At 36.0% G+C, this 144,179-nt stretch overlaps 5 protein-coding genes and 1 long non-coding RNA gene across 16 annotated transcripts; 3 read left to right on the top strand and 3 right to left on the bottom strand.

Annotated features, from left to right (window-relative positions):
• Positions 1-769: 769 nt before the first annotated feature.
• LOC132795708 (uncharacterized) lies at positions 770-3,088 on the bottom strand. Of its 2 annotated transcripts, none has more exons than XR_009633457.1 (4): positions 2,859-3,088; positions 2,315-2,788; positions 849-976; positions 770-788 (listed from the first exon to the last, which is right to left on the bottom strand). It is a non-coding gene; the product is annotated as an uncharacterized LOC132795708 (long non-coding RNA). The 2 variants fall into 2 exon arrangements; XR_009633455.1 differs by having other exon boundaries at positions 771-788; positions 2,846-3,088.
• A 3,289-nt stretch (positions 3,089-6,377) lies between these two features.
• On the top strand, positions 6,378-6,926 carry LOC132783908 (odorant receptor 42b-like; the record flags this gene model as incomplete). Its single annotated transcript, XM_060789222.1, has 2 exons — positions 6,378-6,478; positions 6,641-6,926. Coding segments are annotated over 2 exons (387 nt in total), but the record flags the coding sequence as incomplete, so codon positions are not given.
• Positions 6,927-42,820: 35,894 nt separating this feature from the next.
• LOC132793557 (hemicentin-2) lies at positions 42,821-119,253 on the bottom strand. Of its 6 annotated transcripts, XM_060803551.1 has the most exons (21): positions 118,494-119,253; positions 107,680-108,308; positions 78,139-78,265; positions 74,110-74,227; positions 71,701-71,794; positions 71,452-71,565; positions 70,735-70,938; positions 70,010-70,155; positions 66,668-66,812; positions 60,443-60,573; positions 59,486-59,645; positions 55,131-55,233; positions 53,260-53,371; positions 53,072-53,153; positions 52,359-52,500; positions 50,574-50,755; positions 49,206-49,393; positions 49,025-49,133; positions 48,209-48,420; positions 43,957-44,621; positions 42,821-43,432 (listed from the first exon to the last, which is right to left on the bottom strand). In XM_060803551.1, the coding sequence occupies exons 2-20, from the start codon at positions 108,008-108,010 to the stop codon at positions 43,962-43,964; spliced, it is 3,360 nt and encodes a 1,119-aa protein (XP_060659534.1). In that variant the 5' UTR covers positions 108,011-108,308; positions 118,494-119,253; the 3' UTR covers positions 42,821-43,432; positions 43,957-43,961. The 6 variants fall into 6 exon arrangements, with proteins under 6 accessions (XP_060659534.1, XP_060659516.1, XP_060659524.1 ...); XM_060803533.1 differs by having other exon boundaries at positions 42,821-44,621; XM_060803541.1 differs by lacking the exon at positions 118,494-119,253 and adding an exon at positions 109,232-109,306 and having other exon boundaries at positions 42,821-44,621.
• On the top strand, positions 81,568-84,807 carry LOC132798333 (N-acetylgalactosaminyltransferase 4-like). Of its 3 annotated transcripts, none has more exons than XM_060810148.1 (5): positions 81,568-81,637; positions 81,825-82,422; positions 82,482-82,824; positions 83,516-83,944; positions 84,014-84,807. In XM_060810148.1, the coding sequence occupies exons 2-5, from the start codon at positions 81,851-81,853 to the stop codon at positions 84,668-84,670; spliced, it is 2,001 nt and encodes a 666-aa protein (XP_060666131.1). In that variant the 5' UTR covers positions 81,568-81,637; positions 81,825-81,850; the 3' UTR covers positions 84,671-84,807. The 3 variants fall into 3 exon arrangements, with proteins under 3 accessions (XP_060666131.1, XP_060666130.1, XP_060666129.1); XM_060810147.1 differs by having other exon boundaries at positions 81,584-81,637; positions 81,744-82,422; XM_060810146.1 differs by lacking the exon at positions 81,568-81,637 and having other exon boundaries at positions 81,697-82,422.
• Positions 119,254-126,729: 7,476 nt separating the features above from the next.
• On the top strand, positions 126,730-127,410 carry LOC132795385 (uncharacterized). Its single transcript, XM_060806071.1, has 2 exons — positions 126,730-126,830; positions 126,893-127,410. Exons 1-2 carry the CDS (start codon positions 126,765-126,767, stop codon positions 127,361-127,363), a joined length of 537 nt encoding a protein of 178 aa, XP_060662054.1. The 5' UTR covers positions 126,730-126,764; the 3' UTR covers positions 127,364-127,410.
• Positions 127,411-129,182: 1,772 nt separating this feature from the next.
• On the bottom strand, positions 129,183-143,631 carry LOC132796829 (dual oxidase maturation factor 1). Of its 3 annotated transcripts, none has more exons than XM_060808157.1 (7): positions 143,587-143,618; positions 139,734-139,920; positions 138,604-138,661; positions 138,366-138,500; positions 130,694-131,125; positions 130,057-130,630; positions 129,183-129,994 (listed from the first exon to the last, which is right to left on the bottom strand). In XM_060808157.1, the coding sequence occupies exons 2-7, from the start codon at positions 139,896-139,898 to the stop codon at positions 129,952-129,954; spliced, it is 1,407 nt and encodes a 468-aa protein (XP_060664140.1). In that variant the 5' UTR covers positions 139,899-139,920; positions 143,587-143,618; the 3' UTR covers positions 129,183-129,951. The 3 variants fall into 3 exon arrangements, with proteins under 3 accessions (XP_060664140.1, XP_060664147.1, XP_060664133.1); XM_060808164.1 differs by lacking the exon at positions 143,587-143,618 and adding an exon at positions 142,902-143,007; XM_060808150.1 differs by having other exon boundaries at positions 129,187-129,994; positions 143,344-143,631.
• Between the last annotated feature and the right edge of the window lie 548 nt (positions 143,632-144,179).

Genomic DNA, 144,179 nt, shown 5'->3' with positions numbered 1-144,179 from the left:
ACCTTATCGCCATTTACCAAGCACTTCTTTAAACCAACTAAGTACGACTATTGCTCTAGACGTCGAGTTGCGTTGAGGGTTACTTTAAGCTACGTTATTGCAAGCAAGGTAACAATTTCCTACTCCACTTCGCCAGCTTCGTGTCTCTCACGTGTCATTATCTTAATTTAAGGCAGCCGAGAACCACGCCATCACACCAACTGTGGGGCGTCTCTTCAATACATATGTACATGTATATGTTACCTTCTTTCAGCTCTCATATCTCTTACTTGAATACACAATTACGTGGTTCATGTGTATATGTGTATTTGTGTGTGTGTGTGTTACTGTGAGCACTGTGGGTGGTAAAAATTAAATTTCTCATGCTAAGACACGACGATATCGCTGCACATCATTATAGAGTCCGTAGCTTGTTACTATGCGTGGGGCTGTATGACAACACAACTTCAGATTCGTCTCGACTACTGGCTCTGAGGGTGTAGCAACTTTGTCATTATGTCAGCTAAAAGTCGACATTTCTTTTCACTATCTGAGTAAAAAAGTTTGCCATCTTGATTGCAGCATTGGAATCGTCATGTAAATTAACTATATGTATTTCCATTTAGTTTTTAATAATTGATATTCGATATTCTGTTAGTCATGTAAAAGGAAACCAATGTGTTGTCTAACAAATGTGTTGTGTTGTTTGGAAGCAAACATTATTTTTTTTTATTTAGTTTAAATTTAACAACATTCAACAAGAAATGATAAATATTGCCACAAATCTGAAAATATATATGTATTATATACTGTACACATATTATTCATATTATACTGGAACAAAATTTAAAATTTAAAATAATGCTTACGTATCTTGTATTGTAGTGTATTGTATATTCGATGTCTCTCAGTGCTCCTTTAAAGCTCTTGTTTTTACTGTATTATTAGACTCCGGGGACTTCTCGCTTGCAATTTGCAATCTTTCCTTGAGCGTGTGCTGTGACAGTTTTTGTATAAATATATTTATCAAATAAAAACATAAATACACAAGAGCATTGCATCTAGATTCAAGAATGTTTGTCTATATCTCCTCTTAAGTGTGGGCGTGTTTGGTGGCTCTGTTTGTAGTGTGGCATAATGAGGCCAGTGCACTGGTAGTCGGGAGTCGTAAAGTGAGTTTGAGTATATCAACATTTTATTGCACATGAATTTCAAATTTCCAGCTCGCTGTGCTTATATGCACGATAACATATGCATATGTTCATGGAAATCAACCGAAGTGTCGCATTTGATAGGCCCACTACATACATACCCATCTGCCCACACTCACATTTAAACACACGCGTGCACACACACACATACATATGTATAAGCATATTTATTTGCGTACATGTTTATCCTGATGTTATTGCATTTGCTGCACAAATTTGTTAGCTAAATGTGCAAATTAATGCAATTTGAATACACAATACATATTTTCTCTTTTCACAAATCGCTTTATACTGTGAATATTCTATAAGAACCACTAAAAAATAAATTAAGCAAACAGTTTCCATTAGCCTTAATAATCAGTAAGATTTTGTGAGTGAGCTTTTTAGTTTTAGTGAAATCGATTAAGAATTCGAACTAAAATTATTGCGATTTAAAAGCTAAAAACAAATATGGATTAAAAGCAGTCTTTAAAATGTAATTGATAGATTTCATTAACAAGAGAATGGTGTAAATAAAAATCTTCCACGCAGCATTTCTTAAACTGCCACGAATGAGTGCAAACAATTGGAAATGCATATTGACAATGTGCATAAATGAAAGCGGACAACTATAGCTCACACACGGACACACACACACACAGTCACATACATACAGAGACAATCAATTATGCAATGCGAAAAGCCAAGTCGTGTCCACAGACTCGGAATTCAGAAGCAGAACGAAAAATCGAAAGGCATTTGCGTCAATTTCTCAATAAGGCTCTGAAGCGGATGGTGGCCATCGAGACGGTCAGGCCCGAAGAAGAGTGCAGTGGGGAGAGGGGGTCAAAGTGGACGCCTGCAATGCGCCAGACTGGCTTTAGTACTCCTTCCTCCACCATATGTTCCCCTTCGACCTGTCGGTCCTGGCTTGAGCTCAGGGACAACAACAACTTTTTATTGACAAAGAGAAGAACTGTCGACTGACGATTTTCATTGAATATTTTTGGCCGTATTGCAAGTAGAGCCGTAATACGCAAATGTGAGTGAGTATATGTATGCTTCTCTGTGTGTTTGTGTGTGGGTTTTTCCAGTATCCTGAGCGTCAGAAGTTTGGGCCAAAGGCTACAAAACAGTTTACATACCAACAACAAAAGGCGCCTACAGGACCGTCTCACAGAATTTTGCTGACCCCAATATTTGCAGAACTTTTCAGCAACAATTTCGTTATGCGATTTGCCAGCTATAACCACACTCCTCCCATGACTCAATCGAGCCCATGTACTCAAAGTACCCATCATGCCCCTCACTGCTAGCCCCTCCTCCCGTTGTCCGATTCGGCTGTCATAAATGCCTGCAGTTTGATAGTTGTTCTGCAGCGAAAGTGTTTTTGGCTTGTGCAAGTGGCTGAAGTTGCTCAGTTTTGTTGGTTTATTGGTTTGATTTGATGTCAAACTTTAGCATTGCCTTTGCTACAGTTTCCGTTTCCGTTTCAGCTCCGGCTTCGGCTTCGGCTTTGACTTTCTCTACCACTTCTCCCACCCAGCACGACAGGCGCAATCTCGGTGCTTGTCTCGAATAGTCAATTTCATGCTTCAAGGTACAATTCAAAGGTTCAGCTGCAGGTTATTCATAGGTTAACATAGTTGAATTTTGAACCACATTATATGCGATACCCATCAAATTTACCACTGTGCGTGCACTGAGTCGAAACATTAACAGCAACTGCGCCACAGGTCCTAGAAAAACTGGCTACCAGGTTCATACTTAGCGAGAATCCACTCAGGTTAACTGATTATTTGATTAACAATTTGATTTTAATCTAAGCAAAATTAACATTTAATGTGATGTCGGCATGGAGAGTAAATTGTTAGAGGAAATTATACAAATCAAACAGTCAAAAAAATGTAATCAATGAATGAGTGATCAATATTAAACAAGTAATAAAACTACAATCGAGTGTGCTACCCAAATTTATATACGAAAAAATACTAAAATATGCCGACGGATTAATAGTATTAAATTCAAAATATACCATAAAGTACCAAATATATCAGATTGTCAGTCAACGCAACTAAGGCCTGATTGCAGTAGGCACATTGTGCCATTCCTTAATAAGTTATACAATTTTTTTCTGATCGCATCCAAATTTTCAGGAATCATAAATACTGTTGTTATTGTAGTATCGCATAAGAGAAGAGTATCACATAAATGCTTTCTTGCAGTACTCGTAATAGAGGAGGCTTTTAAACTAAACATTATTTACCGCTCCTGAAATATTGAATAATAAGTATGAGAATTCAAAACAAATAGCAAAGAGATTTTTTAAACCAACTCATTTTGTGTCAAATGTTTAAAATGAATATATGATGATGACCTAAATACTATGAAAAACAAACAAGCCAGCTTCTTATTTTATTGAATTAAGTGAGCGTTGTCAATGCTAAATGCTAAATTCAACAATAAAATGCACTCTATGAGAAACTGATAGAAGATAATATTGCTTAAAGACTGTCACAAATTTTGATAATTTCAATAATAATATTATTTTTGTTTTCGAATTGAAAAGGAATGTCAATATTTAGTCAGCATTACAATATTCTGTTTATGAAATGTGCTAAATAAGAACAACTGGCTGCAGGTCATTGCCAAAGTGAAAACGTCTTTCAATTACTAAATAGAGATAGTTGCAATTTTCCAACAAGAACGAGTAATTTAATTAATTTCGTTAACATATAAACCTAATGTATATTATGAGTACAGTGTCCCAGGATATAAATGACATTATTAATTGACTGACAAAAAGCAACAATTTATACACAATGCGTACATGACAATGTTTAATAATTGTGCATTTACAAAGAAACATTTCAAGTCAATTTACTTGAAATTGAGGATTGTCTCTTTGATTATGAAGAAGACCAAGTACACCATTATCTCATCCACAGCTTCAAGTGGATGTTGTGATTTGATGTGACTAATTATTTTCAAATTTGATGAAAACTTAATAGGAAATGTAAGTCAAATATTGACCTCTTTAACTATCTCCATAGCCTAAAGTGAATAATATCGACAAATCATTTATTTGTGTACTGCAAAAACAGGGTTGTGAAATTCGATTTTAACGTTCCAAATAGAAAAGCTTTTCTATGGGAACGATTCGAATTGCAAGAATTGTAAAGATTCGAAATCAGTAGTAAAATTATATTTCTTTTAGATGAAACACAATAAAAGATGTTCTTTTTTAGAGTCAAGTTATTTATACTATTATATACTATACCAAAATACTATTCCGTTTTTAGACAAGTGCACTAGACTGTAGCTTTCTTACTAGTTTTCTTTTCACAACAAGCACAGAGTTGTATTGAAGTTGGTTAGATATGAAGCCGCAGGCTAAGTTTAACACACATGGCGTGAATAACAGAATATCACAAAGGGACTTAGGATTCAAGCTAACATTTACTGTCCGTATGCAAAAGGGATTTTTGTTTTCTATTATCAGGAGAATGTTATGATTTATTATTAACGGGTTCAAGACTTTGCCGAACCCATAAATTGCGGCCCATTGTAAAGGGTGCAAAGGCCTTTGGCATTGCCGCCTCAGCCGGCAGCAGTTAAGTCAATTAATTGGCTTTAGATTTATTAGTTCAATTTTTCTCTTCTCACAGTGCGTGCATACAAATATATATATATATACATATATGTACATATATGAACGTACATATGTAAGTGCTGTGATTTATTGTGTGAAGAACTCAATAGAAAGACACGCATGCTCAGCTTAGTTTTATACCCGCTACCCATAAGGTAGAAGGGTATTATAACTTTGTGCCGGCAGGAAATGTATGTAACAGGTAGAAGAAGGCATCTCCGACCCTATAAATTATATATATTCTTGATCGGCATCAACAGCCGAGACCATCTAGCCATGTCCGTCTGTCCGTCTGTCTGTCTGTGTGTCCGTATGAAACACTGGATCTCAGCGGGTATCTCACACCCAAAATCGCCTACCCAAATGTAAAATGTAGTCAATATCAAGTTCAATCAATTCTTTTATAATTATTGGGTATGGTTTTTATTTATTTAACAATTTTGATGTCCTATTCTAATGCAAACGTATGTTGAAATTTTGCAATTGGTAAGTAAATAATTTATAAGTGACAGTATTCAGTTTAAACAGAAATTTGTGTAATTCATGGATATGTTTAGTGATTGATACCCTATATTAAGTTAACTTTGGAAGAAAAAGATTTTAACTAAAGCATGACAATTAAAAGGCTTAAGAAGAAAACTAAATATAAATCTTAAGCTAAGAAAAGAATATAAGAATCTCATCACACGGTATCTCGCCATCTAGAATACTTGCTATTCAGTAAGAAATAGAATATTCTGAGGTGCTTCTTTAACGTCTCTATAAAAGGGCAACAATATGCATCCAAAGTCAGTTGTAAGCGAAAAGTGTTAACAGATTGTTACATAAGAAAGTCTTATAGTGGATGACACTAGACTGTTTAATTTGACTTAAATTCAAGGCTGCAATATGTTTCGAAAATACGTGCAAGAATCTTCTACTCCAAGAGAGCTGCTAGACTCACGTGATGCATTCAAGTTTGTAAGTTATAGACACACAATAATTGGCTGGAGGTCACCCACAAAGAAGGGTTTCCAGGGTGTGTTATATAAAATATTTTCACTCGTCGTAATTGCTTTAAATACTTATTTACCAATTTCAATGATGATAAGCTACGTAAGGGAATTCAAAAACATGACACCAGGAAAACTTATCACATCGGTTCAGTTGATGTTCAATTTACCCAACTGCTATATTAAGGCTGCGATTCTCTACCTTAATCTGTGAAGGTTGGAAAAGGCTAAAGAAATGTTGAATGAGATGGACAAGAGTTGCACTAGACAAGAAGAGAAGTTGCAAGTACATCGATCTGTTATACGCTGCAACACAATTTACCTCGTCTTCATGTCCTTTATAATTTCTATCCTCTGTCAACGTTTGCTACTGGTATAATCAATGGAGTCACGCCTTGGAACCTTTATAACCCATTCTTAAACTGGCGTGATGTAACCTGGCAACTTTGGCTAGCGGCTATTATTGAATACTTCATTGTAATATTTCCAGTCTAATATAATAATGCAACTGACATCTATCCTGTGATTTATGGACAAACTATCCGCTTGCACTTCGATCTATTAATAAAACGCATTCAAAGATTAAGATGCGATGGTGATAAAAGCGAGGATAAGAACTACGAGGAACTGACTGGCTGCATCAAGGATCACAAACGGATACTAGAGTAAAGTTTATTTAGACTTTATAACTTAAAATCCTTCAATTACTTTCTATACTTTCAGATATTGCGCCATCTTGAGGCCGCTCATTTCAAGCACGAGTTTTTTCAGTTTTTAGTTGTGGGCATGGTATTGGGTCTTAGCTTCACCAATCTCATTTATTTTAGCGACTTGTTGTCGGGTATTGCAAATCTAGCCTATATTTTTGGCTGCTGTTACCAGACATTCCCCTTTTGTTATATCTGCAATTTCCTGGAGGAAGATGTTGATCGACTTACTTTATCAATTTTTCAGTCGAATTGGTTGAGTGCATCACGAAGTTATAAATTATCTCTAGTTTACTTCTTGCACAAAGCTCAACAACCACTTAAATTTACAGCTGGCAGAATTTTTGAAATCTCTTTGCGCACTAATATAAGCGTAAGTATTTTAAGATTTAGTTCTCTAATATGAAACAATTTTCAATGATTGAACTAATTGCAACTCGCGAAGTTGGCCTTTTCGGTCGTAACACTTGTTCAAAAATTTAATTTGGCTGCAAAAATGGAACGAAAATAAGTTTGGAGAAATGTTCATAAACATCAACGTTTTAACTTATATAAATAACACAATTTTCAAGTTGTATCATAAAAATTATGTAGATTTAAAAAATATATTTTGAAATTCTTTAAAAAATATGATATATTCATTTTCAAATATACATTTAATAGGATGTATGATGTATGTGAAAAAATGACTGTGATATATTATTGTTTTCTTTTTGCCCACAGAAGTAATATTGCCGAAATGGTTGCTGAAAATTCGAGGATTATCACAGTAAATTTATACTACGGAACGCATTTGTTCCATAAATTAGTTCAGGAAAACTATGAAGGTTTGTAGAACTGAATTCTGCATTAAATTGAAATAAATTATCAAAGCATTCGAAACAATGATATGGTTTTAATTGAGCAAACTAAGCATTGAATTGAATTGTTGTTTTCTGTGAAATCGCAGAATTCTTAATAATTCAATTTCTAATGTAAATAAAGGGCTTTACCTTTGGAATTTGGACAGAAAATATTTGACAAGTGTCACTTTACAGTTGCTTTTCAATTGCCAAGCGACAAGTGCGTAAATACGAAATTTTGGTTGTAGGCCTAACAGTGAGCATTGGTAATAAATCTGTGAATATTTTATGTGTGCCAACTTGCAGTTGTTATAAATTCCAAAAGTGACAAATCCTTTCTTACTAGTTTATTAAATTCTCAATCGATTTCTAAACTCTTGGGTCAAGGCTGACTTTAGCTCAAATGAGAATGCAATTAAATATTCTGACCCGCTCATGTTACGCACTTATAAAAGGACAACAATGTGCATGCAACATCAGTTGAAAAGCCTTATCCTGCTTGACTTATAGCAACATGTTTCGAAAATACTTGAGAGAATCTTCTGATTCAAATCTTCTGATTGATAATAAGTTATATGAGAGAAATCGAAAACTTTACACCAGGAGATCTCATTACGTCGGCTCAATTTAGCTAGTTGCTATGCTAAAGCTGCTTTTGTTTATTTCAACTTGTGGAGATTTGAAAGGGCCAAAGAAATATTAGATAAAATGAACAAGAGTTGCACCAAGAATGCAGGGAAGTTGCAAATACATCGATCTGTGCTACTATGCAACAGTATTTTCTTCATCATCTTTGTCATTTACAATATGTACAGTGAATCAACTTTACGAACTACGAAGAGTTGACTGGATGCATCAAGGATCACAAGGGTCTTTTAGAGTAAAGTCTATAGCACATACATATATCAGATCTTAATCTCTTTTCAGATACTTCAACATCTTAAGACCGCTTATTTCATGCACGATCTTCATTCAGTTTTTATTTGTGGGCGTCGTATTGGGACTTTGCTGGAAAATCTTTTCCCTTTCTGCAACTTTTGGTCGGGTATTGCCCCACTCGCTAGAGCTTTTGGTGCATAACTAACTATAGTATTTATGATTACTGAAAATTTGGCTGCGATCAGATAAAAATTGTGGGAGTTATTATACTCGCTACCCATAGGGTAGAAGGGTATTATAACTTTGTGCCGGCAGGTAATGTATGTATCAGGTAGAAGGAGGCATCTCCGACCCTATAAAGTATATATATTCTTGATTAGCGTCAACAGCCGAGAAGATCTAGCCATGTCCGTCTGTCCGTCTGTGTGTCTGTCCGTCTGTCCGTGTGAAACACTGGATCTCAGAGACTATAAGAGATAGTTTGCACGCAGAGTTTGTTTCAAATTTTTGCCACGCCCACTTCCGTCCCCGCAAATCAAAAAAAAATCGAATAACAAGCGTAACTTTAAAGCTACAGCTTCATAACTATAGTAGTTATGATTCCTGAAAATTTGGTTGCGATCAGATAAAATTGTGGCAGTTATTAAAGAAATACTTTTGTATGAGCAAAAACGCTTATTTACTGGGGTCTTAGTTGCTTTGGCTGACAATCTGCTATATTGTGCCGTCTGTGGTATATTTTGAATGCGGTACTATATCGATATACCAAATATACCATTTGGTATATTTTTAGTATTTTTGTAGTATATTCGGTATATTTTGAGAAAAATACTGCAAAGTATATTTCTTTTATTCAAAATGGGTAGCGGGTATCTCACAGTCGAGTACACTAGACTGTAGCTTTCTTACTTGTTAAAGAAATACTTTTGTATGGGAAAAACGCCTACTTACTGGGGGTCTTAGTTGCTTTGGAAGACAATCTGCCGTCTATGGTATATTTTGAATGTGGCGCTGTATCGATATAACAAATATACCGTTTGGTATATTTTTAGTATTTTTGTAGTATTTTTGGTATATTGAAAATAATACCGGAATATTTTCCTTTATTCAAAATGGGTAGCGGGTATCTCACAGTCGAGCACACTCGACTGTAGCGTTCTTACTTGTTGATTTTAAGCGGGACTTATTCTAGAAAAGGTGTAGTGGGGTTTTTTGTTTTTTATATAAATGTAACAAAGTAGTTTATTGATATGAAATATAATATACGAATATATAATGAAGTAATGATGATATAAACAGAATAATGATGAAATAAACACATTAATGATCAACACGATTAGAGGACAACTGTTCCTGTCAACGCCGACACACCAAATGACTTCTCGTCGATCTTGCTTTCGTGATCAGTGCTGCCATATCCTTTCACTAAGCTCGCGTTGCCACTCGTTGCCAGCAACCAGTAGTGCCATACTTCGCATAAATAGATATATTGTTTTCAAAATAAGACTCATGCGAATACCTGTCTTCTGTGTGCCTTCATGCCAAGGACAAGCCATTGCGTGCGAATCGAAGCTATAAAACGAGTTTCCGTTTTGAATTGAATTAGTTTTAGTGTCAAGTGAAGAGCAGCAATCATTGCTGACAGTTCTTTCAGTCATTTGTGCTATTTAATTATTAAGTTGACTACAACCATATTACGAGCACGCCAAGTTTTTCAAAAGTGCAAAATATCAGAAACTTTGAAATGGAGATGTCACTTTGGGTGCAAACTCAATGATTGCTCCATCGGAAAGTGAATAAAAAAGTCTTCACCTAATAGCAGTTTCGCATATCTTGATGCTCCCAATACCAAATTATTAAAACTACCGCGTGAATGACGAAAAGCCGTTCTGCATAGCTATGAAGTTCGGACGAAATATGTCGTGTTCGGTTGCTTATGAATTTTCCATCGTAATGGAAGTTCACATTACAATTGGTTCGTTTTTATTGATTTTAAATTTTAAATTTGCCTAAATTCGACAAAGCATATTCACATCATCATCATTGGTATATGGTAAGCCTCACACTGACGTTGAATGTGTTGCACTTGCGACTACTTGAAATGCATTTTCCATCTGCATCTGAGGCCGTGGTATAATAACTTAAAATCCCATAATAAAGCTACTTACATCTTCCACTAGATCTTCGGCAGGGCCGTTGCCAAACAATAACAATTTTTCGTTGGATTGGGCTGTGGCTCGAATTGACTTGCAGCGTTAGCCACAAATGTGCAACTCAAGTCAAGTCAAGTGCATACGTCACCAGCTTCTCATTCAGCTGGCTACATACATAGGTCGAACGGCATTTCTTTTCACTCCTTTCACTCTTTCCACTTTTTATTTATCCGCTTTTCAATATATGGAGAAGGCAAGGGATAAAAAAGCTCTATCCTGCTGAGCGAGTGGATTAAGATTGAATTCTACTCGGCATTTTTTCTGTGCTATCTCATCGTTGTCAGGTACTAAGAGTCATCTATTGCAGTGGATATGAGAGTGCAGAAGTACGTTCGTTGTACACACATATGCTCACTCACAAATGGCTGCTAAAAATATTTTCATGTTGAGATAGAAATATTTCCTATAGAAATTGGAAACGTTTTTACCATTGTGTGGCTCGAACGGATGTTGTACAGTTATTGGAATGTCTGCTCACTCCCCCCATCGTGCCTTCTAACTATGGGCTATTAGTAGCTATTATTATACCCTATGTGTATATAAAAGGGCATACAATCTTCAAGAAAGAAATCTAGAGTATACACAAAATCCCTATAAATAGGTGTGTTTGTATTTTAATATATCCAAATTGAGAACCAAACTCTGGAAATTGTAATCTAAACAGGTTAATTTCAGGGTGCTTAGATTTTCTTTCTGTCTTTTGAATTTGCACAGGGTACTTTACAGTGAAATACAGTAAGTTCGAAAGTTCTAACGTCCTATAGTATTTCGGAGTATTTATTTTGTAGTTGCTATTCCTATTGTTCACTGTCCTTCATCGACAGGAAATGGTAAACTTATTTCTCTTATTAATTTCTGTTGGCAATTTGTGCAGCAGCTGCCAAATGTTGCACAGATAAATCAGCGTTGCTGTGGTTGCCTTTTATATGCGCACTTTACTCACTTCACTATCTTTTTCCCTACCCCTTCCATCTTTTTGAACTCCTACAAACTGTGCTACAATTTGTCCAATTGCTCGCATACTTGCTTAAGTACCCGTTCTGGAACGCTTCAGACAAATTAAGATCCCCGTTTTTTCCCCCGACGAGAATCATTCGCTACGGGATGGCAAGCAACCAGTCAAAACAGGACTCGGACGACAGTTTTCGAAGGAGCTACTCATATTTGCCATAGCTTCAAGCTGCATTCTATAACATTTAACAAAGCTAAAGGGATTCTTTAGTTCAAATTGCATAGCGAAAGTATATTTAGATGTATGAATAGAAACAAGAAAGAAAGCTACAGTCGAGTGTACTCGACAGTGAAATTCCAGCTACCCATTTTGAATACCCATTTTGCGGTATTTTTCTCAAAACATACCGAATATACTACAAAATACTACAAAATATATCAAATGATATATTTGGTATATCAATATAGTACCGCATTCAAAATATACCATAGACAGCACAATATACCAGATTGTCAGCCAAAGCAACTAAGATGAAGATTGTTTCAAATTTCGCAATTCCCACTTTTCCCCCGTAAATCAATAAATATCGAATATCAAGTATAGTTTTTTTTGCAATGCGATCTTAACTGCTTTGGCTGATTGGCATATTTTTAATGTTAAACTACATATATTAAGTTACAAATTTATATGTTAGAACCTTTTTTCAGTGTCGGCAATTGTAATTGTATGTACTAATTATTTATCTAAGCCCCTATTTTAAAAAGAGACAAACTCAATTATATCTCAATTGGCGGCTAATTCAATCCATTGCCACGAATTTGAAATACTTGTCCACTGCTAACCAAATGGTAACCAAAATATTTCATGTCACTTAAATTAGTTAATTTTTGTGCAAAAATTCAAAAATAAATGTGCGTACTGCGGTTGTTGCAGCACTTTCTCTTGCCAATTCGTATAGCCGCATAATTATTATTCTGTTTTTCAATATTTAATTTGTTGTCGCCTCTAATACAGCTCTAACATGGTCCCATCGATCGTCCTCCCCTAACCCTGGCAACGGGTCATTTATAATGTGGCAATATTTCTAATTAAAGGTTGCAAACGAAATCAAAACAACCGCGAACCCGAAACGCAGCAGGACATCCTCCCAACTGGAACTATACTCTCAGTGGTGTGGGTATCTGTAGTTGTTTGTGTTTGGGTTTGTGTTTTTCTGTGTGTATGTGTAGACTGACATGACTGCGTGTATATGCTTTTAGGTATCACATAATTTATGCATCGATGCTAAATGTTGCTGAGGTTTTTGCGTTGATTTTATGAAATTGGTGTCGCTTTGAACTGCAATGGGGACTACCATATAGTGCAGCGAAGCCATATTAACTACATATTTTATATTTTCAAACTCCGTGCTGAAATAATTAAACAACGTTTTCCTCAACCCGATGCATAATTGTTCGACTGATCACACATAGCCGTCCCGAATCGAAGTCGTACACACTATCTACATACATATGTAAGGGACGTAAAAATTGACTTCATTCAGGTTCAATGGTTCACAAATTATTCATTTATTGATTTGTCTAAAGATTCAATTATTGTAAAACATTCTTTGACTGCGACCGTTTAAGCTATATATGTTCCTGTACTGAATACACAAATCAATCTTTCAGTTCACATGGTGACTATATACACTGTCGACCAACAAATTCAGTGCTTGACTAGTAACTTGACACTGCACTATGGGAAAAAAGTCGACGATTGGCTGCTGGAAGATACTATACACAAAAAAATTCGATTGTAAAGTATATTGTAAATATAAATATAAATATAATATATAATATAAATATACCGAAGACTATATTTGGTATATTGTATTAAGATATTATTATATTCTAAATACTCCACAAAATATTATATGACAGATTGTCAATCAAAGCCTCTAAGACTTGACTGCAGCAGCCGTTTTTATACCCGCTATCCATAGGGTAGAAGGGTATTATAACTTTGTGCCGGCAGGAAATGTATGTAACAGGTAGAAGGAGGCATCTCCGACCCTATAAAGTATATGTATTCTTGATCAGCGTCAACAGCCAAGACGATCTAGCCGTGTCTGTCCGTATGCCCGTATGAATACCTGGATCTCAGAGACTGTAAGAGATAGAGCTATAATTGTTTTGTTTTGTTTGCCCGCAGATAAAGTTTGTTTCAAATTTTTGCCACACCCTCTTCCGCCCCCGCAAATCAAAATAAATCGAATAACAAGCGTATTTTAAAACTATAACTGCAAATTTTGGTGCATACAATATTAACAATAGTATTTTTGATTCCCAATTTGCGATCAGATTTTGGAAGTTATTAAAGAAATACTTTCGTATGGGCAAGAATGCCTACTTACTAGGGGTCTTAGTTGCTTTGGATGACAATCTGGTATATTGTGCCGTCTATTGTATATTTTGAATGCGCTATTATATTGATATACCAAATACATCATTTGGTATATTTTTAGTATTTTTGTAGTATTTTTGTATATTTTGAAAATAATACCGCAACATTTTGCTTTTATTCACACTCGACTGTAGCTTTCTTGTTTTAGATTGATTTGTATCTATTACCATGTTGCGTCTTCGCGGTAAATAATTGGTGTAAATAAGGTATTATCAATTAAGAAAACAAAAACCAGTAAAGAAGAGATTTAAATTCATGAAATTAATATATATCAATAAAGCCTCAAGCACACTATTTGAGTTTTTGATAAATTTTTTAGAAATGAAATAAACGAGTAGGGATAGGGATACTATATTTCTATAGACTAATGGCAAGAAATCTTCAATGTTGTAGAGCTCCCTTCGTCCTACACACACTGTCTAGATAATGCCGTGGCAATTGTGGCTCTTTCACATAAATCCAAGTGACGCTAATTGTTTGTTTCAATTACTGCAGCAGCAGTTGCCGCCATTCAGATACGTGCAACTCGCAGGCATCCAGACAACCGGTAGTTTCATTTGACACTGTAGCAAATTTAGGGGGCAAGTTGGGGGATTGAGGATGGCTCAATTTATGCAAATTTAGTTGCTTCTAAGAGTGCCACAGTTGCCGATGTAGCAGCAGCAGCAAAACAATTACTCATACATTGTCGCAGCTGCTAGTTGGCCTTGTTTCTGCTGTTGCTCGTTGTGCGTGCTTAATGGTAACTATTCTGGCGGCTAACGATAATCACTCAGCGCCCTTAATAGTTAGCTTTTTGTAGTCCTTTTATTCTGCTCATCATTTGGATAGGAACATCATTTTCGGCTCATCAATAGTTGGAAAGGCTATAAGACTATATTGATTCGTTAACGAATTTTATGTTATTGCGGATATTTCTAATTCCACGTCCCCGCTGATTTCGAAACTGAGAAAATTGATATTTAACTGGCATATAATTGTCGCTGGTGCAATAGTTAACGGATAGTCCGACCAAGACCCTTAATGACTTGCATGCAAATTGGTTATAGGTATAGTGGTATGCAACTACAAAGTACTTAACAGTGCGCAGCTGGGCTTGAATCAAGACTTAAGCCTCATCGTAAGAAATCATAATTTTGCTACAGGTAAGCGGAATAAATTATTGTTTTAGGTAATTAAGATCTACACATATTTTACGGAGACATGTTGATAGTTAATATAATATAATATCCTACAAGAAAGTATATTCAATTTTCTGAATGTATTCCAACTAACTTAACTAATTTTAAGGTGAAGCTCCCAAAATATATATACCGACATATGAGTATGATGCAACATGTTGGCAGAGATAATAACGTAGATGATAAATTCCACCAGAAAAGATAAGTTGAACACCAAAGCCTGTCCTATTACCAGGAATGGCTATCTAAATTTTCTTTGCGGTCTACACCCAAATGACAGATTTTTATTCAAATACTTATAAAGTGAGATTGTAATGGTAAATGTAATAACGGAATGTTAGATAGTATTAGTGTTAGTGTTATTTGAGTTACTTTAATTCATTATATATAACAGCTATGGGAAAAGCATATATGTCGATACGAACAGTAACCGGACTGCCCACCACATAAACATAAGTTAGGTTAAGATTGACGAATAACTGAAATATACGCACCGCATAAGACGCTAGTTGAAACTACGCATTTTATTTTTACCGAATAGAGGTCTTCGGTGGTCTTCTTTCTAACACGTTGAGTCACCAATAGTCACAATATTAAAGATGCCTGAAATTTGAAGGCAAGCTGCCATAGAATCGTTGTAGTAAAATTATTTTTCAATGGAGGCTCTAGAGCATGGAAAGTAGTATCAATAGTCTTAACTTTTATATGCGCATGCTGTTTGGGGGCCATCACTACATTGCTTCTGAAAGGCAGGTCAAATAATTTCTCCCAAGTTTTAAGTATAAAAGGTGAATGGTTGATTGGCCTGATTGTCTCATTGTGACTTAAATGACTGCATTTGTGTGCCTTCAGCAGGAAAATGTGCTTGCGGCGACCTCCATCGCGTAGGGATATAATACTATAACAAACCACCAATGGCTGGCTCCAATATTAATATTAATAAAAAAAAAACATACTTTCAAATATTCCCCATTAGTAGTAGATTATGAGCCAACCAAGTTAGCTGAACCAATCGAGTTAACAGCATATATTTAACTATAGCAAAGTCAAACGACTTAATGTTAACAAGTAAGATAACTGCGATTGAGAGTCAAGGCCATGACCTACTACGTTCTTTCAGACTGGATTGTAACGAGACAAACTAATCTGTTAGGCTTTGCATACATGGCGCCAAACTTACGTGCGTGCACCTAGTTCCCTATTGCCCGTAGCAAGACTACTTCCTATCGTTGTTATAGTGTGACTACGAAATACTACAGTCGAGCCTAGAATAAAGAATTCAGCGAATTTGTAATGTCTTGACTGCAATCTTGCGCAAGACTTCTCTCGATCATTGTAGTAGTGTGGCTACGTAGTAATACATACAATCGAGTCTGAATTAACGTGTTCGGTAGAATTGTGCCATTGTAATCACCACGACACGCTTCTTCCACCTCGACCGTACGGAACTCATACGGCCGTCGTTAATGTATGATAACAGGCACAACCACAACCACTAATACATATCCCATGCCGACCTCGTTCGCGAACTATCATCAGAACCTTGTACACCACAAGTCGAAGTGGAACACACACCTATAAGGTGAGATCGTGTACAGTACTATATGTCAACAAGTTTTGGCGACGTAAGGAGTTGGACGCATTTACACAAGGGGTAAGTTCTCTACCAAAGAGAAGGTCGAGCCTCACTAGAGAGCAAATAAAAATTCGAGAAGAGCGTTTGGACTCGATCTGCAGACCCGGAAGTTCTATATACTCACCCCACATCCGACACGCAAGCATCGAATCTCCTTTGTACTTTCCACACCTGCTGTACAAACTCTCCCTCTGGACGGAAGTATAATAAGGGGTTGTCGTCCTCAGCTCCTCCCGCCGACGTTGAGGGTGCTGGTCGTTTCCCGACATTTTGCTCTGACAACAATGTATGATTCGTATTTTAAACAAAAAATTACTGCTGGGTTCGTGCATCCTGCCTGTCAAATCGTCTAGTACCGATTTTGGCCGGTGTGGGGCTAGCTCTCGCGGTTTATATCGGTTTTCATACCCGCTACCCATAGGGTAGGCAGGAAATGTATGTAACAGATAGAAGGAGGCATCTCCGACCCTATAAAGTATTCTTGATCAGCGTCAACAGTCGAGACGATCTAACCATGTCCGCCTGTCCGAATGAAACACTGGATCTCAGAGACTATAAGAGATAGAGCTATAATTTTCGACAGCACTTATTATGTTTGCACGCAGATCAGGTTTGTTTCAATTTTTTGCCACGCCCACTTCCTCCTTCGCAAATCAAAAAAATCTAATAACAAGTGTAATTTTAAAGCTAGAGCTATATTTTGGTATATAAAATAACTACTGTAGTAGTTATGATTCCTGAAAATTTGGTTGCGATCAGATAAAAATTGTGGAAGTTATTAAAGAAATACTTTTGTATGGGCGAAAACGCCTACTTACTAGGGCTCTCAGTTGCTTTGGCCAATAATCTGGTCCATTGTGCTGTCTATGGTATATTTTGAATGGTGTACTATATCGATATACCAAACATACCATTTGGTATATTTTTAGTATTTTTAGGTATTTTCGGTATATTTTGAAAATAATACCGCAATTTTTTGCCTTTACCAAAAATGGGTAGTGGGTATCTCACAGTCGAGCACACTCGACTGTAACTTTCTTACTCTTACAAAAGTATATCATTAATAACTTCCATAATTTGTATCGGATCGTAACTCTAGCTTTAAAATTACGCTTGTTATTCGATTTTTTTGAAAGCAGCACATTCGAGTCTCATACGTTCAGTCTAAACTGAACTGCATCCTTGAAATTTCCGTTAAGTAGAACTTTCCACCGCATCATTCCATAAGCGGCTGTGTGTAAGAGAGAGACGGCTAATGGAGTCGCATCATTGATCATGCGGAAATGATTCTGAAAATGTGGTCGCATTTTGGCTAATATTTTGGTATAATTATCCAACAAATTGCGATATTGATGAAAATCAGCTGATTATTCTACTTCCAAATTTTGGAGCCTTAAAATTATTTAAAATTCTATTGAAATTCTTTAAAAAAATAAACCCAAAATAGACAGAGGCATAACAGACGATCACTTTGGCCAGAAATATGATAGTTGCAGAGCAATTTGCTTATTATGATGTAAACGGAAAGAAGTTGAAGTATTTTATGAGTAATAAATAAAATTGATATATACCTATGCTTTTTGGATGCCGTCAGTGGCAAATAATTTATCAAATTGGTAATTTTTGGTTTATTTCTTTCTATTGCTTTTTCTATTACTATTTCACCCCTAAACTGTTTTCCGCGTGATAAAACTCCATCACGATGGTGTATAAACTTGCATCATATGTTAGAACTGTATCATTAAAACAGATGCACGTGGTCTAAATAGAGTATAAGGGATATTTTTAACTTAATAGTATATCGATACACCAAAAATATTAATATTTATATGTATATTATTTTTTAATTTTTCAGTGTATTGATTTGGTATGTATATTTGATGAATAATACCACACAGTCGAGCACACTTGAATGCAGCTATCTTCTTTTGTTTTTTATAGACATTCTTTCTTAATATCTTCTGCAGGGGGTAACGTACAATATTATATTCAAAGCGTTTGAGTTTATTTCTTTTATGGTGGGTGAGATCAACCGGTCAGATGCATATGGCTAAACTGACTCAACTATTGCTGCTAATCCAAATTTCTCCTACTGCCCACCTAAATGCATGTTATGTATACATCGATTATCTTTCTTTTAAATTAAAGGGTCTAACAACAACGAGATGAGTTCCAAGTCAAGGTTCTCAACTCCTCAGCACGCAATGTCCTTTGATTATGCGGCTGTGATAGCAGCACTTTGTTATTATTGTTGTTCCTCCTGGCCTTGTCAGGTGGCAAGCAAAAGTTGAAGAAAGCTCTTCTCATTAGAATATTCTCAACGCAGATTTGACAAAGCAGCCAGCCTAAATGTAGGTTGTATTTCCCCTCTTTCTCAGGTTCAGTTCGTGTGCATGTGGGCGAGAGGTACTGCGTGTGCTGAGGTGGTGTGGTTTCGACGCTTACACGAACTCAAAGCTCACACCCTCTTCCTTCGTTACGGATGTTGTTGCTATTGTTGTTGTTACAACTGCGCATTTTTAAACAAGATTAAAGCGCTCACGTTGCCAGGCTTGCACGTCCAAAGGTGAGATGGTGATTGGGTGGCCGAGGGGGAAACATTGTGGCAAGCATACGCAAAAAGCAGAATAGCTGTCGGCAATTTGTTGATTTTACAGTAAATGGGTCGCATCTTAATGAGTTCTTACTAAATATTTAAGAGCAATGTTACAAGAGCGCCGCCAAAATAAGAGGGTAAAATCTCAGAAGGCTAAAATATCTTAAATTGTAAAATATTCCATTTTCACAAAAAGCTGTGCATGTTTTTGTTGAAACTTCCAAAATTGGAAACCAAAATGTAAAACAGTGGAATTATAAAATCAAATGGCTGACAACTGGCATTATATTCCATAAAGGCATCGGAAACCGAAACGAGACGTTAATCTAAATAGCGGGTTTTCGCAACAAGTAACAAAACTTATAATAACTGTCTGCCTATATGGGAGATAAAAAACGACAAAATCTAGTTTACTTAAAAAATTAGCACTCCATTTTTCTCACAAATACTTGCTCAAAATTGTTTGCATTAATTGCGCTGCTGCACAATTCAATGGTTATGTAATGGAGATGTGGGTAATACATTGTATATATACGCACATACTTATGCAAAATATAAAAAGGAACATACATGTGCACATGTACGTACATACATATAGATTGACATTTGTGTCACGCATGTTTGTAATTTTAAAAATTTCCCGCCTGTGTAGCAATAAATTCCCTTAATGAAGTTTTAAACAAAAAAGAAAAAAAGTGGAAAAATGTTTTCAAAAGAAATAAAATAATTTGCATTTATCGAATCGCAAATACTCTTGAACAAATCCCTCATTAGTCTTTGGGAAAACAAAGATGAGAACTAAATTTATTTGTTCGGCTTCATCAAAAGTGTGGACTGATTTCTATAGTTATATTGTTTGGACTCTTAATATTACGCGATAAAATAATTTATATTTTTATCCTATAGTTCGAGCAACGTTATCTTCTTAACAATTAAGTTACACACAATTTAGAGTATAAACTGCACGATTGCATTTTGGAAGGTGAATTACGTTTTTTACACCTCGCCCATACATTAAATGTAATTATTTCTTTAATTAAAATATTTAGTGAAACAGCAAAATAAAAGTTGACAGTTGGACAAAAGTCACGTTGTGTGTTGTTGCTACTGTCCAAGTTGAGCGATTCAGATTAATTGAACTCATTAAAAATATTATTGCGTATCATTCATAATGGAATCGACTTACATACTTATGAAAAACAATCTTTTTTTAATATGACCAGATTATTACAATTTATTGCGCAACTGATTTGAGTTGTAAAAATTGGTAATTAAAGCCATCTTCCGAGTAATTTTCCATGGAAGGTCGATCATCATTTAAGAAACGACAAAATTAAAAAATTTACCCTCTACTGAGTTTATTGGGGTAAAAATAATATATATTCCGACTTTTTATTTTTGTGGGCGCATAATTTGGGGGGAAAAAATGCAGCCATATATGGCTCTGTATGCATTTAGCGTCTTTTTGAGTTTGCCATATATGTATGACTTTCTATGCATTTATCTGAAAGTTCGTAACACAGTTTCTTTTGCTATTATAGCATAAAAAATACATTACATTTTTCAGGTTTATGAGCGGAAAAAACAATAGTTTTGGCAGAGTTTCCGTTGCTTTTTCAAAGTGGGAAAATGCCCAATATTGTCCATCCGAACACCATTCAAGGGTGTTTTTTGGTGCTTTATTCTTTTGCTGGTAGATGGAGTATTTTCCCTACTTGTCCTGGGAGATGAAGTTGGAGTTATCGCAGCACTTCCACGCTTTTTTAATTTTTCCTGCCTTGCACAGATGATCAGCTTTTAAAAGCTTGAACTCAAAAAGTGGCATATATTAATATGTCTTACGACGATCTCTTAATACTTTTTAGTACGCGATACTGCATATGGGTAATTCCGCAGTTTTTATACCCGCTACCCATAGGGTAGAAGGGTATTATAACTTTGTGCCGGCAGGAAATGAATGTAACAGATAGAATGAGGCATCTCCGACCCTATAAAGTATATATATTCTTGATCAGCGTCAACAGCCGAGACGATCTAGCCATGTCCGTCTGTCCGTCTGTGTGTCTGTCCATCTGTCCGTATGAAACACTGGATCTCAGAGACTATAAGAGATAGAGCTATAATTTTTTTTGACAGCATTTGTTATGTTTGCACGCAGATCAAGTTTGTTTCAAATTTTTGCCACGCCCACTTCCGCCCTCGCAAATAAAAAAAATCGAATAACAAGCGTAATTTTAAAGCTAGAATTTTGGTATATATAATAATAACTATAGTATTTATGATTCCTGAAAATTTGGTTGCGATCAGATAAAAATTGTGGAAGTTATTAAAGAAAAACTTTTGTATTTTCGGTATATTTTAAATAATAATACCGCAATATTTTAAAAATGAGTAGCGGGTATCTCATAGTCGAGCACACTCGACTGTAGCTTTATTGTTTTTGCATAAAATAGTACTCTTGATGCTTACCTATAGTTAAATTATATTTTTTATTACAGTAAATTTTATAACATTTTAGAATAAAAATACTTTTCAACGATAACCGGGCTTTTAAGTAGAGCAAATTTATTACAAATTCAGCAGGATTCATTTTAGTTCATATGCTTGAGACGCCTGCACAAAATTAATTGAAACTTGAGATAAGACAACACAAAAACTGTCTGCAAACAAAATTCGAACAGCAAATAGTGCAAAGAGAATAATTGATAACAAACGGTTTAGTGTATGTACCATATTAGCACAAAAAAAAATGATTGAAAGTGATAAGCCATATATGGCTTTGTATGGGGAAGAGGGCTAACAGTTAATAATAATGTGTGCTTAAGACAGAAAACTTATTAACCATAATATTATAGATTTATTACTACATGATTTGCAAAGAGACGTAAAAGATATTTTAATGTTATATTTAAAACTTTAATTCACCACAATTATCTGTCAAAATCTGTCAAAGAGAATATAAAATACAAAAAAAACTTAAAAAAAAAAAACACAAAAAAAGCTATAAAGGAATGCGTGTGACTGTGAGCTACTATCACCCCATGTTCATTAAAACTATGTTTTAAAAATATAACAAATTAATATACCGAAAAATACGAAATATATAGAAGTTCAATTTGTTATATCGATCTAGTAATTCATTTAAAATATACCACCGAGTATGAAATATACCAGATTGTCAGCTACCAAGACGGGTAGAGGGGTATTCTAATTTTGTAAGTAAGTTCTTGAACAAATTCCGTCATGGAATTACTCATATCATCTTATTTTAGATGAGAAGCGATCTTTATTTAAAAAATACGGATTAAGTTTTTCTCTTATTGGAACGAGGTTTCAGCAGGGCAGGCCAAATTGTTTCGAATTTCTAACATTGTTGGTAGCTAATACAATTAAGTTATTTATAATTTTGATTTATTTTCAAATATGCTTATATAAGAAATAATTTTTAAAATTTCTTCATTTTAACATAGATTTTTTTGTCTAAAAACATAGAAATTATCAATAAACGCAAACATAGATGTTTCATTAAAACTTCGAACTTATCGCAACCTTGCATTCTGCTTCCGTATGTGACATCGTTTGACTGCTCATAAGATCCTTCGACTATGGAAACGTTTTGATACAGTTTTCAGCTTGGAAAACTTGTGTTTAAAATAAAGATGCGACCTTCAACAAATATGATTTAAATACTTTTGCAGCGAACGCAGAAATTCAACAGTTATTCGATAGCAATTTCTTCTTTTTATATTACATGGCCATCGATATAGGCGATGTTCGATTTGCAGCACAAACATAAATAGTAGAGTACTCCGGGTTTTGGCCCATCATAAGTTAGTTGGAGATTAATAGCCGCACTGAGTGCTTGGCACCTATCAAATTCAATCAAAGACATTCATCAATTTTCAATTTGGCATTTGGATGGGGGAGGCCAAGCCCGGTACAAACTACCTAAAAAAGAACACACAAAAAAAAAAATAAGAAAAACAACAGCCACAAAAACGGAAGCTCGTTTAGGTTCATGCTATGTGACTTGGCTGCGATTTCTTCGTCGACAGACTCGGACGCAGTTTGTTCAAAAGGCAAGGCGAAAAAAGACTGCTGAAAATATGAAAAATCGTCGCTGACCGCATTGAAAAAACAGAAAAAAAGCATATACTGCCACACATACTCAAATACACACACTTCAAATTGATTCAATGTCATAAATTAGATTTGAAATACTCAAAAGCATTGGCAAATGCTTTCAAAAACGAAGGCGGCCATAAAAATGTGTGAAAAATTTGCTTTTGTCATTTGAAATGTTTGCGCACATTGACAGGTTGGGGTCGAAAATGAAAAGAAAAAAAGCGAAAGAGGAGGGTAAATGGGGAAGGAAAAGGGAAAACCAATGAAGCACCGCAAATTGTAAAATGAAGTAACTTATATTGAGGTATATTTTGAATAACGTTTCCAATGGAATTTCGTCGTTATATCAAATCTCCCTTATGTCTCTCTTTCATCGTATTTCCTCTTTGTCCTTGTGGCTTACGAGGCGAATGCGCAACTTTGTATTTGAACGACATTAACAAAATCGTTGAATGTTGCGCGTGCCTCATAAATGATGTCGAATCAATTAATTTAAAGCGCATTTCCAAAGAAGGAATATCGAGACAGTAGAAAGAGAGGCACAGCCAGACTGTGTTACAATAGTAGAACAAAGCACACGCAAGACCAATTTTCTTATCTTAGGCAAATACTAATATAAATATATGTATGTGAATACATATATATATAAATATATATAAATAATACGACAGTAATCAATAATAAATAATAGTACAAGAGTACTCGATGTCCCTCAATTTTGATACCCATAGGTTAGAAAGGTATTATAACCTACGGGAGGTTATAGCCTGTGGGAAATGTATGTATGTTAACAGTCAAAAGGAGGAATCTTCGATCTCTTGATCAGCATTAACAGCCGAAACTATATATACATGTGCGTATTGGTCGACAGAATGTCTTGTCCGCGCGTACGAGCACCTAGTATCGCAAATTGTGCCAAATTGGAAAGCAAGCGTTGAAGCTGGAGTCATTTTTGGTACATACAATCATAACTTATGTTCCCGAAAATTTGTTGCACTCCGTTTTGATTTTTAGACACTGTGGTGGATCTACATAGCTTCAGTATCATGAGCCATCGCATAAGCCTCATAATGAAAGAGTTGTGTTGTCTACCAAATAAGTTTCTAACTGAGGTAAACTTAACTCAAGTTTGAAAATATTTTTTGAAGGAAACTACAAATTTGTTGGGAGTTTTCATAAATGATTACCGTATTTTCGTATACAACAATAAAGATGATGCAAAAAGATTCAAGTCAAGTTTTGAATTGCTTAATATTGGTTGGCGTCCATTGAGAACAGGGAACACTCGGAGAATCCCTTGGGCAACAATCATGAAGCAATCAATCACTCAAGTTGCCCACTGCCATGCAGCCCTAAGCACTAAGAGCAACGGCAATACGAGTATGTGACGACAGTCGGAGCTCGTTCACTTCTCTCTGTTGACACTTTGGTGTCACTTTAATTAGTGAGTGGAACGATGAACTTCAAATGAGTGTCGTGCTTGCTGTATGGACCTGGTCTAGTCTGCTGTGTAGCGCATCCATCATTGTGAAGACCTTCAATATATGAGTCACAATCGTTGCACAAATCACAGAATCACGGTAAGTGCTTCCAATCATACCATCAGTTATGACCGTGATTAATCATGGACAAACTGGGACAGTGAACAATGAATCAGTAGTGATCTGCGACTATGAAACGTTGGGGTAATTTCAGCGCTATTTGGATGGATGGAATCAAGAATTGAACAGATTATAATAAACACACACACATCTTATTTAATATTATTGAAAGATAAAGCCGTCCGTAAGTGAAATGTTATATGAATAACATGAAACATATGCTGGCTTTAAATAATTCTTTTGTGAGTCAAATATACCTCAGGACATGAAAGAATATTTAAATATTTTGAATTCAAATGAGTCTACTCTTACAATAGCAACCAAACGAAAACAGAAATCTATTATTTATCATTACCAGGTAGATGCTTTTTTCTTTAACCCTCATCTATGTTACTTTTTCGTTTGGTCAATTGATGATTTATTCAAGCAAAAGTCACGACTTTGATCTGGCTTTAAGACTTCTTTTGCGACGCTTCAATTAAACATGTTGAGCACGTCAAGTTTCAATGATAATCGTGCTGGGGGGTAAGGGGTGGTAAGTGCCTTGGCGAGGACGACAGTCACGTGCCGCAGATATTGAAAATTGAATCGCTGCCATTAATGTGCACAAATCTTGACTTTCAGTTAACGTCAATGCGATAATGGAAGCAGCGAATTCACCTGAAGGTCGAAGATGGAGACGCCGTGTCGTATCGCGCACCCTTCCCAGTTGCTTCAGTAATATAGAAGATGCGACATATGGCGGGCTGAATCTGCTTTGAATTTTTCAACATTTCCGCTTATTATTTTACGTGTCAGATTTGCGTGTCACGCAGCTTCCATGCATTGGGCATGCTGGCGTTAGATAGGCAAATATATGGGATAGGAGGGATTTTTAAGCGAAAAAATGGTGGGACCGAAGAAGGAAGAGACGAGAAAAGGGTAGCGACCAGAGAAGGGCTTAGTGACGCTCATGTTTATGCAAATTAAAATATGTGCATTCAAATGCTATAACATTTTAACAAAATTATTTGCATATTATGCCAATTACGATTGCTCTATGCTTGGCCAATTTATAATCAATTTCTATAACTGCATTTAAATGTATCTACTAAATGTAACTGACATAGTGTCAGATTTTACTATTTTCCATAAAATGACCATACATTTGTTTTGAATTGCCTCATTATCTCTTTCTATATAAATTCCTAGTCGACTCAGTATATGTATATACATATATAAGTATATAAAAAACAAAATATTATATAAAATATTGCACTTTCGTTATTTTAACTTATTGTAGATTATTTAAAGCTGTCAAATGCATATTCTTCTTCTTCAATGTCATGAAATTCTAAATTTTGGACACCGATACCTCTACAGCATTTATGTATAAAGATGACTAAAGGATTGTAAATTGATGTAAGTAGCTATACTTTTCAAATAAGCATATGTTATGAGACTCGCTTCAGATTTTAGTTAGTTATTTTCGGGTTATTTTCTATTAACGAATTGCCACATTACTTATGAAAAGTTATTATTCATGAGCAATAATATAGGTTTTGTTGAAATAAATGATTTCCAGTGACTGCTTAGATCCTCGTTTGTTGTTGCATTCGCCTCTAGTGTTACTCACATTACGCTCATGAGCCAAATATTTACATAAGACAAAGCAAGAAAGCACAATTCTACCATCTTACTCATACACTCGTTAGCCATTCCTCGTTGTTGTCTTTCGTACGTCAGCGTTGGCCAACGTTTTTATGACTGCAGTAACTTTGCACCATAAAATAGGATTTCCTACTGAGCCTATTCACAACTTTTCGCATTAGACTTAAGCGCAAAGCTCGCCGCCAGCTTCTATGTGTATATGATGTCTCCCGCGCCCTCTCCCTCTATCTTCAGTGTACGAGTATCTCCACCCGATCACCCGCGCGTCCTAAGGGGTCAACTCATGGCAATTGCAAAAACAGCAGCGCCAAGCGTTTTGCCTTCTAGCCCCTACCAAAAACATACACGCGGCAATAAAAAACCTATACACATGTGAAATGCTGGCGGGATTTATAGACGCTGTGAATCCACATCCAGGGCGATTCCCCTTCCACACACTTCGCGACTCTGGCTATGGCGATGTCGGCTTCTAACTAAACTTTTGTTTCCTTTTTTATTTCTTTATGCTTTTTGGTTTTTAGTCAGATAGTAGATAGCAAAGGGAGTCAACCACCAGCCGATTGTGGTCGTCATCTCTGCGGTTAACATATTTTTAAAAAATACATAAAAATAAATGGCGATGGATGCACTAAATAATTTCAACAATTGTAATGGAAATATGACACAAGGCCACAAGAAAAGAGGATTCTTTGTATTAAAAGTATCCTTTTTAAATAATCGACATTAAGAAACAGTGACAGCCTTTAAAAGGCATTTTCAGTTTTATATTTTATTATTATTATAATTATTATTATTATTATTATTATTATTATTATTATTATTATTATTATTATTATTATTATTATATTATTATTATTATTATTATTATTATTATTATTATTATTATTATTATTATTATTATTATTATTATTATTATTATTATTATTATTATTATTATTATTATTATTATTATTATTATTATTATTATTATTATTATTATTATTATTATTATTATTATTATTATTATTATTATTATTATTATTATTATTATTATTATTATTATCATTATATATATAAAGTTAACAATGAGTCTTACACAAAATTGTTATATTTTATTAAGCATTTCTTTGGACCGAATTGCAACGTATTTGTTAGGGCGTTGTGAGAATACCAACAAAATCATGAATAATAAATAAATTCGTTGGAATAAGTAAGGGAATAAAGAAAGAATTTTGGTCAGCAACTGAGCGAAGAATCTAAGTCTTTAATATGGACTACTCGCATAAGGCAGCCTGCCCTTTCCTATTACGAATATCCAAGAAGCAAATAAATCAGCTTCGATAATATCATCTTGTGCGTGTACCCATTGACAGGGCGTCCTTTTATAATAAAAATGTTTGGCCCATCCTTCTTAGTAGATTTGCCTGTCCAACCAATCCCAATAAATTGAAAAACAAAATCATTCAATTCAATGGCTTCAAATCAGGCGTAGGCCAGAGCCCTGTTCAAAGGATTGAGTCTGGAATATTAAAAGCGTATAAAGTATTTCGTACGTTTGAAATAAGACATCAAGAATTAGAAGCCAATAGTGAACTCAGTAAGAATAAAGTCATCAGAGCAATTATTTTTTGTATATACCGAATAAGTTTCTCTTTGAAGTGTGTATGACATTCGGAATCGATGTAGACCAAATTTTGCAGCAGATTTTAGCGTTTTCTTTGTTTTCTGTTTTTCAATAAATATAAATGCTAAAATTAATTTATTTATTTTAAGAATAATTATTTTACAATAGAATAATATATTGTTGTGAATATATATTTCATATAATATTTTATGTAAAGGACAAATTTATTTTATTAAATTTACAATGTGGTTTATGTTTATCCAACGAAAGCCAAAAGCAGAAGAAACCGAATTATTGGAATTTTCACAACATTTTTCTTCAATATTATTTTTATACTATTTATACCGTATTATATCTTTGTGCCTAAGGGAAATGTATGTAACAGGCAAAAAAGTCATCTCTGACCCCATAAAGTATTTATAATATTGATCAGGGCCAACAGCCGAGACAATATTCCCAGATGGACATGGCCGTCTGTATGAACACTTAGATCTCAGAGACTATAAGTAATTGACATAAATTTTTTCTTCGACAGCACTTGTTATGTTTGCACGTAGATCAAGTTTATTACCAAGCCGTATTCTGACCCGTAAATAGATTAAAATAGAAAAACAAGCATAATATTATAATTGGTACACACAATTATAAAATAAATAAATTATAAATATATATATATATATGTGTGCTCGACTGTGAGATACCCATTGCAAAACTTTGTGGTATTAATTTTAAAATATACAATTAAAATATAAGTATATATATATATATATATATACATATATATATATGTACATATATATATTTTAAAATTAATACCACAAAGTTTTGCAATGGGTATCTCACAGTCGAGCATACTCGGATGAAGCTTACTTGTTTATTAAGTAACTACAAACATCTACCAAAATACTTTTTTCATTATTATTTATTCATTCATATCTTAGTTAGGTACTTACTTTACAGTCTATTCTAATATACATATTATTACATAATTGAGATTAATGTATACATATAGTTTTTATATCATTTCATATGCTTAAACAATAATTAATGTACTAGTATAAGTTATTGTGAATTAACATGCCACGAATCCATAGTCAGGACAAACTAATCCTATCTTCTTTACGAAAATACCGAATATTCAGTCTGGTCACATAGAGTACAAAGGTCGCAAGCGTGAAATATACTAAGAAAATTTAATGACGACTAAATAAAACCTTTGTGTTGATCTAGATATGTAAGTGCTGTCACATTTGACCTTTATGTTCGTTAAGTTATATTGCTTTTAAGCCTGGTGAGACGCTGAGGTGTAAAGGTCGCAAAAATTGGTATTGTCGTCTTCAAAGTTTTCGTCAGACACGAGAAAACTTTGGCATAAAGTTAAGTAGCGAACAAATTTTTGGTTCCTGGAGCTGTTCAAAATGAACAAAAGAAACTAATTGACTGGGATTAACGCCTTGGGGTAAATCTTTAATTGGGGTAAATTTGGGTCTCAAGGTTAAGAAAAAATAGCCAGAGTTGGAATGCTACATTTAACTGCTTTCGCCTCTTAGAATATGTTTGGGCAATTGCCATTCAAGTGAGTGGAAACGAATTACAGTATTCTTAAGAAATTGTCTTTCTTTCTACATATATCGATAGTATATATCGTAATTTCGAGTTTTGCCATGTTTGTAATAGTTTAAAGACTCTTTTAATAAGACGATGACTCACAAAATGTAGAGGGTCTCTCATGGTCCATGTATTCGATATACAGTCTTACTTTATGTTTGGTATGTGGGGTTCTCTGCAAGCGCTGACAAAAATTTATTGTGTGTGAAAATGTGTTGACTTCACTCAAAAGTTCTCTTTGCGTCTGCTGTCAAGTTGGATTTATATCTGTGTTTTGCTCATTGTTTGGTCAAGTTATCGTGCGTGGCGTTTCATGTGCTCTTATCCCGCCACAAGCTTAATATCGCAAAGTGATTTTCGTATTTTCGCAGTTTTCCAGTCAGTCCTCGAGGACTCGTTAGGTGGTGAGTCCATAGATTTATGGCTGCCTTTGATGTATGCTTATCCCTTTTTGCTGACACTGCATTTCCAAGTTGTTCTTGCTTTCATTTTCATTTTTGTTTTCGTTTTTGGATTTCGGTTATCGGTTCCCGGTTCTCCTCGACTTATAAAAACACAGCGACTGCAACTTTCGTTTAACCCTCATCCTTCTATCAGACCTTTCACAAATCCTCATTCTTTCGCTTAGCTATAAACAAATGATTTCTTTGAAGAAGGACAGGCAAGCTTAAGCTTCAGCTGCAAAGCGTTCTGCCGCTATTAAAAATCACTTTGAGCACTGGGCCGTGGTTGGAAAAAAAGCACAACATGTCAGAAAAAATATGATAAATTGTAGTTTAATCTTGAGAATATTATGCAAATGTTTAAAAATTTAGGGAAACGGTCGCAGCTGGACTTTGTCTATTGCCTATATACAGTATATTTTAGTTACTCTTTTCTAATGACAACTATGTTTACATCCTATTTATTTTTAGTTGAGAAAGCCAGATACAAAATTTAAACAATTACGGATGTTAACATCGAAAATCTTCACTGTGGTGAGTGTCCCTGTTCAAAGAGTATGCCTCCATTAAAAAAGAAATTTTGTTTTCTTTTTGTACAAAAAATGTCAGTTGACATGCTGCAAAAGGGTAAACGTAGAATGGTCTTATTATTTTAACATTTCATTTATCATTTTTTTATTTGAATTGATGTAATCGTAATGAAATTTGAATTATTCTTAGTCGTTAGAACGAGGCACTACATAATTAACCCCATGCTTGAAGCCTTTTGTTTAATTTCCTACATAAGTCGCAACATATTTGATATTTTACATTTAAAGTAAGAAGCAAATAATGTGTCAATAAATTACGCCCTTCACGAGCACAAATAAGGAGAAACTCTGACCAAGGGGTCTGACGACAGCTCAGCAGCGCGCAAATCTAATTGTAAAGTTTGTAAACTGTTCCAAAAAGAAGCGCAGAAACCCCAAGATACAAGCCACCATGGCGTCATTATCAATGCGTTGGAACAAACTCCATACCCTATACCCAACCCCAAGCCATCAATACGACCCTGATGTCTCACACCAGGCTGGCTAAGTGGAACCGCACTTTCCTCCATAGCTATCCTGCCTTCCCTTCCATTTCACGTTTTCTTAACTCTCACTCACACGCCCACCTCCCTCCGGAAGTTTTGGCTTTTCCCATTCAGCGTCAGCTGGTCTGCTACGGAGCGTCTGGAGCTTTGTTCCGCGGACACTTTGCCTTAATTTTAAAGCCATCAATTTAATGGCATTTTGAGCTTTTAAAGTGTTGTTGTGTTTGTTTTTTACCAAATACCAGATATTTGATATAACAATTATATAAATAACTTATGCTTATTAATTTCAATTGTCAAACAAGAAAATGAAGAGAGCTGATAACAAGGCCGGCGGCTTAGGATCTACAAATAATAATAACGTTCTAAGAAACTCAAGCATTGGACCCTCTCGCAAATTATTGTATGTAGTATTACTGACAGTATTTCGTAAAATAAGCGCAACGAGACTGCGGACTCTTACGAGAATCAGGGCTACTCTCATATAATATAAAACAAAAAAAAAAAGATGTGAAAACAAAATTACTTCAATGTTTATTTGTAAAATTTAGATTATATATTTCATGGTAATTTCTATTATTTAAAGTGTTTCAATAACTATGGTATATAACTTAAATTTTATTTGCCAGCCCTGGCATGAAAGTCAATCATTGGAGGGTGTTTTTAGTGGCATACTAAAAATGCGCCACACAACAAATCCCAAAATCCCCGCTAGCAAATTTATTTTAATTCACTTTTGGACATCGCGTTGTTGTTTTCTTTTTCTGTCTTGCCTTTGACATTGCCAATTTCCTTGGCACTCTAGCAATGGCTAAGTCCTGCTCCGGCTGCTGTTGCTGTGGCCCACGTCATGGCTGACACTTGGCGACATTGAAATGAGCACTTAAGGCAAATACGCCAAGGGGCTAAGGCAAAAACCAACGACAACAGCAAAAGCAAAAGCAAAAGCGAACAGCAAACAGAAGTCGCTGTATTATCAAATGTATTTTTATGCTCTTTTGATTTTTATGACCCTGCCAGCAACACCAACAATGACAACAAGGGGAATAACAACTCTCTGGGCAGTTGATAAGTGAGCTGGGAAATAGGAAAACCCCTGCTCTTCAGGGTCTGGGTCTGGGCATGGGCATGGGTCTGGGTCGTCATACCCCCTGACATGCCAAATAGTAGTGCTCGTACAGCTACTTAAAATTAAACAAATTACACCAGAACAGAAACATTTTCGTTGAGGAAAAACTGTCGTCGAATTGTCCACAGAGCTGTCAAGCTCGTCGTCGAGGATATTATTGTCTGTGCTCCCTCTAACGCGTGCTCGAATTAAATGTGCCGTGAAATAAATCCAACAAGAACCCACACTCAAAACTGAGGAGGCTTTGCAAAATGGCCTTCAGCGAATGTGAACCAGTTTCCACATCCATAGTGTTATGTCTGCCGAGTGTGCATTGAGTATTGTGTGTCTCAGAATTAATAGAGCCAGACAATCAAGAATCACTCTTAAGGAATTTGCCAACACACAGTAAAATACCAAGATAACTTCTTAGCGCACACAAACTGGAATTTATAAATTTCCAATTCTGATAAGAACATTATTAGTAAAATTACAAGTTCATGATTATGAAATTTCAGCATTATGCACCGTGACTTCATAGAATAATTGGACAGCCCTTCTCTCAAGTTTTAGTACCCTACAACTATATTCATAATCTTTGGACATGCAATTATACTTTAATGACTTATCTAAAGGGTAGCGGGTAAACAGTAAAGGGTGAGATCTGTAGTAATGAGCTGTGCTTTAATTCGATGGAACACTGTATGTTCTCTTACGATCTGATCACGCATTAATTGTTTTTCTTTTCCTAGTCTTCGACATGATTTAAAACAGTCTTTTGAATGTTAAAACTTACTCTAACTCTTTAGGGCCGCATTTGAAATTGATATTTTTCAGCGCAAGAAGGAATTTTCGAAGTTGAATCGTTTACCAAATCAACACATAATTAGTCAGCTGAAAGCGAAATAATAAAAACCCAAAGCGAATTGAGCCAGGCAATGACTACAAGACGAATAAGTGACTACAACATAGGCTTAGGCAATCTTGACAATGCCACAAGATTTACTTAATACAATTTTCTGTTGGCATTGCTAATTTATGGGGGCTGCCCATTGGCTAAGAGCTTTGATAAGGAGTGGGAAGGGAGGAAAATGGATGGAACTCTCGACCACTTAATGCCGCAGCAATGTAATAAAAATCCAAGTAAATGGTCAAACAGAAGGACGAAGCGAACGCAGGGGACAGTAGGGGGTGCCTTATAAATGTGCCGTTAAATATTTAGTTGATTTAATTATGTGCTCGAAGTCCTCGCTCCTTATGTAGGGTGGAAATGGCCATTAAATCAACCCAAAGTTCACAAAATACGCACATTCATGGGGCATTGTTTGTTTTTGCTTTGCCGTTGCTAGACGTTTTATATATTGCAACTACTACTAACATATGCCTTATGTCATATGGCATAAGAGGCGAGGAAGATAGCAGCAGTTGATGATGATGATGATGATTTTGTCGTGTGGTCCTTTTTTGTAAATTAATTAAACAAATAAAATAATATGTCAGCAGCAACAGCAAGAGACAATAAATACTAATTTGCCTGTTTCAACACAAATGTCATCTTTGAGAAAGTTAAGTAAGGCAGGGACAGAAAGGCGAATAGTCAAATACGGCAAGATAAAGAACCATAGAGACAAATGGAAAGGCTCGAATGTGTGGCTGATATTGATTCTTGTCTTTATTTCGTTGCCTGGCTACTCTGACAGTCTGCCTTTCTTGTGGTTTTGATAGTTATTGCCTCGGCAACCTGATAATGTTCAATGTGAATTCAATTCAATTTAAGACTTTGTCTTTGTCATTGTTTAGAAATCGTTTACGTGTCGGAAAGTTGTTGTTACCTCATCAACACAGAATATTTATTTTACATTTTCTACATTTGATGATGTATTTTGACATTCCGCAAAGATTTTTAATATAATTTCATTTTTGAAGCACAAATCAAAATATGCAATATACAATTACAATTATACCCGCTACCCATAGGGTATTATAACTTTTTATTTTACATTTTCTACATTTGATGATGTATTTTGACATTCCGCAAAGATTTTTAATATAATTTCATTTTTGAAGCACAAATCAAAATATGCAATATACAATTACAATTTTACCCACTACCCATAGGGTATTATAACTTTGTGCCGGAAGGAAACATGTAGAAGGAGGCATCTCCGACCCTATAAAGTATATATATTCTTGATCAGCGTCAACAGCCGTCTTGATCAGAGTCTAGCCATGTTTGTCTGTCCGTATGAAACATTGGATCTCAGAGTCTATAAGAGATAGAGCTTAATTTTCTTCGACAGCATTTGTTATGTTTGCACGCAGATCTTGTTTGTTTCATATTTTTGCAACACTCACTTCTGCCCCCGCAAATCAATAAAAATCAAATAACAAGCGTAATTTTAAAGCTAGAGCTGCGAATTTTGGTGTATACAATAATAACAATAGTATTTATGATTTCTAAAAATTTAGTTAGCCATCAGATAAAAATTGTGGAAGTTATAAGAGAAATACTTTTGTATGGGCAAAAACGCCTACTTGCTAGGGTTCTTAGTTCCTTTGGATGACAATCTGGTATATTTTGATTGTGGTACTATACCGATATAGCAAATATAATATTTGGTATACTTTTAATATTTTTGTAGTATTTTCGGTATATTTTGAAAATAATATCGCAATATTTTGCTTTTGTTCAAAATGGGTAGCGGGTATCTCACAGCTTTCTATTATAAGTGTAAATTGAAAATATGTTATGTTTGTGTATCGCGAAGAGTAATAATTTTGTTAACAAGTGACATAATAGGTTAAATGCGCAATTAACTTAAACCTAATAATTCAATAAATATACCAAAGGCTATATTTGGTACTACATTCAAAATATTTCATAGAGTACCAGATTGACGGCTAAAGCAGCTGAGGACCTCTTACTGTTGGTCCTTTTTGCAATACAACATTATTTCTTAAATAACTTATACAATCTACTTCGGCAGGAATCATAACTAATGTAGTTACAAGAATTATTGTAAGGTAAAAATCACGACTCTGGCTACAAAGTTGTACTACTATTCTTTTTCGATTTGCGGGAGCGGAAGTGGAAGTGGCAACAATTTAAAAAAAAACTACATAACAAGTGCTGTTAGATCAGAAAGACGAACGTGGCTATATCGTCTCCACGGGATCGAGTATAACAAGCAAAAGAGCTCTGCACAAGACTGCACTGCATCGCAGTAATTTAATCGAATTCCCATCAGTGAAGTGAATAATAGAAGGAGCAATGAATACATCCTATAGAGCTGTCGATCCATAGTTGTTAATGGTGATCTGATTACTTCAAGCATTCCTGCAAAATAATCAAACATATTTGAATATTTTTATTTAAATTATAAATGAAGAAAGGATTAAAATATACATTTCACTATATTAATTTAAGCCTAGTATCAATACTAGCACACTAATACTAAGACACCAGTCGCCGACACACACACACCTTTTACTCACGCATTGAGGGTAGTGGCAAGGCCGTCACTTTGCGATATTGGGCAAATGTGAAGCGCTTCAATGGCGCAATGAACGACGAACCGTCACTACGCAGACAAGAGCGAGGACGAAAGCGAGAGGAAAAGAGAAAAGAGTGGGAGTGAGAGTGAGAGAGTCGTGGATATGTTTTGGTGTGTGCCGTCGTGTTGGTGGGTAAAAGTTATGGTTGGTAATATCAACACTAAAAGTGTTTATGATATGAAAAATGTTGACAACAACTGCTGGGTGGAAAATGCTGAGCATCAGAAAGAGACAGTCGATGTTACAAACATTCACCCACACACACACACACACACAAACAGGCACCCACACATACAGTGACGTGTATTATTGCGCTCGGCGTTTGCTTTTGTAGTAGTTTTTATCGTTGTTGCTGACTTTGATGAAAAATATGATTATGTCCTTTATGCGAATGCCTTGCAGTAAAAATAATAATAACACACACCACGCACTCCCATACACATGCTGATATAGATATGTATACATACATACATACATACATACGTACACACACATTTGTATATAGTATACGAGTAGTTACATACGACTGCCTCGTTGGCTGCCATATCTAAGCGAGCTTTATTTTTGGCAACGTTTTTCATGACTTTGTTCTTGACTTTATTGGTTGCTCGTCTTCCTTTTCCTCGACTGACGCCAAAAAAAACTTTTGGTTATTTCGTCTTGTTGTTAGTGTCGATGTTGCACTGTTCTCGTCCTCTTCTCTTCTCTTCTGTTCAGTTCTGTTCTGTTCAGTTGCTCAAAAGCTGAAAAGGAGTAGTGATGGGTGGAAATCCAGAACTACGCTACTGTCATATGTTTGCTTTATTATCGCTCATTCCCCAACCCATAACCCTAACTCTAACGCGAACACTAACCATAACAATAACAGCAATAAGTGCACCCAAGAAGTTGACCATAAAGTGACAATGTTGCCAACTTCCCCCAAAGGCAGATTGACACCGCCGTAGCCACATAAACCAGAATGTCGAATTGAAAACGCTGTCTGTCTGTAAAAGACTGGAATATTCTCAGACGCTTTACTTCACTTGTCAATGTGCTTTTCGACTTTTGATAATTGTTTGTCTATTTATTAATACAGATACGAATGTGCAAAAGTGAGTAACAAGTTCAAATTATTTCGACTTTTTTAGATGAGGAATTCTAATATTTTATTTTTCTTAAATTGTGAAACATTTAAATTGACTTGACAGAACAAAAATGTTAACGGTAACGTTAACCCTTAATTTTTCTTCTTCTTTAAGATAACAAATAAAAGCATTGTGACATTTTTTTATACATTTAAAAATAAGTCTATCTAATAAAAATTTAAAACTGTATTCAGATTGTTGGAGGGGAAGGAACAGGATTCTATATTGTCTATGAAAAAGAATAAACAAATTTTGAGTCCGATGGTTTCAACAATTAATATTTGGGTTTAAACCAGTTTGCTGTCCTCTCTGCTTTGTACTTTTTAGCTTGAGTATGTATGTATGTATATATTTTACTTAAAGATGGAAAAAAGAAATAATTTGCAAACGTATACGTAGGGTCCTGTCCGTTTCTACTGCTCACAATTTTATGTGAGTGCTTCCCATTGTGAATTTCGGTTTTAGAGAGATAATTACAAAAAATGTTTTTCGCGTCCCGACAGGGAACAACAGGGAACTTTTGTGTGGGGTTGCGATTTGGGTATGTTACTTTTTCTTTTCCGCAGAACGCTGCTTAGTTTTTATGCACTGCGCGTGTGCTTCGTGTTAAATTTGTTGCTTAATTTGAAAAGGCAACCCACGTAGATTAGACATTAAAAAGAAACAGATACCGCAGACAAGCAAAGCGAGAGTACTTAAGGTTTGTTGCTTGAACAAGTGGTTAGCGTAGGCACTGGGAAAAGGAAAAAGGGAAAAGGAAGCGTTTACATTGAGCGAAAGACTCTCAGCTAGCAATGTCTTTGCCTCAAGAAATGTTTATAGAACATTTTCAATTTGCTATGCAAATAGATGGAAAGGAAAGCTTTTCAGATGATGCACATATGTATGTATGTATGTTGTTCCCCCCGTCAGCGATTTACCCTTCCACAGTATCCATTACCTCTGGCCAACTGCAGTTCAGTTTCAGTTTCAGTTTGTGTTCGTTTTCGGTCACTTCGCTTTACATTTCGCTGCAGACTAAAACCGTAACTCAACTGCCATCCAAGCATCGCAGCAATGCTACATCCTAGCACCCCTGTATGCCAGCTTCAGCTCCAGCACCCCGATTGATTGCGCCCTTATGCTGTCCATACCTTTGATGGCTTGCCAAACAGTTGGAATATGATTTTTGCAATTTTCGCATGAACTCAACCAAAAAATTAAACTTGACTACTCTGCAAAATTGTAAAGTTTTTAATACGTTTGGGGGCCTTCCCCTGATGTCGGGCTTGTATGTTTGTGTGTGTGAATATTAGGAGTGCAGCGGCACTCGGGAGGCTCAGGGATGTGGCGAATAGTCTTGGGGATGTGGCAGTTGCCTCTGTCATGCTTGTCAATCTCTGCGCCAGTCAATGAGTAAAAAGTTTGCGATTTATTCTCTCAATCTGTTTCTCTCTGTCTCTCTCCCTGTGTCACTTACTTTTATATTGTTTGAAAGGCTTTCTCTTTCTCTCACTCTCTCTCCCAGAATCGCGCTTCACCATCGCGCTTTCACATTTCATATTTTTTTTATAACGACATTTTAATTAACACACGCATTTTACATTTGTTGATGTTGACGATGTAGCGTATTGCATAATTTTTGTATTCTTCTCCTACGTTGCTCTCTTTCACTCTCTCCCTCTCTTTCTCTGTCACTCAACAGGTTTTAATAACTAGATCCTAACTCAGAAATTAATTTAAATTGCTTCCCGTTTTGGTTGTTGATACTTTGATAAACAAAGTAGTAGGAGGGAAGTATGTTTGTTTTATCTAAAGGTTGAATCACTTTTACTAGATTTATTTATGTATTTACCTTATAATAGATCATCCCTCATCATCTAAATGTACGTAGCAGATGTCATGCATAAATGTTAATTAGCCTTTTCGTTCCCATCCTAAGCGAATTATTTTAGAATTGCGAAAAATGGGTATTTTTGCAGAGATTTGCGTATTTTACAGCTGGGAAATAATTGACATTTTAAATTATTTATAAAATTAACAAGTCAGTAAGCTATATTCGAGTGAACTTGACTGTGGGATACTCTTTTTCTTTCAATAAATTAAAAACAGTGGGAAATCGGTATTTTCGTTAAAATATTCCAAATGAATATGTATATAAAAAAAAACATTTTAAGCTTGTCCATCTCTTAAAATCTCAGAATTTTTCCGTTTGCGAATCTGTTCGCAATCACATTTTGAGGAATTACAACGACTAAAGTTATTAATGTATGTAAACTTACGCTTGTTACTTGCTTTTATTCCCGCTAACCATAGAACGTCAAGATAATTGTGCCGGAAGGAAATGGTCGTAACCGGCAAAAAGACCCCATCAACTAACTCTATTATTAATAATCGTTAAAAACCTAGTCTAATCTATCGATTGACTGCACTTGTTATTGTTGCGCCCAAATCAAATTTGTTGTAGATTTTTGCCACTCGCACTTCAAACCCTATCAAATTGAAAAAATCCAATAAATAAGCAATAGTCGAAACAAAAAAAATAAATAAATAAAGCGTAGTTTTTAAGAAATAATTTTTGTATGCTTATACAGTCGGGGTCTTATCGAGTACCTAACGACAACAAGTCGTGTATGCTCGACTGTTGTTTTTGATTTTTATGTGCACTAGTCAATTGTTAATCAATATTACGTAGGCATTGACATTTTGTATTGATAACAAACAATTTAATTAAAAACTTGAGGAGTTGAGACGATGGAATTGAGTGCCATTATTCTATCATTAATTGTCCAAGCAAGTTTACTCAAATTCTTAAAAAAGCAATGTTAATATTAGCTTAGAAGTTTGCGTTTCTACGTGTACGTGTCATCTGGGCTGCTAATGAACATCGATTTGATCAGAGGCAAAACAGCTGCACCCAGTAATCGAAATCAGAATTTAAATTGACTCATTAAAATATACAAAAAGCGGGTCGCGCGACAATTAGACAAAAGCATCAGAATGTCACCCCATCACGAAAACGAACCACACTCTGTGACCTGCTCCCGAACCATCGAGCTCCCCTTCCAATGCCCACAATGTTATTCCGTCACGTTGCCCTCAAAGATCCCGAGTACCCAACACTGGGTCATTAGTTAATTTGCCAAACGGCGTTTGTTGGTCTCTACCCTAGCCAAAGAGCTTTTTTTGCTCTTATAATAAGAATGTTATCTGAGATAGAAATTTAAGTCAATCTCAGCATTATCCTTATCTACGATACGACCTGAATTATAACGACAAATTGTGGGAAACATAGTATTAGAACAGAATGGCAAAGCGGTCGCATAACGCATCGCTTCAATGCACATGCGATACGAAAAGTTCAATGCAAGACCCACTTAAATTTATTGTGAAACATGGACACGCTACCAATGATAATTTACTCCAATTCAATTGTCATTTGATAAGATTGCTAGAATTCCAAGAGCAAGAAAAAGTCGGCTAATTGGTAGTCTCGTAGGTTCTTTTGCCCAGTGCTCTCTTCAAGGTCGTTCTCAATCTTATTCGGCCTTCCTAGTCCGTCTGCAACTTCGTCGCCTTAGTCAACGTTTGTTAATTTATGTCCGCATACACATAGTTCTTTCGCTCGCCGGGTTGGTCTCATTGAGTTTGGGTGCGTGCAGAGCCGCAATCTGCCCGGGACTATTAGATTTTATTGAGCCGCTGATTTACACGCCGCGCTTCAATTCAATTTAGGGTCGAGGCAACCCTCGTTGGTCAGAAGGTGGCAAAGGGGATTCGTGGCGCTAATCACATCTAACAAAACTTTATGTCGGTCCGGGATAGAAATGGGAATTTAATTTTCACACGCCGACATTTGGGTAAATCGATACGAGAAAACGGCTAAAATGGATATTCCATATGAACCACCTAACAACAAAAAAATTGGTATATAACTAGTCGACTATTATGTATATTTAAGCTCCAGTTGTAATTGCAAACAAGAATAACATTACTAAATATAGTAATATATCCCTGAGCTATTGCGAAAATCGTGCAGTCTTCATTACTTTTTCATAGTTATTAAACCCTATGAACAAATTGGTACCGGGTGTAACCACAACCATAGCCATAAAACATAAATCACCCTCATAATTTCGTTAAAATTTCTATTAAAGATTTTTCTTTAAATTTCCCATCCATTCTCTATGAATCCCTCAATGTTACGTGCTCTGTGGTATGTTAGATGATCACATTCATTTTATTTACATTTATTGACCGCAGCGGCAGTAGGAATTGTCTGTGTATGTGGATTCTAGTCGACTCATGTTTCACGGTTTTAACGAGTAACTTCGTGATTGGGGGTACAATTCGGGTTCAAATTTGCTGCATGTGAGAATAGTTTTCCATTTTGCACTAGCGTTGGCAATGCCGTAAACACTCTAACAGAACTTCATAAAGTCGCTACGGAAGTAGATGGAAGTTCCTTTATGTATGTGCCCTAAGAAGTACACTGTAGATTCCCAATCGAGATGTGTAATATATCGACAAATTCACCGAGAAATAAGATCTAGAGGTCAAATAATTTCTGGTAAGACTGACTTGTAGATTAACGCAATATTATTTAATATAATATAATAATTTAGTAATAAAAAAGATATTGCCGAATAAATTGCTTTTCCAATTGACGCCCGTTGTAACTATTTGTGTATACAATCGAATATTTACACAAATATGGAAGGAGATTGATTGATTTATTCAAATCAATTGGTTCTTGGTTCATCTGAAATCTGATTTCGATATAATTATAGTTCGATGTCGGCCAATGATTGCTGAGCTTGATCTATAATTATTGACCAATTGAATATGACAAACAAATTAAAATGTAAGGATAATTATATTGTAGGTCAGCCCAGACGAACGCAATTCAAATTACATTACGTCACACGTTAGCATAGTGTCGCTTTTCAGTAATATGTCATTGGGGTCAATCTTGGAATGAGAATGGATTTCACATGGGTGCGTCCCAAAAGAATAATGTACACAAGAGTCCGCAGCTGTCAGCGCGGTTTCCAATTATTCGAATCCCAAATACCCCAAAAGTTGTCTGCACAACTTTTTTTGCATATCAATGCCACAAATCAAAGGCGAATTTCACTTTTCCTGTCAATTTCGCTTAGTTGAGAGTTTGATGTGGTTGACCATTGGGTGGTCGGCCGAATATTCATCTCCTAGTTCCTCATTCCTGCCCGTCCTGTACATGCAACCTCAACCCAGTCGAAATATCTCGCATCTCTTGTATAAATTTGATTTGCTAATGAGCCGAGTCAAGACCATATGAAATTTAAAGTACTTTTTTCTACATCTCTTGTGGTTTTATCAGTGGGTGTTTGCGAACTGTGGCTTGTGTGTGTCAACCACAGACTTGGGTCAGCATTTAAGCAGAGGTTCTTCTAATTGCCACCACCGGGTTTTTGGGGGTGTGAAAAATATTTATTTGATCAAGATAAATGGCTGGAAATGTGAAAAGTCGAAAGTTTTAATTGCCCAGAGATTCATTTTGCCAGCTGAATATTTGAAAAGTGAAGAAAGTTATATATATATGAATGTATGTATGTAGGTATTGTATGTATGGGACCAAATAAAGTTGCAATAGAATTACTGGTGAGTGTTCAAGTGTGTCATTATTTGAGTAAAAGAACACCTTTTTGTTTTATGCTTGCAATCATTTTTATTTTATATGATTTTACTTTTACTTTTATTTTTTGTATTCTTATTTTTTGTCACATTCTCAATGACTTAGTTTTTTTTTTGTTTTGTTTTTATTTTCTTTCTATTGTTGTTTACTCATCGATCATTAAAGTCTAAAATATTTTAAGCTAATCTAAACTCTGACAGTAGGTTGTCCTTAAACGTATTGTACTCTCTAACAAATTGCATACACTCTAGTTTTAAATCTTAACTTTTGCTACGCAGGACTTTACGAATTGTCTCGAGGAGTCACATAGAACTCGGATCCATTCAATATACTTATTTTGTGTATGGCTAAAGTCTTAAACAAGGTAGATTTTTTTTACACAATTTAATATCTACAATACATAATAAGTTTAGTATATACAATTTATTTTCTTATTATTTTCTTGTCGTTCGGGAACATTTTCAATACAAATAATTTCGCTACTAATTTTAAGAGTCTTTTTGAAGTTGCCTTATGTTAATACTAGTATTAATATGCTTATTCATGTATTATACATTGGTATCTGATTCACTCTCATTGAATTTACCTCGCATTTCAATCTTAACTTCCATGCAAATCTGATAAGATCGAAAAAGAAAGTATGTTAATTGGAAATATAGAGGAACTCTTCAAAGATTAAAATGCAATATTAAAAAAGGTTCGAATACAAAATGTTGGATGGAAGCTTAACGATGCAAAAGAATTGCAACAATTATTTTCAATTATTTTCAGTTGATTTGAATATGTATCTGCGATATGGTCGATAGCAGGATATGTGGTTCGATCGATCCAGCTGTTTCACCGGAGTATTGCTCAAATTTGTTTGATAAATTTGTGCTGATATGTGATGGTATTTTTTGGATACTCAATAGATATGCAACTAGGATCCGTATGCTATAGATGATCCAAAACAGAAAGTGGAATTAAACATCAACATAAATAACTTATGGGAATTTTGCTCATCTCTAATCGATATACATATTTATATAGAAGTACGTACAAGTACAACAATAGTTCTACATATACAAATGTATATATAATAGCTATTCATGGACTATCTAATGTGTGTGTAGTGTAAATGGATCTATGTTTAATACTTAACTCCATTTAAACGCAACTTTCGGGCACACGTTGAGTCATGAGACAATCCTTGATGGCATTAATGTTGATATTGTCGTCCAAGTCCTGCGACGAGTTGCAAGAGGTGGTTGTCGTCGAAGTCACCCCAACGCCCATCACACTACCCATGCTGCCCAGCAGAAGACTCGAGCCAGAGCCGGGTGTCTGATGGTGTTGCTGCTGTTGCTGTTGCTGTTGGTGTTGCTGGTGATGATGATGATGATGATGCCGATTCAAGGTTGCGGTGTGACCCACACCGGATCCAGCTGCCTGTTGCAGCGGATGATGCAGCCGACTACTTCCATAGGCATTCAATATGTAGCCTCCACCGCTGCCCAGACCCGGCGGAAGAGTGCCAACACCGCTGCTGTGCGCTGGCTGCAGATGCGCCGCGAGGGTCGCTGTTGATGACAGCGATGTGGGAGATCCGATGATGGCTCCGCCTATTGCCAAGGACAGAGGCTTCCCCCCACCTCCCAGGCTGCCCATAATGCTGCTGCTAGGCGAGATGACAGTGCTGCTGCAGCCGCCACCTGCCGCCGCAACAGCAGCCAACAGCTGGGCTCTCTGCGCGTTTATCTGATTGTAGGTGACCGGCGGATTCGCTGGATCACTGGACAACGTGGTAGTCATTGTCATGGCCGGCGCCTGCAATGAGATAAACAGTGGTCTAAATTAAAGCATAATGTGGCGATACGACTTCAACGATGTACGACGCAAACAACATTTTAATTCTTTATCCGAATTGTTCATTGCAGTACTAAATCGGCATCTGCATATAGCGAATTATTCTTTCGGTCCTGCGGTCGGATTTTTTGAGTAACGGAATTTAAATAAGTGAGAGAGCAATTAAATAAAAACAAAACAGTCCGGTATTATCCTAAAAAAATATACCAAATAATATACTGCAAAATACTGAAATATACCGAAATACCAGATTGTCAGCCAAAGCACATAAGACCCGATTAAACTAGGTGCAATTTTCCATACAGAAGCATATCTCGAAAACCTTTCACAATTCTTATCGGATCACATCAGGATGAATACTATAGATATTCTTGTCTATATTTTGTTGATTTGCGGGGAGTGGGAGGGGCAAAAATTTGAAACAAACTTGCTCTGCGTTGCAAACATTACAAATGCTGTGGAAACAAAATGTCATCTCCCTCTCTCTCTCTCTTACTTTTGAGATCTAGGTGTTCATACAGACGAATGGACGGACGTGGCTATATCTGCTGATCAAGAATATATGTTACATACATTATCTGACGACGCCAATACCCTACGATTAGCAGTTAGATCTAATTTTTATATTCAACATAATTAATACAGCGATCAAATCTTTGTATCCGCAGCCACAAATAACATATATGCAGGTGAATACTTTTTAGATAATTAGCTTTTACTTTTCAATGAAGGAATTATAAAAGTCGTATTAAATCTGAGAACTTCATTCCCATGCCACGGTAACCGCAAAATTGTAGTGCATGCTGAGTCTTCACGCTTCACTATCAAAGAATTTTTTTTGCGCTATCGAAACGAAAATGTAATTGAATCTCTGGGTGCAATTCGAATTATAGTATCGAACTGCAGAATGGCGAAATGGTGTTGTTGTTTTTTGAATTGCAGATTCCCTGTGCTTGTGTTATGTTTGCCAATATTTAAAATTATTTAATTAACGAATTGTGTTATGCTCGGCATAGACCAACCCAACCTCGGACTACGCGGACTTCTGCCGGATGGTAATTGAAATTTAATTGAAATCTGCGCAGCAATCCTCATTTATAGAACGTATAGAATTCCATTTTCATCAAATAGTGATGCAGGCAAATGGCAAATCTCCATAAAATATATATGTACAAATGTTTTGGAGCTAGAGTTTTCATCTAACAGACAACTGTGAACATATACATACTACACGTGTATAAAAACCTATTAAGGTAATAAATTATAATAAGGATATGAAAACTCTAATCATTACAGTTTGGGTAAATTGACAAAGTCCTGCCTGCCTGGCAATACCGATAAACTTGTGAATACGTAAATGAGATATAACTGAAATTTGATGAATTTAAAACATCAAAGGAAACATCAAAATTATTAACAATTTTGGAAGTTTTAGTTAGTGCGTTCTGGATTAGTACAGCTGTATTCATTAAAAGTGCAGAACAATCATTCTAAACACACCAGCAAATTGGCCAGGAAGTGGTTTAGTCAAGAAAACATAAATTTAATGCCATGACTAGCACTATTCATAGATTTAAATCTAATTCAGAACTTATGGTGGGAAATCAAGCGTTATGTTGCCAAGAACTCCCCGGAAGAGGGCAACAATTTAAAACAAACTTGATTAGAGTGCGAACATGACAAGAGCTGTCACTATGTTTTATAGTCTCTGAGATCTAGGTGTTCACAGGGACGGACGGATAAGCAGACAGACAGACAGACTTGGCAATATCGTCAATAATATTATATAATATATAAAGGGTCAGAGATGCCTTCTTCTGCGATTACGTATATTTCCTATACTTTCACTGTCGAACACAATTTCAAAACAAGTAAGAAAGCAACACACGCTGCTCATTTGAAATATATCATAGGGTACACAATATACCAATTCCCCTGAATATATATTTTACGTAACAATTAAAACACCTTCAAAAATATATTCAAATGTAGTTGATCACATACAGTTCCTTCAAGTAAAAATGTATATCCTAATTTAAATTGAAAAGTAGATTACAAATCTTTTCGATCTTAACAATAAATCTTGAGACAAAGATTTAATTTTGAATCATCATTTAGTAATTAAACAAGTAAGAAAGTTACAGGTGAGTGTGCTCGACTGTGAGATACCCGCGACCCATTTTGAATAAAAGCAAAATATTGCGGTATTTTCTCAAAATATACCTAAAATACTAAAATACTAATAATATACCAAATGGTATTTTTGTTATATCGATATGGTACCAGATTCAAAATATACCATAGACGTCATAAGAGACTAGATTGTCAGCCAAAGCAACTCAGACCCCTAGTGAGTAGGCGTTTTTGCCTATACAAAAGTATTTCTTTAATAACTTCGACAATTTTTATCTGATCGCAACCAAATTTTCAGGAATCACAATTACTATAGTTATTATTATGCATACCAAAATTCTCTAGCTCTAAAGTTACGCTTGTTATTCGATTTTTTTAAAATTCGAAACAAACTTGATCTGCGCGAAAACATAACAAATGCTGTCCAAAGAAAAATACGGACAGACGGACATGTCTAGATAGTCTCAGCTATTGATGCTGATCAAGAATATATATACTTTATAGGGTCGGAGATGCCTCCTCTACCTGTTACATACATTTCCTGCCGGCACAAAGTTATAATACCCTTCTACCCTATGGGTAGCGGGTATAAAAATTGTTGTTAACAAGCAAATTATAAAGAGCCACCCACTAATTTGAAATCGCGATTTAAGAAATCAAATAATTAACATCAGTCAGTAATGATGAACAATTTTAGATATATTCTTTAGATATATTGCATGTAGATGTGGTGTACATTGTCGCTAAGTAATTATATTGCTGAAGAATTGATTGATTATGGCCAGTCAGACATGATGTATCGTATATGAACAAAGAATCTCTGCAATGTGTATCAAGTGTTTCTTGGAATATCCTCCAGGCAATGTTTTTTATTTTTAGCTCAATGCCAGGAGAGAAATTGTGGAGCGAAAGCCACTGTGCAAGAAGACGTGCGCACTGACAGTTTAAAAGCTTTTTTAATAAACACCTTTTTCAATAATACTGTGTGTAAGGTGTTAAATTTTTTTGTCGACAAGGCGATTAGGGTAAAAAAAAGCTTCAGATAGAAACTTGTCATTGGAAACTGGTCTGAGGTTACGCATTTCTGTGGTTGATTTCTACTTAGCATCGACAATTTGACTTCTTGATTGGTTTTAGAACGGAAAACCGATAGCCAGATAAAAGACATCAGTCGCAAATAGCAAGCATTGTAATGTGTATCTGAACTAGACGTTATTATAACCGTTAGATAGAAATCTTTGCTTAATTTTATATATTTTAAGGATAAATTTGATCGAGTAGTACTCGTTTTAGTCAATACCCACAAGTGGGATGTGTGCGTCAGCTTTGAGTTCGATTGGAAAGATTTCCCTGAGACCAAAGCCAACTAAACAAAACAAATAAAAGTGTTCTTTATTCAAGTGGCGGATACTTACATTACCATTGGGAGACCATTTGGAAATACTGCCAACGACTCCAACTCCAACGCCGGATGGCGTCCCAGCAGCTACAAACTCATGAGCATCGCGCTCCGCGGAAGCAGCTGCGGCGACCGCTGTGGAGGTGCTGCTGCCAGTGGCTGTGGCGGCTGTGGTGCTGCCCACATTGGAGGCATTGCTGCCGCTACTGCCGGCGCTGCTGCTGCCAACTGTCCGAGATTGAAATTTATTGATGATGATGCCACGTTTGGGGAACATGTCCATGTCCGTGCAGAGTAAGAGCCATGTGTACATGTGAGAGTGTGCGGTTGCGTTTTAGATTTGCGGATTCCATCGTTAAAAATATTTACGATTAAAAGAAAATTGCATTGGTTGATTGGATTGAATTGGTTTTCGTTTGGTATCGTTTCGTTTCGTTTGGTTTGGTTGCGTTGTATTGCGTTGGTTCCCGGTCGTATTGTTTCGTTGATGAGATTGATTACGATTACGGGTTGCCCAAAAGCGGAAAGCGGAGAGCAGGAAGTAGGAAGCAGTGATGTCAATGGCAAGCGCGATTGAAGCACACATGAAAATAAACACCAGAGAAGTGATCATTTGATTAAAGTTAACGGGTAAAAGGCATGTTGTAATTTTATTTAACAAACAAACAAACTAAAACAAAATATGTACGTAAAATAAATGCTCTTAGTAATTGCTCTAAATGTGAGATTATTCTACACAAGATTATTTTACAAACAAGTTAATAATTCTCAATAATCACTAGAATCTGTAAATTGAATGTTAATCACAATCGAGAAAGTTTTATAAGCTCACCATATTGAGAAGGTATTACATCTGGATCTCGTTCATCGTCAACCAAATCTTCGGAAGATTTCGTTTTAATATCCGTGTGCTGCCATCGTGGTTTTTCCAAGTTGCCACTCTGTAATATCGCCAAGAAATAATATTAATTGGATGCCCGAATAAAAGTAGTCTATGAAAGTGATGTGCTTACTTTTAAGACATCCCCCGATTGGACAACGACGCCCGCAGATGTTGCCTTGTTGCCATGCTGCCGATTACGCCGTAAATTGTGCACAAATGTTACCGCAAATATCCGTATCGCTATGGCCACCCCAATGATTATGATGGTCAACACGCTGCCAACAATCACCGGAGACAGCGTTAGAGTTACATCGTCGTCTATTGTCGTTGTGATCGTTGTTATTGTAATTACAGGTTGACGGGCACCAGTCATAAATCATCGTCAGTTTTACATATACACGAATGTAGATAGATACCAATCACATTTATCATGTTCATCGTTTTTATTTTGCGATTGCAATCACGATAGTTTCGTCGTTGTCGTTTCCACGGTTATATTTTTAGACCAGTTCAGTTAGTGAAATGAGAAGTAGAATTGGAAGAAGATGGAGAATGGGCATGAGTATTAACAATAGATAACAAAAAATATTCATAGAAGGCTTCTGCATGAATTTACCCCGTAGTAAAGTGTTCTTAAAAATACTGCACTAATGCTTATGTTTTGTTGTATAGTATACTCCTTAGGCCAGAAAAAGATAGCACGACGTTTTTACTCATCGGACAAAAGTGAGTATATGGTTGTACTCTTCGTGAGCGAGTACTACATTTGTATTTTTTTAACACGCTGTACTTCAAGCAAAATTATAAGGAGAGCTAGTGTGTGCTATTTATTATACAAATGTGCAAATGAGTTTAGTATTTTTCATAACCATTGCCCTTTCCACCTACGAACAATTTAACAATATTCACCTAGTTATTCAAGGAATAAGTTGTCATTGAAGTTTAACTTTAATAATTCATTAAATAGACTATGAAATATTACTTTTTATTATTTGCCAGAGATTATCACTTCTCACATTCATAGATGATCTGCAACCACAGTGCCGGCTGAAGTGCAGTGCAGCTGCCGCTGGCATCCCCAAAAGCAATTCTACACATATTTTAAGACACTTGAAAAGGCATCCATCCCATGAGGCAGGCATGTTGATTATGTAAGTACTGCAGATGACTCTGGTAGCTGTCAAATGTCGCCACCATGTGTGGAGACTGCCAGTTTCTGCGCTGTGCCCGCGTCAGTGTCTGAGTCCTGGCATGACAACAAGAAGGAGCAGCAAGTCCTTCTTATGGGATTAAAACATGAAATCACAGAAAAGCAGGCAGACGGTGTCTTCAACTGGTCTCGGAAGCGGGCATGTGTCAAATGCAATCAGCCCTATGATTCCCATCCATCAATCAAAATCCGACCATGTGTGTGTGTGTGTGTGTGTGTGTGTGTGTGTGTGACGGGATGTGGATGTAGGAGTTCATATGTATGTACATATGTGTGTATGTCACTCACCTGTCTTGTAAGCTGTTGAGCCAATAATGAAATCCGGTAACAAATATGCCGCACTGCGCCCCTTTTGATTGTAGGAGTAGATACGCAGCCTCAACGAGTTATTCTCCTGCATCATAATCGAGGTAAGCGTGTCCAGATTTTCTAGTGAGAAGAGTGCTTCCTCTGCATTGCTCAGATTGAATCTATGGCAGGATGAGGAGATGGGAAGAGAAAATGCAGATCGAAAGATTATTATTATTAAATCAGAATGGCAAATCAGCAACATTGTGCCTTTAATCATGTGTAATCAAATGTCTGAAATGGTGCAAAAGCCAAACAAATACCAAAATATTTCTGGCTGCTTGCACATACGAATTCCCGGGTTCTCACTTGGAGTTTTGTCCCTTTCCAATCGCATCAGACAACACCCCAATCCTTAAACCCTTCCTAAAAAGGCATTCACAATCCACAACACCCAATGCTTCAATCATGACCTCAATTTGAATTTGATGCCTTTTGCCTTGTTGCGGCTTCAACTTGTCTTGTCTTTCTTTCTTTTTGCTTTTGCCAAAACTCTGAAATATTAGGGTTCAATGTCTATATATATTTTATATTATTTTCGCATCCATTTCATTCTCTTGCTCAGGGTACTCTCATTTTCCTGTGAAACACGTGGCATTTACTTATTTTTATATTTCATATTGAAATTTGATGCAAATGTATTCTGTGGAATATTCAATAACAAATCCATAAGGTCTTATCTTTACTTCAGAGATTAAGTTAGAGTATCTGTAATTCGACTACCAAAAGATACATTTCTAGTTGCATTTTGCCTTACAAACATATTTACATTGACGTCCATGTTTGTTACGATTTGGCGCAATCTTTTTTAATGAGGGTTCTTTTGATGTTTCGAGCATCAAGTTTCCCCCCTGGACATACCCTTTATGAGCATGTTGGCTGCACGGTCCCATTGTTTCAATAAGCAATATTTATTAAACGATTTTGGGTATGCTTTTTGGGCATCTGACACTAGTATATATTTTTATTATTATATAAATATACTCGTAAGCTGTTCTTGCATAATGTAATGGGCGTGTATGAATATGATTCGATCTCCGATAGGAATTTGATTTCACAACTTCAGAATTTGAAATGTGCATTTCTTAGCAACTACTTATCATATTTTTAAGTACTTGATAGAGGCTTTAATTAGTATAGCGTTCTTTTGGTCTAACGCTTATGTTACAAATTGTTAAATCCAAATAATATTTATAATCAGTTACCAGTTACCATCATTTCATTCGTTTTTAATAACTACAAATTAAATATACATTTTAATTAGACAATCAAATTAATGCAATAGAATAAAATAACATTAATACATAAACTGTTATATAATTAGGAGGTAATTAAAATCAAAATGAATTCAATCAGTCAAGGTAATCCAAATGTTATATTCTCAGTTAAGTAGAACAACAGTACAGAGAAAATAGCAATCCAAACTGATGCATGCAATAGCACTGAGAAGTGTCTTAAAGTTGTAATATTTAAGTTTGAAAACAATTGCCATGTCCTCGGGCTACCATTCAATTAAATGTTTGCAAAACACATATGCATATGCTTCAATTCGATGCCAAGGGCTAAGCACTGAGAGGTTCGACAAAGCAGTTATATGCGAATATAATCCGCTTAAAAGCTACCCTGATTCTGACACCCGCTGGCCAATTTCTCTGATGGCTGCTTTTAGCTGTGTGCAGTTGTAGTTATACTCGAGCAGAGCAGACAGTTGATTAATATGCTTACCTGGTAATGCCAGTGCGTGTTGAAAACATTTCGAGGACAAATATTTGGGGAAGGCCGCCATCGTACCCCTGAACACATTGTATATCCACACTGAGCTCCGTTCGGTTGAAGATGCTGCAGTTGCTGACGCCATTGGGCAGAGCTACGAGTTCCAATCAGATTTATGGTGTCCGTGTTTGCAGTTTGTTGAAGGAACGAGCAGTCATCGGAATGAAGAGGCACATAAAATGAAAGAATGTCGCTTACATTGAGACAATAGTAAACAGTTACTCAATTTAAAATACAATTCTTATTAATCTTTCTTTGAGCTTTGCTAACTCTAATTGTTAGCATCGAATCCTTGTCTACTCGAAAACAACAAATTTTAGTTGGTCAGCTGAAATCTTTGTTTTCTTTTGTTGAATTCTACAAATTTCATAATGTTTTATATTTTTGACTCACATTCGTGCTCTACGCACACCTTCAAATCCCTATAAGTTTTAAAAACAATTAACTGCCTCTGCTTGGGCTGATATACAAAAAAAAAGTAAATCACGCTCCCGAAATTTGCAGCTGCATTCGCTTGCCCTAATGGTAAAATTCCCGTGCATAAAAGAGAATCGCCGATTATAAATACCCAGTAGGAAATGAGCTTGCAGAACCCCAGTAGAAAATTTAGATCGCTCGCCAACACAAATTAATTTTTGGTGTAGAGTATTTATTGTTTCACTTACCCGCCAAAACTACTTGGAAGAGACAAGGCTGCTGTTGTGTGCCCACCTCATTGGCTGCCCAGCAGGAGAGTGTGCCGTAATCCTGTCATATATTACATACACAGAAATATTTATATATTATATATGTACATATATATTTTGTGTGGATTGTGCTGCGCTTAATTGGTGGGACTGATTGGCCTGTTTACCTGATCTGTGACTGGAGTGTACTTTAAAATGCTGCGGCTTCCATTTACGCTGAAACGTTCGCTGCTCACGTCCAGAGTTTCACCCGAGTTGTTGAATTTCCAACGAAATGTTCTGAAATGTGAATATTGTTTTTGGTATTTTTTATTTTATTGTTTTTGTTGCTGTAGGGTTTTTTTTTATTAAATTTGTTGGAGTTGTTGTTTGCATTGGGTTGACGTTTTACCGGTAACGTTGTCACGAGGATGTGCGTGCAAAAGGCAGAATCATCAGGCCAGACGAAAGGTGGATCACGACAGGGTCAGAAGAGTAAACGTCGACGGCAACGCCGCGGCGTTGGCGGAGTCGACAAAGTTGGGGTTGGGAAAGACCGGGGAGAGAAGGGCAGCAAGTGTGACATGTTTGCAAAGTTTTACATTTTTAAAATAGCTCGTTAAAATATTAAAGGTTAAATATGTACGCCATCACACACACATATTTGAGGCCCACTTACAATACTCTCACTTAATGTAACAGTCATACTGTCGAGAGCTAAGAGCCGGATTCTCGGACACGGGAAGCTTTTTAAAAGGTTAATTATCTCTGACATATTTGGTTGAAAGCTTACGCTTTCCTTTTCTACCACATCTTTTAATTTTATAGCCAGATAAAGTACGATTCAATTTTTAGTTTTATTTCCACATTTAAAAGTTAACGCCAATAATTTAAAAAATATGGTCAACAAAAATATTCGTACTATACTTTAAAATTGTAGAATCACAAATGCAAAAAGCGATTTGATTAATATTGAACGTAGAAAAATAAAGCAGCCCAGCTTAGAAAATGGAATTATGGTAAATTTAAGATAATTTTATTTCATTTTAAACGTTCGGCAACAACCCGTAATTGATTTGCATTTTTTGTAATGCGATACTTTAATTTAAAATAAAATAGAGGGAAAAACGTAGGCAAGAGAGAAAAAATTTGTTTGGCATCGCTGTCAAGCAGTTAAATGCTGATAAATTAACTTGTAGCCGCCTTCAGGCCAACAATCCGCGCCCCAAAGTATGCAGCAGCTTTTTCATGTTAACGTTAACGTTAACGCTGAGTATCGCCTACACTCTCGACACTGCCCTAGCTCCGTCATCCATCCGTTCTTCACCCGCCGCCAGCACGCTGCTACCACAACAATTACATGACGCAGCTGCGCTGGAAACAGCATCGCGCAATTTTCCGCTGGCTAATGATTAATTATTTTAGCATAAAGCGTCAACTCAAGACACAGAAGAGCCCCTACATACTCTCTCACACAAAAACACGGACACGCACACACACATAGACAATGAGAGCCAGAACGAAAAATTGAAATTAAATACAAGACAAGCCAGATGGACAGACATAGCGAGAGTGAGATAGGAAGAGGGAGAGAGACCGGACGGAGGCAGCCAATAGCCCAGGCAGAAAGTCGGTCGACAGGCCACAGCAGTGCGGTGGCTCATTAAAAAAACATTAAAGTGGGCAAATGTGGCGAATGCGAATTAACATAGTCAGTCGACCAGCCCAGAAACGCTCGTGGATGCCTTAAGGACGAACGCACCAGAGAATCAAAGCATAACAGCATTTGGCATTGCTTTTGAAGTGCCATCGAATCAAAATATTGTTAAATTTTCGCACATTTCCTACCATATAAATAGCATTTTCCGTTGTCGCTCACGCGCACACACAGGCTCACACACTAGCACACAATTACAGTCATTTGTCAATTTAGCAAACTTCCATTCACAACAGGAAACCGGAAGCAATTGCCTACAACGGCAAAAAGGGAAAGGCAGTCGCTCTGGAAAACAGAATGGAATCGAATGGAATAGCTAATGGGTATGGGGATTGTACTCACCGAGGCGGTGGATCCGCTTGTATCTCGCATACAACCTCAACAGTCTCATCCTTGGAGGCTCCAATTAGTATAACGCGATCTGCGTGCTTGCAAACGGGTGTGTCTGAAAGGTAGATAGAAACGGAAAACCAATGTGAATTTATCGAGAATGTAGGTGTTCTCCTCGTGTATATCATACGGCTTAAAATAACATAATATTTTTATACCCGATACCCGTAGGGTGGAAGGGTATTATAACTTTGTGCCTGCAGGCAATGTATGTAACAGACAGAATAGAAAGCGTAATCGCATTGCGTTTATCCAATACCAAATAAAGCCTTTGGTAAATTGTAGCATTTTTACGATATTATATTTTGGTATATTTTCAGAATATGATTCTATTGAAAACGTATAGCGGGTATCTCACAGTCGAGGCCACTTTTGTTTTCTTTTTCTGCTGGCAAAAAATTTAAACTCTTCTATTTTGCATTTTCGTAATGTGACAACTCTTAGATATACGTGTATGCCATATGAATATTTGAAGATTATTCATGTATAAGCAGAGAAAAGATGAAAATAAAGTCCAATACTCAACAATACGATACAATTCAGAAATGCCTATCCTTATGCTCTGAAATTATATAAATAACAGAGCAAAGTCTGAAAGAGAAGGCAAGGCAAAAAACGCACAAAAGAGTTTTAGACAGCAAGACGCCCCCTCATCAGTTAAGCTAGGCTCTCTCCTTATTGCTGCTCTGAGGTAGGGCAAAAGGCAGTCAGTCAGTGTCAAGCGCAATGCTATTCGCAGAAAGCCGTTGAGTGGCAACGTCGTCCTTGTTTACTTGAAATTAATTAATGTGGCAACATGATTTAGTACTTGCAGGTAAATAAGGCGTTCATAAATGTTAAAGGATTATTAGCTGACAGCACACGTGGCGTATGCGTAATTTGGTTCCGCCTCCTCCCGCTTGTTGCCCTGCTATCCACATCCCTCGACCTTTAAGCTCAACAAACCAAACGAATCCAACTGAAACCGAACCAAACCCATTAGCAGTCAGGCGAGTTGAATTTTTGATGAATTGTTTGTCTTAAAAATTTACAAAAGGGCGTAATTAATTAGCTGAAGCAGCCGCCCTTTGTTGTACTTGTTGTTTTTCCAAATGTTGATTGTTATTGTTTTTTGTTGATGTTTCTGTTATTGTTGTTGTTGTTATCGTTGATGTTGTTGTTGTTGCTTATTTAAATTGCAAATTCACGAGGGCTGTTTAATCGGACGCCAGCCAATTAGCGAGACGCACTTGAGACACCACTTGAGTAATTCGAGTACTTGTTGCTCTTTGCCCCGAATAGACAGAAAAAGTTCAAAGGCATAGGGTAAAACTTTAAAATATGAAAAATACTCTCTTTTCTTAATTTCTCGACAACTACTCGATATTTGTATATGTATTCTTGATTTACAATACATTTACCGACAATAATTAAATATTTTGGTTTGATATAATGACTGTCTAATTTACATTGAAAACATATTTACGAAAAAAATTTGAGGTTGTTGGAATTGGATGGCCAAGAGGATGATGTCTTTTTAGACGACGGCGATTATGGCTGTTATCAAGTAGATTTACAGCCAGGTGATTGAAGTGTCTATCCAGCCAATCTTGGTTTTTCTGACTCAGTCCTCTCACTTCTTTAGTGACACTTGGACTACTTGATTCCTTACATAATAGGACAGTTTAATCAGAATAAATTCATTTTATATTTAAATGATTTATTAATTTGATCGCGCGACATCACGGATTAAACCGCTTCGCAACTTGGGATGATACAAAAATTACGAAGGTCGTTCAGATGAATTAATTAATTCTGATAAATAATTCTCGAAAACAAATTTGAGTGCTATCGTATAGAAAAAAGTACTCGAAAATAGTTGCCTCTTAATAGGGTATTTTAGAGTTGTACCAATAAAAAATGTATGTAAGAGGCAGCGCTCTTATCTGTTCATATGAATATTTAAATCTCAGTTATCTTTAAAAAAATAAAGCTATAATTGTTTTTCTAATAAGAAAATGTTTTAAAAAATTTCGCAGACTATCAAATTTAGCACATTTTACAGAAATATGATGTAACAGATCAAGTGACTTAATGCTATATGTCGTAATATGATGCAATAAGGAAATAAATAAAATAACAAATAAAATGTATATAAACTTATAGTTATTAAATGCATCAGAGTGGCAATAAATTTTTTAAATTGCCAATTTTCGTATTTGTTTCTATTTATTATTGCATTCTATTTGTTTCTGCCTGATTTTTCACCCCTAATCAGCTGTTCGAATAATGCGACTTTGGTCTTAGCACTCGCATCATTGGGTAAAACCTGCTGGTATATTTTATACTTTTAAGTTATAGTCGTATCAGTTTTTCCGGAATGTAAATTAGATATATTTTGAAGAGAATACCATATTAATACAAATCAAGACAAAACTATTTAGATAATTTTAATTGGCAATGTGTCATTTTATTTGCATATGGGAAAAATAAGCAGCCTGGGCATCCTATTCGCTTAGTGTGACACTTGGCTAGTGCCAAAATACAAATTACAATAGTAAGAGAGATCAGAATCCTTCAAATGAGACGAATTTACAGGCTGCTCTCTTGTGGTGCAACTTGTGAAACTGGAAATATTGTATTTCGCGATCTGTTAAACGAAAGTATAATTTCAAAATATCTACGATTGCAGCTGCAGTAGAAGGTGCAGCTACGAAATATGATGCAACGCATGTGGCAAGCGAATGGATGATGATGAGGCTGCGACAGACAAAGAGCGGGCTGGTGCTACAGCTGGGGTTGGATAAAACGGTGAAATGTTGTATTTATGCAAAAAGCGAAATGAAAAATATTTTCACAGCCTTGACTCGCAACTGCGACCGACCGGCTTGACACGAGTTGAGCAGACTTGAGTTGAGTTATAACATGAAAACGCCGAACACAAAAAATGCAATACATCAAATGAGGAATGGAAGAGAACGAACTGAGAAGCACCAGGGGAACTAGCAGCTTGACAACGACGACATCGCTGCCTGCTGCCAGACTTTATGATAAGAAATTATTCGTAAAGGCAAATGCTGGGAGTTTCTGTACAGGCAGACACCCAGCGACGAGTTGGTGGCTAAGGGAGACTCTTGACATCCCAGCCAGATAGATGACGCATTCAAGCAAAGTACTAGATGTGTCGCTGATGCTGCTCATAAGGACGAGCAATGCTCCCAAAACTGGGCTGGACATTTGCTCAGTATATTCTGTGATAGTATGTCGATGTAGAGATTTTGGTTTCACCAAAATATACGAGACAGCATCTATATTTATTTAAACACTGTATACACTAAGTAGCTATTACTTATTCCTAAACCATTAATGTATTATTTTTTTTAAGAAATCTTTGAATCTCTACTCTCGATGAAAGCCATTTGCCAAGGCAAAAACATGCATGCATAGATATCGTTGTTTACACGTAGTTGCTTTGACTGTTTTTGTTCTATATAGCATATTTTAAATGTAATGATATGTCGTTGTTCCAAGTTTACCTTTGTGTATATTTTATGCCCTGTTTCCCAATACTCGGTTTGAATTCAATATATTTGAAAGGTCACTTTTTCGCTTTTTTCACATACGTGAGAGATTTAAAAATATCGGACACAACCGATATTTTATCCTGGTGAAATCGAAACGGAGCTCACCACAAAAATGATTAGAGAAATAAGCGCTGTTTCCAGATGCGTGAAATCAGGTTTTGTTTTACGCGCAGCTTCATATAAAAAACGGCCGTGCAGTACTCCGATACTGGAATGGATATCAAATCAGCAGTTCCACAAGCGGAAAAATAAACTACCTACTGTTCCCCACTCATATCGGATAAGTAAAGAGGAGCATCTAGATGGAGATTGAAAAATCAAAATAAAACTTCTGAGGCATTTTCTCATGAAGAGAAATAGCATTAATTAATATTATCGATACGCCTCAAAATTAGTTTGTGCTGAAAACTGCGCAACGAAATTTCGCCGCAAAAATTTGCAAGGCCGTTTTGTTTATATGGAGTTCGGCGAAAAAAACAGGATTTTACGCATCTGGGAACAGCGCTTTAGGGCATTTGTTTTGCGATAGAGCGGCCACACCTAAAGTTTACCGATACTCATTCTTTTGCTGTGAGAGAAGCAAAATGGGAGTCGATCAAATGTAAAAATCTGAATGGCTGTAGAAACAGGGCATTAGTATTTTTTGATAATTCATTTTGGTTTGCTTTTATTGAATCGGATATCTTATAGTTTAGTCTAATCACCTGTGTCGTTTTGTATTCTTTTTTTTATCGAAATACTCACATTTTACTCTCAATGGCAATTGATTGCTGACTGTTTCGCCCTCATCGTTAATAGCGCTGCATGCATAATTGCCGGCATAGTGTTTGGTGATCTTCTGAAGTACCAGGCTCTGATTGGAGCGTATGACGCGGGCTGAGGTATTATGCTCCAAATGAATACCCTGAAAAGAATATGAGCAACACCAATATATTGTAATTATAATATTTGTTATTAATTAAAATGCAAGAGTATCAAATTTAGAATTTTTGATTTGAGCCCACTAAGAAAATGGCGTTTATCTAAGTTAATCTTCTAATTAAGCAGGAATCTAGATGCGAAAATTACTAAATGAATGCCAGTTTAATTGCGAGCACAAAATGTATTCTATATGCTGCATATATCCATTAACTACACAAAGCATAGCCTTGAAGGCGTTTGTCAACAGCGTCTTTCGTTCAACTGCTGCGCTGGTCGATGGCTTGGTTCACTCAGCACTCTTTGCTGATTGATTGTGAGGAACAGAAACTGCACTTGAGCGACGGCAAAATCAATGCCACAAATCCCAAAACTATTTTGCCCAAACGGCACACTACGGACCGCCTCTTGCCACATGCCGCACCTTTCGAACCAACATTCTTGGTGTGAATTGAAATGAGCAAATGTAGCGCAGAACTGTGCATCCTATGGCAGTGGCTGCAACTCTGGCAGATTTGGTGGCAAACACCACAGCGTATACGCAACTTGCCATGTTATTGACACTTAAACTGAAATGAATGGAAGTCAACCAAGCAGACAGCCTGCCTGTGTGTGTCCTGGACCCTGTTCTTAGTTCCTGCTTGCCTCCTCTCATTGGGCTTGAGTTCATATTTGTTGGCGTTAGAGCAGAGTGAATGAGAACGAGAACGAGAAGGAGAGCGGGCTAGTAAAGAGAAGCGTGTCAATTGGGAGCTCACTTCCAGCTGACTTGACGCGACCTACATTATGTAACCACAACAGTTTCCGCCATTGAGGATTCGATTGTACGTGACACTCGAAGTAAACATCATCGCCTTCCTTGATATCATCCGGTGTTAGTGTAGAGCCCAGACGCAGCGTAACCAGCGGGGGATCTGTAAATTAATAGAGAATGTGTTAGTAAGCGGCGAGTAAGTGATGAATAGGTGAATGGATAGTAGGTGTGGTATATATGTAGGTATCAATCGATCGAGTTTTATCCATTAATTAATTAAAGTCTGTGAAGTTGATCTATCAAACCGCAATGTACTGAATTTATAGACAATATTATTTCATTGGCCATTTGAAGCGTGAAGTTGAAACAGAAGCGTCACTTCAGCTGTCTTCACATTACCGCTGCAACTGAAAACCAAGTAGATCTACTTGGTGTAATAGTTGGTAGCAAATATGAGCAATTTGCTGTAACGACAGCACCATCAACAAAGAGTTATGACAACATCCTAATAGAAAGAGGTCAAGGATCGGGGACCAGCTGCTGCCGGCAATGGCAATAGCAATGTCGATGGCGCTGCTTGTGAACATGTGTTGCCGCTTAAGTCGTTTGAATCTGCTTAACGAGCCACAAACTTTGTGACAAACACGCAGCAAAGGCGACAGCCACAGCAACAGCCACAGCCCCAGTTACAGACACAGACACAGGCAACGCACAGGGTCGAAGGTTGGCCCGAATCACGCTGACGAAGGACTCACGTGCCAACTTTAATATTGTTGAGTTATTGGTAGCCAAAGCCATACGACCAAACGGCGCCCGTCAAGAGTTAGAAGGCGAGGCCAAAAGTTTGCTTACTTTAGAATGGCCCAGCAAAGTTTATTCTCTCCGCGACCAGGTCCTCTTCTAGACCTGGCCTTAGTCTGCATCGGCAGACTTGCTCGTTGATTCCTTCAATCAGCCCCCGTGGTTGCAAAGGTTCTGCAAAACTCTTTCACTTTCCGCGACGTTGTACTTCCGCACACATGTTGCACGTCATTTTTATACCCTTTGCAGAAACTTCGAGGAACGGGTGTGGTGCGCTTGTGAGTGTGATATTTCTGCATCTTCCCGTGAACTTTAATATTACTTATATATAAAACTTATAAAACATAAAGTTCTTATAAAACATTTACATATGGATTACAATCTTTATTGTGCAATTAAATGTTGCCTTGAAAGTGAATCAATTTAAGTACTTTTATAACAACTTGGCCATTATCATGAAGCATATTTTTAGCTAAACACACGCAATGCAATATATGATTATTTTCTTAATTTTACATATTAAAATAGAAGCATTCCAGATCTTGAGCAGATCTATTCCTTTTGATATAGACAAGAAACATAACATACATAGACATGTTAGTTGGTTACAGGGTGTCTAATAAGCGACATACTTCGATTAAAGTATTCTTATTTATTGTATTACCATTCGGCTTACCCTTCGAACTCGTCATTTCATGCAAAATATTGAAACGCCGAAAAAATAATTTAAGCTCTATCCACCAATTGAAAGGTTTTAATATCAGCTCTAGAAGAGTATTATAACTTTGTGCCTACAGAAAGATTTTTTTAGATTTTTGTCATGACCAGCCCATCAAATCGAAAAAGAATAGAATAGCAAGCGTAGTTTTAAAGTTTGAAGTAATAACTAGAGTATTTCTCATATCAGAAAATTTCGTTGCTGCATTCGTGTCCTAGTTGCTTTGTCTGACAATCTGGTATATTTTTGTATTCTATAGTACTATTACAATGTATTAGTATTTAGATATACCAAAAACACCCTTCTATTTATTCTAGTATTTTTCAATATATAAAATTGGTATAATTTAAGAATTTTATGAAAATTGGGTACCAGGTATCTTTTTTTATTTGGGAATGCGAATTTTCTATAAAATTACTAGAAAATTGGGGTAAACCAAATGAGTTTGTTGGACAAGTTGCCAAAAAGGTTTGTAACAATCAAGTTTATAAAGTAAAGTCGACGTTGTTGTTATTATTGTTCTGCCTCTTTAAGTTATCATATTCAACTGGACTTGAAGTAGTAATCTTAGATGATTGGCTTGCCGCTATATATCATCTGGCTATAATCCCTGCTCTGCTCTGTCGTTCTCGTACTTAAAAAAAATATAAACTCCAATTGCGGCATTGAGGAAAATATCGCGATGCCTTCGTTCGCTCTTCGAAATGCCAGGCACGCACACAGCACAAGCGCCAATGTAGCCAGCCATAAACAACGAGCAAAGGACGCAACATAGAACACACTCACACACTCGTATACGTATACGAATACGGATTCGTATTCGTATTCGTATGTATGTGTGCTGGTGAGTGTTACTGCGCTCATGGGAATCTCTATGTCTGTGATTGCATTGCATGTTTTGTTGTCCTGTTTCCTTGTTTGCTGGGGCCGCATTATAAATTTTAAAACCGAGCGAGTGTCACATACTCGTACTACGCACAGAGCGTACAAACATAAAGAAAATTATATATACAAGCAACGCAACGCAACGCATTCCGAATGAAATGAATGCAGTCTTTACCCCTTACTGCCGCCTTGCCCTACCGCTTTCATAAAGTATGGCAAATGGCCTTGCCAAATGTCGTGCCTAAGAAGCCAAAACGAAGTTGGCATAATAACTCAGGCATGATGCTGAACACAGATATCACATAGGAGCAACAAAAACAAGCACGAAAAGCCAACGCCAACGCAAACAACAACAACAAAATCAGCATCAGCAGCAATAAATGGGAAACGAGGCGAAGCATATTTGCCTGTGCGCTCGAATTAAAAATACGCTAAATTTTGTATGAAGGCAAAACAAGGCTTCCTCAGCTGTAATTGTTTTATTTTTATTTTGTTTATTTATTGTTAAATTCAACTATGAAATGTCTACAATTGAACTGACTTAGCAAATATCAAGAATGTATAAAAAATAATATAAAAAAAAAGTTAAAAGGAATAGAGGGGCATCTAAATTAAAATTAATTTATACTTGGTTTTTGGGATTCAAGTAATGTTAAATATATTTATATTATAGTATATTTGCTGAAGACAAAATCTACAGTCCAGTGTGCTATGTATACAGTGAGATACTCGCTTAAAATTTTTAACAAGTTAAAAAAAACCGGTATTATTCTTTAAATATTCCAAAGATTAATAATTTTTGAAAATATTCTGTATTTATACAATGTACTTAAAAAAAAAAGAATAAAATATGCAAGACTATCAAAGAAATCAGCTAAGACCCGATTGCAGCAGCCATTTTTTTGCATACAAAATTAATTTTCTAAATAAATCTTATCGCAACCAATTTTTCAGGAATAATAAAGACAGCAGCTTTTTTCTTAATGTTCCAATAATCGACTATAGCTTGCTATTCCATTATTTTCGATTAGAGTGGACGGAAGTGCTGTCTATATAGATACATCTATATTAGATATCTATCTTTTGTAGTCTCTAAGAACCAGGTGAATATACGAATGGACAGACATATAGACAGACGGACATGGCTATATCGTGTCGTCTGTTGAAGCTAATAATGAGTACACACATCTTCTTTTGGATTCGGTAATGTTTCCTTCTATCTTCCCATGAATCAAGAAAACTTCATCTTAAGTTTTTAATGTTTTATATTAAAGAATATACTTTATTAAAATAAAAATAATGTTTCTGCTGCGAGTCAAAAAGCTAACAAAAATAAGTATGGCAAATCAATAGAGAGCAAGAGATATTAACTTAAATAGCCTGCTGTGAAGTTAGAATGCAGAAGTTGATTTGTCAATAAGAGTTACAAATTAATAATTATTATATGATAAACATTATTTTATGGGATGAAAATGTAAACTATAAATACATGGTGAATTTGGTAAATAAGATAAAGTTAATTACAAATTATATGTACACTGTGTATTTGATTAGATTTAAAGCTAAGTACAATCTGTGTCATATTGTTAAACTTTCAATCGGAAATGGTTGGTACAATTCGAGAGTACTCTTTAATCGCTTTACTTTAATTTTGTTTAGCTCTCACTTTTATCCACATGCATCGTATATTAAACGTGCAGGGTCTCTTACAGTCGACATCATTGCCAGTAGCTTTAGCTTATTTTTCATTAAAGCCAAACGTTTACCTGCTGTGCAAAACACCCACATTCATATTCGTATATGTGCATGTATGTGTTTTTATGAATATTTTGTCGTACGTGTTGATCATAAAGTTTATTTACTCGAATGTGGAGTAAACGTCTCAACGATGGCTACAAAACAAACAAATAAAAAACAATATTCAAAAATATAAAATATGATGCTAAAAAGTGTGTGTGATGCATAAAAAATATTATACCTGCTTATTTTTTAACGAAATGTCTAATGAGAAAATGTTCTTCTTGATTCTTTACAGCTGGCTTGCGGTGTTGGCTAACAATTGCAGTTAGAATTGAACCAAGGAAATGATTTTAGGTGATGTATCGATTGAGTATGTATGTATGTGTATATTATTATGTATGCTCAGTCGAAATAATAAAATACTTTTACAGTGACAGCCAAAAGTACACACAGAGCACTTGGCTCGCTACTTGTCTCGACACACGATTTGACTGGACTCTCGACTTTCAAGCTTTACGACATCCGCAGTGTTTTATGGCTGAACACCTTGGGACTACTTTAATCGATTTTCAAGACATACCCCATGAATCCAAATGCATACTATTATATTAATAGTATAGTGATCTTGTGTGTTGTGTTTCTTAAAGGGTTATTTCCAGGTTAATAATTATGTATTCTATATTACTTCTTTAGGGCGATGTTCTGCTTGATGCAAAATTAAAATTTGATAAACACATTATATCTGTTGTGAATAAAGCCGTGGGTATGTTTGGATTCATAAAACGCTGGTCGAAATAATATATCGCTTAAACTTAAACCCGTAAATCTCACTGGCTTGTCCTATACTTATGTATGGATCTTTTATATGGAATCCCAAGGATTAAGTCAGTGCAGAAACAATTATTGATTTTTGCTCTTCGTTGTTTAAACTGGAACCCTCATGTTACCGTAGTAAACTTTTATTACTAAACATTCTATATCTTACTGACTGTAGGCAGTGTTTTTTTTAGAGACTAATTAAAGGTGAAGTAGATTCTTCGGAGCTATTAAGCCAAAATAGTTTTGCTCTTCCGGTCGGGATCACTAGGAATATTATTCCTCTTTTTATTCCATGTAAAACTTCTAACTATGCTTCCCATAATCCCTTTCGTATTTTGTGTGGGAATTACAATAATCTTTAAAACGTCATTTGCTCTAGCAAATCAATTCCTCCACTAGTATTTAGCTATTTTTATTTATGTATTTATATATAAATATATTTCTTTTTCTATTTGCGTTATTAGTTTTATTTCGTTCGTTGTCCAAAATCTTATAAGTGTTCGCGGTTTCCATTTAATCCATGCTATTCAAAATTTATTTTCCTCTTGATGGTACTGTTGTTAGTTCGTCAATGTCCAAATAAATATAGTATGTCATACATATAATATTAGAATTTTTACTGCAAAGAGCGCTCTTAACAGTCCATCATATAATTACATGATATAAAAGTCTATTTAATAATAAGTGTAAAAACTCGCAGAAAGTCTTGAGAATTGGCTGGGTTATGTAATTTACTAGGTACTTTCTGGTAGAATGTTTTCCATATTGAGAGTCCTACTTTGATACTGTTGTTTGGTTATTCTACTTTGGTAGCATGGGTTGCACACACAAAAGTCCTTCATTTAATTTAAGCGCCTTCCATACATTTTGTTAGCCCACATATTTCATTTGAGGTATGAAAGAGCTGTGGTAGAGGTGGTGACTGAGGTATGGGGCTGTGAAGCAAAGGCAGAGACAGAGACAGAGGCAGAGGCGCAATGCTACCACGGCGGCTGCCTTCTGGCCCATGGCAAATTATTCACAATTTGTCATTTGTCTTTGATTTATTTGCATTTTAAAGGCTTTCAACGGCGACGTCGACATCGCCGACGTAATAAATTTAGCGAGCTGTCTACCTTTTGGTAGCTGTCGGCAATGCTTTCTTAGCTTCTCTTTTGCGATTCCATTTTTTTTTTTTCGTTGTTGTTATTGTTCTCTTTTTCAATGTTTTTATTTGTTAGTGTTATTGACGATGTTGTTGCTGTTGCTGTTACTGTATTTTTTATACTTAAACTCAATTTGTAATACTTACAAACGACATTCAATTTCCACATGGTCTCCAAATACAGGCCATTCACATTTGGATTTTCCGCACGGCATGTTATCGATTTACCATCGTCGTCTGTGGTGGGCACAAAGCTCAGTTCAGAGCGTGTTGAGTTCTTTGATATGTCGTCCTGAAAATGTTTCTGCATTAATTAAGTTTCGCCAGACTTGAGCCAATGCCAACACCCCCTTGGACCTCCGGCGCTATTCCCTCCTACGTTAGTGTGTTTTCTTTGTACTTTATGTATGTGTGAGTGAGTTTTCTGTTCTTTTTTTTCGCAAATTTGTCGAAATATTTTATGTTTGCAATTTAAAATTTATTGCTGCATACTTTAGGTTTTATGTGACGTGTGTGGGTATTATAAATTTTAGAGCGCCAAGCAACACATAATTAGTTGTGATTTTGTAGTCGTTATTCTGACTCTTGCTGTTGCCTTTGCTCTTGCTCGAACGGGCCATAAAATGTTCATTTTTAACAGTGTATCCCCCAAGCGACGAGATACTAACATTCTTTACCACCGTCGCCCTCTGTTTGCAACACATTCAGTTTGTCTGATGACGTCGATGGCGTTGTAGAATTTTGAGTGTGAACTTTAGACCTATTAAGTATTTAGTGTTTGTTGTTTTTAGTGGAATCAAGGTGTGAATAAGCTGCCAGTTAGCGACCCATTCTAATGTCTTCCCGTAATTTCTCTCTTTTGTTTTTCCTTTTAAATAGTAATCAAATTCTTAGCAAAATTTCCGTCTACTATTCTGCAAATGTTTTGCATGTATTTTTATTGTAAAATATTGGCCTGAATCAGTTTTTGTAGAATGTCTTGTTATGGTACTTTATTGTTATACCGGCTCAACTCCTTAATAAATCAAAATAGAAAGCAAATTAATATACTGAAATAATATAAAAACATTCCAAGTCTACATATGTATTATAAAATATAGTACAAAAATACAAAATTATTTCGTAAATTAACTTTTAATTGAACCAAAAATACTGTAGTTGTACCAAGAATCGCGACTTCAGCTTTATACGCTATTTAGACCATCTGTTCTGTAACTGCTTTAATGATGCAGTTATATGATTCAAGTGTTTACAACAAGACTGCATCACGCGAACAGCTGTTTAAGGGTGCAAAAGTAAAAAAAAACTCAGGAGAGTGTCAAAGCCCATAGAAACAAATGAACTTAAAATAAAATATGATACACTGAGGGCATTTACAATATATAAGTTTATATGAATTGTATTTATTATTCATTATATGACTATTTTATTCCGGGTTACGTTGTACTAAGCAATTTGCTTTGCAACGATCATATTTCTATAAAAAGTTCTCAAATTGATCATCTTGACGATTTATATTAAAACATTTATGACTTTTTTCCACTTTGGTTTATTTTGGGAATTGCAAAGCACTTTGAAATAATTTTAAACGCCAAAATTAGCAAGTGAAATCACCAGCTGATTTCCATTGTTATCGCACTGTTTTCGATAAATATATCAAAATATTTTCCAAAATACGGCCACACTTTCAGAATGATCAATGATGCGGCTCCATCAACCGTCCCTCTCTTACGCACAGCCGCTTATGGAGTAATGCGGAACGTTCAACTTAACGGAAATTTCTATGATGCAGCTCAGTCTAAACAGCGTATTAAAACTACTATTGGTATATGATTTTTCGTATCACAAGGGGCGTGATTAATATCTAAACCATACTTGGTCAGCGTGCAACAAAAACAAATGCTGTCGAAAAAAATTATATTATATTATAGGCAGATAGACACACAGACGGTTATGTTTATATCGTCTCGGCTGTATAAAAAATTCAATTAAAACAAAATGGAAAGACAATTTGAATTGTTAACGAAATAACTAAAAAATTAAAAAATAAATTAGAATCATACTATTACCAAATTATTAGCTGAAGGCTTTAAAAGCTACATATATCCAAACTTTAATGTTTTAGTATTATATAAATATAGTTTGAAATCGTGCAGGTAATGAAGCCATGAAGCCTTTCTTCAGTACCTGAAATTCTATCACTGGAATTTTGTAGGCAAGTCTCGCTAGCAAATAATATGGTTAACTTTCCATGCCTATCCTAATTAGCTTCAATTGAAAAGGAACTTTTCCGTAGTTTGTCGTTGGCTGTCGGCGTCCCAAAGCTGATTAATGTCGGGCTTCATATGTTGCTGCTACTGTTTTTTCGCTTTCTCTTGAAATACCCTCATGTTTAGATGGTCCCTGGCAACTATCCTTAGCCTTACATAAACGCACAAATACCTTTGCCACACACAGCACCCACACATTTGTAGGCTAAATAAGGCACCAAAAGGCATGTAGAACATGGCTCAAGCCAGGCCCGCCGACTATCTGGTTAGTTAGTTGGCTAGCTGTCTGCATGGACTGGGCTGGGATGGGCTGGACTGGCTGTCTGAAGCGGCCTTTTGCCGCATTACGGTAACTTTATGCCACGTGAAAACTACTGAAAAACATTTCCGGTCTTTAAAGGAGCGTAGCTGCAAACGGCAAAGCAATCAGCAGTGGCATGCATAAACGAGTATGCATATAGGGCGGACAGACATGGACATAAACAACAACAGTTTAGATTCGGGGTAAAGGCGAAGAATAGCGGCTTTGTCTGGTGGCCGAGGCAAAGCGAGTGCGGAACGAAGCGCTGCAAAAATGAATTGCAACAAAATTGCGCTAAAACTCCCATAAATTTATCCAAAGTTGAAACAGAAGAAAACAAGAACCAAACAAAAAAAAAAAAAATGGCAATGGAAAAAGCATACTAAAGTACTAAGGGAATGGGGAGCTGAGTGGGTGAGGCGAGAAGTAGAGAATTGTTGTGTATTGTGGAGTTTATATCACATTATCTGTGTTTATTCTATTCGGGGAGTTCGGGGGACGGAGAGATGGAGCCAGAGTCGGAGCCGCAGCCGGAGGACTGAGGACTGAGGCGGCGTGTGCCATGGCGAGTGTAAGACACGCCCAGGGACAACAAGTGGGTGTTTCTTTAGTTCCTCTCGACCAGCCGCCCTACCCCTTTTTGTCACCGGACAAGAGTTACGAGCCACGTTTGTGTGTGGCATGACTGTGCAAACACAATAACTTATCGAGCTGAACGTGAGTCAGTTAACACCCAGCCCAGACAAGCCCAACAAACATCCCACCACGAACCAGAAACCAGCAACCAGTAACCCACACAGAACGTCAATTGCGGTCGTGTGAGAGTCATTTCCCCTTCCCTTTCACGCTCTCCCTCTCCCACTCCCACTCCGTCTCACTTTCTCATCGCCGTTATCCCCTTTCCCTTCCAGCTTTTACCTTTGTGCGTCGCAATTGACGCTTTCCCTTGTACCAGGTGATGATGGCATTTGGACGCGAACCTGACGATTCGCAAGTGACTTCGTATCGACGATCGGCAATCATTGAACTAGGCGGATCCAGAATTTTCACAGTCAATGGTTTTACTGAAAAAAAGTTGCAAGTTTCAATTAACATGTACATATGTACGTATGTGTAAAAACATTTGTTATTCAACTACAATCTGATATAATCCACAAGTATAATCCTTAAATATGTAAATGAAACAATTACGTAAAAGCTAAAGATGTGTTCGGCAAGCAGACAAGTGATTATTCCCTACATACTCGAAGTACTTCAGAATAGTTCATGAGTGTAATGACCCTCAAACAATTGACTTATATATTATCTTTACTTAGTATGTTACTTACATATGATGGAGTGCATTATTTGAGGGAATTGAAGCGAGGTATTCACTGACCTACACTCCAGTATTCTTTCATGTTTGTTTACATGTAGTCAAATTATGGCTACATTAGTTTTGCTATTAGGTTATCTATTTGCATAATGAATTCATATGAATACTGCAACTCCAGCTTAACATTAGATTTAGATAAGTCAAGCGAATAAGGCACAATAAAATATTAATTCTTGTGCTTGTGCTCCCATAGAAATTATAACGTCAATTACTCATCGCGGGGCATGGTTTAAAAAATTTTATTCGTTGACTAGTTGGGTATACTCACAGTGCATGTCTAGAATGAAGCTCTTCTCCTTGGGCTTATCTAATTGAGTATTCAATGCTTGGCATGTGAATACTGAATTTAAATCGTTTCGCTGCACCGACGGCCACAAGAGTCGATTCTCGATAACATCGCCGGAATTGTGCTCGTTTTGATTGTCGACAAGTAGTCCATTTACGAGCCAGCGTACCTGAGGTTGGGGACGACCTATGAAATAGTCACAAGACGGAGCAAATTAAAAAAAACAATGTACTTATACTTCGTATGTATGTAAGGTTGTGTGCACAATCATATAGTATGTCTGAGCTGGACAGAAGACCCAAAGGAGTCAGAGAATAGTGCAAATTAAAAAGTCAAGCTTGAAAAAATAGAATGAAATGGAAAATGAAAGCAAAGCAAAAGCAAATCGGTTCCAAAAGGCAAAGCAAACATTGTGATATTTTCATTTTCAGGCCAATGCGGCTTGAGGTTTTCGGGCATTTCCCAGTTTATTAGGGTTTTTTCAGCCAAAGCTTTTAAGGAAATTAACAGGAAATTGTCTAGCCGGGCAAACGGACATAGACATCGGCGAAACCATGTGTGGCAACACATATGTAAGAGTTCTCTTACATATACATACATATGTACATATATATGTTCGTATGTGTACACATATTGGTAGATTGGGTATTGCAGGATTTTAGAGCGGTCAAATGAGGTTAGGTTGATCCGTTTACTTACCGCCCACCACACGACAAGTGATAACAATATCGTCCCCCTCCTGCTTGGGCCCCAATTGCGTGCCATTGAGCTGCCGACCCCAACGGTCCAGTATAAGAGGTTGCTCCGGAAGAACTGCAACAACAAAGTGCCACAAAGCGACACGGAGACAGATGGATAAATTGACAAATTGATGGACTCCACTCCACACTCGTCTATGTGTTCCTCTATGTGCTATTTATAAATAGAAGTTCCTTTTTCGATACTCACTTATGACAGACAAATTGAAACGGAAGCTTTGCGTTTGAGCTGTGCGAAAATCCACACGACATCGGTAAATGCCTTGATCATGACGCTTGATATCCTGTAAAATTGCATTCCGTATATTACTATTGTGTGAAAGGAAACACATCATTAGCATGCTCACACTATACCAGACACACACACACACACACACACACACACACACACACCTAAATACACACGCACATGCATACCACAAATACAAACACAAACCAGCTTTTGTTTCTGGCTATGTAATTTTCAATTATTGCATGTCACTTAAGTTGTACGACTCTGTGGTCTAAACTGTGGACACTCAACTGATTCTAAGATACACGGTCTATACTTATTCATACATATGTATATGTTATAACACACTATTTGTGTGTTAACCTGTCTCACAGTTTCTGGGTATTATTGAAGGGCCTTAATGTTGCAATTATGTTGGCATTGACTCGATAAATGTCATTTACTCTTAATATTAAAGGTACTTTCATTTTTCAAGCTCTTCTACATTCAAAATATAGTGGATTTCCAACCAAAGCAATAAATATCTGACAGCTGCAGCTGTTTTTCACCATATTAAATTATTTCTTTAGTAATTTCAAAGTTTTTTATTTGCTCGCAACATTTTCAAGAATCATAAAAAGTGTTGTCTGTTTGCCATTCTACCATATAGTATACATATAGATAGATGTATTGCAAAATTTGTATCTTCTATAATTGTTGGTCTCTCCGATATCAACCTTTCTATATATGTATTTGCTTCCCAAGAATTACTTTTATGAAATTAACTTTAAAATATTCAAGTGTATGGAAATTTCATTTATTTATATGACATTTAACGTTCTTAATTTATATTTATCGGTTTATACCCATTTTCAATAATTTTTGCTTAATTGCATTTTCCACATTAAAAGTTCTGTCTAGAAGAAAATCAAAAATATGTAAAATTGTTCATGTACTAATTATTAAACTCCATAATATGAAGGCATTGCATTTGAATGGTACAGAATTACCAATTGTTTTTAGGGATACTATTGGCCCTTGCAGCATTTACCCTTAGTGTAATGTAATTCTATCTTTATGGTGTCAGGTTAATTGTTGGGCAATTGAAAAGCAATTAAAATTAATTTATGAAGTCAACCAAGTCTCGCAGAACCATTTGTTACACATAATTCATGGCTCGCGAGGATCCAGCCAGGATTCGTATTTATGCTGGCATGTCGTCTGCTTATGAATATAAACCATATTACAAGTAAGTATAGTACTACGGGTATTTTTGTTAGCTTGTCGCATCCGCTTGCCCCGCCGGCATTATAAAGTTGATGGCACAGTGAGTGGCAAATTTATGGGGCTGCCTCTTCGTGTGCATTTCCCATTCATTTCGGAATGTGTGTTCATGCAGCTTGTTAACGAAGAGCCAGACCAATTGCTATTGCTGTTGCTTGGCCCACGTAATCCCTTGCTAGAGCTGAAGCCCAAAGCCAAGCCCGACCTCAAGTAACTTGGCCTTTAAAAGTCAACCGTTTGTGGCAAAAGACAAAGCGAGGCGTTAGTTCAAGTAGCTACCACATTGAAAGTGTAGTGTAGTCTGTGTAGCTGATGTTTGTGTGTGCCATTGGGTATATTATCTCTCTCTCTCTCTCTCCCTCTGTCTCTTTCTACATGTAGTATATGTATGTGCGCATGTGTGTGCATTGCATCACAATAACGGTAAATCAAGTTATCTGTAAACATGCAAGACATTAATAAACATTTCGCGTGCGCAAGGCAATTTAACAACTTTTGATATCTAAATTTGTTTTCACATTGAGGAATCCCAGCCGCAGCAAAAGCAGTTTTTCTACCTTCGTTTACCATTTGGTTTAGAGTTTTTCTTTTTCGGTGCTTTTCAATACGTTTGCTACATTCGTTTACTGATTTTACTAGTTTTATTTCACGCTCCCACCATTTGGTATAAGCTTATTCCACTGTCAATGCTTCAGAAGAAAGTCTAATATATAACATAATATTGTTATGCTTTAAACTTAGATTATTTACATTTTTATTGCACTGTAGTTTTAATTGGATTCGATTACAGCCAAAAAACTGCAGCTGCTATAGTTATATCTATTCTTTTCTAAATAGTTATTTGACTTTAATATATAATAACAAAAAGTCGCATTTTATAAAGAGTTTCAAACTCTGTTAACTTAGTCCACACGGAAGGATTCAATTAATTATACTTGAAACAAGCAATTTTGATATGTCTACTACATTTTCTTATATTGTTCAGCTTACGTAAATTGAATTGAATATTTAAATTTTTGATTTATGCTAAGGCAAATAATCCCGTCTGCCCTTTATACAAGTGGGAAAATATATGGGTTCGTTGGGTAACAATTTTAAACGTACCTTAATTTCCAAGGTTGCTGGCTGCGAGTCAAAATGAAATTTGGCGCGTGAGCCAAAAACTTCTGGAGCTGACCAGTGTCGAGGTTGTTCTATGGCCATATTATCGCGGACGTCGAAGCTGAAAGAACAGAAGAAGATGAAAGAGATAGCAACATCAATAATGAGCGAGGAAAATTATTATTTTTCCTGAGCCAACGCATATACATATATATGAGAAGAAATAAAACGGCGTTAAAGCAGAGAATGTAAATAATTTAAACTTATTTTTTTTTACACACAAGAATATGCCAAGTTGTTATTAATTTTCGAAAGTCCAAATCCACTCAAAAACTAGAACGTGGTCAGCAAAATATATTTTCCCGGACTAAAATTAACCCATTTATTTTTACATTTTCAATAGTCCCATTCCCACACCGACTTCGTTTCCAAGGATATGGCAAAATAAAATCTTTAAAAAATAATAGTAATCATTTTCCTTAAATAATAAATGTAATTTTATTACTATTTTGTTTTTTTTTAATTGATTTTTTAACCATAATACAAAGCATTTCCCATATTTGACTTTAGAAAGATGAATTCAAGAAACATAATTATATATACTTATTATTTTGTGTTTTTGCTATTGGATGGAAAATTTAATTAAATAAGCGCTGTTGTCAGACTCTGAGTTTCAGCTGCTGCCAACATTTAATCTATGGCGCACAGATAAAATATTTTCCAATTTTCTTGTGCAATCCTTTTCATGTTCATCGTCAGCACTGCATTTAATGTCCCAAGTTTAACCTAAGAATACAAGAGGCCATAATACTTAAGACTTTGAGAAAATCTCGCTGCTACCCATAATATTAATAGTGCCATAAACATTCATTAAATGCAGGCATTTTAAATGTTCTAATTGTTAGACGAATAATTTCATTTGAGTATATAAGTAAAATTATTCGTATAGGATCTTATTAAAATTTAAGCTCAATGGACAGTGGTCCATATATGGAGTCGCGTCCATAAATATCTCGCGTTGAAATATTTTGAATATGTAATAAATAAAATTGGTTCCATCAGACGAATATGTTCTATGGCTGCCATAAAATAATTCTACTTTCTCAAGTACAGTTCTTCTTCAACGGATAGTACGGAAGTGAGTAATTGAAGTTATCGGATTTTTCCATATTATTCATTTATGAATGATAAAAGCAAGGCAAAAAGATACTTTACTCGTAATTACTTTTAAACATTGGCAAATACGCTGATAACACTGATAATCGTGTTCAGGGGGTACCATAGCTAAAAGTATATTTATACATAAACATTATGTTAAAATTTAGTTTTTTTTAGATTTTTTTTAGATATCTTGATAATAAAAAACGTTGCCTAATTTGTTTACCTCTTTACAAAATATTTTTAAATGTTTTTTTTTTTTTAATTTTTGCTACTTCTTGCGCAAGTACAAAAATTACACATATTGAACACTTTTATATGAACTTAATTCATAACTTTTAATATGGTGAATATTTAACATACCACATAAGCACTGGCTGCAAAGGTCATCGTATTAACTCTAAATCATGATGTTAACTTTAAATTTATGATTTCTTTTCGATTTTTTCAAATTACGGGACATACATACATTTATATATATATATTCTTGATCAGCGTCAACAGCCGAGACGATCTAGCCATGTCCGTCTGTCCGTCTGTCCGTATGAACACCTAGATCTCAGAGACAATAAGAGATAGAGGTATAATTTTTTTCGACAGCATTTGTTATGTTTGCACACAGATCAACTTTGTTTCAAATTTTTGCCTCGCCCACTAACTGGCTTTTTTTTAAATCTCATGTCATTCCAATAATTGAAAAAAAAATTCTTGGGCGGTTTTTAAAGATATTCTGAAAAACAGAGTGGAAATTGTGGGAACCAGCTGTATGATCGAAATCAAAAGTATTGACATTCTGTTCTGTACTTGTTTTTTGTTGCAGCTACTTTTTGGAATGCTCTGTGGTGAACGACGCGTTAAGCGCCCCCTTTGTATGCAACACGCAAAAATGTATGTGGAAAATGCCTGCGCCTGCTGATTGCCGCCAGCTGGCAGCAAAATGCAACAACTTAATTGCTGCGTGCCAAGCGGAGGCGACTCAAGTGTGGCACGAGACGGAAGACAGTGAAGAAGAAGAGGGAGTGAGCTAAAAAGCTAGAGACGGTAACCCAATTTTGGAACGTTTGCTTTTATTTTTGTTCACTACTCGCCGCCATTTTAATTAAAAACCAAAAACAGCAAGAAAAAAAAGAGGAAAAAATATAAATAAAACTGTGAACACTTTCTAGATTTGGGCAAAGAGTTTCAGAACGTTTCTCCCAGGTCTCAACATAAAACCTGTTCTTTGAAGGCTATGTTTTGCGACTCTGGCAAATTGAGTGTAATGAAAGCCATTTATAGCCGACGGCAGGTGTACATAACATTATTTACAGGTATTATGAATACCACAAAAGATCGATATAATAATGTCATTAGCGTGCATTTTGATCCACATATGTAAAAATGTGAATTTTTTTTATAATGTTTAATGTCATCCATAAGTATCGGCAACTAAATCAAGCCATATCTCATGTGGTGTTGTCAAATCCCGTTACGGAAAAAGGTTTCTTCTTTTTTAAATTATTTATACATATTTGGGTAAAATGCTATTACAACTTCGTTTATAGGAAATGTATGTAACAGTTAGATATGAAGTATATATATTCCTGATCAGGGTCAACATCCAAGACGATATAACCATGTCGGAAGAATGAATCTCAGAGACTATAAGAGATAGAGATATAATTTTATTATTTTTGCAAGTTGACCAATGTTGCTTCAAATATTTGCCACGCCTGCTAACGCCCCCACAATTCGACAAAAGTCGAACAAAAAGTGTAAATTTGAAATTAGAGTCGGTTTTTGGTGCATACAATAATAACTACAGATTCCTGAAAATCTAGTTATAACAATTGTAGAAAGTATTTAATAAATACTTTTGTATGGTAAAAAAAAACGCTTAATGCAATCGGACTAAATTAATTTGGCTGACAATCTTGTATTATTTTAACTCTATGGTTTACTTTTACTGTAGTACAATATCAATATACCAAATGTAACCTTCGGTATAATTTAGTAGCTGTGCAGTATATTTTTGGTGTTATTGTAGAATATATATTTTATTGAAAATGGGGAGCTGGTGTCTCACAATTGAGGACGCTCGACTGTAGCTTTGTACCCATTTGACTTAAAATAACTCATGAATATGATCTTTTGACTACTGGGCTCAATACTGCACTGACCCGGTAGTAGAACCTAGGCAGACCCCTATAGAGTATGCACTGCACCAGAACTCGACCAACAAAAAATCATCGGTAGTTGAGCCCACATTTCTTGTGGCTCTTCGTCAGAGGTTAATTACTAAATTAGGTAAACATAATTAGGTTAATTTAGTAGGCGTCTGTCACAATAAAAACACACACACACACACACACACACACACATACACACATAGTTAAGTCACTTTTTCGGGGAAGGGGGGACTTATCAGCTGCCTGACAGGTGCAAAAAAAATAAAGTAGCCAAAGTCGACTTGTAAGTTACCCTTTTCTGATTTGTATGAGCGATGTATATTTTTCGTCAAAATTAATTCAAAAATTTTTTTGTCTTTTCTAGGTTGAATATTTGCAAAGCTTAATTGTTTACATTATTAACTAAATAAATATATATATCTTCGATCTATTCAGTAGCAAATTCAAACTATACAAGCTATGTAAGTTACAGGGTATACAAAAATACAACTACATATACACATGCGTGTGTGTGTGTGTGTGTGTGTGTGTGTGAAGTTAAGGCAACGATTTAAAAGGCGGCTGCTCTCGAGGCTCGTTTGCATTTAATTAAATGCTTATAAACAGACAGACAATGAGCCAAATGGGCCAGTCAGTTCCCCTCACACACGCACACACACATACATCGACATGTGTGCACACACACACGCACAGATAAGGCACTCACCTATATAAAGGTATGCCCGCATTATCACGAAACCATAAGACCATATAAACATCGTGCAAGGGCTCGGCAATGGGGCAAGGAAGTGACACTGATTTACCCTCAACGGCATCAATGTCCTTCGTTTTCACTGCGATTGTGGCGAATGTAGATGTAGATGGTGATGTGAATGTGGATGTGGTTGCCATTATTGTTGCGTTTGTGTTTTGTTGTGTTTGGTATAGTGCCGCCGCCATATTATTTTCGGGTCAGGCAAATTATGTTGTCATGGTTTTTGGTTGGTCAGCATCAGAATCAGCATTCATATGGGCGTCGCATCGTCATCAGCAGCATCGCCATCGCCATAGCCATAGCCATCGACATCGACATCGGCAGCAGCAGCGGCAACAGGCCCAAAGCAGTCGTCGTGGTTGTTCGGTACATGAAAATAGAAAATAAATGCGTAAAATTTGTTAATTAAATGTTCGTTTCTTTTGGCGTGCGTGGCTATTTTCACAGAGGAACCAACGGTGGGGTACGAAAGCCAGGACTCTCGCAATTAAATGTTGATGCCAGCTTAATTTCAACGTAATTACAAACGCGTAAATTTTTATATGGCTACCCATTTCGCTTAGAGCCCGTTTTATTTATTTATTATGCATGTGCAAATGCCTGCAAAATGCTTTTAAATTCACATTACAAGGACGACAAAGAGCGTACCAGAGAGAGAGAACGGTATACAACACCGATTCCAGGCCTTGCGAAAACGAGAGGCTGACAATATAAAATTGTATGGGATTTTAGCCTTTTATGACTGTGATCAAGTATAGTTTCAATTGGAATAATAGACGACCTCAGAAATCATGATTATGGAAATTAAATGTGACCATAATATATACCAAAATTGGTAAATAGACAAAAATAACTTTATCTAACTAGCTCACTTGAGTTTTAACTTAGAATTAATAATTAAATAAATATGAAATATACATAAATATACATTCAGTTTGAACTTATTATATGTGTTTGTATCATGTTTGGAATTAATAATTAAAACCAAAAGTAGATAAAGAAAATAAGTGCAATGAGAAACAAGTAAGAAAGCTATAGTAGAGTGTGAGATACCCGCTAGCAACAATAAAACAAATTATACCGCAAAATACTGTTACCTAAAAAATGTACCATATAGTAATAAACCGTATTATTAACCAAAGGCAACTAAGACCCGATTAAAGTAGGTGTTTTTTTAGTCATTAGACTGTACAGTAAACTTGATATTCGATTTGCGGGCGCGGAAGTAGAAGTGAGAACAATTTTAAGCAAACTTGATCTGCGTGCAAAAAAAAAGCTGCGGAATATTATATCTTTATCTCTTATAATCTCTGAGATCTGAGATCATACGTAGAGACGGACAGACAGACGGACATGGCTATATATATATATATATGTGTATACTTTACGGTAGATTGCTCAATTTTCCTGTTACATACATTTTCTATAGGCATAAAGTTATAATACCCCTCTATCCTATCCCATATATAATTAGCTGCTCGATAACGATTTTGAGAAACATAAGCCAACTGTCGATGTTAATACATATGAATCACGATGAGTTCATAGATATAACAAATTTAAACAATTTGAGTATTTAAGCTTAGTCGATTTTATGTTTCAGTTGGGAACTGAAATTTCCGAAGAGAAACCAAAAGATAAAAAATTGTATGATATTAGTATCTTTCAGTTTCTTGGCAGACTGAATTTTCTGTTTTTGTACATATCGCTCTATAGACAGAGCCCCGATTTGCAGCAAAGAGATGACGATAAGCATTTATGTTTTTACACCCAATAAGCAGAAAAAATTTAACATGTCGAGTACAATCGACTGTTAGATACCCATTTTCAATGAAACCAGATTCCACGCATATACCAAAAATATACCACACAATACTAAAATATACAATAGACTATATTTGGTATATTTCTACAGTACACTACTACAAAATATACCAGATAGCCAATCAAAGCAACTAAGACCCCTAGTAAGTAGGCGTTTGTTCCTACACAAAAGAATTTCTTAAATAACTTCCACAATCCCTATCTATTCGCAACTAAATTCTTCAATCTATTATTATTATTGCATGTACCAATAATCCCCGTTCTAGCTTTAACATTAAACTTATTACGATTACAATGTTTGTCGATTGCGGAAGTGAGCGAGCAAACATGTCGAAAAAACCCTATCTCTTATAGTTTCTGAGATCCAATATTTCATGATAGTCGGACAGACAGACATGGCTATATCGTCTACTATACTTTATATGGTCCGAGATGCCTCATATCTGTTACGTGCATTTCCTGACGGCACAAAGTTATAATACCCTTCTACCCTATAGGTAGCGGGTATAAAAACAAAATTGATAAGCATTTAGAAGTGAGAAGTTTTGACAGTTTTCCATGTTGATAAATGTTCTTAAAATCAGTTTGCAACATTGAATTTAGAAGATTTTATGCATTAAACTTCACCATGTTTTATGTTATTAATTGTTAATCTATGTTATACATTTCATCAAATGCAATGGCCAAGAATAGAGAGCGAACAAATAAAACCAAAATTTGCAATTATTTTTTTTATTTTTCTATCGTATATCTGATACCATCGAGGCTGGAGAGATATGCACATACATTTATTTACATTTATCTTTGTGTATAAATACAAATGTCTATGTTGAAAATGTTTCACATCGGTCGAGAAAAGGGGAAGCAAAGGCCATAAAAATGTTGATTCGGCCCCCTTCACCCAGAAACATGCTATCCAACCATCCCCTTCTCCTACAAAAAAAAGAACACTCAATTCTGCTTTGCACTTCACGGCAAGGTTTTTGGCGTTGGCATTGGCGTTGACTTTATGTGTAAATATGAAAAAATGTCATTTTATTGCCACAATGCGTCGAAATTTTGTGAAAATTTATTGCGCATACGCGGCGTTGCACAATAAATTTGCGCTTAAATGCCCAGCAATTCTTTGAGTGTGTGAGGCTCTGTAAGTGTGGCTGTGGCTGTGGGGAAGAGAGACGTTATGAGTAGCGGTGAGAGCGATTGTGTGTGTGTTTATTTTCATCTGCTGACATTGCGGACAGAAGTTGGCGAACATCTGCGATATTACACAGCCGAAAGAGTAAATGCTACGAGCAACAGCTGGAACTAAATTTAAAGCACATAACTAAATATTTAATAAAGGGGTATATGCACCAAATCGAGCTGAATGTACAGCAAATTCGACTCATTTCAACAATTAATTTACCTTTTTTTTGTCGAATCTATTTAGTTAAGGTCTAAGTATTTTAAAGTCGAGCAGCTATTTACTTCACTTTACAGCAGCTACTTCAGTTCGTCGTTGCAACGAATCAATTGTTATCACCACCATGAAATTGAAACCGAGTTCGCCCAACAAAGTTTCCCATTTGTAGCGTCAGATGGCGACAGTGTGTTGACTTTGAATATTCGCACAGCGACGACAGACCAGGTGAGTGATGTTTTAAGTTCGAAGTTTCGAGCGAGTCTAACAATCAGATATGATAGCTCTAATTGATAGTGAAGAATGATGTAGATAATAAGCGAAAATGAGTTAGTTTCGTCGCCTTATCACATGTCATACATAGTATCTTGTGAAAGGCAATTAGATTAATGGACATCCATGCCACGCATTGCAGACCCAACGCCGAAAGATCGCAACACCATGGAACCATTCAAAAACGAAAAGTCTCAGTTGAACAACGTGCCCATCATGGCCATGAAGAAACGCTATGTGAAGCGCCTGGTGCGCAAAGTGATATTTCTACTGCTAACCGTAGCCTTCATCTCGCTGGTCACTACAATGATCGTTGAGAAACGTCTGGGCAATGGCAAGCCATCGAACGAGGTTGACGAAAGTAATTTGGATCCGAACGGAGATGCAATAACACCTGAATTCAGGGCTGCTAACATCGTGCCGACACGTCGAGCACCTCGCCCGCCGTTCCAGGATCGAAATGCCGTACGTGAGGAGCAGACACCGAAAGAGAAAGAGAACACAGTTAAGATGTTTACCTTGCCAACGCCGCAAGGTGAACGCAAGGATTGGAATGACTATCAGGCCATGGAAGATGATAAAATGCGCTCAGGCATTGGAGAGCATGGTCTGCCGGCCAAGATTGAGGATCCTGCTGAGAAAGAGCTGGAAGACAAACTGTATAGAATGAATGGCTTCAATGGACTGCTCTCCGATAAGATATCAGTGAATCGTTCACTTCCCGATGTCCGCAGAGAAGAGTAAATATATCAAAGAGCCCGTTCGTTTTCATTTTGATGCCTAATTAAATTATTTGCAGATGTAAGACACGTCAATACTTAGCAAAGTTGCCCAAAGTTAGCGTCGTGATCATTTTCTTTAACGAACACTTCAAGACGCTTCTGCGTTCCGTTTATAGCATCATTAATCGAAGTCCGCCAGAACTACTCCAGCAAATTGTGCTTGTCGATGACGGGAGCGAATGGGAATCGCTAAAACAGCAATTAGATGACTACGTCTCCCTTCACTGGCCAGATCTGGTTGATGTGGTTCACAATCCCGAGCGACTTGGCCTGATCGGGGCACGACTGTCCGGCGCCAAAGTAGCTACTGCTGAGGTTATGGTCTTCTTTGACTCTCACATTGAGGTCAACTACAACTGGGTAAGGTTCAAATATTTCAAATATCTTTTTATGAAACAAACATTGAATAAGCTGAAGTTGAGCAGAATTATGGATGATGAACGATATTATACATTATCCGAAATTCAATTCGAATACAAGAATATATCTTATAGAAATTATGCAACTTTATCCACTTGTCGGTATTTATTCTCTATCCATTAGATATTTATTCTCTACACAGAGCACAAAACAAGTATAGCATCGATTAATTACTAAAATATACCGAAGAATCTATTTAGTATATCGATACAAAACATAACAAATTGCCAACACAGCAATTGTGACCCGTCAGCAGCAGCTGTTTTTTCGAAGTGTTAAACATCTAAATTAAATTTAAACTGTGTGAAAATATTACCAGTGCATCTAGTCCCTGAGATCTAGATGGTTTTAGGGGCAGACAGACAGACGGACATATATAATAAAAGATATATTCTTATATATACAAGAATGCAAATATTTTTTATGGGGATAGTTTTTAGATCTTAAAAAGGAAAAAAAAAATATTGTACTATATTAGGAATTTTTCAATTTGGAATTCTTGTTTCAAAATTTGTTTTATGATAAAAGAGTTTTTATTTAACTTCAAGATTTGCAATTTAATTTTCAATTTAAATTTAATTTCTCTGTGTAAGCTAAGCAACAAATTACACTATATTTGTTCTCTCTTCAGCTGCCCCCGCTACTGGAACCCATTGCCATTAACAACAAGATATCTACATGCCCCATCGTAGACATAATCGATCACAGCAACTTTGCCTACAACGGAGGCTATCAGGAGGGATCCCGAGGGGGCTTCGACTGGCGATTTTATTACAAACAGCTGCCAGTGCTGCCGGAGGACAGCGTAGACAAATCTCAGCCATATCGCAGTCCAGTCATGATGGGCGGCTTGTTTGCCATCAACACTGAATTCTTTTGGAGTCTGGGCGGCTACGATGATGAGCTCGACATTTGGGGTGGTGAACAGTACGAGCTGAGCTTTAAAATCTGGATGTGTGGCGGCATGCTGCTGGATGTACCATGCTCCCGTGTGGCCCACATATTCCGCGGTCCCATGGATCCACGGCCAAATCCCCGCAATTATAACTTTGTTGCAAGGGTAAGCATTGAAATAGCGAATGTCGAACAAAACTGATTAATTGACCTCATCTTGAACAAACGGAAATAGAACCACAAGCGAGTCGCAGAGGTTTGGATGGATGAGTACAAGGAATATGTCTACACTCGAGACCCGCAGACCTATGATAGTATCGATGCTGGCGATTTGAGGCGACAACGTGCGATTCGAGAGACATTGCAATGCAAATCCTTTGACTGGTATATGAAGGAGGTCGCACCCGACTTTCTGATCAAGTTTCCGCCCATCGAACCCCAACCCTATGCATCGGGTGCTATTCAAAGTCTGGCTTATCCGCAGCTGTGCCTCGACGCTATGAACTTGGGTACCAGTAATCCGGTGGGCTTGTATTCCTGCCATAACAATCTCACATTACCTGAAGGAAACCAAATGTGGTTACTCACTGCAGACCGCGAGTTGAGACGCACTGGTAATGATGAATGTCTTGATGTCCAAGACTCCCAAGCAAATGCGACGGTCTGGATGTGGGACTGTCACAATCAAGGAGGCAATCAATTCTGGTACTACGATCGTCAGCATCAGTGGATTGTGCACGGTAAGGGTGGCAATCGCTGCATGGAAGCATTTGTTGAGAACAACGTGAACGCGGTTTACACTAATGATTGCCAGGAGAACAATGACCGACAACGCTGGAACTTTGGCGTTCTCAATCACGAGCAATTAGATCGATTCTTCGATAACATTTAAGCTTTGTTCAAATTGCCAGCAGACTAAAGATGAAATCAACTATATAGTGTGCACAAATTTTGATAAACTTATTATAGTTTCTTAATATGGTTCCATTTTTATTGCAGGTGTTTAAAATACAAATTTGACTTTAGTATCAAAATATGATTGTCACTATGCTTAATTTAAATACAAAAGGATTTAAGCATTATTAACTAATGCCTTAAAATTTACACTTGGATGATGTTTATTCAGTAGATTCTTCTTTTATTTTTGTCAGCTGTAAAAACTCTTGTAAGAAGAATTTATTGATTGGATCACATTAACAGCCATTTTAGGACAAGCCTTAATTTGCAATTTGACTTTGCATTCGCTTTTGTCCAGGCTGTATGATGGACCCTAAGAAGTCAGCCATTAGCCATGGACCCTAAGAAGTCAGCCATTAGGCTTGTTTGCTCTCCTTCGCTCTCTCTCTCTCTGTCTCCCTATCACTCCGACTGAACCGTCTTTGTGAGACTGAATGCCAATGCATCAAAGGCAAAGATGCATTTCACGTTGACTGCATTACTAAACGGCTACAGCTTTAAGCTGGGATCTACCTTGCGGAACCATGTACCTCCGTGTACTCAGGCCAAGCAGAGGTACTTTGAAAAATGTTTACTACAAGGGAGCTAGTCCTAGGTTGGATCCTTTTCTGGTTGCATTTTTGTGACGTCTTTGGGTGGCCTTCACTTAACTACAGCAGCTCAACTACTCGACAGCTCGTGCATGCTAAAAGCTATTTAAATATGCTCTCTGTGAATGCCTTGATTGGCTATATGCCAGCCCGTTCCTTGTCTGACTTTGTCGTCGCCATTGCCGTTCCTTGGCTTTGGGTTCGGTTCGGTTCGGTTAGGTTTAGTTCGGTTTGATTTAACTTGCAAAAGCACACAAATAACAGAACGGGGAAGAAGATATGAGCATCAACACCCTCTCACTCACTCAATTTCTCACTTTCCAGAATTACTTTTTTGCATGAATTAACGAAATAATTGTACATTTCCTTTGAATAGGAGTTAAGAAGTGAACTAAGTCCTCCCAATTACATTAAACACATGATACGAAATAATTCCTTTACACGCTGACGGCATGTCATAATTAAAACATTTAATTAATATTATAAGCGCATCTACTTAAATAAGATTATTGTGGTATTAAGCCAACTTTCAACTTACAACAACCAGTATGTCAAGTAAAAAAAAAAAAAACTTTTACTCTTCGGACAAACCCCCGGACCCAACACTGGGAAATGAAATTTCTAATGCAACTTTCACACACTGGTCTTTTATTTTGTGGCATACTCTCATAACTTTTCATGCTCCGAGGGGCGAGAACCACGAACTGAAATTCGGAGGAGCATTTTAATTGATATTTAAGTATGGTTACTGTTACTTTAGTTTGCGTAATTGCCGGAGCGTCTTGTGCCCTCCAATTAGCGTTACCATATAATTTAGCATGACGTAAGCAAGGACTTCTCCAGCCTGATGCCTTTTGGCCCCCCAGTTGCGACACAGTGCCTGCTCCCATATGGAATGCGTTTATTTCATGTAAAAATATTTCGTTGACAATTACACATCACCAGATACCCACAGAAAAGAGTTTCCCGACTGAGTTCACTCTTGATTATGGGCATGTGGGTGGGTGTGTATGTGACATTTTGCGATTAATCGTCGGGCTCATTAGTGGTGAAAATATTTATGAAGACCTGAGGGAAAACGCAGCGTCGTACAGTCATTAAATATACATTGAAATCACTCTCCTTTCTCATTTATGTATTCAGGAACATAATGTATTCATATGTCTATTTTGTGAAGATCTTAATGGATTTATCATAAAGTTCGAAATAAAGTACGAGCAAACACTTCATTAAAGTTTGCGAATATTATTATTAATTATAATAACTGATTGCTAATAACTTAATCTATAGCATAACTTTGTTTCTATTCTCAAAACTGCATCACTATTCAAAATTGATGAAAAAGATGTTTTGCTAAAACAGTAACTTGAATATTACATTACAGGTTAATTTAAATTAATAAATAATAGATAGCAGGTAATCAGGTCAAATGAAACAAGTAAGAAAGCTACAGTCGCGTGTACTCGACCATATTGTAAAACCATATTGTCCAAATATACTGAAAATATGCCGTAAAATAGTAGAATATACCAAGGGATATATAGCATAAAGTACACAACATACCGGATTGTTAGCCAAAATCACTAAGACCCGATTGCAATAGAAGCAAAGAAGCGAAGAGTCTCATATCTATTGGCTCTTTCATTTACAGACAGACAAAAGGACGGACATAGCTATGCATATCCTCTTGGCTGTTGCATCTAATAAAGAATATAGATATATGTGCAATGGGGTCGAAGAAGTCTCCGCCTGCCGGTTTAACACATTTGCAGGATGCAAAATGTTAGAATACTCCTCTACACTATGGGTCAGGGGTATTAAATGAAGATCGTTATAAAAGACTTATTGAAGTCAGAAACTTTCATTTAAAGATTGCTAAAAATAACAAGGAATTAAAAAGAGATATAGTTGTTATTCTCAATCTTAATTAATGGTACTGTATTATAATTGGAAATATTTTTATTGTTGCATTAATAAATAAGGTCGTAAAGGTAGCTATAAAGTTGTTAACAATTTAGTTGTATGCAGTACATCTTGTTGATAGGGAATGCTGTCGTCACTTTCCTCGTTAATTATTTAAATCGTTAAAAGCTGTACATTTTTTTGTGCACCCATGTCGAGTTGCTGTGTGTGCATTGGTGCGTTGTGTATTTAACTTTTTGAGCCGCTTTGTGGTAGCATTATAAAAAGCTCTGAACAGTACGTTCTACTGTACTATGTATATATACATACGAGGACCAGAAGGAGTACAAGCATTATGGCCACATTATGGCATCCTCCAAAAATTATCACATAGTATGTGTTTGTGGTTTTCGCAGTCACATTCTGCAAAGTCAGCAGCTTCCTCTTTTGCGTCAACTCCCTACTTATCGTCAAAGTTGATTGCTGTGTTCATTAGATCACTACCTTTTAACTCATTTATAATTTATTGTTACTATTTTCAGAACTAGCAGTAATGATGGTTTTGATTTTCAAATTGCAAATAAAGATTGGTCTGACAATATTATATGCGAGGAAAATGTAATAGGATTATTGTTTTCGCATTGTGGTTGGTAATTTATTAGAATAATTATCCCGTACACAGAACACTGTCGATTATAAAGCTCCTAGTTGTTTATATTTTTATATAGCCTAACAAAAATGAAGCAAATCACAAGTGTACCTTAAGGCTTCATTGCAGATCGATGCGTATAGCTTTCAATGAAATTTAAATTTGTAAAACAATGTTTGACATACAAACTGAATTAAATTCAATAAGTAGTAGCGTAAAGTAGATGACAAAAAGAAATCTAATGTAGCTTTTTGCTATGCTATGTGACCCCAATAGTAGCTCATCTACTTATAATCATAATGGCATTATAAGAAGGATGATTTTTGATGTGAACAGATTGCGAAAATCCACTCTTAATTACATTTTCAAACTGAATTCTAGGATAGAAGGGTTTGATATGTTAGCTTTACGCCTCCAGCAGCGTTAAGAGTCGAGACGATATAGTCATGTCATATTCGTCTGTCTGTCAGATTGTCTGTCCACCTAGATCTCAGAGAGAGGAAGCCTTCATATAAAAATTGTAGATGTTGTTTAAAATTTAATTTTATAATACAAAATACGGCTGCTGCTATTAGGTCTCAGCTGCCATTGGCTTGCATTCTGGTATATTATGTACTCCATGGTATATTTGAAATTTAATAGTATAGCAATTACGAAATTTTGCCATTGGTATATTTTAGTATTCGTTCACTATATTAATTTGGTAATAATTGAGAGTGGGGTACATTTCAAGGAACTTAGTATAAAATTTTATTAGTTTTCGCATGTTCAGTGAACACTATTCACAATTAGCATAACAATATTTTTTAAATCAATATTCAAAATATTTCTCGATCAATTAATACTCGAGCATTATCGAGCTTGTAAACTGAGTTTAGTGGCAGGATCCTTCCATATTTTTCGACATTAACCATTTGCATTAATTGCAAAAGGAGCTGATAAGCAGACTGCTGACCAGGACATTAATTACCTATTTAATAAACTGTTCATCGAGATATCAATTCATTCTGATTAAAATAATTGCTCACATAAATTTTTTTAAATATAACTGCTTAAAATAAACTTTATTTTAACACGGCAAATTATATTACTGTCAATAAATCAGAGCAATAGTTATCTACTAAGATGAGCGAAGGATCAATAAGGTGAAAACAAATCCGACAAAGAATGGAATAAACTTTAGCTTAGCTTTTATACAAGGAGTTCAAAATGCAACAAACCGCAGAGTAAACTCACAATGAGTATATAAATATTCGACTAAGATATACCCTATACCCAACTTAGCTAGGACAATCCATAACGGTAATCCATAAAAGCGAAAAATGATTTATGTGCACTCATTTCAGTATTAGAGACCAGATAATTTTTCAGATTGTCTTATAGAATAATAGAATAATAGAAAATTGACTAAATGTACATATGTTCGCACCGGAAGATGAAAGCTCTTCATATAGTTGAAGTATAAATGAAATTTTTTATAAAAGCATCAGTGCATCAAGCTTTTATACCCTTTGACGCTTATTGACGATGAGCACCCGAGCAGACTACAAAAAGGGGGTGGAAACTAGTTGGTTGGCAGACACAAATGAAGCAGACAAATAAGGCCAGTTTTATTATAAAGTAACAAAAATCTGCAATCTGTGCACAACTGAACTCAACCCTATGAACTGGCCTCTGAACTTTTGTGGCATGGCTATAAAAAAGTGTTACTGTTCTCGATTGTTGGTTTTGGTCTTTTTGTTGTTGTCGTTGTTGTTGTTGTTGAATAGTTGCTTCGCTACTGTTGCTGCCTCACAAAAGCAACTTCAATTTTATGCAAAAGAGGCAAAAAGTTCAGAGGTGTTGACCATGTTTGAGGCAAAAGTAGAGGCGAATATTGAATTTGTTTTAAATGACAGCATAATAAGCCAACAGACCCAAAAAACTTTTGCGAACTTCGGACCCAAGGGGGAAGACTGAAGCCGGGTATGAAAGTAGTCAATTTATGACTGCTGTGGGAATTCGAGACTCTTCGACTTTAAAACAAGATTTCGAAAAATACTTTAATTGAAGTAAAAGGCAGTTGAAACGTTTTACAATAGATCAAAATAGACTTTGCAACTATATTTTACAAGTCAATCATAGAATATTTACATTAATTTAGAATTAAATGTGTTCTTCACAATTTTAAGATTGAAAATAACGCATTTGATTAAAGTCTCAATTTGTAACTTTGCTAAAAAAAAAGCATGCTATTCACGAGGTCATTCAGCATTCTCCCAAAGTATTATTCGACCTGAAAGTTCGAAAAATCAATACAATACAGTAGTCAAAAAATAAGAAGTAAAACAAAGTGAACGTGCAACACTTATTGTGAGCGGCAAACAGCAAGAACAAAAACTATTGTGCTCTCATACCTTGATATAAAGCATCCAAAAACGAAAAACTATTTTGCATAAAACAAAAGTTTTTGGGTTTCTCTATGGGAGGCTATTGAATCATACAAAGCACGTATTACATATACACAGTATGTTCCACAAAATATAGTAGGTATATGCATGTTGATATGAAGTGCCGTTGTGTCTCAATGTTGCTGTTGCTCGTTTGTTTGTCGCCATAAGGAGACAAAACGAAGAATGTATTGTGAGAGATGAGCGCAAACAAACAACACACAATACTCTTGCTCATACGATAAAACCTTCTCACACATTGACCTACATTTATGCAATAGAAACTTTAGAAGAATCAAATCGAATAACATAAAAAAAATCGCACTTTCTGCCGTTGATGGCACACAGGATGGGCCGTTGACAGCAGCTTCCACGTGAGCGTTGTGAGAATTTGGCGATATTAAAATATCTCCTGGAATTGTGTACTCCACCAGTTGCATAGACAGAGAGAGAGAGAGAGAAAGAGAGAGTGACTCCCACTCGTCCTATTTAATGTCGTCTTCTCTTTTTTTCTATTTTACACTCTGCTTTTGTGCACTGTCATTTGCTGAATATTCATATTTTTGATCCCAAAAACTTATGAATTATGAAATATGCATACAATTGTCTCCCTTTCCCTAGGCCAAGTCGAAAGAAAGAACGAAAAGAATGCAGTCAAAGCAGAGCTAAAACCAAAAAACACATCATGGAATCTCAACTCAAACTCCCGCCGTCTCTTAAGAGAAGGCTAGCACACATTTTTTAAGCATGTGCAGCACATACATATAGTAGAAATATCTCTGTATATATAAGTGGATATATGTATGTATGTATGTCTGCTGCTGTTGGGCGCTGATGCATTCTGGCTGAAAGCGTTTGCAAAATAAGGTGACACAATTTCATATATTTTTTCACCACTTTGGCTCTATTTATTGTTTCTCATCGTAGAATTTAAAATGCATTTATATATGTTGATGGTACTTCAAATGAAGCTCGTTAGTCATGCAAAGCTAGACTATTATGTATAAATTAAATATTGGAACAACCGTTCCACAATTTGCAAAATACTTAGAATTGTTCTAAATTCCAACAAACTACAAAAAATACAAAATTATGTTCAAAAGAAAATTAATATATAAAATCACTTCAGTTAAATTGATTAAAACTCACAAAGATTCGCATAAATTGAAATTTAAAAAAAAAAAATTCCTCATATTTGAGGTGCTGTAAGAAAAGAAACCTTTAAATTTTTGTAGTCTTAATTATATTCATGTTGACTATTTCCTGGTTAGCTTAACATACTATATATGTATCTACATACATACATACTACATGTTTTTTTTGTTGTTTTGGTCTACAGCTTCGCCTACTCGGGTTGTCGTGGAGGAAATAACTTACAATTGACCTCGTTAGCCGCAATCTCATGTGAATTGTCCTTTATGGACTCATCTCACTTTCCTAGTCTCATTTCCTTTATCTTTCTCGCTCTGGCTCTCAATCTGTCTCTTTTTCTGTTTCTTTTTCTCTCTCCACTCTCTCCATACTTCTTCTGATGGTTCTTTTATCTCGTTTTGCATCGGTCTGCGAGGTACTAAGCCGGCTAGTTGGTTAGTTGGCAGTCGTATTAGTGTCGTGACCTCTTGAAGTAGCATTTCCTGCTTTTTCATGGGCTAAAGAAGCCGCACCCTCAGTAGCTAATAGTGATCCAATTATGTTTAGTCCAGGAGCATATACCACACTGTGAGCACCATCTTGAATACAGTATAAATTGTGGTTTCTCTGCCACGTAGGAAACATGCAGTATACTACAGTTCTGATACACTTTCTGACTAGCTCAAATTGAAGCGTGTGCTATTTTTACCGTTACTTTAGAGTGGGAGATGCAAACATAGTTAAAAGTTGCACATTTTGTGCATTACTCTTTATTCTTCATTCTATATTTCGATCTTTCTTGTTTTCCCATTCTGCTACGAGCGACGAAACAAAACTTTAAGAAGTGACGTATAATTTTATACAGGAATCTACGAATACTATATTCATATAATTTCTACCATACATTATATGTATGTAAGGTTTGCAAATATAATTTTACTGTTATCAATTATTGCGATAATTCGGAACACAAAGTCGCTTATTTCTTTCTAATATCAGATCAAATATACATATTGAAACTATCTAATATGTTTTTTACTGCGACGAAAGATTCAAATGTTAAATGAGTTTAATAAAACGAGCAGCAATTGTCATTACAAGAACACACACGCCTTCGAAAATGGGAAAAATAATAATTGTGAGATGTTTCGCAAGACTCATTGTCGTGTGTTGAAATTTAAAGGATTCCAGCAGGTTGTTGCTGGGGCTCTGGTGCGGATTGCAAATAAATTAAAAATGATTGTGAGTGCGGTTGCTGGTAGCACAAATATGACGTACCATCTACCACATTGGGTTTTATTTCAGTGTTTCATTGCTGTTCGTTGCAAGCATAGCAAATCAACGCACATGAAATTTCAGCAAACAACAAATGTAAAGTCCCTAAAGACATATAACACACGCACACACACACACACACACACACACACACACGAATAACAAAATATAACTTGTTATCTCATCGGTTCTTTTTTATATAAATAATATTTCGTCTGCCTCGTTTTTGGTGGTTCCCCAGTGTAAATGTAAACAAGCGCTTATCAAAGTATGTATATGTGTGTATGTTTGCATGTGTCTAAAGAATACATTCATACGTAACACATATGTACATATATGTATGCATGGACACATGTGTGTATGAGTGTGTGCGACAGCGTGTATTTGTGCCTGTCAACTGTCATTGCCAGTTGGTTATGTGGCTTTTGGTTCAGCGAACAGCAACAATAACAATAACAAATATTACAACGCTGAGAACACATTCCAATATTCATACCAATGAAAAGGAAAGAGAAACGATAGCAAATATGTTCAGATGTTATTTGTTATAGCCTAAACAAACTACCAATAATAATATAGAACACAGTCCTTGATCTGATGAATGAGCAACAAAAATATGTGCCTAACACAGTCTTTATCAAATATTTCCATCAAAAAATACATTCATTACTTTATAATTAACATTGTTGCCGTTTTAAGATTCGTGTTGTACATACAATTAAATTCCTCGTTCGACACGTTTCATTTCGTTTAAGAAAATCGGAGTAAAAACTAAACACATATGTACATATCATATATGGATTAAAAAAATATGAGATACATTCCATAACTACCTTTTAACAGTGCTTCTGTAGCTATTCTAGTTGTTGTTTCTGCTGTGATCCAAATAATAAAGGTTGAATATTGCAACATTTTGCTTTAAAAATGTCATCACGTAAGTGTTAAAATCGCTCTACGTATCAAAGCCAACATCTGTGAGTGTTGTGTAAAAGGGAAGTGAAGGGAAGGGAATAGATGTACAAGCAAAGAGCACGACTCAACATCAAGGATAGATACATACATGACAATTGAACTTTATAGGTTTGAACATACAGATGTATGTGATATATATATAGCAGCACACACATATTTATGTATTTATATAGGGATATGGAGGATTCAACATAGTATATTCAATTCGCTATGTTACGCTGATCTAAGCATCCTCGACGGGCAGCAGCTGTTACCGATTGTTGTCGCCTTTTAAGGCCGCTCAGCCGCATGAATTCTGAAAATGCTTGCGAATGCTGGCGATTGCATGTGATAGGAGTTGTGTATGAAGCCTTGTAATAGCTTCAACTCTCAGCAATTGTGACAAATGTGGCACAAAACCTTTGATAAAGCAAGTAAAACGTGGTTTTATAAATTGTTACAAAAATAGTCATAATGTTGTTCACAACTAACGTAAGTACATTTATGAAGTAGTTATAAAATTTTGGTATTCAAAATGACGAGGCATTAGAAGGTTAGCCCTCTAAACAGAGCAATTTAAGAGAGCTCCGCTGTATTCTTCTCTGCTTATAAAATAAATAAGAGGAATTCTAACAACTGTGACCAATTGAATTTAGCATGTGATATTTGAAAGAGAACAAATCTGCATTTGCAAGAGCAAACTTTGTATGCGGGTGCAAGCGAGTGCACTATTCTAATTGTCAAAGCAAGCGTTTGCTGATCGTGTCTTTCACACAGGCAAGCTCGCATATTCAACTGTATTCTGCAAAAGCATAGAGCGAAGCGAAGGCGAGTAAGTGCTCTGAAAGAGAGTTCTGTAATGTTCTCACACGTACAGGGGCTTACATACATACATATGTATTATGATGCTTTCGCATTCTTTTGCAAAACTTTAATTTATTAACAATAAAACTTTAATTGATTGAATTATGAAAACCGCTGTTTGTCATTTTTGTCTGAATGAATGGCATACTTCAAAAATATGTATGATATACATATGCAACATATATTTAATTCAAAGCAAATTAGTCAGCAGTTCAGTAAATAAAGTAAAAGCTGTGAGATGCCCACTGTATTATTTTTTCACTACACTAAATTAATTTATCGCAAAATATTCAAACATACCGAAAGCTATACAAACAGACAGATAAACAGACGAACATTGCTATATAGTCTTGGCTATTGACGCTGATTAAAATATACATTCTTTAGGGTTCGGAAATGACTATTTGAATCTGTTCGGTTGATTTCCACAAAAGTAATTTTTATTATAGACCAGCTGAATAATTACACAGATTGACAGAAAAAGCTTAAGATATCACCCGTGTTCTTTTTTTTATAAAGTGGCTGTGGCATGTTTTATAAAGTTTTATATACTTAAGATATTCTTGACTAATATTCATATATGTATATAAATTTGTATATGCATTATCAACAAATTAACAAAGTTCCCTCATTTACCTCATAAAGGCTATTTTCTTAAACGTTAGTAAAAACAACGGTTACCTGAAAGTGTCGAACGGCAAATTCCAAAAATGATTATATACATATATATTTATGCATGCCTCCCGCAATATGCAACAACGACCAAAAAATACCACAAAGGTGTTTGCAGAGCGTCAAAATAAAATATTTTATTGGCACGCACATCCCGTCGAACCCAACCTTATTCTAGTTACTCCTGCCGCCTTTACTCGCATGTTAACAATAACAAACAATAGGTAAACTAAAAACAAACGGTAGCAAAGCCCGCCCTCGAAAAAGGAAAAAAACGAACAAAATGAAAAGGAAAGGAAATATGTATATTGCGTTTTATCTTCAGATTTAGGTTTTGTGCGACAAAAGCTTTTAATATGCAAATGACCAAATGAGTGGCCCCAGTCGAACAGCGGTAAAAAGTGGGAGAAACCCTCTCAGCTTTTGGTATGCGAAATGCGCGATGGTCAATTGGAACATTTGCACATTTCATTAACGCGCGTAGTTGAACATGGCCTCCCCAAAGGCAGGCAATAGCAATGGCTTCGACTTGTGTGTGTGTGTGTGTGGGGGAGGAGGGTAGACTTCCTCGACTAGGGCGGACTATTTGGCTTGGCTCTTAACTAGCTGACGCAGCTGCAAATGGCCTTGCTTTGATGTTCTTGCCTTAACTTTACCAATGGGCTATATGTAAATTCCTTATGCCAGTGCAAGTATGTGTGGCTTGACGCTCGCTTCCACACTTCAACACACTTATTCATGCACATTTGCATATCATTATGTGTATTTGGGCCAAGCCAAGCCACGCCACGCCACGCCATGCTAAACGAAGCCGGCAGCTCAGACGTAACACCCAAAACTCACATAGTTTCCTAGTGCTCTTTCTAGCATACACACACATACTGTATCTCTATCTCTCTCTCCCTTCCCCCTCCAGACAACACTCGTTCGCTCTCGTTTTGCCTTACCGGGTAGTAATCTTAGCGCCTAGATTTAAGATTATGACCTGGCTGAGTCTGCGGCTCGCCGCTAAAGTATCTTTGGTATGCCAGTGAGTAAATCTTTGGATGCCGTTGGAACTCACAGGTTGCAGGTCGCAGGTTGCAGGTGTCAGGTTATTAATGTAGCATTCAACATCACAACTCAGTCATTCAGTCAGTCCGTCAGTCTTAAATGGGCTTTCAGTTATTACACTATGAGGCACATTCGGCATTTCCTTAGGAACCAACGAAGAATATTAGATTTCATTCTTTTAATATTGTAATTTCAGTTCGTTGCTACTACAAAGAGAATCTCTGATGCCACACCTTTGATACTCTTCTTGTTTTAAACATTTACAAATTTTGATTGATTTTATATAATTAAAATCGTTAAAGTGAATAAAACTTTATTCAACAGTTGCTTTTATTGGTACCATCGTTGGAAATCGGACTGAAAAATCATTTGACATACGAATAGAATAGAGTTTGGCTTTGGCTGATGCTCTTATGCGAATTAAACAAATTATGTAAATGAGCTCATCTTTCTTGTTTAGATAATTTCAATACACATTAAAGTTATATTATTTTAATTCGCCAAGATTACAAGCACTTATTTAACCGAGCAGTCGGACTCATTTTAAATGAGACGTATGAAATCTATTGTAACTTTTGCTCCGATGTAGTATCGTCTGCTCAATTAAACTTTATTGTTCTAATACTCAAAGCTCCCAGCGCTGCGCTCAAAATCCAATTAAACTTAAAAAGGCGTCTGGTGCAGGCGCCATTTATCCTGTTTAAGGATTCCATTTCCTACGTGACATATGCACAATTAAAATTTTTAATTGCCTGAAAAACTTGCCATCATACAGCGTCAGACAAAGAAAGTGAGAAACAAAGAAGGGGATAAGGGGACGAAAGAGAAATATGTGAATGTTATATACATACACATGGTATGGCTGAAAACCTAATTCCAAATTGAGCCACGTTTGTAACCTTGAACCTTGACTGCTCTAAGCTGGGGGCATAGAGACAATTCTTTAGATTCTCTCCCATTAGAAGCAGCAACAATGCAAGGACAATGTTAGTCGTTGTTATCGTTTTTGTATTTGTTTTGGTTTTTGTTTTTGTTTTTGTTGATGTCCTTGTCTTGTCTAGGCGACTCGGCGTTTGCGTTTGGCGTTGACGTTGGCGTTGGCGTTGGCGGGTCCATTGGCGTAGTAGGATCTTTTTGTGTATTCCTTGGCAAGCTTGTGTAGCATTTAAGTTACGCTTTACCCTAATAAGCAAAAGTGTCTAACGTAGCGTAACTAAATGCGAAAGGCAAACATTTCATTAACAAACACGCACAAAGTGGTAAGGTGCTATCAAGCAGCAAAAGAGATTCCCTTCCATGTACAGTGTGTGTGTGTGTGTGAGAGGGGGGAGGACGATTTTCTACACATTGTAGACAACCAGCCAGTTGACAGTTATGTATGTAATATTTTTTCTTAGCCTTGTATCCCACCAAAAACGGGGCTGTCTTTCTGCCTACCAGAGCTCAGTCTACAGGCTAGCTGTCAAGCCCACAAACACATGCAGACAGACAAATACGTACATGTTCTCACACGTTCACACACCCACACACACGAACTTTGTGTGCGCTCTTTGAGGGTGTGTTTGAAATTTCATAATATCTTTCATTTCATTCTTTGCTTTACTTTATTTTAAGCTCTTTGCTTGATTAGAAGGTGTTGCCATAAATGTCCTTTGTGCGCTGTGTGTACGTACTTGTATCTGAGTAAGTGGGTCTGTGTGTGTGTGTGTGTGTGTGTGTGTGACTCTGTATGTGAGTGTGTGCAAGTGGGTGTGGATGTGTGTTGGCTTCAAATATTATTCCAGCTTTTGTGTGTTTGCTCATGTGTAATTTACATTTACCAAGTGCTTCATGGGGACAAGGCAACAAGGCGACAAAAATTTAATAAGACTCGGTAAATGCTCATCCTGTTATTCGAGAAATGATTAAGGCATTGCTCAGCTCTTCCAAACGATACACTGCCTTCAATTGAGCATAAATATGAGTATCAGGATGTTTTTATACCCGCTACCCACTGGGTAGAAAGGGTATTATAACTTTGTGCATGCAGGAAGTGTATATAACAGGCATCTCCGATATATAAAGTATGTAGAAAAGCCGAGGCGTCTGACTGTCTGTCTCTCTGTCCGTCTGTCCGTATAAATACAAAAATCTCAGAGACTATTAGAGATAGAGATATAATTTGTATCGACAGTATCAAGGTTGTTTCAAATTCTTGCAACTTCTATATATATTTTAGTATTTTTTGTGTTGTATTAATTTGGTATATTCTAAGAATAATACCACTCTGTTATTTGAATGTAGTACTTGTCATTTTTATTATGATAATTATCAGATGTACAAATATCGATTTGATTCTCAAGACAGAGTTGCTAACGCATTCTATCATCCTCTCCCGCAACCCTTATCTTGAAAAGGGAAAACAGCATTAATCGGAGCTTCCACCGCACTTGCACTGCCAATTTCCTACACCCGCGAGCATAAACCGCAATCAAAGTCGCCGTCGGTTGCCGTCGAGATACCCGCTGAGATCTTTCGCTATGAGTAACTAGCGAATTGATGCTTCCACCCTTAGCCGAAAGCAACAACAAGCAGCCACCTATAACCCTCAGACGTTATATAAGCCACATAAAATACAAAGTGCCGCTGCTCCTATGGCTGCTTCTCAACGGGTGCGTTCAACTTTTACGTATTCAGTCGCCATAAATGTCATATTTTATCTGCTCCTGCCACCCCGACTGTAACTGTGGCTGTGGCTGTGGCTATGGATGCTGCGTCGTCATCGTCGATGTCTGGCTAAAAATAACAGTTTCTAGCGCAAAACTTTATTAAAAATTTATATACAGTTGCTGCTGCTGGTTTTGCGTTTGCGTTTGCTTTCGCTGCTGCTTTTACTTTTGCACACTCTGCCTTTGAGTTTAAAGTTTCATTGCTGCCATTTTTTACGACTGCCCAGAAAAGTGAGCCACGATTTTGCTGAGCTACCAACACGATGTGGTCTATTTATAGTGGGCGTGGCTTTGTGCTTTTGCTTTCGCCTTTGCACCACATCTCAATTCGTGGGTAGCCAAGGGCACTGGCATTTCTATAATTTAATATATGTGAACAACCAAAGTAGATCAAAGAGGTTGCGCTATTCAAGAGTAACTGCCACGAAATAAAAAGGGACTGAAAAAGAGCGCCGAAGAGTCTAAATATATTTCGAAGCATACATATTTAACTTGTCAATTTCATCGACCCAACAACAGAGGATGAGCTGGTCTATATAAGGATAACAATATCCTACGACACATGGACTTATCAATTACATTTTCCTATTTATCGATTTGTTTCAATGTTTCAATATTAAATGTCGAAATGGTTAATTTCTTTAATTTAAGAGTCAACAAAAAAGAAAACTTAGAACATTATTACACTCATAGAACGTATTTATATTTAAAATTTAATTAAAAATACAAATTTAACTACTCTTCTTGAAAAGAACACTAAACTGAGGACAAATACATCGAGAGACATGAATTAATCAGCCTAATGCTAAAACAAAGTAAAAAGTACCCGCCACCTATTTTAAGGAAAAGCATAACAGTGCGGTATTATTAATAAAATATACCGAATTTATATACTGGAATATAAACCAATGGCCATATTTGGTATATTGATATAGTACTACATTCAAAATATTCCAAAGAGTTCAAAATATTTCATATTCGCAGCCAAAGCATATAAGAGATTAGACTTCGTTTAATATGCTTAAAGCATACAATTAAGTAGGTAATATAATATAAAGTAGCCTTTTCGTGGTCGTACTAAACATTGCCGTAGTTTATTCAAAATAAAGCTTATAAACTTTCGTGTGTTTCTTTTTAAATTAAGTTTCTAGGTCAGCCGCAAGCAGCAAGAACTACGATGACAACGCAACAAGAACAACATTAGCAGCCACAATGCAGCCAAGCAGCTGCTGTTGGTAATGATAATGGTAATGATAATGATAATGATAATGACGAAGACGAAGACGTCTTCGTCCACAACACCCGTCCGAGGAGAAGTCTAACAAATTGCAAAATCCACTTCAAGCCACACCTTGAGTAAACAGATTCGACTGCAGGTAAAATAACTCGGACCCAAACCATGCTGCCACAACTTAACTGTGCACACTGTGCGTATACTTAACGTAAAACCCTAAACCACAAAACCGCTAAAGAAAACAAGCAGCTTTGAGTAGACTAGGGACTAGTAAGACGGACAGAGAGAGATCGAGCGATGTAGCTGGTTTTCTTCTATCCCATGCTTTTCCGGCAGACGTAGCATTTTATTTAAACTGCAGTTAATTTGCAGTCAAGCATTTTAATTGTATTTTTGTAATCTGTCTTCTACTAGTTTTACATGCGACAAATTCAAACGACATTGTGCACCGTGGTTCAACGTTTATAAAATGCATAGTGCATAGAATTCTAACAAATATTTGATTGCGTGTCATAACTTGCTTAGAATGTTTGAAATTAGTATAGGTATTAATGTAAGATATGACTGATCCGTTTTGAGAATCACTTTTGTCGATTTGCTATCCACAGTGCTGAGGGTCGGTCAGTCATTTGCCATTCGCCATTCGCCATTCTCTATTCGCCATTCGCCATTCGCCACTTGCCAGTTGATGTTGCCATCGTCTTAGGCTATTCGGGTTGGGAATGGCAGTTTTACAGCTGCGGCCAAAATGGCAAAGCCACTGCCATTTTTAATGCAATAAAAGTCAACTTAAAATATGCAAATTACAGTAGTTTCAAATTTGTGCAGACTGCCGCGACTTGTGAGCTCAGCTCGACTGGCACTCGACTGGGCTCCAATTCTCTTGACTCCCGGACTCTGGCTGTCCTGGCTGTCGGACTCTCTTGCTGCGTGTGGCTGCCTGAGATGTCCAAGTGGATGCGCAGCTGAGCTTTGCCTGGTGCGAAATGTCATTAACATTTCTCCGGGCCATGGACTTTTAATTGTCTGGTTGGGTTTCTTCGGGCACAACCCAGCAACCTCAACCCCGCCTTGACCTCGGACGCCTTTGAAGTTGGCCAAGACATTAATGTATATTAGTGTCGCAATAAATTAAAAGCATTTTCCTGTTCATATTTGCCAGTGTTCGTCGCACTTAAATCTAATTGCAGCAAAGCAGGGCGCAAGACTGGCACTTAAATTGCCGTTGTCGTTGAATTTGCAATTGCGAACTTTCATTTCGTAATCAAACACACGCAAAACGCTCAACTAATTCGCCATTTTAAATCCATTCTCACACCTGTCCAGCCACCTGGCAAATTCGCTAATGAGTCGTATCATGTTACTGAAAGCTCAACTACTTGTACATGTTAGAGCCATCCTTTGTATATTTCTAAAGCAAAAAATATACTCAAGGCAGCCCAAGGCGGTGCCCTGCCTGGCTTCCTTGTTTGCAAATAACAAAAGCGTCAATTCCAAACAATGCTTAAGTGGGAGGTCTCAAAGGTCTCGCAGGTCTCGCAGGTTATCGCTGGGTGTCGAGCTTCCATCACTAAGCCTCTTAGCAGAAGGTGTCAAGTTTAAAAATCAATTACTTCAAAGTATTACAATAAGAAATCAGTCCCATCTCCCATCTCCTGCTACCCAAACTCATTTAATACGTAATCACGACCCCAAATATGGTGTCTTTTTTTTTAGTGTCGCCTAACGATAAAGAACACGAAATGTTTGTAAACATGAAACCTGAATTTCAAGTAATTGATGAGGCTTCCGAGTGTGTCAAAGAGTCTCTCGCTAATGCTGTATCATCACCATTATATGATTATTATTTAAAATATACCTATGTATATCAGTTCAGTGAAATAGCAGCCTTTAAAAACAGTTCAACAGAACGAAGTGTTCCTCTTTAATGAGTGAATTGAAGAGTGTCCCCCTACATCACTTAACAAGTACATTAAATGGACTCAAGCTTAGCATGTTTCACTTAGTCTAACAATGATAAATTTCATTCATCATTTCTCATTAGGCAACTACGGTTCGGCTCGTCTCCAAACAACCGCACCACATTGCCACATGGAGCAAATACATGCCATAAATGGATAGCATCGGAGTGTATTCATAGTAAACGACTGGAATATTTTTAGTCACTCGCGAGGCTTAGAATTAACCCAAATGGAGCGCGTGTCTTGCTCAAGTTCACAACTTAAATTGCGCAACACGCACATCCCCCTCCCCCTATCTCATTGCCCCCTCGGTTGGCCTCTGTTCGCAGCCTGGGACACATGCAAACTGCGTAGCATAGCCTTTGATTGATGGAGTTCTACAAGAGATGGGGCGCAACATTTGTGAGGCATTCAGAATGCTAAACACTAATGGCAGCTTAAATTAGATTAGAGACCTCTCCGAGAGAGGCAACAGCCAGCCCAAGGAGGCACCCGAGGAGTGAGTGTGACGCGTGACCAACGCATTTGCCATTTCCGCACCCGCAGTCGCACAACCGCACTCCCCTCCTCGGTCCTATTCTCCTTCAATTTACATTTTCCAAACGAATGTTTTTTCCTTCTCGAATTTGCTGCCAATTATTTAAACTATTTGGTTAGCCGAAAATTAACGCATATCAAATATGAGCTCATAAAAATCGCACAAAAACGTATAAACAAGATTTATGGCTACTGACGGCGGGCACACGCAGTTAATGGTCATAACGCATACGCAATGTTGGCCCCTTTACTTTGAGTGAATTAAACATAAATACATATGTATAATGCACCTCAAGACCATGCTTGTTATTCGATTTTATACGATTTGCAAGAGCAAAAGTGGGCGTGGCAACAATTTAAAGCAAACATGATCTGCGTTTAAAAATAAAAAGTGCTGTCGAATATGAAATTATATGTCTAACTCCTATAGTGTCGGAAATGCAATGTTTCACATTTAGAGACGGACAGACAGGAGAACAAAAAGACGGGTGTAAAAACCAAAATATGAAATTTAATATTGTGAAAGGACTTTTATTTTGTACTTTATATAATATTACAATTATATTTTTACTCACAATATAAACATGCCTTGAGGCTATCGACTAGAATGGAAATTTAAATAAGGGTATTTAAAAACAGCTATGACATCTTTCGTGTTTTACTTGCGTTTTTGCTCGCGTCACAAAATGAAACTAAAATATATGAATTGTATTTTATTGTATTGTTTGTTTGTTTCCTTTTCCATGTTTAGGCCGTGTGAGTAAGCACGTTTGTGTCGTTGTTTGTACGGAATTTCATGGTTACAAATAGTTAATGTACAGTTAATTATTACATAATTACTCGTCCACACGACAGAGAAATCGTGCATTGCCGGTCTTCGAACTGGTAGCAACTGCAAAGTCCATTTTCTCTCTGCCACCATTGGCCGGTTGCCGTTGACCATCATAAATATTAATTATAAAAGCAGCGTAGGAATAAAAAACCAAACACGAGCAGGAATAATCATAATAATCAACAAATGGGTTAACGTCCTGAATCACACAACCTTCCTGCTTCTCGATTGAAATGAAATTTTTATTTAGACTCCGCCGTAAAGGGGCCTTGGAATAAAAAGTTTCATAAAATCGGGTCTCCGTTCAAGCTAGCTTTTTTCGATTTCTACCAACTTCCTATATTTTTAATTGGTTCAAGCCAGCTTAATAGTAAATGGAACATCTGATATGTTGAACCTCAGGCATATTGAAGAAGTTGCATTAGGACGATTTTAATTATTTTTCTGTATCGATTTCACATTTATAGACGAAACGCATTTGATTGAAGTATTTATTATTCGTTATACATAATAGCTTTTGAAAAATGTATACAATATTAACAGTGCATTGTGAAGTCTATGATAAGAAGTTCAATCAATTTGGTAATTTAAGTCTCTTTAACATCCGCAACTAAAGCGATGAATATTGCACAACAGTAGCATAGCCAACAAGCAAAAAAAAACACAAACATGTAATGTCAACGTAAGGCTATACAAGTAAAATATAATATTTGCTTTTTGCGTCGGGCTCTTACCTCTGACTTGACGCAAATTATACGAGCTCAACCCGTACACTTCGGTAGGTGTGTGTACTCGCATTGTAATGTAATAATAACATGAAATAATTTATGGTACATGGAAGTCACAAAAATGGGAGAGAAGTTTGTGCCCCTCCCCTGAAAAGTTATCGTTCACCACACAAACTCCACGAACCATGTCCCAGCTTGTTACTACGCCGTTGAGTCAGCTGCCAGTGACAGCCTTTAGCCGTAGCCGTAGCCGTAGCCGTAACCGTGGCCTGTAGTCGCAGCCTTTTGCCGTAGCCTGTAGTCGTGGCCTATAGGCTGCTTGTAGGCGACTCTTTAGAATTTTGTTGCAAATGTATACGCGAGGCACACATGCACGCACAACATCTCTGCAACTGGGTGAGGAGGAAAACTTGCAGATTCTATGGATTTAGTGAGAAAAACTGCGTTTCTCTAATGGTTGCAAGTGGTGGGAGCGCTCTTTTGTATTCCGAACTCTGTTGCGTTCTTTATCCTACATCCTTATTGTCGAATTTCAGGCACCTTTTTGAAATTCTTCGGCTTTTGTTTTACAACTTTTTGGCTTGAATCCTTTTGAATTTGAAGCACGCGCTGCATTTGATGTTGGCGAAATTTGCGCGCGGCGAAATTCACAATTTCTTTGCACAAAGGCGAAAGAAATGCAGTGCCGCTGAAGCAGCAGCATGACGACAAATAAAGGACGTAGGACCCGCCAGCGATGTCCTTTGTGCCCAAGCACGTAAATTGTGCAGATAAGCGACGTAATTTGCTTTTTGTCACAACATACCATGCTAGCCCTAGTGACAATAAGTGAATCTTGGCAATACCGGACTACGATATACTCTTTACCTGCGTTATCAGAGACTTCCTAATATACCATATTGTAAGTATACCATCAAGCTGATGATTTCGGACAATATCTGATGCTTTATGTGTGGTATATACTTGTTCATCATCATCAACATCAAATTGTTGCCAAATACTTTCTGCTTTCTATCTTTAGCAAAGGAGAAAAATGTACAACCTCTTTCCGCCCAATTCACTCTTAATCAATTAGGGCCGCAGATGCTGCCAAATCACCTGACAAACAGACACTTGTCAATCCAAGCTAATGATATTTAAAAATTCACTGAAAACTCATCTACAACCTGCCGTCAGCCCCAACTCACGACTGCAGATTTCCACTAAGACAGAGAATTTTCCGAAAGATTAATAGTTGAAACATTTTAGAGCGCGGAACAAGTACAAGAATTATAATATGTTGAGGGTATTAACAACAACAAACATTTCAGCTTCGTGGCGTCTAGAGGAAAGTGCTGAGAGTCTCAAAATGAACTCGTGGCAATGCGTCAAATGCAATTAGCAAGTCCCCAAATACAAGTACTAAAGCATTCTTTGTTTATATGCTGAAAATCCCGAAATCTACTCACTACCTGGGCTTCAAATCTCTCAGGACCTGTGAACCTGTGCGCATAACCAAAGGAAAAAAAAACATGAACCCGCAAATAACAAACACGCGAGAGTTTTCCTTTTTCTTTTTTTGTTGTTTCTTTTTTATACAAAGTTTAGTAACCGGCAACTGTGGTGACGTTTTCCGGAGGCGGCAACTGCTGCACTCAACATGTTGACAAGTTTTTCGGTTGTACGAACAAACTTACCAAATGGCCAACTGTCACTGAGCCATTCAGTCAGCTAGCCAACCAGTCATTCAGTCATTCAGTCAGTCAGTCATTCAGTCAGTCAGTCAGCCAGGAAGAGCGACAGTGTGTTAGTTTGTTAGCCAGTCACTGTTTACTCCTCGTTGCATACTTTTAGGCGCCTGCTTAGCTGCAATGCATTACAACGCTGTCCCACTTCATCCACTCCTAGTTCGCTGGGTTCGTTCTCGTTCTATGACCGCTGCTCCTTCGAGATTTATTATGGCCTAACGCTGCTTCATCTCACTGTGCAACTCTGCTGAGCTGTGCTGTGCTTTTGCCGCTGTTGTGGACTTTGCTTCATGTGATAAAATGCTTGACACTTTTCTAAACGCCCAAAGTTTTTGGCTGGCAAGAGATTGTTCTCAACTCTTACCCCTTCCTCACCCCGCTCACCCGCTCTAGCTACTTTTAAATGTGTTTTAATGCCCGTCTGGTGCTGCAGTTACAACTTCTCCCCATCTTGGCCGGCTCTATCTCTCTCTCTCTCTCTCTCTCTCTCTCTCTCTCTGACTCTCCTGTCTTTACAGTTTGTTGACATTGTCTGGCTTACAGAGAGCATAAAGCAGAAATGATTTACGCAGTTTTCCACTTGCATACCCGCACATGTTGTGTGTGGCCCGAACGTGGCCCGGGTATAATAAATAGCCAAGCGTTCGGCAAGGTACTTTTGTCAAAAAGCTCGAAGACCCGCATCCACCGCAGCCCCTTGCCCCTTGCAACAAAGGTGTTTTGCCCAAAAGTCACCTGAGAAAGAACCGAACGAACAACACTTCCTGGCTAGTATCTAACCAGCGATAAACTGAGTGGGACAACTCCAAGTTGAGAGAGCTGCATTTGTCAGGTGAGCAACAACTTTTCAATCAACTTGTCTTTTGCTCTTTTACTGCCTTGAGAGTCCCTAAGCTGGTGATTTTCTCAGCGATACAACTTTCTCGACATTTAAAAAGCAATTTCACTCTCAGATTGAAGTAAAGTGTTGCTTAAATTAAATTGTGTTTTGTCATACTTTTCCATGATTGTCCATATCATTCAGAAATCGTTGTTCGAAACTTAAATGGCGAATGTCCTTCAGTTATTCGAATCACCTCTCATCCACTAACTAGTCTAAGAACTACAAAGAGCAAGTGCTTTGAAATACATAATATCAATAAGCACAAAAGTTGTTCAGCATGCAACTCGACATTTTCTCCTGAAATTTATATATGTTGTATGGGTAAATTAAGAGAATTCAACTAACTTGGATACAAACCATCTTATTGTCTTTCTATCTATGTGCCACGACTGAAACTTGTCAAAATTCCCATAAACGTTTGCTCTGCGCTAATGCAGTGTTTAGCTGAACGAATGGAGCACCGATGGAGAAATGGAAATGGTCGAAAGCCTTGTGCAGCAGGTAGCTCAAACACATAAAGTGGGATGAAATCATAAATGCCCGGACACGTGCCAGAGCAGGAAACTTGCAACTTGCAACTTGCAACTTGCATCTCGCTATTTTCCAGTTTCCACTTGCCCTATTTCTAGAGGCTGACAACGGGGTGTTAAAGTTTTTGGCATACGCGGAGCCGAGAGTTAGTTAAATATTTAAATTTATTTATTGGAGCACCTCGGCTTTCCCTAGAGTCAGAGCCAAGGAAGCAGACAGCGTCGTCCGTTGTAGCCTGGTTGGCCATTTAAAATAATCAGAAAACAAAAAGCATGAGCCAAACTTACCGTGTGCATCTTTGCCCAGTCCGGAGCCAACGGCACCTAAGCCCATGCCGAGGCCCATTCCCATTCCCATGCCCATGCCCATGCCCATGGACACTGCACCGTTGTGTCCTGTGGCAGCTCCTGTTCCTCCTCCTCCTTCTCCTCCGCCGCCACCGGACATAGAGTGTTGGTGTGCTAATGTGACCGGCATTACGAGAGCCTGGGCGAGCAGCAGAACCAGCGCCATAAAAATTTTCCACATTGTTAACGTGACCATTTGACTTTTATTGCACTTCATTTTCATGCTCTCTCTCTCCACATCGCTCTGTCTCTCCTTAATATATCTATACATACTATATACTTATATATATATAGATATATATGTATGTATGGTTTTGTAATTTCTTGTTGACCAAAAGCTGCAGTTTGCTCGTGCTTTTTTTTTTAATATTTTTGGTTTTTTCTCCTTGCGCTTGTTGATTTTAATTTGATGTGGCTTAAGTTGGATTTGGTTTGCAGATTTCGCCAGTCGCCGCTGCAGTTTTAGCCCGTCCGGTTGCTGGTTTCTGGTTCACTTCTCCCGCTGTCCAACTAGACATTCTCATAGCTGAAGTACATTTCGAATATTTTCCTTGGACCCGGATCGCCAGCTAAAAGAATTCCAAATGGAAAAAAAACTCAGTTGAGCACGAGTACATTGAAAAGTTTTTCCGCAAAATATGGAAAAAAGAGGGGGAAGAGGCAGAAGAGCTAGTTAAAAGTTGAACAAAGTTTTGTTAAAGTCAAATTGAAGCCGCAATTATCGAGTTGTAAAGTGTCGATACGCCCACAAATATATACGCACAGCTGTAGAAATTCCCAACTAAACTGTCTTAAGGTAAGACCATTCAGTTATCAACTACTTAAGGCAACACTTGGAAAGCGTCATCTTGAGCTCTTATTACACTTCAATTCAAAATTATATGTCACAATTATGCCAATTGCATAATTCAGATAGACTTTACACATTTTTTACACATATGTATATTGTAGATGAATTTTGTATGATGATATTTTAGTTGTGGATTCAATTTTTGAATGAATGGCACTTATTTGATTTTTGTAAATTTCATCAGTTATTCGTACTCTTTTTTATATTATTGTAAGAATAATACATTTACATCTCATTTATTTATTTTATAAAAAATACTTTCGTTTTTTAAAAAATAAACCTTTTTGACAACTGACTTTCTTTCTTTGCGTCATTTCGCATTCTTCTTAATACCCCGCTTAGACTGGTCAGGAAGAAGAAGAAAATTTCCGTTAAATACAATCTTCCGCCGCATCATTCCTAAGCGGCTATCTGTATGACAGGGACGACAAATGGAGCAATAACTCTGAAAATGTGGCCGTATTCTGTCAAATATTTTGGTATATTTATATATATTTCGAATGCTTTGTTTCTATTGACTTTCAGATTATTCTTCATCCTGCCTGAGTTTATTTTCCTTTTCACCCCTGAACAGTTGTTCATTATAGAACCGCATCATTGAAGCAGATGCACTTGACTTAAATAGGGTACAAAGCTACAAACCTATCGATAAACTCTGGTAGGCACAGAAATGGACCAACTGACGCAATAGTCGTAAAGTAAATTTTCAACTTATTTCCAAACATTTTTTTAAGAAAGATAACTTGGCAGAGGTAACTACAAACAAAAGTATTTCATAATTGACCAGAGCTCGCATGATTTGTTTCGTTGTGTGGAGTGCATAGAATAACTCGCATGAGAGACGGATTGTATATTGAAAGCAGCGACAAGCAGCCAGTCTTTCAATAGATTGTCAAGTCCCAAAAGTCCATCTCGTCTCGTCTCGCCTCATATTCAAACCCTTCACCCAATCCATCGTGCCTCATTTCAAGTAGCGTTGTAGATAGAGCAGAAGCAACAAACAAAAATTTACAATTTCCGGTGAGTCCTTTAACTGGCTCTCCACCCAGCGAACCCCTATCTAAGAGTATTGCTAGAGTAAGAGTAGATTGTCAGAGTTCGATAAAAATTTGCCGTAAGCAAGGAAAATTCGAAGGAAATGCTTCGCTGCGTCGCTCACTAAAGCAACAGAAAGCAACAAACATTGAAAATATTAAGGTACGAAATTTGACAGACGACATAAGAAAGGCAAAGGCAAGTCATATACCTTTTCACTAAGAAAGCAACGAAAATATACAATTTATAAAAAATGTTCAGATGCAAATAATAATGATTTGCAAATACAAAACGAGGCACACAGCAAACTCCGAGGTAACTTGAGCAACAAAAAGAAAACAGAAACAGGAAAGAGGAAAGGGGAAAGGGGAAGAGAAAGAGCAATGCTGACAAGAGAAAGGTGGCGCTAATAAATAGACACAAAAGGTGATACCAAAGAAGGTTGCAACAGATACTGACTAACTCGAAAAAGGCAAAAGGTTCACAGTCTAGGCAAAGAGATAAAATTGTGAATGGGATTCTCGGGGTGAAGACGACCATGAGGACAAAAATACAAGAAAATTCCCTGGCAAATCAATGGAAGCGCTACCTGGCCAATTTTTAAGTTTCATCTGACCTTTTTCCTTATACTCTTTCCAACAAGAGTCCTCCAATGTTTCAGAATAGGTTTGCTTAGCAGCATATTCTCAGTCTCTTATATGCAATTTGTTGTCTACATTAGATGCACCCGAAAGAGTATTCGAAACAAAAGCAATGAAATTCACTTTTAAATTCCTTTTTTCTTCGGTTTCCATTGTCATTTTGTCAACGCGTCCGCTGAGTGTCGTCGCTAGAATAAAATAGAATGAGAAATGGAACACAGGGGATGGAGAATGGAAAATGGAGAATGGTGTACAGATGAAGAACTTCAAATGGAAGGGGAAATGGGAATGAAAGTAATGATAAGGATGTAAGACATTACAATAAGCGACAAAATGGCAGTGCGATAAGTGAGGCGAAGTGCGAAGGGCGATGGACAACGGAGGGACAAAAGAAGGTGTCAATGTGCGAGCAATACTAATATAACAGCTGATAATACATCCCATAATGATGATAACGACAACGATAATTAATGAAACGTTAATGATGACGATGGTGATGATGATAAAGCAAATGGTCCAAGCGGCAATTACGAACAAAAAATTTGTGTAGGTTCCATTTTTAAATATCGCACAAAACAAGAACGAAACTGAACTTCAACTACACTTGAGCAATTTGCGCACAGTCGAGTGCGCGCATTAACCCAGAGAACAATCAGTAATATATGTATATGTATGTATGTACATACATACATATGTACACATAGATATATGTATGTATATACTCGCACATCCATCTACCCACAGTCGGAACCAGAGACACAAAAGGACACAAAAAAATACAACAACAAAGAGCGAGCCAAAATCAACATGGCGTACAGGCGCCGGAAACGGAAACGTCGGACGGTCGAGAGACCTATCTACCAACCGATAGCCAAACAGTCTAACAGCAACAGGAAAAGGGGCAAAGCAATGGAAAATATCTAAGATATAAAGCATGTATGAGAACTAAATACTCTAATTTATAGGTTTTGTGATCTATTTCACTTCTTAAATTATTTGAATGCAAAATTATAATTTTCATGAAATATAGTTTGCGTTTAAATTTTTTATAATACATCGAAAACATGTAAGAGAAATTAAAATTTAAAATATTTATAATGTGTAAGATTGCTAAATTTCGCAATCTTTAAGTGATGTAATATTTGTGTGTCTTGCAATATTTCATAATCATTTTACTTTTGTTTTTTTCTGAATATGTGTAGTACACAAAACTATTTAAAGATGTAATACTTTTCTTGTATACTCTCAGCACAGTCAGAGGAATGAAACAAAATGAAAATGGTAGCATTTTATAGACACATTTTATTGCATGAAGGCAGCTGTCGCATCGCTGCCAGCACAAGCAATTCAAACTGGAGAAATCGCTCCTGACATGCACTCATATGATATGCCCGTCCGACAACTACATATGTGTGAGAGTATATGTGTGTGTGTGTGTCTGTGTGTGTGTGTGTGTTTCTGTGCGCTAGTGTATGAGCCACTCTAGACAATGGCCCGTCAATAGCTGCCTCGGCATTTCCTGAAACCCACTCCACTCAGTTTGCGAATCCGAGCCAAACTTAACACAGCTGAACCGAACTCAACTCTGTGTGGCTCGTTGTAGTTTATTATTCCCGCTAGTCTCATTCTTTTCTATTTGGTCTAAATAAATTTTTATCATGTGCAAAAGCGGCACAAGGTCCAGCTTTCCAGCTAGCCAGCTAGCAGTCGTATCCAATGTGGCGGTGGTCTCTACTCCGGTCTTCGGGGCAGTCTATCATGGCAGACGCCAGTTGGTTCGTTGGTTCGTCATTTCGGGCGTTATTCATTTATTCATTCATTCATTCGTCCTTCTTCTCGCCCTCGCCCTTGCCTCCCTCTCTTTGTCTTCTTCCTCGTCCTGTGTTGCTCCATTCCCTTCGACTCCCTGACTGTTTCTTATGGTTTTTGTGGTTATTGAAGCGATCATTTGGAACATGCACAGCATTTTCATGTTTGTTATTCTCTCTGCTTTTCCTCTCATCCTCATCCTCATTCCGGCTTTTGCCTTTATTATGGCCAACACTCTCCCTGCACTCTCTTTCCGCTTTACTCTGCTCATGCTATCCTTAGTGTACTGTTCTTTCCCTATGTCCATTATTAATGGCCAAAACGTTTAATATGCGAATTTAAGAAAATTACTTTCATAACACGACATTAATGGCGACATAACTTCTCCCTCTCCCGCTCCCTCATCACCACCAAATCGAACTCCCACTCATTGCATAAATGCTGGTCGAGCTCATAACGCATATCTGATTTTTAGTGTCGATGAGATTTATGCTTCCGTTCTGGACTTCGACCGATTCGCGCAGCTTGACTTATGGACATCGCTTAAGCTTCGCGATTTATTGGTATCCTGCTGTTTTCTGCCCAAAATGTATACTATATGTATGTGCTCTCACTGTACATATGAGCCCCAAACAGGGGAGGGGGGGATAATTCAATTGAAAGATAATTCTTGCAGCATTTATCGCACTTTCCCAAGCATGCGGTGGCAAAAATGAAGTGTAAGTGCTTTTAATATTTATCGAAAATTCACATTAATTTAATACATGACTCCACAAAGTTATGTTCTCTTAAGATTAGTAGTCCAGAATATATAACTATGGATATTGGTCACAAGTTAATGAGAAGCGATTAATTCATTTAAGATTAATCACAATTCGAAGAAAACAACATCCTCACCACTGAAAACAATCACTTCGTAGTCTATGTTAAAAATTCCATTTCCAAGTTCGGTGCCTCTTTCAATAAATTTATGTAAATATTCAATTTTAACAATTTCTTTTGCCGCCTTTGACAAATGATAAGGCCAAACAAAAAGCAGTCAAGCAGACAAACTTTTCACACTCGGAACTCACTCGGTGAGAATCAGGCTAGCCCCAAAAAAAAAGGGATGTCCCGAATTTACGTATCAAAATTAAAATGAAACCACACAAAGAAAAGGAGATTGAGTTATTGGAGGGAATGGAGGAGGACGGGGAATACAGAGGCCGAAAAGTTTGCAACATGTTTTTATTATAAATTCCGAGGATGCCCGACTACCAGATACCTCGAGGCAGCTAGCTTTTAATATGAACTCGGTCAGAGCATAGAACCAGATGACAAGCCAAATGCCTCTGCATAATCAGCTTCTCTTTTGACAAAATATAGTCAGGAAGGGCCCTCATTATGTCTGGCACATAATTCTACCCATTCTCAATTGGTACAGGGTGGAAAAGGGAAAATGGAATGGACCATGTGTCCCGCTGTTGCTGTTCATCCTTATAGAAGGATCAAGCCATCACACAGGCACAAAGTAAATTTCAATTTAACCTTCATCGAGCAGAACTCATTTATATTTATAAATGCGCCGACAACGCAACGGTGAAAACAGGAAATGAATATAAATAAATGCCAAAGTGAGGAGGATGAGCAAATAGGAGTTGTGGGAGAAGGAAGTTCAAAAAGACCGAAGAAGGAAATATGAGTTCAAGCACAATAAAAAAAACTGCGTGTGTCTCCGATCAACATAAAAATACAACAACAACAACAATGCGAGTGGCAACAGATAGAAATGAAAACAAAATATACACAATAGTATCCTCACTCATGTAGCTAGATGGAATAGAAGAACAGTCATAATAATAATAAAAATAAATAGCCAAAACGGGCAGAAAACCAGCATCGAGTTAAAGGGATACAAATCCATCAAACTCGAGGGTAAGTCAAATTATGAAATGAATTTCGTCTGGCTTCAAGTCAGTTTTGTCTCAGTTAAGAAAGTAAAGAAATTCAATATTTATTTATATAATATAATCAACAAGGACCGATGCATTTACATATCATACAATTCAGACATTGTATAGTCTTCGTTAAGAGAGAACATCGTACATCGTATACATAAGTAAAATAATAATAATCGATCCAACCCTAACTTTCTGATGATGGATTTTAAAAATAATGAAGAAAGCTGTTGACTATCTTCAACTTAAGTAAATTTCCAGCAAAACTTTTTAACCAGTTTATTTAAAACAAGTAAGAAAGCTACATTTGAGTGTGCTCGACTGTGAGATACCAGCTACCCATTTTGAATAAAAGCAATATATTTTGCGGTATTATTCTCAAAACATACCAATTATACTACAAAAATACTAAAAATATATTTTGGGGTATTATTATTAAAATATTCCAAATATACTAAAAATATACCAAATGGTATATTTGGTATATCGATATAGTACCGCATTCAAAATATACCATAGACGGCACAATATACCAGATTGTTGGCCAAAGCAAATTAGACCCCTAGTAACTAGGCGTTTTTGCCCATACAAACGTATTTCTTTAATAACTTCGACAATTTTTATCTGATCGCAACCAAAATTTTAGGAATCATAACTACTATAGTTGTTATTCTATATACCAAAATTCTAGCTTTACAATTACGCTTGTTATTCGGTTTTTTCGATTTGCGGGGGCGGAAGTGGGCGTGGTAAAAATTTGAAACAAACTTGATCTGCGTACAAACATAACAAGTGCTGTCGAAAAAAATTATAGCTCAATCTCTTATAGTCTCTGAGATCTAGGTGTTCATACGGACAGACGGACAGACACACAGACGGACATGACTAGATCGTCTCGGCTGTTGACGCTGATCAAGAATATCGGAAGCGTTCATACAAAAAGTCTGATGCACTCAACTAAATTTAACATTTTAAAATTCCATTGCTAACTGCTTCTAAAGAATAAGTTGTTGGAAAAAGTTATTTATTATTTACGCCAAATTATGCCTACACACACACTTACACCTTACGCCTTCTCTCGGCTCTACTAACATCTCTCTCGTGATGTTAGTTATGCTCTCTTTTACTCTCTCATCGTTATTACGACGGATACTCGGAAGTACAGGAAAATTTAATTTTGAGGGACGAGGTGAGTCTTGATCGGTAAGTTGCAAAAACGGACGCTCGTAAAAGAAAACAAGTAAGAAAGCTATTATCGAGTGTGCTCGACTGTGAGACCCATTTTGAATAAAATCAAAAATCACATTTATAAATACGTACCAAATTAATATACCGTAAAATAATAAAAATAATACGAATAATATTTTAGAGGTGTTCAGACGGATAGGCGGACATAGCTATATTGTCTCGACTGTCGACGCTGATCAAGAATATATATAATTTATGGGGTCGGAGATGCTTTCTTCTGCCTGTTACATTCCTGGAAACACAAAATTATTATACCATTCTACAAAGACATTTCACAACGCTTGACATTTATTTAATCATTCGTCTTCCTCACTAATAATTGCGTTAAGTTCAGTTAATAACAGTTAAACATTTGAAAGTTATTCTAGATAATTTTAAGAATCTGAAAGCAACAAATATTTTGAAAAAATCATTAGCAACCGCACTTAAATTGAATAAAAATAGTACATCAGAGTTGCAAAACATATCACAGAGAGAAAATAATCTAAATTGAATAGTAGATTGCAAATCTTAATTTAAGATTTTTTCAATCTTGAAAAAATGTTGATAGCGTTTTTAGGTTGATTTATGCAAGATTTTTACGTTTTGAGATTAATAACATGTTTTTTTTTAGTTCAAAACCTTACTTCAAGAATGTTTTATTCTAGATTGAAAAGTAGATTGAAAATCTTGATTGAAACACTTCTCGATCATAAACAAATTTTGAGACAAGTATAGGTTGAGATAATTTTTAAACAAGATTTTGTTACTCAATCATCGTTATGAGATTAAAAAATCTACTTTCAAAAAAAACCTCAAGTTCAAGAATATTGTTCTTATTTTTTTTAAATGTTGGAATTCCCTCCCTTTAATTTTGTTCTTGTAATCGCGAATCATTGTTCCGTGTGCCCATTGGTCCTGGATTCAAATTCTATTCGATTAGTATATAAAAAAGAGTAAAAAAACACGTTAATGTTTTTATGTTTTATTTTAAACAATTTAGATTTGAAGATTGGGCAATCTACAGTTTTTGTAGAATTTGGATCTTAATTTGAGAAAAAACCTTGGTTCAATTTTCATTATATATATTATTCTCGGTTTTAGAACGTTTTTCTTTATATATATTGCAACCGCAACCTTTTCACGTAACGAGTAGAGAGCAATTGAGAAGACGGGATCTAGCTTCATTTCAGCCAACTCATGCTTCCAAACTGTTATTGGTATGGGTTTATTTACGGGCTTGCTGTTGCTCAGATCGATTACCGCTACAAGTGCCAGATACTTGAGCTTAATAAAAAAAGAAGAAAAAAACGCAAACGCACGTGTCTAGAAGTCGCATTTTCCCCACGTTATCTCGGTGTTGGTGTCTGTTTGAGTTTGTGTTTGTGGCGCCTGTTCGTGGCTGTCTGTCATTAGGAAGATTGATTTCAAAAGCGTGTAACATTTTTTCCACCATTGTTGTGGCAACCACTTGCAAGGACCACCCTCAAATGAAATATACGCCCCTTCATATTTCTGCTTGAGTCTGGTTTGGTTTTGTTCTGTCAAGCGGAGATCATTCTGATTATATTTGTTGTCTGCCATTTTTTGTTTGCTGCTGCTGCTGCTGCTGTTGTTGTTGTTGTCAGGTGAATTCAAATTAAATTATATTCCCATCAACCGTATATGAAAAGAAGCAAAAATAAGAGTACCCGCCATTTATTCCACCCATTTTTGGACATTTACTGCCACGAAACATAACGAGAACGATTCATTCAAAATACAAAATATAGTTGCTTGATAAACTTATCTTTTTAGAAACTTCATAAAAATCACACTTTTGCAAATCAATTTGCAAAAGTGTATTAAAGCATTGCAGAAAATTTAATTAATGCGCGTGCATTAAAATCCGAAGTCACATAAAACTTTAACAACTCAAACTCTTCACAGCATGTACTATGTGCGTATATATAAACTTATTCACAGGACAGACACATGTGTACCGTATTTCAAATGGGGCTAAAAAGTACATTAAAATCACATTAACCCGTCAACGGTTACCTCTGCGTATACGTAACTTTTGTTTATGCGTTTTGCTTAATGCCTTTTTGAAGTACATTCGCACGCAAATTGGTTTTTCGGTTTGCTCAGCACTTTGATAAGCCAACGATTCCATATAACACATACAAACACTCATATGCTTATGCGAGGTCGATAGATATATCTGACATCTGTTTGACAACTAACCCATGGATCAGAGCTGTCGAATGAGAGCAGAGGGCCCAAGCGACCAACCAACTCTTTGCACCAAGCTTTTAAAATCCTCAAATGCGTGCCTCGCCTAACGCAATTGGCTTTTCGCTAAAAAATTTCAACAATTACTGAGCACTCAAAGCCCACACATCACGTCCTCCTCATTTTGTCAATCATCACATATCCAGTGGAATTTCGTTGTTAAGTAGGGCATGGAAGAATATTCGAAAAGTTTTGGTTCATCCCAAATGCATCAAATGAAATTTGTCATTGTGTACGTAAAAGTCCCCTTAACTGAAAATATTATTTTCTTTTATTTTCCTAGCTTTAATCAATTCATATATGCTGAGTCCTGGTTTCAATATTTATGTGTAACTCTGGTTGTTTATTTGTATATTTTGTATTTTTCCATTTTTCAGCTTGCTTTAATTTGTTTTAAATTCAAATACAAGAATAGAACTGAACTGAGAGAAATGTTTTCTTTTACAAGAAGTGTAATTGAGACTTTATTTATTTAATAAAATTGTCTTGATTTTTTCAAAATGTTAGTTTTTAGTAAAAAGGTAACTTATTTTACATCTTTCCTACTCCCATTTTATTAATTTTGAGTGTTCGACAATATGACCGAGAAGTCTTCTCATCTCCTCAGTGCCTCTTTCTTTGGCAGGACAATGGTAACTGTGGCAAGAGAGACACAGGGGCAAGTGAAGGCATCTAGGCGCACAAAAAATAATAAAACAAGTAAATAAACTTCAGGCAAAAGTTTTGCAAACTTTTGGCAGTCAGTTGGCGCATTTTAAGTTACGGCAATCGACACAAAATGGGAAACGGAGTGGGATGGGATGCGAAAAGCATCGTAACGTGAAGCGAATGGAATTTGGTAACTTCGGTAAAATGGAGTATGTGAAGAAGGAGGGTTTAAGAGTTTAAAACCTCAAAATTCACAGCTGCTGCCACAAAAAATGCAACAACATATTTTGGATGCTGTCTTAACATGATTTTTGGAAACTAACAACAACTCACCTGGCCAACAAATTGAGCTTTGCTCTTCCAAATGATATTCCTAAGTTGTTTCTTATTGTTGACGTTGTTGTTGTTCTTGTTGATATTTGTGTTGTTCTTTGACAGTGTCACGCACAATAGCATTGGAACGACCAGCAGGAAAACATGGCCAAAACTTTTGGCCACGTGACCAACTGAGTAAGCCGGAATTTTCTCTGCTATGATTATCCCAAAAAGGAGGAGGGCAAGCGGTCACACCGACAGCAACACACACACACTTTAAACATAAAAAGCACTTGCAGAAGTTATTTTACTTGTTGTTGTTTACTCGTTTAATATATGCTAAAAAAGGTTGGTGTTTGACGCGATGGTCGAGTTGTTGAGGGGAGAAACGAGGCGACGTCTTTTATTTTATTTAACTATTTATCAGTGACTTGAGGCTAAAGGCTTTCTCTTTTGAAGTTGCCAACACCATTTGACGTTTGCCACATTCGCGACAGAGTTGAAGGTGAAGTGAAACAAACACGCAAACCACATATTCCTTAGCCCCCGAACATTAAACGTTATACTACGATTCACACGCGAGAAGATTTCGTGATATTTTAGAATACTAAATATTTCTTTACGCAACGCACAGTTTCTAACAATTTGTAATATCGACCATTGATTTAAATTTCGCCGATTGCCGCATTTAGCGAAGTCGCCGAATTCCAATTACAAGTCAACGCGATTTGTGACCGAAACAAGCGTCAGCATTTCTGCACACGTTCAAACCACTCCGACGGCTGAGCTTCAACTAATGCTGAAACACACAACAGCAGCTTCGTTGAGCTTCGCCAGGTCGATTCGTTAGTCACGAAGTGTGCAAACGATAGCGCTCCTACACGACATGTTTACAGGACGAAAGCAGACGACTAAAACGGGCACAACCCGAAAGCAAAGGCCGAACCACTTGCCCTGCTGAATGTAAAGTTCTTATGAGAAGAATGGCGCACTTAAGAGAGTTGAGCACAGAGCACAAATAAGAGAGTGCCATGTGTGAAGTAAAGCTGTTGGTAACGGAAATCGATTTCAAAGTTTGCTTTGAAATTTGAAATGAATATATTAGTTAAAATCAGGGAATAAATTTAAAAATATTAACAAACTTATAAATAGTACGGATAAATGCAAAATTCTATCCATCAACACATTTTATACAGAGAACTCGAACTTTTTTCTGTTACATTAGGAAAGAACGCCATCTATGAAAAGCTTCAGTACTAAACTGCGAGTATAAGAGTGATTAATTTAGGTAGAAATAGTTTGTGTCTAAGCTATTTAATATTTGTATCGCATTCTATGGTTAGTGGCATTGGCTATAAAATATTAGGATAATCAGTAATTAACTTGAAAATAATTTATGTTAAAATGATATTAGATTAAAAATATAATTTATTACAGAAACACTAATTTTTATAAAATAAACACCGCTTCATCAAAAACATTGCTGGCAAATTTAAATGTTCCTGAAACAAAAGTTTCTATAAATAACCAATAAACACCTAGTCTCAACGGTCTGTCATATTAGCTCCAACATATGTTTGTATTATACTGTGCTTGTTTATCGCTTCAGTCACTTGCGTCCATTTTGTCCCCTTCTCGACTTGCACACTACCCTCAATCATTCTCTATTTTAACGATCAAGCAATCGCTCAAAGTTAAAATTGTCATCAAGTTTCTTATAGAATGCTAAAAAATTACAAAATAAAAGAAAACAACATGTATTTTGATAAGAGAATAATGACTGACAATCAATTACTCTATAATGATATGGGATGACGAAAATAATGAAGCCAAGTAAATGTGTAAAATAATAAAATTCAAATATCAATTAAATAAATTTTAGCTTTGGCCTTACAACCGAATAGCCGGTTATGGAAGCCACTATGCGTAAGTTGTTAGAGGGTATCAAAAAGAAACCTGAAAACGAATTGCAACAAAATGCTCAAACACACTCAACGAAATTGACTTAAATAAATAAATGACATAAAAACAAAGACAAACACATGCACTTAGAGACAGTGACAAACAGAAGAAGGAAAAGAGGCAGACGCATGCCAAAGGGCAAGAAGTGCGGGCACACTGCACTCACATAGACAAGCACATACACACAAAGCAAATTTACAGTTGAGAAATGGGTCGGGAGGCAAAGGAGAAGGGCTGGGCGAGGTGGGGTAAAGCTGTTGTTAGCTTGTTTGCAACGTTTTCATTTCATTTGATGCAGTCGATGCAAGTCGAGACAAAAACAATGACAACATTTAGTAGCTCATCCATTTTCATTTGTGTTAAGCAAAAGCCAAAAGTGCCTTGAGATTCAAGACCGTGGATCCTAAACCCTAGACTCCAGACGGGTGGCTGTCAACTTTTCGGAGCCACTGTTACGCTTTAGACAATGGAAGAAGCATAACTCAGCACTGAATTCGCTCTACTTGCATTGCTTGACAACAGACTAAAGATTGCTGCATTCCCGAGCACCGCTTCCCAAGCCTAGCCCCACCCCCTCTCAACCAGCTTGCCATTCCCATTCCCATTCCCATTCCCATTTACATTCCCATTCCCACTGCCATTGCCATTTCCCAAGAAGGCAGCCACCTTGCATCCCGTTGCTCGTTAGCGCAGCTGCCGAGAATTTATCTTATTTTTCGTGCCACTCACTCGCTATTTATTCTGTTTGTGATTATTTCAGTTTTTTCCAACTATTTGTATTTCATTTTTCTTCCTCTTCTTTTTGCTACTCTTTGTTTTCCTTTTGGCGTATTGGACATATTGTTAGCCAAGTGATCGATGCAAATTGATGTGTATTGTTAATGGAATTTAAAGTTACAAAAAACGACAACCAAGTTGATTTCTGTTCTTGTTATCGTGCTGCATACTAATATGCAGGCTATCTACAGTGACTAATATAAGTCTTTGAACTACCTTTCTTTCTTTTTAAACATGAAAATAGGATTCCAAAAATGATTTACATTTATTTATATTTGTTGTTTTTTATTGACTAACAAATAAACGCGTCTGATCAGATGTACGTTGTGGGAAAAGTGACTTTAAAAAACAAATTTTACAATGCGGCTTACTTAAACATGAAGTTTCTCATAGCCAGGGTCTGTGAGGTTATATTTGGACCGGAAATTTGTATCGACCATTGGACTATATGTTTATTACTGTTGTACATGGAAAATATTGGTTATCGTTGGATATTTATCATTGGTCGACCAAAAATGCTTACAAAAATTATGTGGGTTCCTTCGTTATGCAAGATGATAGTTATATGAATGCCTATTTATCTTTTTGAGAGTTAGGAGAACAATTAATATTTTTATATGGAGTATATATATTCTTGGTCTGCGTCAACAGCCGCCTGTAAGTCTGTCCTTTCTTACTGGCTAGTAAATGGTAAGGACCAATAAGTAACATAATATTAATTGAAGTTAAACTTAAAGTGCATGGCAGAGGAAAAAGTAGTATACATATATATACTACTACTACATTTGCCTATATAGTCAAGATAGTTAAGAATCTTTTACCGGTTAAAACTTCAACTTTTCAAGCGGATTAAAGAACATGGAAAATTTCTCAAATGCGTAATATCGAAAATTTTAAAAGATTTATTGGAGCGGCAGAAGCAACGAGCTGAGTTTCAAAATGCTCCAGTTGTTGGCGGACAACAAACAGCAAACAAAGAAGGAAAAAGACTTTGGCAAAGTGACGATTAAATTCTCTTTCAAATTGAATGCATCTATCTATCGGCATAGACAAATATAGAAAATTCAACGTATTTGCATATATGTGATTAGATCTGTAAATAACGGATTCCTAGCAAGTTTCAGATTTCAATTGGGATTTTAGAGGTATTTATAAATCAGGAAATACAATTTAAGTACACCTTATGCTAACATATAGAAAAGAAGGCAGAGACCCTTGGGACAGGTGGCGTAAGAGGAGCAGAATATTATGAGTAGAAGCTCGTTTGTTTATATTAAAATAGAGAGCCAAAACAAGTCCGAAGGTTCTGTACACAGATTTGTATTGCATAGCCGATTGTCGGCAGCCAACAGCAATAACAACAATAATAACAATAGGCAACTATGTACTAGTCCTTCCCTCCATCCTTTGGCCCGACCCGGATCTCCCTGTCGCATCGCATGGCCTGCTGTTTTGTGAATTATGCGCTTTCCGTTGCATGCGGCGGCATCAGAAACCGGAGCCAAGGCCCGGAGACTCAGTCAGAAGAAGTCGAAATAATACCATGATGCGCCTGCCTGCATATTTTTGAAGTCAGCAGGCGGCACAACACTGCAGCCAACATCCTGCAGCCAACATCCCTTCCATCAGCCCTTCCTTCTCTCTGTAATGCTCTCTGTTTTATGTTTACAGCCACCCACTACACAGGCAGCCCTTCGTTTTTATAATAAAAATGTCATAAATCTTGATTTCTTGGACTAAACCAAAAAGCGTGCGATAGCGACACGAGACTGCCTATACTCATATGAGAATGTGTGAGAGCTGGCTGTTGTGTGTGTATTGTGTTTCTGGCAATAAATTGTATACGACATATTTGTGCATATGAAATACATTTTATTTGTTTTTATTTATCTGCACACGCTTGAGAGTAATTGATTTATCTCCACTCAAAAGAGGGCAAGCTTGTATTAATGTAATCTTTTAATCACTTATCAGACAGCTTCAAATCACAACATGATTCGACTAAATCCTGAAGACAAATATACTCGTAAAAAGGAATGACAAAAAATTAAGATTGAAATACTACACATAATACCTGATTATTTTTTTTTACAACTCTATAATTGTTGAATTGTATTTCTAAGCAATTTGACGGTATATATGTATACACATATATAGTATATAAGTTCTTGATCAACGATTTAGCTATGCTGAACATATTGAACACATTGTCGACAACAACGCTAATGATAAACAACTGACAAATTTAACTTTTTTGGAGAATTTAAGAATTTCCTTAACACATTCAGCCTTAATAATCACTATAAACAGCTAACATCGATAATAAAATTGCAATGCCGTCTATAATTAATGGATTTCAAAATAATTCAGCCAACATCGCATTCGTGGTCTCAGCTGAAATACTTCGATTCCATTTATTACCACCATTTGGAGATGAGATTGTTGCTTGAAGGTACAACCTCATCTTATCGTCTTAAACCATACCCACTAACGGACTGAAGAAATCTACAGCTAGCATGAAGAGGAGCATCCCGCCAGACGTTGTTGCCGCTGTCACCTCAACTTTAGCACCATCCCAGAATAAAGGCAGTCCAGACATTTCATCAACGGAGCCCACCGAACTCTCAGTACATCTATCCAAGTTTGAAGCTCTGGAAGTCCTGACACTGGACCTAGGTTAGAAGGTTAGGTTGACGTCGCTGGAGAAAAAATGGCTATGCAGGAGCGACACCAAACTCAAGTCTTTACTTGCTTTTCGGTTTTTATTTAATTTCTAAAAAAATAAATCTGCGTCTCGGAAAATTGAAGGCGTTTCACTGTTAGTCTCTGAAATCTAGGTGTTTACACGAACAGGCAGAGGGACATGGCTCTATGTCTCGGCAGTTACTGCTAGATAAAAACAATATTTTAAAAATTATGAAATATTCTTAAGTGCATCGACATCTAAAATGCTTTAGGCCAGATTGCACCTAGTTTCTAGCACCCAAAATGGTCTTCAGAAAGTTAAGCGTCACCCCTCACAATAGTGGTTTAATAATAAATAGTAAGGATAAATTGTATTATCGTGTTTTGTTTTTATTTTTTTGTTTCATTGACGTAAGTTCGCTGATGATATTACATTTGATGAACTCATTAAATTTTCATTAAATCAAATACGTATTTCACTAGTGCATAATGACTGGAAAAAAGCTTCTATCCCATTTCGGATATTCAATCTTCAGTGATCAACAATTGTTGAAAGTGCAAATAATGTCCAAGACATTTAATATCCTTCTATTTAAACTATATAAATATTATTTTTAGAACAAAATGCGTCGATCTAAAAAAACATTACTGAGATTTTGGAATTGTCAAGCTGACGGAAGAGGTTATAGCGGGAAAATTCGAAAAAAAGACGTTTACCATAACCAATAAAGAACCTAACTATGTGAAGTTGCCTATCAATTTCTTGACCATGTTTGTATTATTATGGTTTAATTAAAATATGGTTAAAAATGATATGAACAATATTTAGCACAATAGCTAGAAGGCGATGAAAAGTTCTTCCTTATTCCTACTCACTACTCATAGGGTAGAAAATTATTTGTTCCTGTGGGAAATGCAAGTAATAGGCAAAAGGAGGCATCTCGGACCCCATAAATTATATATAATCTTTATCAAGCTTGTTTCCAATTTTTGTCACGCCTACTAACGCCCCCGCAAATTGACAAAAAGTAAAGTAAAGGTAATTTTGTAGATAGTTGCTTTGGCTGAGAATCTGGTTTTTCGTACTCTATTGTCTTTTTTTTACTTTATTCTTTTTACTTTACTTTACTTTTGTATTTTTGCGGAATATTTATTAATTATATTTTTAGAATAATAACACACATTTTGATTTTATTTAAAGTGAGTGGCGAGTATCTCACAGTCCAGTATGCTTGGCTTTCTTACTTGTTATATATTAATATTATCTTTTAGATATTTCTCATATTATAAATAATTATACGGCCAAGGAGCCTAACCATAATTCTACATAAATACTATAGATTGATCAGCAAAAAGAAAATGAGTAGAATAATTGCTCCTATTTACTAATTGCAATTGTTTGAAATTCGAATAACTTAATAAAAAAAAATATCATGAAAGAAAGCTACAGTCACTTTGAATAAAATCAAAATATTGCGGTATTATTCTCAAAATATACAAAAATAATTTACCACAAACATTATAGAGTGCAAATTGTGCCAGATTGTCAGCCAAAGCAACTAAGACCTCTAATAACTGGACATTTTTGCCTACACAAAAGTATTTCTTTAATAACTTCGACAATATTTATATGATCGCAGGATTTCAGGAATCACAAATACTATAGTAAATATTGTATATACCAAAATTCGCGACTCTATCCTTACGCTTGTTATTTAAGTTTGATAAATTTTTGGGCCGGAGGTAAAAATTTTAAACAAATATAACAAAATTTGTAAAAAAAAAAAATGGATAGCTTTTTCTCTTATTGTCTCTAACTAAAATCTAGGACAGACAGAACGACATGGCTAGATCGTCTCGGCTGTTAACGCTGATCAAGAATATATATACTTTATAGGGTCAGAGACGCCTCCTTATGCCTGTTACATACATTTCCTACCGGCACAAAGTTATAATACCCTTCTATGTTATGGTACGTTATGGTGATTGCGATCAGATAAAAATTGTGAAAGTTATTAAAGAAATACTTTTGTATGGGCAAGTCCGCCTACTTACTAGGGGTCTTAGTTGCTTTGGTCGACAATCTGGTATATGGTATATATTGGTAAATTTTGAAAAAAATACCGCAATATTTTGCTTTTATTCAAAATGGGTAGCGGGTATCTCACAGTCGAGCACACTTACTTGTTAATTTATTTTATTTTTTTTTTTGTATTTTCCATTTTGATGCCTCTATTTACTCTTCCGATATGAGTGCGGAATAATAGGTTGAAATTTATTATATTATTATTTGATATCCACTTACATTCCAGTATCGGGAGTATCGATTTGCTTAAAAATTGTTTGTGCTGGGAACTGAGGAACAAAATGACCCCGCAATAATTTTGCACGAAAAAAACACGATTTCGCGCATCTGGGAACAGCGCTTAACTATTAACAGTCTTGCCAACTTAAGAAGAACTAGCTTGAAGTGTTTAGCCCGCAAAGTTTGAATTCAACTTTACTCCTTACTTTTACATTAATACTTCAGTAGTACACACAATATTACACGAATATCAACGTCGTTGACTTATTATTACTTATTACGCTGGATGCATGGTACATGATAGTCGATCATAGCACGTTTGCGTTAATTAAAAAAATTTAAATTCATTGATAAGATTTGTCAATCGAATGTAAATTATCAGTTATAAATAACAAATTAAGTGAATTCCCAAGCGCATTTAATATATAAATAAAATGTATTAGAATTTGTTATCATTTAATGAAAGCACTTCAAAAAATACCTCTTGATCGATTATAATTCTGTTTATAAGGTGGTTCTCAACGTTGTCGACAAACATTATCAAAGAAATAGTCTTCCCAATGAGAACCGTAACTCTTTGTCTATTGGTGCTCGCATCGGCCATCAGCCTGTACGGAGTGGTAGAGGTTAGTCTTTTCTATTTCCATTAGAACAAAAAAACGAAATATTTTTAACTATTAAATTTTAGGCAACGCCTTCAAAATCCGACCGCTCTCTGACTGACAATGACTTTGTCAATTTCCTTCGTGTTGTTTTGACCACAGTGCGCGGTGTGAACTGTACAGTCAATGAAGTCGGCGAGATTTTGGTGTTAACAAGCAAATATATTGATGAGATCGGTGGATGCAGCACCGATGTACCAAAGGATATTGCAAAAATTATTAAGTCATGCAACCAAATAATTACAATCTGCGATAACATCATACATCTTAATAGTCAGCTCTGCAGTGACGAAGAAGGCTCAAGTGTCACTTCTACAAAGTGCTTCCTTAATCTTTTCAGTGCAACTGTGAAACTTACTCGGAAAATTCACGATACCTTGGAGTTAATTGCTAAACTTCCTTCAGATACGGAGACCTGTTTCGTCGATGCTACCAATGATATTGAAGATAGCTACAATAATTTCTTGCCAAACATTAACGACTGTTTCAATGCATAACTTGTATAGCCAGAAAACATCACAATAAATATACTATGCGCAAATAACTTGAACCTGTGACACAATATTTTAAAATAAGATGTACATCTTCTTCGCTGGATTTCAAACCACATTCGCAAATGCATTTGTAAGAAGCAATTAGATTTAATACTATGTCCTATGTGTGATAATATTTTACATTTTTGAGGTCATTCCAAAAATAAGTTATCTTCTATTACTTTTTACCTCATTGTATTAAGAAAAAACTCCATTCAATAATGATTCAATTCATTAAGCTCTACTCAAAGCACACATTTCTTTCTATACCTGCTAGACATAGGGTAGAAGGGTATTATAAATTTGTGCCGGAAGGAAATGTATGTAACAGGTAGAAGGAGACATCTCCGACACTATAAAGTATATATATTCTTCATCAGCATCCGTCTGTCCGTCAGTCTGCCTGTGTGTCTGTCCGTCTGTCCGTATGAAACACTGGATCTCAGAGACTCTAAGAGATACAACTCTAATTTTTTTCGACAGCATTTGTTATGCTTGCACGCAGATCAAGTTTGTTTCAAATGTTTGCCACGCCCACTTCCACCTGCGCAAATTGACTATCTTTTATAGTCTCTGAGATCTAGGTGTTCATACGGACTGACGGACAGACGGACATGGCTAGATCGTCACGGCTGTTCACGCTGATCAAGAATATATATATTTTATAGGGTCGGTGATGCCTCCTTCTACCTGTTACATACATCTCTATGGGTGGCGGGTATAAAAAGCAAGTGTTATACCAAAGTCAAATCACATGAACAGCTATTTAGGGGTGCAAAAGTAAACAAACTCGGAAAGAATGAAGAATATTAAAGACAATAGAAATTAAATCAACCAAAAATTAGAAACTTTATAAATTCAAAAAGTGTAGGTTTATACAAATTTAATTTATTATTCATTAATTTATTCTAATTATTAGCGTGTTGTCAAATTGATTGCGTTAACGATTTTATTTAAACATTTATTTATGTCTCTGGCTATTTACTTCAATTTTTTAACTTTGATTTTTTTTAAGTATTGCAAAGCAATTTGTAAATGGAATTATTACCGACTCTCTCTAACACACAGACGATTATAGAATGATGCAACCAAAGGTTCTACTTAACGAACATTTTCAATGATGCAGACAAATCTAAAGCGCTGTTCCCAAGTGAGCAACATTTTGAAAGTGCGAAAGAAAGCAATATATTTCGCAAGCTCCACAAATATTAGAGTGACCGTTTTTGGCAATCTTGGCAAACAAACACAGATGAAATCACATTCGTTGCCTATTTTTCTGACGACAATATCCCAAGCTCATATGATTGAATCTGGTAGCAACATTTTTTGGGTTTTAAATTTAATATTTAGTCTTCAACTCCACAATATTAATTTATTCTACTTCTCACCACGAGAAAATGATTCTGACGCTTTCTTTTTATTTTTTTAAAGTATCCATTTAGATGCTTCTCTTCTCTTTTCCGATATGAGTGCGGAATAATAAGTTGCCCATTTTTTTCGCATGCAGAACTGCTGATTTGATATCCAATTACATTCCAGTATCGATACGCTTCAAAATTAGCTAAAATTTTGCAAAACGGTTTTGTTTATACGGAGTTGCGCTTAAAGAGGGAATAATTTGTTTAATTTCCTAAGAGTATCATTTAGTCAAACAATTAAAAAATTATTATTTTAAATAATTTGATATTATTAAATATATATTCAACTTAATTAAAGTTAAACCAATTTTCGTATTGTAATCATGATATGATTATCGACGATATATGTACTATATGAATGTACAATATTCACTTGCATATACATAGATATTGTGAATACACTAAATAATCTATATATTTGTAAGTTAGCATCAACAATTTCAAATGAAATCTTTCGGTTTGCAATTTCATATAATTTCTTGAAAGTTAAATTGCCAAGAATATTGTTATTATTATATTATTACTAAAGTAAAACATATTTAAAATTCAAGTCGTTGTTTTTTCTTTAAATTTATATATCGTCAGATCTTACAGTGCCTTACATGATTACACATTTACAATTTTCATACATTTATTCACTAAACTAATTGTTACTGGCATGGATTTCATTGTAGGAATAATAATTAATTACCTCAAAATCCGGAATAGCTATCAAGTAATTGAAATATTGATCTAATTGATAATAACAGCTAAAATGCAGGTAGATTTACACAAGATTGTGTCGTAGATTTACAATTATCTTATCACAAATAAATATTTAATGCTTTTCATTTTCGGGCTGCGTCGATTACAATTTCTTATGACTTAAATATTTAAAATAATTTATTTAAAATTAGTGCTTTAGATTTATCAAATTTTTTTAAATACGTCAGATAAAAGCTTATACAATTTTGATTTACTTGCATTTTTTACTTTTTTGTTTTTATTTTTTAAATTAGGAAATTATCACAAATTGTTTTGTAGCGTGTTTTCGTCAATTAAAGTACTATATATTAGTTTTCTTTTGATTTTATATTTGTATTGTCAAGAATTTGTCGATGAAGCCTATGATTTAGACTCTAGTTGCAAAAGCCTTTACCAGTGATCCATATCACGAATACGCTCCACAGGTGGATTACTGCAATGAATATAACTGTCATTGAAACGAGCAGAAGGTTAAAATGGTTATTTCATTCTTACGGCAACATTCTCGCCAAAGTATGTTTATGCAAAGGCGAAATTTGTGCTGCAGCCGAAGCAATACTAGACCCAGAGTCCTGGGACAAAGTGCGTTGCATGTGATGCATAGGATGCTCAACAATGTGACCTCCGCCCACAAATTGCAGCTGTTGTTGATGATGATGCTGGTGTTGGTGTGGCAGTGCGGCGTGATGCGTAGGCTGCTGGGAGTGTGTTAAGTGCTGAGCGCGTCTGAAAGGATGTCGCCAGGGACTTTTGGGTGCATCGCCTTGGAATGCCTTGTTTTCGACGCCATTACTTGAAACGCCAGCAGGACTTCCCCGCCGAGGAGCTGTGGCCTGCATATCACGTGCTTTAGAGCTGAGACGTCGCAGTATGCGGGAGCCTAGACCAGGAGGATCCTCCAACCCACGACTATTACGCGGCTTGCGGTAGCGCACGTCGCTTGACTCCTCTAAGATAACATGGCGGTCATATGGAGTGCCATAGTAAACTTCCAAAACGGTGGAGAAAGTGTGTGGCCAGACCAAGTCAATAATTGAGATCAACACGCCAGCAATAAAGCATAGGATTCCTGAAAGCCAAACAAAGTTTTAGTTTCAAATGTCAAGTAACAGATACCCAGTTTTTCACTAACCTGCAATAAGGACGAGCCAGTAACACCAGCCAAAACTAAACTCCAGGCGTCCTCCTTCCAGGAATATGCACAGCGGCCGCTGAGGCAGTAGGCAATGATATCCCACTGCTGTGCATACCAACAGGGCACCTGTTAGAGCCTTGAGGTAGGCGCCATATCGGGGCACTGCCAACAGCAAAAGATTCATCAGCAGCCACGACGCCAACGATGCCCACAACATAATGCTAGCAAAGTAGCCCGCAGCCCGATATTGTCCGCCCCATGAGAAACCCTCTCGTCCCAAACTGAAGTACTCGGCCACAGTAAGAATCGGAAATGGTAATCCCCGTTGCAAGGCCAGGCGATAATTGGCACTCATATCGTTGGCGCCCTCCCATGTAAAGCGCTCATTATAATCAATATCTGGGGAAGTCCAATTGCCGATTGGTATGGCTGCAAAAGAAGAAGATGTAATGCTTAATTACTCTAGCGATTTTGATTTCAAACTGGAAAACACGATTTAAACAGTAAAACTGTTAATTTCACAGAAACTAAATAACAATATTTATTAATTCGCAATACTATATCTATAGTATAAGTATATTGTAATTGTATATACAAATTTTAAAATTGATTATATTTTGTTTCAATTTGAATAACACGAGGAGCGGTAGCAACAAGTTTTCTGTCAACTACTCGAGTTTTGTCACCAAGTTTTGTATGTAACAAACCAACTGATACAGTCTCTGAGGACTAGGTGTTTATAACGTGATACAGACGGAGATAAATACATCATATCAGCTGTGGACGCTTATCAAAAGAATACTGAAAAAGGTTTGAATGTGTAGAATGATAGAATTTTTGTGCCTGCAGGAAATGTAAATATATATCAGGCAGTAGGTGTCATCTCTGAACCCATAAAGTATATATATTCTTGATCAGCGTCAACAAATAAAAATTGATATAGTTATATGTTAGTCTGTCCGTATGAGAAATGACAAAGAGATATCATTTTTATACCCGATACCCATAAAGTATTTTCATTTTGAGCCTGCAGGAAATATATGTATATGTTTGTCCGTATGAAACGCTGGATCTCGGATACTATAAGAATAAAGCTATAATTTGTTATGTTAGCACGCAGATCAAGTTTGTTTAAAATTTTTACCACGCCCACATCTGCTTTCGAAAATCGAAAAAATAGAATAACAAGCGTAATTTTAAAGCTAGAGTTGTAATTTACCAATAGAGTAATAATAACAATATTTATGATTACAAATGTTATAGAAGTTATTAAGAATAATGAGCAGGTCTTAGTTTCTTTGGCCGACAATCTGAAATATTTTGCTTTCTATGGTATATTTCGAATTGCTTTGTCTTTTTTATCTTTTTTATAACACTGTTTTTTGAAACTGAGTAGCGGGTATCTCACAGTCGGGCACACTCTTGCTCTACTTGTTTTCATATTTTGTGAGTATGCCGCACAGTTTTCAATAATAATACAAACATAATCGAATAAAGTGTTACAAATAATCTGAATACAAACAAAAAATTAACAGCAAATGATTAATGGTGTCCATAAACAAATGCTTTTAGAATTAAAAGTAAACATCGTGCAGAGAACATCGCTTGTATAGCGCGTAGGGTGGGCGATGAAATAAGTGATTTTTGAAAGGCAAGTTGAAAATTAGGCAAACATCAAAGGCAAAACAGTATCATAACGAATGGTGACTAAAATTTCCTATGAACTAGCAGAGATTCATTAGTCAGTTGATGAATCATCGCAAAGCGCAAAGATTTTTACTAATTTCGAATTCGAATCAATATAAAGAAAGAGAGAAGAAGAGAGTCGCAAATGTGGAATCTTTTGAGCAAGTTGTTTCATTGCTTGTGCGGCGCACCCAGTGTTTGAATTATGCTAATTTTACAGAAATACCTACTACAAATACTACGAGAAGCGATCAAACCATATGTGCGAGGGAAGCACTGTAAGTTATTTGAAAGGTTCGAAAAACTAAAATAAATATTGACACATAGGAAATGTATCAATACTTCACAGCGGTTAGAACTCTTTCCCATATAAATGTGTAGATATAAATTTGCATATGTATATTCCAAGCTCGCGAATTTGAATCGCTTTGAATCCTGGTCGACTAACTATCGTCAATTTTTGAAACTGGCCAAAAGAGGTTGCCTAGAAAACCGGAAAATATTATCGAGTGAGCAACAACGTTACGCACTATGGTATTGATTAGAGTTGTCGTTTTTGCTGTAGTCGTTAATGTCGATGCTGCACTTTTGAGCCGCTCACTCTACTTGGCTTGGAGTAGCACTTGCAGTTGCAGCTGGTTGCCTTAGTAATATTATGTAACTTTAGCTCAATCGCGCCATTGACAATGAATTGCAAGTGCGAATAATATAACCGTGCATAATGAACTGCAGTGAACATACTGGCTGAATATCGCGCATACGCAGCTTGGCCGTCATTTTGACGATGCAACAGCTGCAACTATAGTATTTCCGTCTCTGACAGGAAGCAATTTTAAAGTGGCGTTTTATAACTGCCAAGGTTGCAAATCAAGTTTGTTTTTGCTGTGGCTAAAAGTGAAGGCACTGCAAAGCTGCAAATTTACACTGTTCGTTTTTGCGCCAAGGTAATAACAAGGGTTTTCAAATGATTCGTGAGTGCATATGTAGGGTCTGTAGCATTCAAATAATTCTAAGTAGTGTTATAGATAGATAGATGGGCATTTCAGATTCATAGTTACCCTAAGTAGAGTTTCTCACTTTTTTGAACGATATTATCTGCACTAATTATTACACTACTACTATTATTACTACATACAAAGATTACCTTTTTCCGGATCCCTATAAATTTGGAATATTGGTTGTAGGAAAAAACCACTGCAAATACACTCTTAAATTTGGCTGATTGAACTGATTGAACAACGGCCATCCCAAATGGTAAATTCTAGGAGCTGCTAGGAAACAGCACATTCCCATTTAATGTCATAAAAAAGTAAGTATGAAAACTGCTTGCTTTTGGGATAAGAAACTACATCGAAATAAGTATTGTCTACTCTCAAGACTCCCCTACCATAATATCGTTTCGCTGTTTTTCTTTGATAGAAAATACATAGGGATAGAAGCAAAACAGAGTGAAAACGATATAATGGTTTAAATATACCAAATATACTCTCACAATATTAAAATAAACAATATTAAAATATGTTATATCTGGTATAAAGACACACAAAATGCACTATGAAGTACAAAATATAACACATGCATGTTTTCTGCATCTGGTTTATACAATTGTTTTGAATAACTTCTACGAATTTTATCCTAAGAATATATACTCGTATATTATTGTGTATTCCAAAAGTAGACAGAGAGGCAGACGAACAGCCAGAGAGGCGTTGCTATATAGACTCGGCTGTTGACACTGATCAAGAACATATATATTGCTTTCTTTTTTCAAAAACTTCAATTGCATTAATAATTTGTACACAAACGTAAGAAAAATATTTGATCAATCGATTAATTAATTATTATTAATAAATGAATGATTATAATTAATCCCGTGAGTCAACTAGGTATAAAGCTAGCAAAGAAACCTGTCGACACTGGGATAGAAACTTCAGCCCACATTGTTGCAGAGTAAGATAGAAAATCTCAGGGATACATATCCTAAGTTGAATAAAATCGTAGACATCAATCTGAATAAAATTCTGGTTTTCGAACAAGAAAATAGGGAATGCAATCCTTTGGTTTGATTACCAAATGATTCCCAAGCTCAGCTTAAATTAAATATTTCACTCAAATATCTTCAACCAATTTTTATAGTTTCCAAATTTTCCAACTGTATAACAGGCAAGGAGGAATCTCCCATAAAGTATATTTAGGGACAAGAGCCGAGACGTTATAACCATGTCCGTCTGTTCGTCCGTCTGACACCCTCTCAGAGACTATAAGAGATAGAGATATATTTTTTTACGGCAGCACTTGTTATTTTTTATTTTTAAGTTTCAGTATTTATTTCTTTTGAAAATTCGATGCGATCAGATAAAAATTGTAGAACTTTATGTTATGAATATACAAAATGTTGTGATTGATATATTAGAATAATACTTTGCGTATTTATTCTTTATTATACCATTTAAATAATTTAAAAGTCATAGTTAACATCCTTGCTTTAATAATCATTATTGTGACTGATTTCATATTCTTTTAAAACACTAAAATGTTCGCTTGACTGAGAAATCTTATTCGCTTGAACTCTATAAAATAATCTTGCAATTGATATAAACAACGATCGAATTAAAATACTAAAACTATGTCATTGTTACTCAACGTACCTTACGCTGCTCCTCATTGCTCTTTAGTAACAACTCCCACAATCTAACACACACATACAAATACGGTTAGCATTGTTATAACAATGCCAAATGCCTCAAAGTGATTTGAAATAAATAAGCAACACTCTTGACAGTACCAATTTTGTTGCTTCTACCTAAAGGGACGTGAATGAAACTCCAAAAACCAATATGATAACTGACATAATCGTTGGACAGGTGGTTTACTAGATTTCCACATTTGGCTTTCCATTATATTGAATATCATCAGACAACTGAGAGTATGTGGAAAGAGCGTATTAGGACATTTGTGGATTTTGTAATATTAGTATGGAAAAAGTAATGTAATGTGTAATTATACATAGCTACTACTGCATAATATAACAATAAATACAAAATTTGTTGTGTTTTAAAAATGTACTGATCAGGATCAATTTTGCTGCAAAATACTTTCAAACCGCTCTTTAATATTACAGTTAATATCGTTGAACCATACGATTCCCTACTATGTTGAATATACGTCCATCTACGTACATAATTCAACTTAATTTAAATCTAACACATGCTTGATATATCTAACATAAAACAGATAAATATATTAAAAGAGTGTTCATACGTCTCTTATATAAAACTGTTTATACTAAGGTATTTTTTTGTTTTGATATGTAAGTTAAAAGTAACAAATATTGCAGTCTGATAGGTTGACTTATTATTCGGTCTAGCGTATGGGCAGGATTATTCCTTGTTGCTTTCCCGACTGGATGACATTTCAATTGATTTACTGCGGCAGCTCTAACAACCATTTCACCTTTTCAATTGTATCGCTGAATGTTTGCACATTTGAGTGCTTGAATCAATGAATGAACAAACGAGTGACTGACGGACTGAATAAGTGAGAGAGTGCGCGAAGCACACAACCCAATACTAGACTGAGCATGAGCTCATATACAAGCACATACTATATGTTATACACATATGTTACGTACAAACACAGTTGAAAAGGCAACGCGTTAGCAGTCACTTGGCGAATATTTCCGCAGGTGTTGAGTGGCATTTCATTTTATTGTTGTTTTCTTTGGTTATTGTTGTTGTGGTTGTCTGTTAAGGGGGAATCGTGACATGAAGTCTGACTTAGTCTCAAAGCACACAAATCGAGGCACTGCTCTCTAAGTTGACGTCATTCCCGTGTGATATTATTAGTAACATAAATACATATGTATATTTGTTGCAATAAATACAAATACAAGCCGTATTTTTATTGTTAACGACTTATTTGATGGCAATCAATTAGACAATCTAAATTGCAACTGCCTGGCAACTAAAAAATTAAAAAAGCACCAAAATTAAATAAAAGTTTTGGCGGCCGCTTAATTCTTAACTGTAAATTACTTAATGGCATTTTGCAGTCGACGTTGCCACAAAAGCATTGTCTTCCTTACAAATACATATCCATACATACATATACATATACATATACATATACATATACATATACATATACATATACATATACATATACATATACATATACATATACATATACATATACATATACATATACATATACATATACATATACATATACATATACATATACATATACATATACATATACATATACATATACATATACATATACATATACATATACATATACATATACATATACATATACATATACATATACATATACATATACATATACATATACATATACATATACATATACATATACATATACATATACATATACATATACATATACATATACATATACATATACATATACATATACATATACATATACATATACATATACATATACATATACATATACATATACATATACATATACATATACATATACATATACATATACATATACATATACATATACATATACATATACATATACATATACATATACATATACATATACATATACATATACATATACATATACATATACATATACATATACATATACATATACATATACATATACATATACATATACATATACATATACATATACATATACATATACATATACATATACATATACATATACATATACATATACATATACATATACATATACATATACATATACATATACATATACATATACATATACATATACATATACATATACATATACATATACATATACATATACATATACATATACATATACATATACATATACATATACATATACATATACATATACATATACATATACATATACATATACATATACATATACATATACATATACATATACATATACATATACATATACATATACATATACATATACATATACATATACATATACATATACATATACATATACATATACATATACATATACATATACATATACATATACATATACATATACATATACATATACATATACATATACATATACATATACATATACATATACATATACATATACATATACATATACATATACATATACATATACATATACATATACATATACATATACATATACATATACATATACATATACATATACATATACATATACATATACATATACATATACATATACATATACATATACATATACATATACATATACATATACATATACATATACATATACATATATATACATATACATATACATATACATATACATATACATATACATATACATATACATATACATATACATATACATATACATATACATATACATATACATATACATATACATATACATATACATATACATATACATATACATATACATATACATATACATATACATATACATATACATATACATATACATATACATATACATATACATATACATATACATATACATATACATATACATATACATATACATATACATATACATATACATATACATATACATATACATATACATATACATATACATATACATATACATATACATATACATATACATATACATATACATATACATATACATATACATATACATATACATATACATATACATATACATATACATATACATATACATATACATATACATATACATATACATATACATATACATATACATATACATATACATATACATATACATATACATATACATATACATATACATATACATATACATATACATATACATATACATATACATATACATATACATATACATATACATATACATATACATATACATATACATATACATATACATATACATATACATATACATATACATATACATATACATATACATATACATCGGATTTCGGAGAACATCTCAATTCGAGTTTAAGTGGAGTCTAACTCACCCGTTAGTGTTACATTGACATGCATGAGTCCAATATGGGTGCCGATTCGTGCAGGCAGCTTCTCGCGTGAGAAGGCTTTGTATGGCGCAATGATGGTTGCATGTGCAACATGCCATGCAGAGCCCAAGCGGGTAACTGAAAGAAGATGTGATAATCCAAAGTGAAAATTAATATACTATATAGTAAACAATTAAACAATTTGCATATGAAAACATAGTTAAGGTCATCGGATACTTACTTAAAATAACCAAACCCACAAAGAGGCTTAATGTGACCGTTGAGAATGTTGTGAATTTCTGCGAATCGGAAATGAAAAACAAAGATAATGACGTTAAAGACGTCTCGAACTTGCCAAGTAGTATTTTAATTTAAATGCTTGCCTTACAGCAAATTTCAATTACAATTACAATTGTCCAAAGCCCATCCCATTGCATACATCAACAATTTAAATGCAATTATTGAAAATTTGACCAACAATTGCTGATTGGCTGGTATATGTTTGGTACAAAGGGCACGTGTTAATTGAAAGTGGCTAACTAAATATCTACAGAGAGAAAAGGGCGCGTCACAAACTAGATATATCATGCTTATGGAGAATTACATCTCTAGAGTTGTCAATTTAATTACGACTAGAAAAATGGCAGCACCGTGAGAACTCACTGCATACACGTACCAGGCACCATTATGTACATAAAGTAGTATTATTGACATAGAACTGGTTGCTTGGCATTGGTTTTTCAAACAATAATCTCGAATCCTTGACATGGTGCAAGAAAGACCGAAATTAAAGCAACGAATATATATTGAGGGTATTGTAAAATTGATGGAATTGCGTTTTTATACCCGCTACTTATATGGTAGATGGGAATTAAAACATTTTGTTTCCAGAAAATGTATGTAACAAGCACAAGGAGGCATCTCCGACCATATAAAGTATGATATATACATATATTCTTCACCAGCGATATTTAAGAACTACCTTTTTATGGGAAAATCTCCTATTTACTATGGATCTTAGTTGCTTTGGCTGACAGTCTGGTATATTGTGCACTCCATGGTATATTTTGAGTGTAGTACTATATCAGTATACCAAATATAACGATTGAAATATTTTTAATATTTTTGCGGTATACTAATTTGGTATATTTTAAGATGAATACCGTACTATTTTACTTTTATTCAAAATGGGTAAAGAACTAGTCAACCACACTTGACTATAGCTTTTTTACTTCTTTTTTAATAACTTAAAACTTAGGCTAAACTTTGTCAAAAAGATTAGACCGATTATTCAATGAAGCCTCAGTAAATTTAATTTTCCTAGTGAATGACAGAATAATAAATTTAATAGAAAAATCCCGCATTACTTACCTGTTTTCTTACGCCAGGAAATATGACCAGAAATGCCACATAGAATGTGGCGAAAAGTACAGATACGGCCACAATCGATACGTCGCCTGTAACTGGGGTACGATTGGAGAAGGAATAAAGCGTTGGACCACCGTCATCCCGAAATGCGTCGAACCAGCCCTTCATTGTAAACTCCTACTGCAGAATTCTATGAAAAAGTAGGAAGAGGAATACATAAATATAGCTAATTAATTTAAAGTTAAAACATCTGTGAAGATTTATATTGATAGCCTTGCGTTATATTGCGTTCTCTCTAAGCTCGTTCAAAAACGAGAATTAATTAGCTCAAGTTTAAAAGCCGAATTCATAGTGGGTAGTTTCTATCAGTAGTTTTCAATACACAATTACTATCCTACATATTTCAGCTGCCAACAAGCAGCTGCCAGATAAACTTTGCTAAAGTTGCCAAGTGTTAGATGGATTTGCACTTTAGCTTATCGATTCGTGACTTAGCGATTAAGATACAGATACAAATCGAAAATTAAAATGAAGACTGATTGGCAGCAGGTAATTTGGAGGCGGCAGAAGGCATACTGCAGTAATCCATGTACAAGTAGTTGATCAAACTAAGCAATATAATATAAGGGACCACGAAAGTCAATATTCAAACCGAACTACCGGAAATGTGAAAACACCATCAACGTGAATATAAAATTAATAACCAAGAAAAAATATGTTACTAAAGGCAGACAAAGGAATTTTATTTCTAGCACTCCACTACTATATTTTGATTGCGGCTTTTGGAAATATATCGTACAAACACAAAATAAACCAGAAATACTTAAGAACCGGATTCGACGACAAGCAATTTAACAATCAAACTCGTCGGAAAACAACAACAACTAGAGAACAAGAAGCAGAAACAGAATCCATCAACTGTTGTTTCGAATGACGTAGGCAAAAATGATAATTAAGAGCTGATGAAATTGAACTGCAAAAATGAGAATTAATAATAATGGTTAAAGCATAACGAATATTTAAATGCCCTAGCTAACTTTCATAATAATTCATTATTCATTGATCCCTATTCGGCTATTTTGTGAATACTGCTTTAAAGCAATGTTTTGAATCACATGACATACGTTTGTGTAAACAAATTCTAACAAAAAATATTCGACAGCACAAATATGCAAAGACAAGTAATACAAATTATGCCTTTTTAATAGCACACACGGCTGTAATCGAATTGGGGTTTTCCCTAACTTTCAATACAAGTTCTTTGAAATGAGAAAGTCATTTGCCCCAAGGGAAAATGCTGATGGTCCAAACTTCAAACCAACAAATAACAAAAATTTGACGATCAATTTAATTAAAACGATTATTTAAAATCACAACAATTTTTTGATTTGTAGATATAGTTCTTAAAGTTTTATTTAGTTTTAAAATGAACTTATCGAGTTTGTCGAAATTTTTAATATTGGCGCTTATGACATTGCCTCGTCATAAATATAATTAAATGTTTTTTTTTAGAATTGCATTGAAAAAAACAGGTTCAATTATTTTATTTCAAATATATTTATATACATACATATATTACATATAATATATTGCATTACTATAAACAGGTTCTACATACCGAAGCAAATCTTACCAGGTCAGATAACATACATCTAATAAAATATCATATTAATTAATAATTATATATATATTGTACAAAACGTAAGGGTTAGAAACTATGTATAACTTTGGGTTCTTGAACTACGACTAGACAACAAAAGACAAATCGATTATAACATTGGATTTAAAAAAAAATTGATACACACAGACATGTCTTCATCATAGCACCTGTTGACGCTGATCAAAAACAAGTACTCTTTATGGAGCACGAATTATAATGCTCTTTTAGTATAAAGGGTATAAAGATCTCATTGGACCGCTATCCACTGCAGTGACCTTCGCATAGCTGCCACAGGAGCTGAGCTGACTCGTTGACACTCTCTCAGACTTTACATTGTCGTGAGCGCATTATTTGCGTGATTACCTAACAACAATGCAGCTACCGGTGGCGTCGACGCTGGACTTGGCACCAAAACATATCGTGCGCTATTGCCGCACTGCATGTAGAAATCTTAAAGCGCATTTTGTTACTACACAACAACACGAAACAAAAACAACAAAAAAGCTGTTCATATATACATACGTCCGTCTGTCAAGTAGCAGACAGCAACAATGGCACCGACATTACAGTTACAAAATGAAACCAAAACAATGCAAAGCAAAAAAAATGAGAAAATCAAAAAAAAACAACGCAGCGGCAATATCAGCAACGCCCCAGTAAGCTAGCAGCAACACACAGCATCCAATGCAACTGACGTGCCCTCTCTTTCACTCTCTTTTTAACATGCAGCAGCAAATTTCAAGTCCAACGAAAGTGAAATTGCCGTTGCTGCTTGCTGTTTCTCTTGCTCTCCCCTACTGCTGGTCGACCACTGGTTTGGTTACACTTCTGGGTTGCCGAGTCTTGTTGAGGAAATGAAGTAAACAAGAAATTGACATAATCAAGACAGTGTGGACTGAAAATGTTTTCAAAAGCTCTGACTACGACGCAACGTCGCGCAACCATTGCTGCGTTACAGGTTTTTGTATCGTGTCGCTTTTGCTTTTTATTGCTCATTGCGGGCTCTACTACAAATACATATACGACTACAAGTACGAATAAGAGTATGAGTACGCCTGCAAGTGTGTATTCAATGAGCGCTGGTGCGTGTAAATATGTAAGAGTCGCCTTCAACCGGCTTTTTGCGCGATTTTTGTTTCGTTGCTGTTTGCGCCAATAGTTTTGTTTTAGCTTTGTTTAGGTTTACGCAGGTCAGTTTTAGTTAGGATCAGTTAAATATACATATTGTAGAGAATAAACACAAAAATTATTTCTTTTGACGGAATTGCAGGAGAATACGAAAAATAATGTACAGTCGTGATCTGATTACCCTGCAAAGCAACTACAGTATGTATATATGTTGTCCGGTAAATGACAATAACATAATACAATAAAGAGCGTTGAGTAAGTGCCTCTGAGACAAAGGCAAAACATCGACGTGAGCAAATAAATATGCATGCATATAACACAATAAACATAAAGAGAAACCTCTCGAGAGTCATACATAGAGAAACGAAAAAATATGCTCTCACTTGAATAATAATTTCTCTTTGAAGAAGTGAAGAGATAAATCCTATAAACATTCCAAAAGGCACATGTAATAAAATTATTTCTACCACAGTTTAAATCTTTTCCATTTTGTTCGCACAACTTGTGCAAATACAATTACATCACACAAACTACAACATCAACAACAACGAACCGCGCTTCACTGCATTTAGTGTTTATCTCGTTTATTATAGCACTCAAGTCGTATGCAAAATTTGCTCAATATTTTTTATTAGCTTTAATTATGTATATTTAATTTTATGGTCGTTAATTGACTTTGTACATATGTATGTATTTTGAGCTCATCTTTTTACACACGTTTATTTAATTTAATCAACATAAATAATGTGGTAAGCCCGAAAGATAGGGAAGAAAGACACACAAGACACAAATGTAAATAATTGGAAAGGCGAGCATCAATTTTACCGTTTTCTTAATGTCGATTTTTTCTTTTTTTTTTTAAGCCCAAATAAGTTTTGTAGTTTTATTTTGGCTGACTTTTTGGTCAATTTTTGAGATTTGGTTTTTGAACTTTTTCAAAATTTAACTCGGCACCCGGCGCATATTACAAATTGAAACACAAAAAACATAATCAGGGCTGGCTAAAACAATATTTTTCGCTGTAAGTTATGTTAGTTTGCTGCCCGCGAGATTTTACGTATTCTTTACTTGCTTAGTCGCGTCCGCATCAAACGCCTGTCGTTAGCAAACTGAGCGCCACTGATCGTTGTACACAAAAAAAAGACGCGAAGAGAGCGCACAAAATGGTACCATGTGGAGAGCGAGAAAAGCTCTGGCGTTTTACGCGATTTGGGAGCTTTTAGAGTTGCTCGGCGAGCGTCAATTTATACATAGCATAGCCTTAGTTTAGTCTAATAAACTCGAACAAATACAGGCCTAGCATGGGGCCTCCTCCTGCTGGAACCTTGCCAGACTATTAGCAAAAAATTATATTTTGTGATTGCTAGTAAAACTCGCTAGCTTTGAGTCAACCTTACACAAAATTCAAAATTAGTGATCAAGACTAAAACTCGTGATTAATTAAATATAAAAACTTACTGCAGCTGTCACACAATATAAAAATTACAAAATTAGTAAAGATAATGACTTGAATGCTTTGAAACATCTTCTAATTTAATTAGCATAGACACTTGTGCATGGCATATCAATACACTTATTGATTTCGAAACGAAAAACAATCTGCAACAAATAATTACAAAACAACCATTTATTAATTACCTTTATTATTTTATTAATATTTT

Source organism: Drosophila nasuta, chromosome 2L (genome assembly GCF_023558535.2).
Source record: "Drosophila nasuta strain 15112-1781.00 chromosome 2L, ASM2355853v1, whole genome shotgun sequence".
NCBI classification, from domain to species: domain Eukaryota; kingdom Metazoa; phylum Arthropoda; class Insecta; order Diptera; family Drosophilidae; genus Drosophila; species Drosophila nasuta.
This window is presented reverse-complemented; position numbering and strand designations above follow the sequence as displayed.

Coding starts and splice junctions, on each gene's coding strand:
- LOC132796829 (XM_060808150.1), bottom strand. CDS start 139,898: ATGAAGGGCTGGTTCGACGCATTTCGGGATGACGGTGGTCCAACGCTT. Junction 138,501..138,603: donor TGTGGGTTTGGTTATTTTAA/GTAAGTATCCGA, acceptor ATCTTCTTTCAG/TTACCCGCTTGGGCTCTGCA. Junction 130,631..130,693: donor CTGGCTCGTCCTTATTGCAG/GTTAGTGAAAAA, acceptor TTTGGCTTTCAG/GAATCCTATGCTTTATTGCT.
- LOC132793557 (XM_060803533.1), bottom strand. CDS start 108,010: ATGTATAGATATATTAAGGAGAGACAGAGCGATGTGGAGAGAGAGAGC. Junction 50,756..52,358: donor ACACGCACTGGCATTACCAG/GTAAGCATATTA, acceptor ATCCTGCCATAG/ATTCAATCTGAGCAATGCAG. Junction 49,394..50,573: donor CTCAACAGCTTACAAGACAG/GTGAGTGACATA, acceptor CAACGACAATAG/ACGACGATGTAACTCTAACG.
- LOC132795385 (XM_060806071.1), top strand. CDS start 126,765: ATGAGAACCGTAACTCTTTGTCTATTGGTGCTCGCATCGGCCATCAGC. Junction 126,831..126,892: donor GCCTGTACGGAGTGGTAGAG/GTTAGTCTTTTC, acceptor ATTAAATTTTAG/GCAACGCCTTCAAAATCCGA.
- LOC132798333 (XM_060810147.1), top strand. CDS start 81,809: ATGCCACGCATTGCAGACCCAACGCCGAAAGATCGCAACACCATGGAA. Junction 82,423..82,481: donor CCCGATGTCCGCAGAGAAGA/GTAAATATATCA, acceptor AATTATTTGCAG/ATGTAAGACACGTCAATACT. Junction 83,945..84,013: donor ATTATAACTTTGTTGCAAGG/GTAAGCATTGAA, acceptor AAACGGAAATAG/AACCACAAGCGAGTCGCAGA.